Source organism: Vigna angularis, chromosome 4, assembly GCF_016808095.1.
Source record: "Vigna angularis cultivar LongXiaoDou No.4 chromosome 4, ASM1680809v1, whole genome shotgun sequence".
In the NCBI taxonomy this organism is placed as follows: domain Eukaryota; kingdom Viridiplantae; phylum Streptophyta; class Magnoliopsida; order Fabales; family Fabaceae; genus Vigna; species Vigna angularis.
The window spans coordinates 15353896-15498074 of NC_068973.1; the positions used below are offsets into that span (position 1 = coordinate 15353896).

Genomic DNA, 144179 nt, shown 5'->3' on the forward strand with positions numbered 1-144179 from the left:
TCCAAATTTTTGCACCACCTGACTAAATTTACCAAACCAAGCTCGAGGTGATTGCTTTAAGCCATAAAGGGAACGACGCAACTTACAAACTAATCCAGACTCCCCCTGAGCAACAAATCCAGGAGGTTGCTCCATGTATATCTCCTCTTCCAGATCACCATGAAGGAAGGCATTTTTAATGTCTAACTGATAAAGAGGCCAATGACGAATGGCAACCATAGCAAGAAAAATACGAACGGTACTGGTTTTAGCCACAGGAGAAAAATTATCACAATAGTCTTGGCCATAAACTTGAGTATAGCCCTTAGCTACCAGTCGAGCTTTAAGGCGATCAATTTTACCAGTAGGACCAACTTTAACAGTATAAATCCATCTACAACCAACAGGCTTCTTATCAGGAGGAAGAGGGACAAGATCCCAAGTGCCATTGTGTTCAAGTGCCTTCATCTCATCAACCATGGCTTGTCGCCATCCAGAATGAACAAGTGCCTCATGAATATTATTAGGAACCTTAGTCGATGATAATGAGGAAACAAAGGAGAAATATGTAGGAGACAAGTTATGATAACTCACAAAATTATAAATAGGATATGGATTGCGAGTAGAACGAATACCTTTACGGAGGGCAATGGGCCAGTTATCATCTGAATCAGTAGAAGGTGAAGATGATGAAGGATCCATGGTCTGAGGATTTGATGCAGAAGGATCCGAGTCTCGAGGATCGTCAGTATTAGGAGTTCGAGATTGGGTTCGACGTTGATATGTGATAAGAGGTGGAGGAACAATGTTATTTGGATTTTGATTTTGAGGTACTGAATCAGGAATAATTAGAGGATCACATGTTGGTAAAGGAAACATTTGTTGAACAGAGGAACGATCCTCCATGGAGGAAGAAAAAAAAGGTGTATCCTCAAAGAATGTGACATCAGCTGACATATAATATCTCTTTGTGGAGGGAGAATAACATCTATACCCTTTCTGAAGACGAGAGTATCCTAAGAAAACACACTTGATAGCTTTTGCTGAGAGCTTATCAAGACCTGGAGAAACATTATGAACAAAACACATACACCCAAATACACGTGGGGAAACATGGTATAAAGTGTCGTTGGGAAAAATGACAGAGTGAGGAATTTTATTATTAAGAGAGGAAGAAGGCATCCTATTGATAAGAAAACAGGCAGTGAGGACTGCATCGCCCCAATGATGTACAGGAACATTAGTATTCAACATTAAGGAACGTGCAGTTTCAATGAGATGTCTATTCTTTCTTTCTGCAATGCCATTTTGTTGTGGAGTGTGAGGACAGGTTGACTGGTGTAAAATTCCTTGGGAAGATAAGAATGAAGAAAATGCTAGAGAGAAGTATTCCTTAGCATTATCACTTCGAAGAATTTTAATTGTCTTCCCAAATTGGTTCTTAATTTCAATAAAAAAGGACTTGAATATGGACAAAAGTTCAGATCTCTCTTTCATTAAATAAACCCAAGTACATCGAGAGAATTCATCAATAAAGGTTACAAAATAATTAAAACCAAATGAAGTAACATGACTTGGTCCCCAAATATCTGAATGAATTATTGAAAAAGGAAAATCACACTGTGTCTCAGATCTTTTAGGATAGGAAGATCTAACATGTTTTCCTAATTGACAAGATTCACAATCTAAGACTTGGATGTTTTTGAGACTTGGAACCATCATCTTCAACTTGAACAAACTTGGATGGCCTAGACGATCATGCAGAAGTTTGGGGGATGAAGTGGTAAAGCAAGAAACTGAGGAATGAGGTTTTAAGAAATAAAGTTCTTGAGACTGTCCTTCTCCAATCAGACGACCTGTCCCATGTTCCTGTATAACAAAAGAATTGGCCGTAAAGGTTATGGAACAATTTAAGGTACGAGTCAACTGACTCAAAGAGATTAAATTGTATGGACAATTGGGAACATATAACACAGAATTTAAACTTAGTGAAGGAGATAAGGAAACTGTTCCAATTCCCTGAGATTTCACTTTTGATCCATTGGCAACGGTAATGAGATGAGGAATTCTTGGAGAAGACAATGAAGAAAATGAAGGAATGTTACCAGAGATATGGTCTGAGGCACCTGAGTCCAGAATCCATGGATTATGACCTTCCACAGATTGAGATAGGCTGGCTGTAGGCACACTAGTCATGACAGAGGATTGGCCAGGATTAGACGGTTTTCCAGACTTGTAACGTAAAAATTCTTCATATTCTTCATTTGAAATTCTGGATTCTAGATCACCAGATTTAGACACATGAGCAACTTTGTCTGGATATCCATGTAGAACATAACATTTGTCTCGAGTATGGCCTAGTTTCTTACAGTATGTGCATTGAGGAGGAGGACGTATGCTACGACCACCACGTCCTCGGTTGCTTCTGCCTCCTCCTCTTCCTTGTGGCACTCCTCTTCCTTGTGGCATTATCATAGCTGATGTTCCAATAACATCGATTGAATTCTCATCTTTCACCAATGGAGGTACTCGAAGAAGTCGAGTAACCAAACCATCCATTGAAGGGATTTGATCACCAGCTAAAACTTGATCACGTACATGATCATAATCGGAGTGTAAGCTTCTCAGAATTAGGACCATGTAAAACTTGTCAAGCTTTTTATTGATCCCTTCTAATGAATCAGCTACAAAGAAGTTCTTTAATTCTTCTACAGCAGCCCGAGCCTTTGCTATATGAGAAACCATGTCATGGTTGACTTGTTTTAGAGAAGCTACTCTTTGGGTTGCATCAAAAAGACGTTGTACATCATTAGCAAAAATATCTTCTGCCCTCTTCCAGAATGATGAACATGTTTTATAGGGTCTCAAGATATCTAAAACCTCTTGCTCCACTGACTGCCACAAAATTGCGCATAACTGAAAATCCAATTTTTGCCATTGAGATTTTTCTTCATCTGGAACCATAGAGATATCTTGTTCTAGATGATCATGGTGTCCTTGACCAAGAAACCATAATTCCACTGCAGAAGACCATTTGCAGATGTAATGATAGGAGTTGCAGATAGAGAGGAATTAATTGCAGTAGATGCCATTACAGATCGGAAAATGAACCAGACTTGGAGAGATATTCAACTATTGGGAGAGAGAAAACCCTAGGTATCAATTACACCCACTGAAACAGGGAAGTAAGATCAGATATAGGCTCAGGAGAGTGAGGCGAGCGGAACCCTAGATGCGCGGTGAAATTCCGACCAGCGTAGGGCGGCGCGTGAACAGTACGCGCGCGAGATCTGGCGGGCTGCGGCGGCGCGTGAGGGCGTTGCAGGGACGGCGACCACCAGGGTTGGGTCGCGCTCACGGAGGCGCACAAAACCCCTAAATTTTCCTGAGAAAATGGGGTACCGGCGGCGGCGGCAGCGACGGCGACGGCGAAAACGGTGGCGACGGCGGCGGCTGGTGGTTGATGGCATCTACAGAAGAGAGCCCCGGTGCTTGGCTCTTGATACCATTTTGGAGAATTAAGAGAAAGAAACTCTCTTTTTTCATATTATTATCTTCACACTAAACACATACTTATACAATAATGAAAAACAGTAATCAACAATAAACAGTAAACAATAGGCTCCTACAGATCCTATATCTAAAAACATATTACATTTCAACATTACATAAGCATTATCTGTTTGATTTAGGTTTGTGTTATGTGCTTATTGTGTTTTGTGGTTATTAATTTATTATAATTCCTTTTTTGCTTTTGTTGTAGGTGTGTTAGGGTTTGTGTGTAGGGTTTTAGGAGAGCATGGTGAAGGTTGGTGTAAGTAACAAGGAAGAAAGTCCGGTAATGGATAACAGTGATTACAGTGGTTCGCAGTTAGTTCACCACTTCAGAAGTGTACTTGGTGCAGTCAAAACGGTAAGTTGTTGTAGATTTCGGAAAGTGTTATGGGCTTTGTTCAATTGAAATTTTACCTCTCTATTGCCGAATGGAATAAAAGCTGGGTTATTGTGGCTCAGGGTGATAGAGGGAATTACGACGAGCTCGTTGGTTATTTGCACCTGAAGAGGAATCTTAGTCCTGATGAGGTTGCAATTCTTGTGGTAGGTTCTTGATTTAATGATCATAACTAAGTTAGATGATGTTGCATATATATTTTTTTTTGTGGGCTTAAATCTAAGTCTTTGTGCTAATATCGTCTTGTAATGTTATATCCCACGGCTGCAGACAACTTTGAAGGCACTTTCTGGAGCAGTGTCCTATATAGATTCTGATCATCACGAATCTCTTCTCTTTGCTGTAAGATTTTATTTACTCTGACGTGATTGGGACTTCAAATTCTTCCTCCTTGAAGGATGATTGATTTTGGTGGAATATTTGCTCAGGTTTCAGGAATGAGCCTCTGGAATTATGGAACTGAGGTTATGGATGCACTGCTGGAACTCATTACATCTTTGGTACATAATTCTTTTGAGTCACCATTGGATATTTGTAATCATAGAGCCACTTGTCAAAATCTGTTAAGTTTGATGCTTGTATATTTGTCTGCAGGCTGCTACTAATGGAAAATATATTGATTGGTGTTTGGAGATGCTTGTGAAACATTTTGTGCCCCCTCGATACATCTATGATTCTCTCGATAACGAGAATGGAATTAACAGGAAAAATAAAGTTCTGTCTCGGGTGCATGCGGCTTTGAAAGAGATAGCTGATTTGGTGCCTCTTGCTCCCTTGCGACTATGTCCCATAGTTGTCCAGAACATGCCCAGTGTCTTCAGTTATGATCGTGTGAGTTCATATGATTTTCTCCAGAGGCAACTAAGTGAATTTGTTGTGTATCAGTATTATGTAATAGTGTATCAATTAGCTGGATGTCGATTAGCCATTATACTTTTTTATCTTGTCAATTTTGCATTCGATGACCAGTATCTAAACTGTTCATTATGGAGAAAGTATAGTGGTTATTTAAGTTATATTTACACTTAATATGCATTTTTGATTTCAAAACAGTCTGTAGAAATACATTATTTATTGATATAGACTATGGAGAGTGTCTTTTTCATCAGGGTTCACTTTTTTGTTGCTTGTAGGAGATTGTCCTATATGTTGAGAATATGTTAAAGTTGGAGAGTGGTGCAATTGGAGAAACTGTCGGTTCTACAGTGCTGCCTGCTCTTGTGGATAGGTTGCTAGAGTTGGATGTAAGTTAGTTAATTCTCCCTTGAAATTTTTCTCAAAGAAATGCTGGATCATTTGACCATTCATATTTATTAAAATGGTTGTAGGTGGAAATTGGATGGAATGGAATCTTGCAAGAAGATACCAGAGGCATATTTGATATGGAGTTAGAAGATATTATTAAATTTGCAGAGGAGGATGAGAACTCTGATAGCATGGTATGCTTCTTTTAATTTATTTGAAGTTCATACTGTGATTTAATGATGTGTTCTTTGACAATTAAAATGACTGAGCCGAGTTTATTTGGTTGTTCAGAAGTTATAGAGTCAATTTAATTATATTTGCTTGAGCCGATAAAAAAAATTATATTTGCTTGAAGGATAGAAATCTCTTATTCCTATCCTTGGTTCTGTATTTTTTGCCTGGTTTATGTTTATTAGTACATTTTTATGTCTGTATTGTATTTGTTTAATTTCTTGCTTCTTATGTGTTATCTCATGAATTTCTTGTCTTCATTTTACAGCCTCAGTCAGAGTTGTTAAATAGGAAATATTTGCAAGGCAATAATAAGGTTGTTGAAAAATTAGATAACCTAATTGTGCTAGCTTTATTGCACCTTGAATCCTGTCAAAGCAGTGGCCGATTGGCTGAGGTATTCCCATCTATAAAATTATGCACATAGTTTCAACATTAGGGCACAAAACACATTTAAACTGTCCATCAACATGGCTTCATCTTAATACTCTTGTTATCTTCTGTTAGGTATTCGATATTCTACTTCATTCATTCCAGAAAACTGTACTGAATGCATACAAGTCAAAATTTACCCAGGTACTGTTGTTACAACTTGTCTTTCTGGTACTATTTCTGAGAATTGTGTTCTCATTAGTGCTCTATTTTGTTCCAGTTTGTGATGTTCTATGCGTGTGCACTGGACCCTGAAGGATGTGGTGTGAAGTTTGCCATGGTTCTTGCAGATATGTTTGGTTCTGATGTTAATCCACCTATAACAAGGTATTTTTGTTGTGGTAAAAAAGTTAAAATTCACCCATTTGACTATTCAATGAACTACGTATGTTAATTGGGGTTTATGTGTGCAGCTGAGAAATATTTTAGAGTTGGTTGACTGCCTTAATGTGTTCTTTCATTTCATGACATGTGTAACTTTGTACCAATACTGGTCAAGTTACAACATTGTAAACTGTTTTTGTGGTTTATGCTGCAACTGGAATGATAACCCCTTAATAACTTTGTTATGTATTGATTACTGTATAAAAATGGTGACCCTTGTTGCTGCAACTTACTTTTGTTGTAGAAGTGAGCTGTACGACTCTTAACCATGAGATGGTTTTTTATGATAAACTGGACTGACGTGGATTTTGACATGTTCATAAAATGTATATTCAAATGTAAATATTTTTTATAATCAATATTTAGAGAACATGACATTGGTAATTGCCTTCATTCATTGTAGGATGAGTGCTGTTGCTTATCTTGCTAGTTATCTCTCTCGTGCAAAGTTCCTTTCGGCTGCGTTGGTCACTACCATCATACAAAGGTTTGAAAACATTTTGAATGTCATCTGTTCATTTATGACCAAATAAGTTATCTTTATCTTGTAGTAGAAGAGGCAAATTGTTATTAATTGATTTTATGGTCTTTTTTCGTGATTTCAGCTTGGTTGATCAATGTTATGCTTATTGTAAGTTACGTGATTCTGGTATGAACCCACGAGCACATCAAGTTTTTTATTCTGGGTGTCAGGTGAGTCTTATCACATTTGACCTTTTTAGTTGGGGGGAGCCATAAAGCTGATGTCTTACAGTATTCTTCATTGTTCATTATATATATATATTTTTTGTGTGAGCAGGCTATCATGTACATTCTGTGTTTTCGCATGAGATCTCTCATGGACGTTCCTAGGCTTAAATTGCAGCTACTTAATATGCCTATGGAGGCAATCTGGAAACATAAATTGTGTCCGTTGAAGGTAAGACACTTCTAAGTTTTAACAGTGATGTTTTTTAATATAAACATCTTGTATAATTGTGTATAAAATGATGAGGAAACTTTTTTATAAGAACTCATAGGTGAAGAAAATGAGAAAAAGTTAAATCATCAAACTAATATTAGTTTATATACAGTTAATTGAGGTTTTGTTGGATTAACCTTTCCAAATAGTTTATTTTTAAGCTAACAAATTAACTAATTTTATCATTAGAAGGTTTTATTTTCTTTTTGTAATTATTTATGGAAAAGATTATCCAGATAGACGTCATATTCTTTTCCTCGTGACCTTTGAAGGGGTGAAGTTTTGCACTTTGTCAGAACTCTTTGAACATAACTTTTAAGTTTAACATAAATTTATGTACCAGGTGTGTTTGCCTACTGTAGTAGTGGAATTTCTTAGACAGGCAAAGGCTGCTAAACTTTTCATGGTATCAGAGTCATTCGTTTTCAATGACATGCTCGAGTCTGATCTTTCCAAGGCTTTTGGCGGGATGGATAGACTTGACATGTTCTTTCCGTTTGATCCATGTTTATTGAAGAAAAGTGAAAGGTTAGTTTAATTATCTGAATTTTTGTCATTTGACCTTGACATGTTACCTGGTTAAGTTTTATGCTCATGCTGATTTTGCTCTCCTCTCCAACTATCAATCAATCACAGCTACATTAGACCACATTTTGTTCGGTGGTCAAAAGTCAGAACTACATACGATGACGATGATGATAACGTTTCCGAAGTCAGTGAGAGTGGCAGTGAAGTGACAGATGATGATTTTGTTGACACTAATACAAAAGATATGATTGATGATGATATGATGGTGACTGTTGAAGATCTTGATTTTAACCCGGACTTGAACAAAATGTCTATCACGCCTAAAAATTCTTTGAAACATTTGCGAATGCCAGCAAGAATCAGGCCTTCCACTAGTCCAGAGTCTCTATGAATGATAGGGAGTCCAATACTACGAGGTAGTTAATTCAAAGGAAAAAAAGGTTATTGAAGTAATTCATAGAGAGCATAGTTCACATACGTACTGGTCATGTACCATCATTTTTGTATTTATCTTGTAGTCTGTTGAAGTAAGTAGGAGTAGCCAACTTCCTAATTTTTGTTTCTAAGGCTTTGTTCTTTTGGGTATATTTGGGGAGATGATTTGGGAGAGATGATTTGAATGGATTTGAGGGTAATTTTGTAGTTGTTTTTTGAGTGGATTTGTGGATAATTGAGAGTGAATTTGAAAGTAAAGTTTGTGAGAATTAGTGTAGGATTTGATTGATGTGATAGTTTAAAAAAATTAATTTAATTAGTAAAAATTAAAGATTATCAAAATGTCTCTAACTATTAAAGTAATATAAAATGATAATTGTTAATGTTATATTTAATTGTAAAAGTGTTTATAAAGAGTAAAAAGTTAAAAATAATGATTAAAATTAATTTTTAAAAAGTAAAAAAAATTATAATTTAATAAAATGAATTTATTTGTTATGAAATTGATATTCAATAATTTTGAAGTAAAATAAATTTAGTAAAATGAATTTATTAATTATTTATTTTGTCATATTGAGTATTTTAACTTGGAATTTTTTCTATTTTTTTTATCTCTTTCTTTGGACGAAGTTTTGTTGTACAGATACAATTTATCCTTTTGGTTTCATAAAGTGTCATAATTCATTCAACTAAACACTACCCAACTTAACTTAAGCTAGAAAAACATTAATACCATACAAAGACCTCAATGCATTCCTTTCGGTAAACTCTCATGTGAAATCCTCTTTCTCATCATTGAAATCACATTTTTTTGTCTATGTAAATATCATACACTTTCACTTTTTCTTTAACAGCACACTACAAAATCTAACAACACATGCATGAACTATTACTACTCCAACTTTTCTCCTTTATAGACTCTCTCCGTAAACTCTTCAAGCACAAACATTCTTCCCATTTTCCTTATTTTCCTCACCAACACATTGCATGAAAACTCTCTGCCATGCATAATTATCTATCTTCATTACGCTTTATATCCGTATAAAGCCTTTCTCAGTCTCAGACCAAATCACGTAGCTTATACTCTTACACTGTACCCACACTACCCCTTTCTCCTATTTTCTTCATTCAACTCAACCAAACCCTCATTTTACTCAACAAAGCCTTCTCACCTTAATCTGGATACATTCACTGCACTTACTTAAACTAACTTTTCTCTTTACTCTAGTAACAATGAAACCCACTTCTTCTTCTATCATCACAACACTTCATATCTTCTCTCTGCCATCTACACTTACATACCACTCATTAGTTACCTCTTTCTTCCTTTCATTCTTTTCTCCTCCAATTTCTCAAGGTCACCATGACTCTTCTTTCCAAGCCTAACAGGTGGTACTCCTCCCACCTCCCTGCCGCAAGTGGAGGTCCACCACGGAAACGATGATTCTATCTCCAGTACAACCAACTCCTTCCACTCCAATCGCTGGATGCACTCTCAGGCTGCTGCATCACTGCCGGATGGACCTCTGCATCTCACAACGCACACCATCAACCATGGAAAGACATCAACACATGGAGGAAGCGGTGAAGCCTTGCCAGAACCGAATAACGCACCCAGGAACCGAATACAAGGATAAAGCATGGTGAACCAAGGAGCGAAACCGAATACAAGGATAAAGCATGGTGAACCAAGGAGCGAAACCGAATACAAGGTATTCTTCATCTCCCATATACACTGGAACCGAATATCTCACGCTCAGAACCGAATACAAGCTGCGACGAGCCGAAGTGGCATATTTTTGCGCGCAAATTATCCACCGTGATGACAATGCCAGAACTCTTGATGTGATTATGAACGAAACCAGAACAGATCTCGAACCGGAGTCTGAACCGGAGAAATTGTGGATGTAATCGAGGCCATGAGCGACGTCGGAGGTGATCTGCATCCTAGAGGTCCACGTGATGAGATCGATGTAGCTAGAGTTCCGGCGGTTACGGAGACAATGGGCGAGGCTGGCGTCGGGGAAAAATTCGTAAACGAGAAAGTGATGCTGTCGGAGACAGAGGCACCGAGAGGAGCTTGACGAGGCTGCTGTGGTGACTCCGGTAGATGGCGAGATGGCGGCTAAGCTCCGGGAAGTCGATTTGTTGGCAAAAGTTGTGGCGAGAAACAACAACATCGCGGCGGCAGATTTGGCAGCACCAGGATGAGGAAGAGAGATGTGGACAGAGAATAATGTACAAACAGTTTAGAGGGCACATATGTCATTTGTGAGCAAATCAGCGCAAATCTCCTCTTGATAGCGAGATGAAAAAAAGAGCTTCATCTCGCAAATGATCGCTTTTCTTCGCTCACAAATCAGCGCAAACGAATAGCTTGTGCCTCGCAAATCATCGCTCTCTTTTCTTCACAAACAGTGTTTCACCTTCAAGCGAACAGAGGCTAAGATTTGTTCCTTTATGCTATCTTGTAATTATAATTTTTGGTGAGGATATGCTACATGAAATTCAGTAATTCTTAGAATCATAATTTGTCAAAAAATATTTACATAATTAAAGTATCAACACACAATATTAGTAAAATATTTGCATAATTGGTTTTACTACTTATTCTTTAATTTAACATCTTGACTTTTTGACACTTTTAATGTGATTTATAATCTCATCATGTTAATTTGGGCAATAAGTAGGAAGATGGAAACAAAATTCTTAATATAGTTAGAAAATAATATCAACATGTTGATGCATAAGTTTTGGCCCTTGCTGAGTTTATTATTTCTATTTCTAAGTCTGACTTGGTCACTGGAAATTAAATTTCTATATGCCGCAGACCTTTGTATTCGATTGCATACTAGGGTTGGGTAAAAATAATTGATCTGTACTGTACTATAGTTAACTATACTATTTTATGATTTAGTTTTAAAAAACCGAACTTATAACAGTTTTGGTTCAGTTAACTGTGAGAACTGTATCTACTCTTTTCTCTTCTCTAGTTCCCGTTCAATTGTTCTTTCTTACTAAGAAAACATTTTATTTAATAATAAAATATTAATAAAAGAAACTATTCAAATAAAAAATTAATAATGAATTTTTTAAGACAAAATTTTTATATTTTTTTTATCAATAAACATATATTATATTTTAAATAATATTATTTTAAGTAATAAAAGTAAAATATATTTTTTTAAATTTAATTTTATTAAATGATTAAGTAATATAAATCATAAAAAAAAGACTATGTAAAAAAATAATACTTTAAATATATTATATTCTTTAACATATTATTAAATAGGTAAAAATATGTTAAAAAAACTTTTAATGATATTAAAATGTGTGTAAGCACATACACTAAAATAACTATTTATTTTAAAAATCAACTTACTTTAAAATAAATATCAATATTATTATTTTTAAATGATAATATTTTACATACTAAAACTAAAATATATTTTTTAACGTTAAATTTTATTAAATGAATATATAATGAAATATCATAAAAAAATAGTAATGTAGTAAAAATACTTAATATTATAAAAATATCAAATGACAAAAAAATTAACAAACATTTATTAAGAGTAATTTTTCTAATATCATCTTTTATTATTATAATAATTAATAAATATTAGTTTAATTTTTACATAATAAAATATAAATAATAAATAATTGATTAATAAAATAATTTTACGAGGGAACAAAATAAATATAAATAAAAAATTATTTTAAAATAAACTAGGTAGATAAAAAGATAAAATAAATTCTATACACATAAAACAAAAAAATATAAATAAAAAATTAAAAAAATAAATATAAAAGTAAAATAATATTCATGACAAAATAAATATAAATAAAAAAATAAAAAATAAATTAAATAAAATAAATAAATAATAAAATAATTTCCATACACATATAATAATAAAAGAAATATAAATAAAATAGAAAATAATAATATCAAATAATTAAAAAATTAATTTGTAAGACACTTATGAATAAAATAAAATAAATATTAAAATAAATTTCAATTAAAAAGAACATGTATTGTTATACTATTCAGTTTAAAAATTAGTACAATTCAGTTTAAAAACTAGTACAATTCAGTTTAAAATTAGTATAATTCAGTTTAAAATTAGTATAGTTAGTAGTTCAGTTTAGTTTATATTGTAGTTTAATACAATTTAGTATAGTTCAGTTCAGTCCAGTTTGATAAAACAAAAAACAGTTCAGTTCAATTTGTCTGAACTATTTTATAGCTCAGTTCAGTTTAGACAAATTAGTTTTTAATTCAGTACAAATTTTAGTAATACAGTGCAGTTCAGTTCTATTTGCTCACCCCTACTGCATACATGATTTTATTCTATGCCAGTAATTTTGTTTTTTTGTTCTGTAGATGAAGGATTTGGCTACTCTTAAGTGAGGAGGTGTACTGATAACAACACAGGTTTTTTTTTTATTAAATAGGTTTAATACATCATTTGGTCCCAACTTTTGGGGGTTTGGTTCAAAATGGTCCCACCTTTTGAAAAAGTTCAATAAGGTCCCATATTTTTATTAAAAATGTTCAATTCGGTCCTTTTCGTGGACGCCGTTAAAAACTTAACGGTACTGATGCCACTGTGGCCAAATCTGAGTGAGGTGTTATGTTGGATGATTACGTGGCACTGTGAAATAAAGTGAGTTGGTGAAAATATTTTAAAAAAATAAAATGACTTAATTTGGGTGGTAGGTTTAAGTGTGGGTTAAAGCAAAATTACCCTTATCTAAGACTGATTTAGGCATTTCTGGGTAAAACATTGTGCTGCAAGTCCTTTTCAATATCGAAACCAAGGGTGAACGACTCCTTTACTCCCATTTGGACGGACGCTTGGCGGAGAGCTTTATTGAAACCCTCCTCGTGCTCAAAGACGATACCCATTTCCAGCTCGGATATCTTCTCCTTAGCCTTCACCAAGTCGTCCGTCAGTGCCCGATTCTTCTGAAGGAGTCCCCTCTCCATTTTCTTCTGGCAGGCAAATACTACCTTGAGTCCTCCTTGGCTTTATCAAGCTCGGCCTGGAGCTCGTCGTTCTTCTTATTGAAATTGTCCTGAGCAATTAGCATCTACTCCATGGCCGCCCGAAGATCCTCAGAAACCTTCTTCTCGGCGAGTAGCTCGGCCCGGATGTTCTCAGCTCCCCTGCGGTCAGCAAACTCCCTGAGATACCAAGCAAGAGAAGTCGCCCGGGTGGACATCTCCAGCATAGCATTTGTCAGCACTGGCTCCGACAAGCCCTCGATCAACGATCGGTGCGTCGAACTCATGTGGAAATTCGTCCGATCACTAATGTTGAACTCGGGGCTGAAGATGTCGTTCGGTAGAGGCCAGGAGGAGGACCCTTCTTTGCCCTTGCGACCCTTCTTGGAAGCAAACCGGGAGGAAGATCCTTCTTTTTCTTTACGCCCCTTCTTGGAGGCGGATCGTTCCCCCTCTTTGTGATCCTTCCTCTTCCTCACAAGGGGTTGGGCAGAGGTGGTGGCCGCCTTAGATGAGGGATCTAAAAATACATGCGAAAGGTTGTGTGGGGGCTCGCTCCCGGTAGCAACAGCGACGCCCGGGGAAACCACGACGTCAACAGTTGGAGTAGCCCTAAAGCCGGCCAGAGGAATTGACAGCATCCGGCTGGTGGAAGACGCACGTTTGATGATAGGAGGACGGGGAGCGTTCGAAGAACTACCTCCGGCTCCCTTGCTTGAGGCCATAAAGTTGGATTTGCGGGGAGGAGGAGCAGACATGGTATTTGACAAAAACAAGAAAATTCAGCTACGTTAACACCAACATATTAAAAGAAACAAAATGAACATAAAATACCATACCAAATGCCTTTCCCTCACAATCCTCATGACGAAGGCATTCGACTAAGATGCAGGCTGAGAGGCGGCGGGGGAGAGCGTTGATGGTACGAACTGCTTCCAAATCGACTGGGTTCATCGTACCAACCGAATACGCTTTTATTTTCCTGGGGTTCCTTGTCCAATAAAAAGGGAACAAGGGATTTCCCTCCGCATCATGAAACTCATGGAGGCCGACCTCGTCAATGATGACTTTAAAAAATTGGTTCTTGAAATTCTTGTACAAATCAGAGAAAGGACCGGAAGAGGGTGCTATCTTTGACGGATGTTAAAGAAACCCAACCACCCTTCGGGATCGGGCGAACGTCAAAATAATGGAAGAAAATCAAGAGTGTCGGGGTTACGCCAATCGCTAAACACACCGCCAAGAACGCTTGGACGGCCGCCCAAGAATTCGGATGTAGCTGTGCAGGGGCGACGTTAATTTCCCGGAGAACGGCCATTTGAAATTGGCGTACATAAAGAAGAAATCTTCGGACTCGATCCCTTCCCGTGATAAACTCGCTCATTCCTTAGGCTGACACCCGCCCGTATCATTCGGGAATCCTCCATGTCCCTGACGATGTAGTGTCGGCCGATTCTCCATGTTAACGCCTTTTTTGTGCCATACTCTGACGCAAACAAGCTGGCATCGTGAGGTGCCCAGTCATACCCCGGAATGACGGTCTCGTCACCGTCCGGCTCTAATGAGCGTCATCTACTGGAATACCACCCTTGAGAAGGTGGATATATATCCCAAAGATAATCCTTTTATCTGCATCCGTGCAGGAGTTAGGCTCCGCCCTGATGACCGGGCAGATTCTTCCAAGAAGGAGGACGACACTCAGCTCGGAGAAGAACCATGCTCACCATCACCGCCCATCGACCTCCCGCCGCTTTTGCCCACGACACCAAAGAAGACTCAACATGGACGACTGCCTTTTATTACTTGGAGAAAAAAGAATGCTCTAAAGACAAAAGGAGAAAAGTGAAAATGACAGCGTCGTCACCCTCCTATTTATAGGATAAAATTTTGTAACCATCGATGCATCATCACCGTCAAAAATCATCACGGTTAACGAACCAGATACGGGGCCGCTTCAACTTTCGCCTCTATACGCGCGACACGTATGTTCCCGCCCAAATCCATTTTCAAAAATTGGTGAGCAAAAGCCCAACAGAATTGGCCCAGTAGCCAAGTTGGACGCCCTCCAACCCAACTAACGACGAGGACGGCCGGTCAACAACCGGAGCCCACACACCCGTAAATAAACCCAACGTTCACTATGTGCACTAGGGCTTGGGGGCTTGTGTACCATACGGGCCAGACGGTCAAGAGAGTGGCACCGATATCGACCCAACCTCCAGCGTTTCTCCTATCTTTTTACTTCTTTGATAGCATTGTCGGACAACTTGCATAAACACTCACTGCGCGCTATTCTACTCGACCATTCATCCTTTCACTCGAGTGAGTAACAACTATGTATCGTACGAATCAGGCGGTCCAAAGAGTAGCGCCGACACCCGCCTAACTGGACGGTTGCACAAGATCGACCGATAGGTGAACTGGGTTGTTAAGACTAGGATTAAGGTAAATAGTGATTAGAGTCATTAGGCTAGAATTGGGCTGTGATTAACTTTTCACTAATCCCAAGCCCATGGCGAAAACTATAAATACAGGTCAGAGGTAAGTGGTAGATAGGTTGCATTCACTGCACATTTATTACTGCTCTGTTGAATTACCGAACGGTTTGAATATTGTCTTTGGCATCGGAGGATCTTTGACAGGTTTCCTCCCGAACGAAGGAGCGAGAGAACGGAGCTTAAAGCATGACCGGACGACAAGAAGACAAATTGTGAAGGAGTTTGGTGACTCAGCCCCAATAACCGAAACAGATATATATCCAAAGCTTTTTGAGCTTACAATTGAAAAAGGCACATGTTTCACAACTGTATTTTCAGCAATTAGAATTATCAAAGATTCCAACTTTGCTATATCTTTATCCATTATGTCAATCTTGGAACAAGAGAGAATGAGAGTTCTTAAAGATTTCAACTCATATATCTCTGTTGGAAGATTGTTTAGACTTGTACAGTCTTTCAAATTTAGAAGTATAAGATTGTTGAGTGATCCAATAGATTGGTGTACTTTGCGTAATCTTGAACAATATTTCAAAATGAGTTGTTGAAGACTTGGCAATCCGGTAAAGTCAAGGGTTATAGTTAAATACTTAGGGTGACTGAGGTTAAGGAATATATCTTTTTCCATTTCATTGAGTGAACATTCGATGCTTACTTTTATTATATTTGGAACAAGATGTCTGGAATCTATCTTAAATTTAAACAATACATTCTTCCATTCTTCTTTCGTTTTTTCAAATAGATTACTTCCAATGACTTCAAGAGCTAATGGTAGTCCTTCACAATGACTAACTGTTATTCTTGCAATACACTCTTCCATTCTTCTTTTGGTTTTGCTTCTCAAAATGTGTGCCAACTAAGAAGCTCAAGGGACTCTTCTTCGTTCATTATCTCTATCTGAAAGTGCATTTTTCATATGATGATGTAATGATTGTGTTAGGTTCCTTTATTCAAGGAACGAACAACAGCTCTATGCTCACACACACACACACTCAACAGTATAAAAGAAACATGTATGTATATGTATTTCTATTTCCTTTGTAATGTGTAGAAAGAAAAATACAAGTATCAATCTCTCTCCCAAGGAAGCCTCCCTTCCTCCACTGGCCAAGAGGTCCAGTCTAAATCCCAAAATAATATCTGATGTCCCTTCTCTCTATTCTGTTTGTTTATTTATACCCTCTCTCTCCTCTAACAAACTAGCCTCTCTCCTCTAACAGACTAACCCCTCTTCCCGCCTCTAACTTTCTCCCCTTTTATTCCTCCTCACATATACTTTTAATTGTCTAACATTACCCTCCTCCCCAAGATCAACCTTGTCCTCAAGGTTGAAGTCAGGGAACTGCTGTCGAATGTAATGTTCCTCTTCCCAAGTAGCATCATCCAAACCACCCTCTTGCCATTGTATTAAAAACTTGGGGTATCTCCTCCCCTTGCTGCTACTGGCTCCTGCGCTATAACACTTTCAGAGGGGTGTACATAGGTCTGTCATCCTGCAATTCAGTTGGTAGAGTTCCTTCCACCAGACGATCTTCTATAGCTAGCGTCAATTAGGAAACATGGAATATAGGGTGTATTCTTGATGTTTCTGGTAACTGCAAGCGAAAAGCAATGGGTCCTATTTGTTTCTCCACTAAGAATGGTCCATAATACCTTGCTGAAAGCTTTGGGTGTAACCTTGTGGGCATACCCAATCTCCTTCCCGTATCTTGGCTTTCATCCTCTTCCTGTTGGCATAGTGTGTCATCTGATCTTGAGCCCTGGTCAGATGATATCTCAGTTGTGCAATTGCTTCCACCACTGTTTCTTCAGGTATGAAACGTGTGAGAGTGGGAGGGGGTCTTCCATTCAAAAGGTGTGCATTTGGATGCCCCTTGGTAACTAGTGTTGTACCAATATTCCGCCCAAGGAAACACTAAACTCCAAATCTTGGGCTGTTTGGAACTAAAACAACGCAAGTAAGTTCCCAACACCCTATTCAGAACTTCAGTCTGCCCATCCGTCTCTGGATGATAAGCCGTGCTCATTTTCAATTGTGTTCCCTACAGGCGGAAAATCTCCTTCCAAAACGCACTCAAGAATGTGGGATCTCGATAATTGACAATGGTCATAGGTTTCCATTGAAGTCTAATCACTTCCTTCACAAACACTTCAGCTATTGATCTGGCTATATAAGGGTGTTTAATTGGGATAAAATGCCCATATTTGCTGAGTATGTCCACCACCACTAGTATAGTGTCAAACCCATGAGATTTGGGTAATCTTACTATAAAATCCATGCTAATCTCCTCCCATGTTGCTTTGGGTATAGGTAAAGGCTGCCACAATCCTTGGGGAGAGGCCGCCAAGTATTTGTGTTGTTGACATACTAGACATGCAGTCACAAAATTTGTAATTGTCTTCTTCATTCCCATCCAATGCAGAAATTGTGCTACCCTTCTATAGGTTCTATAAACCCCTGAATGTCCTTCTATGACACTATTGTGGAATTCAGCCAACAATCTAGGTATCCAAACAGATTTTTCTGGCAAGACAAGTCTCCCCTTGTAATGCAATCTTCCATGCTCCAACGTGTATGCTGGATGAGAATTAGGATCTGCCCTTATTTCCTCCAACACCTTCTTTAAACTCTCATCCTTCTCCACCTCCTCCATGATTTCTTGAAATTCAAACCAGTATGGTCTAGATATCATCTGTAACACCTTGTCTGCTTCATCCCCTTCTGCTCCTTTTTTGGATAACCCATCAACCGCATGATTGGATGCACCTGTCCTATATTTGATTTCAAATTCATACCCAAGGAGCTTAGCTAGCCAATTTTGCTGGCTTTGAGTGGTAATACCTTGTTCCAGTAAATAACGTAAGCTCTTTTGATCCTAAAGACAACAAACTTTTGACCCAATAAGTATGGCCTCCAATGTTGTATAGCAAGCACAAGCGCCATCAATTCCTTCTAGTAGATGGACTTGGTCAAAGAGGACTCAGATAACGCCTTACTAAAGAAGACTATGGGTTTGTTTTTCTGTGATAGAACCATCCCAACTCCTGTACCCGAGGCATCACACTCTACACAAAAGGTTTGATTAAAATCCAGTAGAACCAGTACTAGAGTTGTAGTCACAGCTTCTTTAAGCTTTTGCATAGCCACTGCTCCTGCTGTAGACCATTTAAACATCCCCTTCTTCAACAAATCAGTAAGGGGTTTAGCTATCCTCCCATAGTCTCTAATAAACCTTCTATAATACCCAGTCAGCCCAAGGAATCCTCTCAACTCCTTGATACTTCTAGGCTCTGGCCATTCCAAAACAGCTGCAATCTTTTCTTTATCCATCTCCACCCCTGCTGCCGATATCTTGTGCCCCAAAGATCTCACTTGTCTTCTTCCAAATTCGCATTTCTTTTTGTTGGCAAAAAGTTTATGTTCAGCCAGTACGTTTAAGACTTGCATTAGGTGTTGTGAGTGCTCCTCCCATGTCTTTTTATAGACGAGTATATCGTCAAAAAATACTAATACAAATCTCCTCAATAAAGGTCTTAATACTGAATTCATCATGTCTTGAAATGTGGCTGGGGCATTTGTTAGCCCAAAATGCATCACAAGAAATTCATAATGCCCATGATGTGTCCGAAAAGCAGTTTTTGGAATATCTTCACTCTTCATTCTTATCTGATGATACCCCGCCTCTAAATCAACTTTTGAAAAATAGGACGCTCCTTGGAGTTCATCCAGCAGCTCCTCAATGACTGGGATAGGGTATTTGTCAGCCACTGTTACTCTATTTAATGCCCTATAATCCACACAAAACCTCCAACTTCCATCCTTCTTTTTCACCAGTATTACTGGACTAGAGTAAGGGCAGTTACTAGGCCTAATAATGCCCAAATTCAGCATCTCTTCCACCTGACGCTCTATCTCAGTTTTCATTCCATGGGGGTACCTATATGGCCTCACATTTATTGGTTCACTGCCTTCTTTCAAGGGAATTTTGTGGTCGACTCTCCTCTCAGGTGGTAATCCCTGGGGGCCTCTGAATACCCCTTCAAAATCATTTAGAATTAGCTTCAACCCTACCTCCTCATCTTGAGTTAAGCCATTCTCTTCTATCTCCCCTTCCATCAATTCCGTTTGGCTCAAGCTCCAAACTAAAGTCATAATTTCAATCCCTTTTTCCTTTATGAGTGCTTCTGGAGTCACCACTCTACGTGTCCAAGCTGGATCCCCCTTTTTCTCCACTTCTTTCCCTTCTTACTCCACCTTCATAATGAGTTGTCCCCAATCTACTTTTATCTCTCCTAGGGAAGCTAACCAAGTAATTCCCAATATCACATCCACACCGCCTAATTCAAAGAGATACAATTTATCTCTGACTTCCAAACCTTCTAATATCACGGGGACTCCTGTACAATGCCCACTGGTCACTTTCTTTTGCGCATCCCCTAAACACACTTTATAAGGACGTGTGTCGGTGCATTCCAAACCCAATTCTTTCACCAATCTGGTGGATATAAAATTATGACTAGCTCCACTGTCAATTAGCACCAGAACTCTCTTTCCCTGCACCCAACCTTGCAGCTTCATTGTATTAGATTGCGTGAGTCCTCCGACGGACAACCCCGACAACTCCATCGTCATTTGTTCCACCTCAGCATTCTCCTCTGCTTCTTCTTCTCCATCCTCCTCCGCCAATATCATGACATGCATGCTCCTTTCAGCACAGCGATGGCCCAGACTGTAAGGTCTCACTAAGTTGTGCAATCCCTCCTACAAACCAGCGAAAAAATACCGCAGTAATTGCTCTTCAATTACTCTAGTTGCTTGCGCCACGAGTACTTCGAACTCTTGGATATACTCATCGACGCCTCCTTTATGTCGCACGGCAACCAACTTCTCAAAAATAGTGCCTCGGTTCAGTCCTTCGAATCTGCACGTCAGCGCCTCTGTAAACAACTTCCACGTTGGGTGTCTGGTTTTCTTCCGCCAGAAGCGGAACCAGTAGTTAGCGCCTCCCTCCATCCATATATAAACCAGCTTCATCTTCTCTTTCTCCGTTACTCTCTGGATGTCAAAAAACTTCTCAGCCTTTGCTATCCAACTAGTGGGGTCAGTACCTTCAAAAGTTGGGAACTCAACGCGCTTCATCCAGCTGCATTGTACTTCGCCTCGGTTGTCCTCCGATTCCTCCTCAGAACTCTCCGATGATCGTCGTTCTCGATCGACATTGACAAAATTACAACTCCCTTCAGAGCTCCGATCTCGGTTTCTAGAGCGTCGTCTGAAAGCTCGTCGAAACTCGAGAATCATCGCTTGCATTTCTGCCTTCAACTCTTCCACTGTCGATTCCATAGCCATCATTCGTCCCTCCATTCTTTTCTGCTACAGCTCACTCCTCTTCCCTCCGAACAGATCCGGTAGGTCATACCAAATATGTTAGGTTCCTTTATTCAAGGAACCGAACAACAACATTATGCTCACACACACACTCAACAGTATAAAAGAAACATGTATGTATATGTATTTCTATTTCCTTTGTAATGTGTAGAAAGGAAAATACAAGTATCAATCTCTCTCCCAAGGAAGCCTCCCTTCCTCCACTGGCCAAAAGGTCCAGTGTAAATCCCAAAATAATACCTGATGTCCCTCTCTCTATTCTGTTTGTTTATTTATACCCTCTCTCTCCTCTAACAGACTAGCCTCTCTCCTCTAACAGACTAACCCCTCTTCCCGCCTCTAACTTTCTCCCATTTTATTCCTCCTCACATATACTTTTAATTGTCTAACAGATTGGTACAGTACCTTCACTGAACCAATCATGACTACAATTCCATAGTGCTAAAAATTCATAATTTTCAAGCACATCATCAAGTACAATGAGCACCCTTTTCCCAGAAAGTTGTTCCCGAATCATACTTATTCCTGCATCAATGTGTATAGTAGTGATGATAGATTTCTTTTGAATATTAGCATGATATATTGGTTTGAAATACTTTGTCAGTGAATTTTTTTTTAAGGATACTTATATTAGGTTTAATACATCATTTGGTCCCTACTTTTAGGGGTTTGGTTCAAAGTGATCCTACCTTTTAAAAAAGTTCAGTAAGACCCATATTTTGTTAAAAAATGTTCAATCCAGTCCTTTTCGCTCACGCCGTTAAAAACATAATGGTGCAAATGACACTGTGGCCAGACCTGAGTGAGTTGTGTCGTTTGATGAATACGTGGCTAAAAGAATTAAATGAAGAGAGAGAAACGTAAATGGTTGTTTGAAGAATTAAATGCAGAGAGAGAATACACTACTTTCACTCTAACATTACAGAACATCCATTCACACACAACCCAACCTATCCATATATCAACATCAAACGAATATAATCCATCATAACCATCAACCATAAAGATCAATACATTCATGACTTCTTGCAGATTATCCTACTAACCATACACCAAGTACATAACCCAATATTTCTAAAACAACTATGTTCCCTCCATGATCAAGTATTCAAGTCTCTCGGCTTCTCTGGACATTACCCAGCAATGCACCAATTTTATACACCCACCTCCAGATTCCACCTTATATCACCCTATATACAACTCCACTCAATAACAACTCAAAAATGATATAATTTTTGAAACCCGTAAAGCTAGATATTTCACTGTTAGGACGACATCAATATAACTAAAACAAAGAATCATTGCTTATTAACAACCAAATTGTGACCATTAGATAACCTCTGCACCTCTCTCATCAATCTTTATATCTTCAAAGAAAACTCCTTTAGCTTCCCTAGACCTATTTTATAGACCCAAAATTTAAAATTTGCACAACAAAAACCTTAGCCTGTAACCCTTCACTGTTCTTATAATCCACCCATGCAACCCTAGAATATCATTTGCATACTTTACCTATCAACAAGGGACGTAGCAGCACATGCACAACAACAATTTCATGCACTTGGTATTAACCATATTATGATTTTCCTCCCAAGGTAGGTACCACGAAAACCATTAAATGTCAATATCAAGAACCCCTTCTAGCTCTCTGGATTATAACGTCTACACTATACAGGAAGAAAATATAATATTTCTCTTCATCTTACTGTGTCCCCCACATGCATTGAAACTCTTCACTTGCAAAAAGAAAACATGCACTCATATCATTATGTGATGGCAGTACATTACTCAACATTTATACTACTTCCATACATTTAATACCCATCAAACATTCCATGCGGTTACAAAATAATAATTTATTATACCCATAAACCCATGTTGGTATCTCTATTGAGAACACAATCCATCACCAATGCACTCTATTGTCATATTTAATTCATACAACACGTTAACACTTCCTACTCTTATTTACATTCTTAACCTAGCCAATCCACAGCTACCCTCCAAAGATTCACGATATGCACTTATCCCTTACTACAAAACCACATGCACTGTAATCCTTCAACCCGTGCATTCATATTCTGGGAATAACATCCCAAACCCTTTTTTTCCTTAGCAACCCACAAGCTTCCAATTGGGTATACTATCTATCCACATTGTTTCTCAAGATTAACAAGTTTCAAAGGAAAGACATCATGCTCAATCAATACATCAAAAAGTTAACTCCCCTCACTTGGATTTTCCAGTGAATTCTTTAAAGGCCCCTTGGTTCCTAGAAAATCCTGTGACTGCAACAAGGGCCCCTACATAACTCCTTGGTACTCACAGTCTTCTCCCTATTACTCACTACGCTCAAGGTGGAGGACAAAAAGTGGTGGTTTCTCTCTTGCGCACTCTCTCGAGTTGTTCTGGAATGTAGCTTAGGGTTGCCTCTTATTTCGCACACAAGCCGTCGGAGGCCGCGCGTTCTTCCTCCCCCGCTGCCGCCGTCGTTGAGGATACCCAGCTAGTGGCTCCCCCCCCCCCCCCCCCCCCTCCCGGGTCTCGCCGAACTCCCTCCAGTACCCACCGGGATACGTCGGTGCAGTTTCCCACCGGTCTCGATCCAACAGTGGTGGCGACGGTGTTGTTGGGATTTGCTCCTAACTTACGTCATTTTAATTTTTTTAAAATATTTACACAGTGCAACCTCTTCAAGCGTGCCACGTATTTATCAAAGCACAACTCACTTAGGTTAGGCCACGGTGGCATTTAGACCGTTATGTTTTTAACGGTGTGAGCGAAAAGGACCAGATTGAACATTTTTTAACGAAATATGGGGCCTTACTGAACTTTTTTAAAAGATAGGATCACTTTGAACCAAACACCTAAAAGTAGGGATCAAATGATGTATTAAACCGTTATATTATATTAGTTAAATTGGGTGAGTCCTATGCAAAAGGTTTCCAAAGATTTCACATTCTAGGTGAGTAAGCTCTCGTTGTGCAAAAATATTTTATGAAAAATACAAAGAGCTTAGGATGGTTTCGGCAAGTTAAATCTCTCTAGGCAAGCCTTCTCCGATGTTTGGAGTCGTTACATAAGCCTTATTCTCACTCAACAAAGTTTTATATAAAAGTTTCAATGGTTATTCATTAGGTGAGTTGAAGTTTATAGGACTAAGCTCTAAAAAAGAAAGAGTTTTTATGAGCAAGTGAGTCAGGATTAATGAGAATGGAATAAATTTAAGGTCATACATATAGGATTGTATATTGTTTGAGTTGTCGATTCAGTATCGTTACATATGTTATAGCAAAGATCTTGTTTTACTAATGGTCACATAGACTAAGATATTAAGTGGTGAAAAACTAATAAAGGAATTCCCACAGTAACATGTATAGAGATGAGTGGATCTCGATTATGATAAGTTTCCCCAAATTTCATAATTTGTGGGTTTTTGCTTGTAAATTCACGGCATGGATAGCATCATGTGTTAATCTCTATAGGACATACTTAATATGAGTTGTCCAGAAGACATGAGTCGATATTCCTTTTGTTAAATATCTTTGTATATATGGATTTTTGTATGGTTTTTGAATATTTGTAATTGATTAAAATTGGATTGTTGATGAATTGTTAATAAAGTTGTTTCTTTTACATCATTATGTTATGTTAGAGTTTTATTTTGGTTAAAATGCTTATTTGACCATCTATTCATTTGCATTGTTCAATTAGACCCCTAATTTTTATTTGGTTCAATCAAGTTTTGTATTTATAAATTATCTAATTAAATCTTTTTCAATAAATTGACATTAATGTTATGTCTATGTATATCACATGTTAATCGATAACCTTTTTAATTTTTTATTATTTTTTAGATTTTGTTACATTAAGTTATTTTCAATTTTTTATTATTTTTTAGATTTTGTCATAAAGTTATTATCATATGTAACATTATTAATATTACATGTATATACATCTTTCATTCAATTTAATCCGAAATTTTAACTCAATTAAATTTAAATTCTTTTTTAATGATGGAATGTTATCCCTTTTCAATACGGAATAAATTAATAATTAAACTTAATTACAATTTATATATATATATATATATATATATATATATTTAAATAATTTTTTAAAATTTATATATCAAATCGCTTCACTTAAATATTCAAATTTATTTTATCTTTATTACATTTTTAATTTAAAAATAATCAATATCTTAAACTTATTAGCTTTTTAAAAATAAATGTAAAGTGACATTTGTAATTTCTAAATTTTTAAATTTTTATATTTCTCAAATTAAATATTAAAATTTAAAATTACAAGTGTCATTTATCATTTACATTTTTAATATTTGAATAAAAAAATACAAGTTCAAAATAGGTATTTTTTTAACAAAAGTGAGAACACTTCGAACTACCGAAGACCCTGTTAATAGAAATTTTAAAGAATTAACATCTCGATTACATAGCACTTTGATCGCTAATCACATTGTAAAACAATTAATCAAATATTAAGGACTCCAGTCATCACGCACACATTGGACAAAGTAGTAGAGTAAGGCTTCAACATCTTGACTTCATTTGAAGGAGTAAACTATTGAAGTAAACTTGCACACGTACAAAGAATGCAAACTTACCATTGAAAAATGCTAAATCAATCTTAATGTTACATGTGTGACAACCGTTTTATCTTAAAAATATTTCTCACAAAAATCAGGAAGATCCTTCAGCTTTATTCAGAATAATATATTAAATAGCATTCGCTACAATAGGCAAGGATAATAAATTATAAAACATGACTAATTCCAACAACATCCACAGCACAAGATCAATTTAGCAATTCGTGATAAAAAGATATATCCTATATGTCCACGACCATCTTACCATCGAGATGAGAGAATTCTTGGTAAAAGGCCTTGAAGTGCTCATATGAATACTTCACATCATCAACAGCACAAATTTCTCGTATGCTATGCATTGACAACTGAGGTGCACCAACATCGACGGTGCGGATACCAACCCCACTAGCAAGAATAGGACCAATGGTTGAACCACAAGACATGTCATTGCGCACCACAAAGTCCTACAAACATCAATGTACCTTGTTATATAATCCATTATTGCTAGCTTACCAAGGCTTACACAACTCTAGGCCTGACAAGAACAAATGTGTCTTCCATTCCTAGACTTCCAAACAAACTTGTTTTTTATCCTCGAGCTTTTAACTTGATGGACTTTAGTCCTTTTATTTTAGAAACATGTGAATTTGGTCCTTTTGTGAAAGTTAAAAACTGTCATTAAATAATAAATTATGTGAGGAGGCTAAATTCACACATTTTGTTAGAAAACTACTTGTCAATTTGAAAATGCATGAACCAAAATTAAGTTTGATATAAAATACAGGAATCAAAAATACATTTTTCTCTTGGGGATGATTTAAAATAGGTAATAATATTGTTCCTTGAAATATTACAAATACTATAGTTGAAAAGTCTTTTCTGATAGTTAGATTGCCTGGTAGAAGCAAATCTATTCCAATTACAATCACAAAAGATGAAGAAAAGTGACAGATTAAATTGTTCACTTAACTTACCTGAACGGGGAGGTTATGTTTTGTTGCTATTTCCCTGAAATAGAAGGATGTGACAGCATTGGTTGCATAGCGCTGGTTTGCATTGTTTTTAATGACAAGTCCTCCGTGTAGTTTGGGTTGATGGTTTACTTCATGCTTCTCCTGCAAGAAATTTGGTCGTGATAAGGAGCAACAGTTTGAATTATTTGCAATCAAAGCATATGGGAAGACTTACCATGTAATTTGGGTGTAGTGCATGTGCCATATCAGCAGATACAAGGTAGCTTCTTTGAGCTGCTTTCTCCAGAAGCTAAAAGAAATCACCGCAACGAAAACTAATTAAATACTGAAAGCACAATTAGAGTGTGGTTATTCCACTTTTCACAGTTGAAATATCTAAAATGCTAAAATGGTGGAATGGTGCTGTAAATTATGAGGGCTGGCACGACAAAGCCATTCTAGATTTAACTAATTGTAAGTAGTAAGATCATCCATGCAGTACACCGGAATAAAAAAGAGTAACGGAATAAATGTATTATACGTTGGGATTTGTGCCAAAGGTATTGGTAACCCTAGTCACAGCATTTAGCATAACAGGAGAGCCAGCTCCTTGTGCAGAGGCAGAACCAACTTCCTCATGGTCAAATAAAGCCACCATTCTCACTCCCGTCTCTTCCTCTAGACTGCTTTCAGAGGATGTAGCATCTATTAAAGCCTGAAATAGAAACCAAGATGTTAGCGTAGGATAATCAACAACGAGTACATCATGCAAACACATTTCCAATTTCCAGACAGATAATCTCACTGTCTTTTAAGTCTTTAGATTAAGCCCCAAAAATGCCTGAGTTTGATGCAAAAACAAAACCAGCAACCGAAGGCATACACCAGAGGCACTAGAACTTGTGATAGTGTGATGCCATCCAAACCACACCTTGGTTGACACGGGAAGAGATAATATTTAATCTTAAGTTGATTGGCATTTTCCATAGGACCACGGTAATTGACAAAGGAAGCCAAACATCAAGGTTATGCATACCCTTTTGAGAGGAAAAGTCACCAGTTGAGGGGAAAAGAGGTAAAAGGCCCAAGGTCATACATACCCATTTGAAGCACGCAATAGAAACAATGTGGGAGATAAACAGCTCAACACAGCCTGGGTAACCCCTTGTGGGTTGGCTGTTCAGGCCAGGGTCTAGTCCAGTGACCCTAGTCCCAAGGGAATACTAAAATGCCCACATTACTGCTCAAGCTGCATATTTGTTAGAGATGATATTTAAGCTTTAAGACCCTGTGAGATAAGCTTGAAAAGCCCAACCTAAAAGCTAGTACTGAAGAAAAGAGCTCGAAGTAATATGTGGCATTCATACCACTGTGAGACTCCTCCAATGGAGCATAACCACAGAAATAGATTTTGCATGTATTATACTCTTTTAAATACTGTCTTGTCTAGTCTGTTTCTATAACTAGGTAAAAAGGTGGACAATGACTCATATACTTGGGGTTCTCTCAAGATCCTTGTTGCAATAGTAACAGCCATGAGAGGGTTCACATAGAAAGCTACCACTTTGTCCACAGCAAAAACACTACCTAAGCATAATATTCTTCAATATAATAAAAAATCGAGGAACCAGATTTCATAACCTAGCATGTATTACGTGTGGAAAATGACAGGACATTGAAAGCATAAGCAAAGTAAAGATTCAGGATTGCATATAGGAGTAGAGACTGTCATATTATATTGAGTGTAAAGCATCAATCTTGTGCTCCGAAGAATAACACGTCACCACATCAAACATCCAAAAAGTTTTTTTTTACCAAATTAGTCCCTTAATACCACATCAAACATCCAAATTTGCCCTTTTGTGTCACTAGTCTTCCATAAGAATTAATATGGTACCATTACAGATCTGATAAATGGCTAATTTGACGAACTTAAGACAAATTCTTTAGAGGACTAATGTGGTAATTACACTAATATTGGAAGAATAAAATAAGGGTTCAAAGGTAACCAAAAACACCTTACAGCCGCTATGTATTCACACCCCATATGGTTAACATCATGGTATAGATACATTCATCTAATAAGCACACTTTCCTGTTCTCTGCCATTACAGGACTGCAATCAGAAAATTGCCTAACTTCATGGATTTCCATAATCAATCGTTTCTAGAAGATACAAGGTTTTCTCAGTTATGTATGGACTGATTTATCAAATATGGAGGAAATCAGGACCAAACTCAAGCTCTAGAGTCAGCAGGTGTCTAGAGATCCAAATGCAGTGTTTGGCAAGATCAAAGCCTAAGCAGTGACCTCATTGGCTTATCTGGACGGGATTTTGGTAAAATACCAATTGCAACAGCACAACCAAAGTATCCCTTTTAAAGGCCTTCATGGAAGGTATCGAAGCCCTGTTTAAATGTCCAACAAATCCCTCCACTATTTAGGAAGTTAGCAGGCAAGTGGCTGAAAGAGATGAAGAATCTAATGAAGGAGAAAAGAAACTTCAAGAATAAATAAAAGAAGCATAACAAAGAAGAATAAAGAAGATTCCAAGGGAGATTCACAAGAGACAAACTAAAAAGGAGCAGAAGAAGATATAGAAGCTCTCAATTTTGTAAACTTAGATCATTAGAATATTCCTTCATTCTCTTGGAATATTCTACCATTCAAGACTCACCAAGAGTTTTGTTGGACAAATTTGGTTTGTTCAAAAATAACATGAAGAGTTACTAACCAACACATGTCACTTTCATGAGTGTACTGATGGTTCATCCCTTTCAACTAACCCATGTGTCACATGTGCTTCTCGGAAGTATAATGATGAGCTTTTACTTAATTTTAGGAGCAACTGTGTGTTTTTTCCCTAATTTTAAGGAACTGCCCAGGTGCTAGGATTAATTGAAAGTTAACTAAGTATTGAACATTAGATTAGTTGAGTTAACTTTAGTTTAAGCAGTCTTATGTTTGTATTTGGACCTCCTAATGTTTCTAAACACTTGAAAGGAGTCTTTTCCTCTTCAAAACCACGGCATGCTCCTTATGAAAGAGAACCAACCCCTCTTGAAAAATCACTTGTGAAGATTGAATGAAATCCTTGTGAGTTCACTTCGAAAGTCTAGGTTCTCTAATCTTTTCTTGGTTCTTATCTTGAGAATCTTTCTCAAGTGGCAAATCTCCGTGCTTGTTCTTTCTCATTTCTATGTCTTATTTTTTTAATTTCTTTGGCAAGTTGGGTGATGTGGTTTATGTTAAAAGTCAAGATTATGGTTTGAAGTCACAAAATCCTTTAACCAGAAGATGTAGTCAAGCATGACCTATGCTATATGGGAATTTCTAAGTCCTGGAAAAAATTAGAGAGGTGCTTACAAGATTGTTAAGGAAATCCATTTCTTCCCCACACGATTTCACCTTATTAATCTCTTTTTCATCCCTACTATAACAATAGATATGTAACAAAGGCACAAAGTGTTTGTTTGGTTCTACGATCCATTTTTAATGCAAAAACAACTAGTAATAGTGCTGGCAATCCACATTCAGCAAGTCCCAATATGCTCCCAAACAGACTAACATAAAAACCATTTGGGTTTGAATTAATGAGCTATCGATTTAGAGATTCGTAGAATTGGAGAAGATGAAATTATACCTAGAGATCATGGGCTGAAAGCATTCCATTAGGACGTAACTTATAATGATGTTATTAACTGATAGACTTCTTTAGTCAAGAAGACTGTCACCTAAGCTGTAAGGCAAACTCTCACACAAAAGAAGAAAAGAATGTGTATTTCTTCAGTAGAAAACAATAACAGTGTACAATATCCACCCTCAAGGGAGCACTCCCCCTCCACGGGAACTAGTATCCTGTCTATACAAAAGGAACTCAAAACTGAAAAACCTTTACAGTAACTCCTAACCTTCTTATAAGGTTTTCCCTCCTATTCGCCTAACTGTTAACTGAATAGTTAACCGTCTTACACATTCATTAACCACCTAACAACCCTATTAATTCTTCTTCCTTCTCTCATATACTCTTAATATTCTATCATTAACATATAAGGTAATGCTATTCAGAAATGATTTTCTATTCCTTGCAATACAGAATAGCTGCCTGAACTGACCCAGTTATCTAGACTCGTAAACTTTAAAAATGAAGGTTATATTTTGAAGTTCATATCTAAACTATACACAAGTATTTGAAATTTTACTTAAAAAAAATATATATTCTCTATAAAAGTTAAAGTTCAGTGAGCAAAATGACATGGAGAGATTATCAAGTCGTCCTGAAAAAATGAAGTCTTTTGCGGGCCCACTAACATTTTGAAGTTTATATATCCAAACTATACATAAGCATTTGAAACTTTACTTGAAAAATAATCTCGATGGAAGTTAAACCTTCAGTGAGCAAAATGACATGCAGAGGTTATCAAGTCGTCCTGAAAAGATGAATTCCCTTGCAGCCCCACCAACTGTACTTGGTTGTGTATCACAAGCTTGCAATTCAAAATCATAAATGTCATCTGGTTCACATCCAAGCTTACTTGCAAGCAACTGGTGAAAATGGGAAAGAAGAGAATAACCAACAATGAGACTCTACATCGTCATATATACATCCCAGACCCAAATTAAGAAAGTTACAGATTACAACTACATGTGACTGGTGTTAATACACACAACCCAAGAAAGGCAACTGAAATAAAAATAACAAAAATACATTCTCAGATTCCAGGTCAGCTGTTAACCTGCAAAAGAAGAAGGTGGTGCTTCGTATTGGTGGTGCCTGTTTTATCAATTGCTTTATTTCCATCAGTCTGATTTCCATTTTCAACCGGACCATTTTCAGAGGACAATTTATTAAGCTCACCCTGCAAGACAAAGATCAATGAACGTGTAAAAGCTAGATCTAAATAATTAAAAATGAACACTTTGAATCTGAATATGCACTGTTTGTGGTAGTTTTACTTCTGTCAATTAATAACAAAGTATAAATGCATAGTATAACAGTCCAAAACCATTGCATCAAATGTTTAATGAAAACACAAACACAATATTAAGTAACTTGCAACATTGGATAGGTTTAGTGGCAAGGTTTATGTGAGAAGAAATAGAGGTGTTAGGTTTCTTAAGAGTAAGAAACCAACTATAGATCATATATTAGGATTAAACACTCAAAACTGACAATTCAACGTAGGTTCACATTAACATTAATGGAAAACGTAATTAAGGGAACATTCAACAGCATCCAAGGGAAATAAATCCATACAGGATAAACCCTATCCAAACTTAAGAAAATACAACCCACCCACCAGGAGGAACCATTTCCTCCTTAAAAGATAACCCTACTAAACTTAATAACTACCTCTAACCATCCCTAAACTGCCCAACCACCGTTAACTGTCATGAAATCTTCTTATTTTGAAACCTTCTTCCATATACACGTTAAAGGTCTTATCAGGAGGCAGGTAGTTATAACCTCCAATTGTGTTGTGTAATTATCTTTTATATTTTTTTTGTTAGATGATTGTGGGCGGTTTTTAGTTGGTTGTTAGGGTGAAAATACTGGTTCTCTCGAAAGACTTAGAGAATTGCATGTTGATATTTTCTGTTTTTACCACTTTGGTAGAACAATTTGTGGTTTCTAATTAAGTTCTTCTGTGTAATCTGTTTTACATCTATTTAGTGATTTCTGGATACCTATCAATTTGGTATTTAGAGCCACTTTCTTGGTCCTGTGAGGGCGTGTGGGGAGTATGGTTCATACAAGAATGGAATCTAGATTAGATGTAGTGGACAAGATGCTGCAAGAATTTATCCAAGATAAGGACAGACAGGAAAATCAGTCTAATGAGTGCTTCCAGCGTTTGGAGGACATGATTCGAAGCTTAACCACCGTGGTTGAATCGCTGTCTTGTAGGGCTGCCAAGGGTGAAACTGCTTCAGCGATGAATGTTGGTCAAGGGTCACGTTGGGAGGAAGAGACAAGTCATCATTTGTCTTCCTCCAAATGGAGAAAACTGGACATTCCAGTTTTTGCAGGGGAGGAAGCGTCTTAAACATTATTTTCAATCGAAGGAAGTCAAGGAGGAGGAACAAATGTAGGCTATCATAGTTGCTTTGGAAGGGAGGGCCTTAAATTGGTTTCAATGGTGGGAAACCAGCAATCCAAATCCTATGTGGTCGTTGTCCGCCGTTTTCAACCCATGATGCTTCAAAATCCTTTTGAAATTCTGATTGGCTTGCGCCAATCAGGGTTGGTAGAGGATTATATTGAGCAATTTGAACAATATGTTGGGTTTCTGAAGGGGATTCATCAGGAATATTTGGTTGGCATTTTTTTGAATGGGTCAAAGGAGGAAATCAAGGCTGAAGTTAAGTTGTATAAACCTAGCACTCTTCATGAGTTCATGATGAAGGCTCAAATGGTGGAGGAAAAGGTTCGAGTCATCTCAAAAGGTGGACCTTTCCATGTTCAACGCAATAATAATGTCTCCAAACCTATTTCAATGACTCACAGTTATTCAAAGAGTGGGGAAGTTCGCTAAGCTTTAATATTTCCAGCAATGGTCCGGGGGAAAGCAATGCTTCTGCAAGTACTTTTCATAGTGTGAATCACCCAAGTCGAACGCCTTTTCAGAAATTGTCTCAGGAGGAATTACAGGATAAGATTAAGAAGGGTCTCTGTTTCAGGTGTGATGAAAAGTTTGGTCCTACTCATATTTGTAGAAATAAACAATTGCATATGTTGCTTATGTTTGAGGAGGAACTATCTTGCCTAGATACCCTTCAAACTCCTACTGATACTCAAGAGGAAGGGAAGGAAGAGATAGGTCAGATTTTGCAACTATCTCAATGTATCATGGCAGGGCTTACAACTAGGAAGTCCTGGAAACTTTAGGGAACAATTGGTCGTGAGAATATAGTGGTTTTGTCAGACTATGGAGCCTCACACAATTTTATTTCAACAGATCTGATTGCCAGATGTGGGTTACATCAAGAACCAACTCTTCCTTGTGTGGTAGACATGGGGGATGGACATAAGGTGCATTGTCAGGGGAAGTGTCATGGTTTTATTCTAGAAGTACAGGGCCTGAAAATTCAACAAGATTTTTTTGTTTTCACATTGGAGGGGTGCGAATGTTATCTTGGGATTGGAATGGTTGGCTTCAGTAGGGGAGGTAAGGGCTGATTTTGGTAGTTTACGATTAACAATTGGTAAGAGGCACGAGGAGCACATCCTTATGAGTGATCCCACTCTATCCAAATTTGAATCTTCTTTGAAAAGGTTGGTGCATGATTTCAATAACAAAGGCTCATGTTATGTTATTAAATGAAGAGGAGAAGGAAGCGAATGGTAGTATTGTTCTTGTACAACTTCTCCCATATTTTGGAGTTGCATAATGAAGTTTTTCAAGATCTAGTTGACCTTCCTCCCAACCGCCCTTATGGTCATGTTATACATCTTCATGAGGGTGCATCTATCCTAATCTTAGGCCCTACAAATACTCTAATCAACAAAAGAATGAGATTGAACGCTAAGTCAAAGAAATGTTACAGGCGGGAATCATCAGACCTAGCATCAATCCTTATTCAAGCCCAATCATATTGGTCAAGAAGAAAGATGGAGGGTGGAAGTTTTGTGTGGACTATCAAGCTCTCAATAAGATCATTATTCCCAACAAATTTCCTGTTCCTGTCATAGAGGAATTGTTGGATGAGTTGGTTGGTGCAACCACATTTTCAAAATTGGATTTAAAATCTAGTTATCATCAAATTCTCATGAGAGAGGAGGGACATTGAGAAGACTTTTTTTCAAACCCATGAAGGCCATTATGAGTTTTTGGTTATGCCTTTTGGCTTGACTAATGTTCCAACCATTTTTTAGGCTTTAATGAATCAGATTCTTCAACCATTTTTAAGGAAGTTTGTCCTCGTTTTCTTTATGACATACTGGTTTATAGCCCTACTATGGCTACTCATGTGCCTCATCTAGCGGAGGTATTAAAGTTGTTGCAATGTCATCAATTAAAACTTAATCAAAAGAAGTGTGTTTTCAGCCAACTACAATTGGAGTATTTGGGTCACATCATTTCCAAGGATGGTGTGGTTGCAGATCCAACTAAAGTGGAAGCTACAACCATTTGGCCAGTTCCAAAAAGTGCCAAGGTTTTGAGAGGATTTTTGGAGTTAACCAGATACTATAGAAGATTTGTGAAAGGGTTTTGTCAAATTGCCAAACCTCTCACACAGTTATTAACTAAGGAGGGATTTTGCTGGACAGTTAAGGCTCAACGGGCATTTGATGCATTGAAGGGTGTTGTTTCTCAATTGCCAGTATTGGTTGTCCTAGATTTTTCCAAATCTTTCACCTTGGAAAGAGATGCATCTAGCAAAGGATTGGGGTTGTTTTGTTGCAGGATGGTTGACCTTTGGATTTTTAGAAGGCTTGTTTGAGAGGGGTCAGCAAAAATGAGTGTACGAGCGGGAGTTGATGGCTATAGTCCAAGCAGTTCGAAAATGGAAACATTACCTCATGGGCAGTCATTTTGTTATCGTTACATACCAAAAGAGCCTTATCATCTCAAGGAAGTGGCAAAGTGTCCTTATCTTCTTCATTAAACTTAAATTTTGTTTTGTATATTCCTCATTGTCCTTATAATTTAATCTCCTTGAGTCAATTGACACGTTCATTAAATTGTTCTATAACCTTTACTGCTACTTCCTTTGTCATACAGGAATGGTACGGGTCGTCGAATTGGAGAAGGATATGAGTCAGGAGGACTGTATTTCCTAAAACCTAACTCTTTTGTTTCCTGCATTTCAACTTCATCTCCTAAAATTTTACATGATCGTTTGGGTCACCCAAGTTTGTCTAAGCTGAAGTTGAAGGTTCCAAGTCTTAAACACATTCCTGTCTTAGATTGTGAGTCTTGTCAGTTAGGAAAACATGTTAGATCTTCTTATCCAAAAAAATCTGAGACACGATGTAAGTCTATTTTTTCTACTCTGATATTTGGGGACCGAGTCAAGTTACTTCCTTTGGTTTTAACTATTTTGTAACCTTCATTGATGAATTTTCTCGGTGTACGTGGGTTTATCTTATGAAAGAGAGATCTAAACTTTTAGTCATTTTTATGTCCTTTGTTAATGAAATTAAGAATCAATTTGGAAAGACAATTAAAATTCTCAAAAGTAATAATGCTAAGGAATATTTTTTTTGTTGCATTTTCTTCATTTTTATCTTCCAAAGAAATTTTACATCAGTCAACATGTCCTCACACTCCACAATAAAATGGCATAGCTGAGAGAAAGAATAGACATCTCATTAAAACAGCACGTTCCCTGATGTTAAATACTAATGTTCCTGTTCATCATTGGGGGATGCAATCCTCACTGCTTGTTTTTTTATCAATAGGATGCCTTCTTCATCTCTTGACAATAAAGTTCCTCACTCCGTAATTTTTCCATTGATCCTCTTTACCATGTCTCTCCACGTGTTTCTGGGAGCACTTGTTTTGTTCATAATGTCTCCCCAGGTCTTGATAAACTTTCTCCCAAGTCTATTACATGTGTCTTTTTGGGATATTCTCGCATTCAGAAAGGATATAGATGTTATTCTCCCTCCACAAGAAGGTATTATATGTCTTCTGATGTCACCTTTTTTGAGGATACACCTTTCTTCTTGTCTTCCAAGGAGGATCGTTCATCTGTTCAAGAGATACTTCCTATACCATCATGTGATCCCTTGGTCATTCCCGCTCCTCCATCTTCAGCTCAAACTCAGAATGCACAAGATACTGTTCAACCACCTTCCCCCTTGCATGAAGATCCTCGAGACTCGGCTTCTTCTCCATCAGATTCCCAGACCATGGATGCTTCATCCTCCTCGTCCTCTCTTGACTCAAATCAGGCTTGGCCTATTGCTCTTCGAAAAGGTATTCGATCTACTCGTAATCCTTATCCTGTTTATAATTTTTTAAGTTACCATCGTTTGTCTCCTACATATTTCTCCTTTGTTTCCTCCCTTTCTAACATCAAAGTTCCAAATAATGTTCGTGAGGCACTTGATCACCCTGGATGGCGACAAGCCATGATTGATGAAATGTAGGCACTTGACAATAGTGGCACTTGGGAACTTGTACCTCTTCCTCCTGGTAAGAAACCCGTGGGATGTAGATGGGTATATGCTATTAAAGTTGGTCCTACTGGTGCAATTGATCGTCTTAAAGCTCGTCTAGTCGCAAAGGGATATACTAAGGTTTATGGTCTCGACTATTGTGATACTTTTTCTCCTGTGGCCAAAATCAATAGTGTTCGTCTTTTTCTTGCCATGGTTGTCATTCGACAGTGGCCACTTCATCAATTGGACATTAGAAATGCCTTTCTTCATAGTGATCTGGAAGAGGAGATATACATGGAGCAAACTCCTGGATTTAATCGTGTTGCTCAGGAGGAGTCTAAGTTAGTTTGTAAATTACGTCGTTCACTCTACGGCTTGAAACAATCACCTCGAGCTTGGTTTGGTAAATTTAGTCATGTTGTGCAACAATTTGGATTGAAACGATGTGAAGCAGATCATTCAGTATTTTATGGGCATTCTACACCTGATAAATGTGTTTATCTTATGGTTTATGTTGATGATATTGTGATTACAGGAAATGATGTTGCGAGAATTGCTCAATTAAAGGATCATTTGTTCAACCACTTCCAAACCAAAGACCTAGGTGGTTTTAAATACTTCCTTGGTATAGAAGTGGTACAATCAAAAGAAGGAGTCATCATTTCACATAGAAAATATGCCCTTGATATTTTGGAGGAAACAGGTCTGACAGATTGCAAGCCCATTGATAGTCCTATGGACACAAATAAAAAATTAACGAGAGACCACGGTGAACCTTTCTCAGATCCAGAAAGATACAGAAGGTTGGTTGTAAAACTAATCTATCTTACCATAACAAGACCTGATCTTTCTTATCCAGTGGGAGTTGTGAGCCAATTTATGCAAAATCCTCATATTGATCATTGGAATGTCGTGGTACGCATCCTTAGATATGTAAAAGGGAATCCAGGACATGGATTGTTGTATGAGAACAAGGGAAGTACTGAGTTAGAAGGATATTGTGATGCAGATTGGGCTGGTTGTCCGAATGATCGAAGATCTACCACAGGATATTGTGTACTCCTTGGAGGGAACCTTGTATCATGGAAAAGCAAGAAACAAAGTGTTGTTGCTCGATCTAGCGCAAAAGCTGGATACCGATCTATGGCCATAGCTACATGTGAACTTATTTGGATCAAACAACTCCTTCAAGAATTAAAATTATGTGAAAATAAGCCTATGAAGTTGTATTGTGATAACCAAGCACCTCTTCACATAGCCTCCAATCCAATGTTCCATGAAAGAACAGAACATATAGAAATTGATTGTCATTTCATCAGAGAGAAGTTGCTGTCCAAGGATCTCATTACAGAGTTTGTCAATTCTAATGAACAATTTGCAGATATTCTGACTAAGTCTTTAAGAGGGCCTAGGATTCAGTTTATATGTTCCAAGCTTGGTGCATATGATCTATATGCTCCAGCTTGAGGGGGAGTGTTGAAATGTATTAAGTTTATGTTGTTTTGTGTGTGTGTGCACCCAACTTAAGAGGTGGGTTGTATTCTGTCATAGTATTTTATATATATAGAATACCAAAACCTTGTTAGGGTTAATGAATGAATAAAATGTTTCAGTTAGTTCTCTAACAAAACGGATGAATGGGAGACTTGGGAAGCCAAAATCCAACGTGATCCTACGCTGGTTTCTCTCATCCACGAGTTATTGTTAAATTTGCGAGCACGTGAAGGGTATGAGTTGAAGAAAGGAAGATTGTTCTACCATGGGATACTGGTGTTACCCAGGAACTTTAGGAACTTTTCTCACATTCCTGTCATCATCATGAAGCTGCATGAGTCTCCTTTAGGAGGTCAAAGTGGGTACTTCAAGACATTTAAAAGGATAGCAGGCGTAGTCTACTGGGAAGGGATGAAACGAGATATCAAGAAGTTTGTGATGCAATGTGCGGTATGCCAATGCAACAAAACAACATTGGCCCCTGCAGGTCTGTTACAACCACTGCCTATTCCTACACAGGTCTAGTTAGATATTTCTATGGATTTTATTAGGGGGTTACCCAAGGTGCAGGGCAAGGATATTATTTTGGTCGTGGTGGATTGGTTTACCAAATATGCTCACTTTTTGGCCCTCGCTCATCCTTTTACAACAATCCAAGTGGCTCACTTGTTCATCAAAAAAGTGGTAAAACTCCACGGGTTCCCTTCCAAAATAGTTTCTGACAGTGACAAGCTGTTTTTGAGCAATTTTTGTCGTGAATTATTTAGACAGGCTGGCACAAGTATAAGTTTAGCACAACCTACCATCCCCAATCAGATGGCCAAACCGAAGTTGTTAATCGTTGTTTAGAGACTTATCTAAGGTGTATGAGAGGGTCTCAACCCAAGAAATAGCCATAGTGGTTGCCCTGGGCTGAATTTTGGTTTAATATCAATTATAGTGCCTATACAAAAATTCCCCTTTAAAAGCTCTTTATGGTCGTGACCTTCGTTAATTTTCAAGGGCAATATTATTCCTTCTAAGGTCCAAAGTGTTAATCAACTCCAACAGGAACGTGATGCACTCTTGAAGGAGTTAAGGGCAAACCTATGCAAAGCCTAACACCAGAATCGAGATCAAGCTAATAAGCATAGGCGAGAGGTGGAGTTTCAAATTGGTGACTGGGTTTATCTTAAATTGCAGCCTTATAGATTAAGGTCCTTGGCAAGAAGACCAGATGAAAAACTAAGTCCAAGGTTCTATGGCCTTTAAAAGGTGCTTGAACATATAGGGGCAGTTGCTTACAAGTTAGAACTTTCTGCTCACTCCCGAATACATCCAGTCTTCCATGTTGCAGCATCTCCCCTCTTTAAAAAATAGTTGGGAAGCAGTAGCTACCATCAACAAGGAGTTTCCTAGGATTCACCTTGAGGACAAGGTGAAACTTCATGGAGGGGGTATTGATAGGTTTAGTGGCAAGGTTTATGTGAGAAGAAATAGAGGAGGCAAGTAGTTATAACTTCCTAGCAGGTAGTTATAACCTCCTGCAGTTGAGTTGTGTTATTATCTTTTATATTTTGTTTATGCTAGATTATTGTGGGCGGTTTTTAGTTTGCTAAGGGGAAAATCTGGAGAGACCGGTCCTCTCAAAAGACCTGGAAAATTGTATGTTGATGTTTTCTGTTTTTACCACTTTGGTAGAACAGTTTGTGGTTTCTAATTAAGTTCTTTTGTGTAATCTGTTTTACATCTATTTAGTGATTTCTGAATACCTATCACATTGCATGCTATTATAAGTTTAAAATCCATATTTAACATAGCCACGTGCAAGCACTTAAATAACATTTCAGATAGCCTAACATTAAATGCATTTAATCCGCGGGACTTGATATATTAAACCAGGGCATCACAATAATAACTATTTCCATAGAATAATCAGTAACCACTACGATTACCTTCAGCGATGTTGCCAAGATTGGAATAAGGTGTGTCTCGTTGTTGAATTTGAATCCATCAGAAGAAACAGTCCTGTACACGATGAACCAGACGAAAATGATAAACCCAAAATAATGATCAAGAAAGCTAACAGACAATGCATCTCAACAACAGTGACAGAACTTGTCCAAGTGAATTGCCAAAGTTGGGATCCGCATTATAGGTTCCTCAATCCTAACAAGATGATGTGAGTATGAAACAGAGCCTGCATTCTCTTCTCGAACAATGACCCTCCCCGCCACAGTCAAGTCTCGGTCAAACCACGTGTGCCACAAACCACCTCCATAGATTTGAACACCTACCTCCAAAATCCCACCCTTAACCACCTGCACAACACACACCACTAATTAAACATGTCTTCCACTGCATCCATATAATAACATATCAAACTCAAAATCCAATACACTAATTATGAATTCAAATTTATTTGAGTAAACAGAAACTCCATCCTTGAGGTTGGTGAGTGCTGTCACATCATTCTCTGAATAAAAAAATTAAAAAAATCTTGAAAACTATCTATCTCAATCACATTAGTACAACACATTTAACTTAAATGATAATATTAAAATAGAGTAAACGATCACTTTGACCCCCTAATTTCCTGAATTGAAGGAAATTAGAAAAAAAAAATCCTCAAAGTGTAAACTTATATAACCCAGATTCTATGGAAACCAAAAGTGTATTATTGATAGAAAAAGTGAGGAATAGTATAACCATTGTACCCAGAGAAAAGCTCCTCATAGAAAAGATCATTCTCTCTCTCCCCAACCCATACGGTTTCCAACAAAAAAGGTACAGAATGAATTACAAGCATTTCCCTCTCCCTTCGCGTACCCCAACTAACTGCCACATCAGCAGCTCTTCTCAAAGTACCCTATTCAACTCAGTTGCTTGTTCAGGCCCAAACTCAATATCCTTACATAAACCGAGAATCACATAAGTCTACATTTCAGAAAACGTGCCACTAAAGAGATAGTGAGTAATCAAACTGAGGAACTTACTCGACATCTTAAAGAACTTATTTAACATTTCATTAATCACAGTGACTAACATAACTAGACCTACTAAAGTGGTTGTTTTCACTCTGTGGACATGCTTTCAGGGACCAAAATGACAATAGCTGCTTAAATCGTATACTTAGATTAAACCACTTACAAATACCTATTTGACATTTTTCTAACTTTACTACTACGACAGACCCAGAACTTGGGAACCTAAAATAGAAATCTGTTACCTTAGAGACAGGCTTGAGTTTGAGACATGGACTATCCGTGTGAGCGCCAATTATGTAGAATCCATTTCCAGCAACGTACCTGAGAAGAAGTTGAAAAGGGAAGCACCATTAGGAGTATTGGTGTTGTTTCGTGTTTGGTTGAAAAAGAGGGGGACGGAACGGAACGGAACGAACTTTTTGCCGACGGCGAATGCTACAACGGTGGAGTGATTTCTGGTGAAGAAGTACTTGTGGCCAGGTTGCAGATCCCACAGTTCCCTCTCGGAAAGTTGTTGGAACCCCGCGCTCTTCAAACGCTTCTTCGCCTCATCTGAAACGAAGGAAGAAAGAGAGAATGAGGATTTGCGATCCGGCGGCTAGTACAGAAGGAAAGGAGAGAGAGTTGGTTATGGTTTTACCGACGGCGTGGAAAGCCGTTGGAGAAGCGTTCAGGAAGTCGATAAAATCGGAAACGACGTCGTAGCTCTGCTGCTTCGCCATTGTCGTTCAGATGCTAACACTGGATCCGCGATTCTGAGACCCTAAAACCAGGATCTCGTTTTCACCGTAACGGATATATTGAAAATAAATAAAATAAAAAGCATTTAAACCGTGAACGTCTCCACGTTACTTAGGATTTGATAGTTAGAAAAACAAGAATTGTTATTATTTATACCTAAATGTTGTTTCTATATTCTTTTGTCTATACCTAACTATTTTTTGTGGTGTGATTTTTAATTTCTCTAATATTTTTAATTAAAAATGATTTATTATTTAATAATTTATAGAATCCACTAATTTGTTAATGCAAAAGTAATTATAAGATTCATCAATTCAAATATTAATTATGTAATTTTATTATCGTTAACCCTACAAAATTATATATTTCTTAAGCTTTTAAAATTATAATATTTTATTGTTGTGATGGATAAATTATAATAATTAAAACTTGTTTTATAATGTCAATTTATATGAAAAATATTAATTTATAATTAATGAGCATTAATTATAAGTTTTATATTATTTTTATAATTTTAAACAATTTTTCTCACTTATTTTTAAGTTAGTTTAAATGCATAATGATTTTATTTGTGCAAAAAGTTTCTTTAATTTAAGATGTTTATAAAAACTAAAATCTAGTGGCATATTTGTAAATATAACAAAGTTAAATTTAAAAAAAATTCAAATCACAACGTTTGGATCTAGAATCATCGTGGAATTGAAAAATCACGATGGTTTGATGAAGTAAACGTCGTGAAATTGCTAACGAGGGTTAAAACTGTTTTACCTTTTAACTTATGTGTATGCCTAGTTTATCTTCCTGCATTTGAAGCACACTGCATCATTATCTTTTCTTCATTCTTTTTCGTCATTCCATTTGTTGCCCTTTTCGCACCACTAAAGTATCGTTGTTTCCTCACCTTATTGTGATTTTTGCCTTGCACCCAATCCTCGTGCCTTAGTGGTTTTGTGCAATATTATCTACCATTGGCCCTCCTTTCCACATCATTCATCGTCTTTATCTCTTCAAGCACGGAATAATGGCAATGCTCTAGCTAGGACAAGCCAAATCTAGAAGCAACCAAGGCAAGAAGAACAAGATGCTTAAGGTTTTAGATGGAATGCGGAATGGTGATGGTATAAGGTGGAGGTTGTCACGATTTTGGGTGTTTGAATGGTGATTGAAGGTGTGTTTGGTGGTTCTTTAAGAGAGGTTGGGTCATCTCTTAGAGGAAGGTGGCTAGAGGAGACCACTTGGGTTGCTCTAGCCTAGGGTGACCTTAAAAGAGTAGTATGGCACAAAAATGGTAGGATAACTTTACTTTAAATCAAAGGTGATTACATGATGGAGGGCACCTCTATTTATAGGCTACAGTGTCTCAAAATGGACATAAACTTTAACATGAAGGAGCCACCTTGGTTGTCTTAGAGAGCAATAAGAAATTCTCTCCAATAGGAGGGAGACAAGTGGCAAAAATTCTCTCAAATGAAAGAGTGACATGTGACCACTACTTATGGAAAAACTCTTCATTCCTAGAGTAACACATGGCCACTAACTAGGAGGAAAACACTCTAATGGAAAGCCTCCACATGTCTAGGACGACATCTTTCTCCCTTGTCCTCCAAGCTTAGCCAAAATGTTGACCCCTTGGTCAACACACCCATTTTGGATGTCCAAGCATAGTCAACTTTGGGCTTTGGCCTTTGTTGACTTGTTTGGTCAAAATCCTATTCTACTTGGCATAAAATACAAGGCCTAATTGAAATTTTACATTGCTAGACCCATAATACAAAGCCCGAATAAAATCTAGACTACTTCGCCCAAAATATAAAGTCCAAATAAAATCTAGACTACTTTGCCCAAAATACAAGGCACAAAATTATTCTTACTCTACTAAATTTTCATGATGACTTAAGATGGCCCAAGAGAAAGAGTTTAGGCTCATCTTCCATAGATGCCTCTAAATCTTCCATAGATGCCTCTAAATCTTCATGAATGCGCTAGGTCATGGCAAGGGGTATGCCATCAGTTTGTCTTCATAGTTTGTCGTTCTCCTTCCTTTTCATTCGTTGTCGGTCTCTTCGTCTTCATTCCTTCTGTCTTCATTCCAGGTGAGTATTTTTTTATATTGTTTTAATTTTTTTATTAGTGTTTACTTTTTATAAAATTATGTTTGATTAATATTTCTTATTTATAAAATATAAATCATATATCACGTGTATGATTTAGAGATATTTGATTAATTTTATTATTTAGAGATATTTGATTTATTGAATGCAAAATTCCTAGTTAGATAGTTCAACGTGTTGGTATTGAGTCCATGGGTGTCTGACCCTTAACAAATATTATTTATTGTTTTGCTATCTTGCATTCCTTAGATATGCATAAAAGAAAATTAATTATGTTCACGTACCTACATAACATAAATATGAATCAGAGGTTGATTAATTTAACATGTATAAGTGATGATTATGAAAGAGGAGTAAAGGAGTTTATATAGTTTTTAACACTCTTGGTGAGATGCCACATGTATTTTTTTTTTAAAACACCAATGGTATAAAACATCATCATCGTGAAAACATAACCTTTCTTTTAAAATACTACAAAATATAAACGATGTTCTTACAAAACATGAAAGTTTCAAACATGACTTTTACAGAAAACACCAAGTCTGAAATTTAAAATTAAATAACTATAGCAAATCCCCAAAGAAACTATTTCCCCTTCTCTCGACAGGCTACTGCAAACAAGCTTCATCTGCAACATTGTCTGAAATTTAAAATTAAATAACTATAGCAAATCCCCAAAGAAACTATTTCCCCTTCTCTCGACAGGCTACTGCAAACTAGCTTCATCTGCAACATTGTCCACTCTTGTACAAGTACAATCATCGCAAGTGGAAACCACAACCACAAAACATGCAAGGGTGAGAAACCAGAAAGTCATATCATATAACACAATATAAGCACATTAAACACAGATTAGTTCAGAACATAACATCATATCTCAACATAGAGCTAATATCACAACCAAACCAATCATAAACCAATGTTGTTTCCTTGCATTGTGTCGTTATAACATGTTCTTAATAACAGGCGATTCAAGTCGTCTTCCATCACAACTTCAGACCTACCTCTCAGACTTCTCAAGGACTAACGAGTAAAAACACTAATACTATGCGCACCGATGCATTATACTCAGCACGAGCCGAAGTCTTTGGGTGATACATCCAACCCTCTCGATTCCTCACATAAGAGGAAAGATGTCACTCGAATCACTATCTTTATGCGAGACTCAAACTCCTTAACGTATCGCAATACGAAAAGTTCAGTCAACCCACGACATTGCAAGGAAATAACATAGTCCTATACTCGCATCACAATCCATACATATTCTCAAATCAACCAATCCCAAGATTTTAAAACTCAATTATCAATACATTACATTCATAATCTCAATAATACCCACCAAACTCAAGGCGTTAAGATACAAGAATAAGTATTTAATCTAAATAAATAGTATCAAGAGGCAATTAATCTCAAATGAACCCACATTGGTACAAAAGCACACTACTCATATGTCACACGAGCCCAATAGGAAAAATGGCACATCAAGCTTACCTTTGGATCACACTTCCACTCACAAACAAAGATGAAGCCCTTGGATTTTCCTATACAACAGAGTCCTCCCTGGTTAGTGATAACAACACCTAACTACTAAGATAGCAATTTTATTTCATTTTTTTCTTCTCATAAGGTGGGTCCCACACCATTATCTACCCATTTTTTTTTGGAAAGAAAACCACAAACCCAAAGGAAATAAAACCTTCCTTTCTGCATCCAACAAAAAAGTAACTCCTATTTTTAAGGGTGTAATAAAAGTTATCAAAGAAAATGAAGTGGGGCCCACGTGGGTCCCTAGCTCTAAAAAGAAACATTCAACTCTTTCTTTCTCAGCCCTTGTACGTAGTTTCCCATGCAAAACATCACACACTCATTTTCAATTCCTTCTTCTTTATAAACCTGAACCTCAACCTCCCACTACTACCATTTTTTTAAACTCCAGAACCATTCTCTCCTCTCCTTCGTAGCAACCTTGGAGCTACTACTCCACATTATTTCCACCGAACCTCACTCTTCATTTACATTCTCTTCCAACCTTTTCATCACTCCTTCTCATATATTTATTTTTCTTTCTTTCTAAACCTCACTCCCATCTAGGGTTGGGCAAAATAAACTAATTCGTACTTAACTATAGTTAACTGTACTGTATAATACTAAAAAATACTAATTCATTTTTACTAAAAACTTAAATATATTGTTTTATAGTTTAATTTTTAAAACTGAACTGATCACATTTTTAGTTCAGTTAACTATAGTAGAACTGTATCCCTCTCTCCTTTCCAATTATTTCTGAAATGTGACCTTGCCCTGCTTTTCTATCCCTCTCTCCTTTCCAATTATTTCTTAAACGTGACTCTGCCCTGGCTGGATGCGGCGTTGCCCACCATGATCTTGTTGGCAAAGGAGATCTCCAACGAAAACTCACAATAATCCTACCGTGACCCAATCGATGCCCACCGTTGTCGTCGAAAGAGAGCTTCAACGAAAACCCACGGTGACTCTGCCTTAGCCCTACCGTGACGCGTGGTCGCTGCCACCGTGACTCTGTCGACAAAGGAGAGATCCAACGGTGACCCTGCTCTGACCCTTGTCGTTGTTGTTGTATCGACTGTCGAGGGGCTTGTCTTATTCACTGCCATACCGACCGTCGAGGTAAGTAGTGATTCGATTATTGTGTTCGAGCTTGTCACCCTTTGCCTCTGCCTCTCCGTGTTGTCTCTACCTGTCTGTGTTGTCTCTGCCTCTATGTGCTGCCGCCTTACTCTGTATTTTCCTTAAACCTATGATTTATGAAATTTTAATGTTGTGGAGTTTCTTCTTTTCGCCATTTTTATTGTCCCTTTTCATTCTTTGTGCTTATTTTTCTGCTTGATTGATGAATTTAAGGTGTTTATGGTGCAATATAATGTTGGTACTTCTTACTTTATGGATTGTGTCTCTTAACCCTAAGGAAAATAGTAAGAGTTCTTTGAATTTTCAACTAGTTATGTGAGACCCTTTTGGATATTACATGTGGTTGTTTGCTACCAAATCATCTCAGTCATCACATAATGATTCCTTCATTATAATCGTGTTCCTAAGAAGTTTGGTTGAGGCAAGCAGAAGAATCCTTTCGAACCTGCAGATTGGAGTGAAAAACAGGATAACATGCTAGCTATTATTGTTCATGATTCTAATATTTTAGCTGATGCTTCTTCTTTTAATGATGTTGTTTTTGATGATTTGAATGTTATTTTTGCTTCCAATTTTGATAATGTTGATTCTGCCTTTATGCCTGCAGTTCAATATGGTTTCAATGATTTTGTTATAGTCTTTTGCTCTATATCTTTTGTTCCAACACTTGCCTTTATAGTCTTTCTTCAACTTCATGCTTTGTTCATATTTTAAACATTCTCTCTGCTCAAATAATGGTGATACTGTAGAAGAACACTCCACGTAACTCCATGTAATTCAATATGTTTGAATTTTAATATATGTTGAACCCTTTTCATCTCAACTCATAAACTTTTGATTCTGAAAGGAAAGGACAACATTGGTGATTAGCCACCAGATTATTTGTGTCTCTAAAATTTGCCACTTCTTTTGTCTCTGTTGCTCTTGTACTCTCATCGCGTGTTTCCGACTTGCAAGTGTCCATTATCATTAATCTAATCTGTTTTGAAGCGAAAATCTGGTTGATTCATTTGTCTTCCCCAAACAGGTAAGGGAGGAGTTGGAAAAAAAATCCAGGACCAAGCTCATCTATTTCCAAGGTTAGTTCATCATGTTCAGATTCTATATTAACAATGAATAACTGTTGTTTTCATTTCCTAATGTTTTGAAGTGAAAATCTGGTTGATTCATTTGTCTTCTTATGTTTACTGTCCTCCATTTATTTGATTAATTCTTTCTGTTTACTATTTTTGTTTTTCGAATTTGTTGCCAGTAGTTGTCCTGTTTATTGTGTATGAAGATTATTGTGTAGTTAGAAAAGTTAATCCAAAACGAAGCCTCACATGCCTCTTGTTACATTTCACTGTAGAAAGTATGAAACGATTTCCCAAAATAGTTATTTGGATAAAACTGAGATAAAATTGTTTGCCAATCAAAGTTTCCTTAGTGGTATATTTCATCTCAGTAATTAAAATTTGTGTACTTTGTGTGGCCAATTTTTGTTGAAAAGCAGTGCCACAGTATTATGGTACTGTATTTGCATTTTATCCCAATTGTATTGTCAATGTCAACAACACTACTAAGTTCAAAGTTCTCGCTAAAATATTTTAATATTTATAAACTCTGAATTTGTTTTCAGAGTTTATCACAACACTTTCATCAATGTAGTGATGTGATTTCTGAATTTTTTTTCAGACCCTATATCATCATCATCATTTAGATAAATTTGCCTTTTGTTTGATTGAACTCTTAATTAATGTAGTGACATGAATGTCAGAAACGGTAGAAACCCTCACATCAAATACTTCTAGAATGGATCATTTACCTTCTTATATCGATTCATCGTCAATTGAGAATAGTAAAGGTCGATCAGATGTGTGGGGACATTTTACTAAACAAAACCCTTATTCTGAGAAGAAGGCTAAATGCAATTATTGTGGTGATTTGATTAAATATTTGGCTGGAACAAGCGGGATGAGGAATCATTTGACAAGATGCAAAGAAAATCCTAATAAAGAAGCATTCAAAAGGCAAAAGCTTTTATCATCAACTACAAAAGTTAGTGTTAGCCCTTCACCAACTATTTCTAAATTTGACCAAAATGCATCTCGAATGAAGTTGGTGAAGATGTTTGTGAAGTCCGAGCTTCCTTTTCGATTTGTGGAAAATGAGGACTTCCGTGACTTTGTATGGTCCTTGCAATCACGATTTGAAGTCCCATCCCGCACTACATTGAGGCGTGAAATGTGGGAACTCTATGAAGAGGAAAAAAGCAAAGTTGAAAATGTTTCTATCAAAGCAGTGTGAGAGGGTTTGTTTAACTACAGACACATGGACTTCAATCCAAAACCTAAATTACATGAGTTTAACAGCTCACTTTATTGATAATGATTGGAAACTTCAAAAGAAAATTTTGAATTTTTCTCAAACAACGGGACATTCAGGGGAGCTCATTGCTAAACATGTTGAGGCTTGTTTGAATAATTGGGAGTTGAAGCGAGTCCTTAGCATCACTGTGGATAATGCTACAACAAATGATGTTGGGGTCCAGTACCTCAAAAGAAGGATGTTATCATGGAAATGTCTCGTCTTAAAGGGAGAATATGTTCATATGCGTTATTGTGCTCATATATTAAGTTTAATTGTGAAGGAGGGCTTAAAAGAAATCAAAGATTCAATTTCAAAAATCCGAAGCGCAGTTAAATATGTGAAATCTTCTCCCGCTAGATTTGCTAGATTCAAGGCATGTGTTGAACAAGAGGGAATTTCTTACAAAGGTATTGTTTGTCTTGATGTTGAAACAAGGTGGAATTCAACTTACTTAATGTTAGAGGCAAGCTTGAAGTACAAAGATGCCTTTGTCTTGCTAGATATGCAAGATAAGAAATTTAGTGTTGAAATGGCCAAAAGTAATGGTGATGTGCCATTAGAAGAGGATTGGGAATATGCGAGGTCTATTCTACCATTTTTAAAGATGTTTTATGACTCTACCCTACGCATTTCTGGTTCTTCTTATGTCACCAGTCATATGTATATGAAGGAGGTGATTGGAATTAGTAAAAGGATTTAACAATATTCTGAGAGTAGTGATTTGAGCATAAAATTGATGGCAATGAGGATGAAGGGCAAGTATGAAAAATATTGGGGAAATCCTAATGGAATTAATATCTTATTATTGATTGTTGTTGTGCTTGACCCTAGGAGTAAGTTGGATTTTGTTAATTACTTCATTGACTACCTCTTTGAATCTAGCATGGCCAATGAATTGAAATCAAAATTATTGTCATCTTTAAAAACACTTTATGAACAATATCAAGGTATTGAGGAGGGTTCTCAAAGTAGCCAACAAGAATCTCAACTAGATGATGATGATGATGATCCTCATGGCATGAGTTTCTACCTAAGAGCTACAGGACGTAGATTTGATTATATATCAGAGCTTGATAAATATTTGAGAGAGGATCCTGAACCTTATATGAAGTCAATTGAGCTTGATATTTTACATTGGTGGAAAGTCAACTCGACTAGATTTCCTATCCTTGCGAACATGGCTCGAGAGGTGTTAGCCATTCCTATCTCTACCGTAGCATCAGAGTGTGCATTCAGTACAGGAGGAAGAGTGGTTAATCCTTATCGTAGTTGCCTAACGCCTAAAATAGTGGCAGTGCTTGTTTGCACACAAGATTGGTTAAAAGGAACACCTTTCTCTATACTTTTTGACGAGGATCCTAAAGAACTTGAGAAATTTGAGCAAGGTGAGATTATATGACAAATTTATATATTTTTTAATTTATATTTTACGTGTTAAAAAATGATTAAATATTTTATTTTATTTTTGTAGAGATAACATCTCAAGATGAAGTGGGACCTTTAAGTGCTGCTATTAATTTGGATGATTGAAAATCAAGAAAGAAGCATTGATGTAAGTCCTCGACCTTAATGTAAGGCTATTGAAGATGTTATTCTTGAGCTTGAACTTAATGACTATTGTGTCTTGTTTTCCCTAAGAATGGTTTTATGAAGTTTTTAATTCTTTACTCCATCTTCAATAGAGATTTACTATTAGTGTCGGATGCTACATTTTCATGGCCATATTGTTATAAGATATTGTGATAAATTTTCAGGAATATTATGATTTATTTTAAAAATGTGTCTCTAATACTTTTTCTTTGGTTTAATTATATGCAATAGATGGGAGAAAATGACTACGGCTCTATATCCTGGTATACCAACAAGCTATATGGAGGGTTAGTATTTGCAGTAGGAATTTCATTTCAATTTGATTTCTGGCTTGAGTCAACATATATCATGTTGCGTATCTCTTCAATTTGAACGTGTAAAGATTCATCGAACAATTTTGTTGTGTATCCTTTTGGTTTCCGGAGCATGTGATTTGATTTCAAGAGTGTGTTTTTATTTTTATGTGGATTCTAGAATCTGCAGATTCCAGATAGAAGATCATAGTTTAAATGATAAACCAAAGAAGAGGTTTTTAATATTTATTTTACTTTTCCAAATACAGAGGAGGCCAATATGATAGGTATAATGGTATATGCTATGTTAAGGTGGAATTTTACCTATCATGTCAACTCATGTTTGGCTGGATACAGAATTTTACCAAATCCTCCTTTCATTGTCACACTGATATGACTGATTCAATTTTACTGATGAGAAAAGATACTTGCACAAGTTATGTGAGAGATATTCTTAATCTGGAACACGATTTTTTTCATGTAAAAAACTTATGTGAAGTTGAACAGGATGAATCATCCAACTGATTTATGATGGCTTTAATTCTGTATCATTTAGCTTTAATTCTGAACTGTTTTCACAAAACGGTTTACTGAACTGTATTGTAGTTAACTGAACTAAAAAATAGTTTAGTTCAGTTTTTTTGAACTATTTTTTAGTTCAGTTCAGTTTTTTTAAACTATTTTATAATTAATTGTAATGGATTTATAGTGCAGTGCAAATAGTGCAGTTTACCCACCCCTACTCCCATATCCTTCTAAATTTCCAAAACGATATAAATATACACAATTCCCCTCCATCCTCCTTCTTTTTTCCCTTAGTCCTTATCGTATAACCCTCACTTTCTCTCTTCTTCATACCACACGTCCCATGTTCCTCCTCGCTCCTTGCCAATCACACGCCTAATAGAGAAATTTTCTAGGCTTATGTGTAAATTTGGAAAAGTAAAGAAGGGTTGAAATGCAACTTTGGGGGAAAATTCAGTTGTTAAGATAATTAAATATGGGAATATCAACATAAGATATCTCCCAAATTTTTACAACCCATTCTGCAGTTCTGAAACCCTAATTTTTGGAGAGGAAGAGAGTTGTCATGTATGGTAGTCTCTCATTGGATAGTTTAATCTGGTCAAAATTGGTCAAATGATAAGTTCTGGTCAAGGTTGGTCAAAGAAAAGGGACTAAAGTACAAATAAAGAAATTTTCTGGACTTCTGGACTAAAGTACAAGTAAAGAAGGGTTGAAATGCAAATTTGGGGAAAATTCAGTAGTTAAGATAATTAAATATGGGAATATCAACAGAAAATATCTCCCAAATAATTTTATAATTATTTAAATCTATTAATTATTTGGAAGATATCAGATAAAAGATTTTATCAACAAAATAATTAGAATCCAAGCTCCGTCAATTCCTATATAAAGAGACACAAGAAAAGCGTCAATCATTCATCACTCATTCATTCACTGAGACTCCTCCACTAGAAAGCAACTCTACCACTCTTCTCATTTTATTTTACCATGTATTTCACTCCATTAATGAAGTGTTAAGATTTTAGGGTTATTTCACTGTAATTTCATTATGGATTGTAAGGTTAAGTTCAATTAATATAACTATTTCTTTTGATTATTGATTTGAGTTATCCTTTTTCTTGTCTTTCATCTCTCAATCACATTAAAAATAATGATTTTTGCATTATTAGATGTTTGAAACTACATGCATATTGATCATATGAGTTCATATTTCGAGGTTTGATTGAGAATGTACTTTTATTGAATTTAGAAACTTTCATATGATTAAACGAGTTTTTGCTATTAATTGAGAATGTACTTTGATTAGTGGTAAGAATTTTAACTATAGTTAATTGAGAATTTACTTTGATTAATTAACTTCTAATTTGGTTAGGAGATTTAAGAATAGACATGGTTAAACACAATAGGATCCGATTGAGAATTTACTTTGGTTAACTTCATTGTGAATAATCTATAAAGGTATTGCTTTTGATTGAGAATCTCTTTAATTAATTGTAAGATTGCCATCAAGTTAATTAAGAATGTACTTTAATTAATTTGAAACTTGAATAATAATCAATTGAATGATAATCTATGGATAACCGATGATTAATCTATCTTGGAAGAGTAGTGGAATTAGCCTATTTCATTACAATATTGTTTCTTTGTTTTCTACTAGTTCTTCATTTAAACTCAAACATTCTCCAAACATTCTCCAAACATTAATTCCATTAGCGTAGCTTTTCACTTTTATTTTTAAGCATTCCATAGTGCTTACTAGCCTTTCAGAGTCTTCTTAAAAATCAAGTATTAAAAAGTAATTTCATATTCGTTGGGGAACGACTCAGGGTTACTTTAATCCTATCTAGTTTGTTGACTATTAACTTGGAAATACTAAAGTTGCCTTGTAAGGTAGTATTAATTTGATAGCTTCAACAACAATGTGTCACCCTTCAATGCGAGAATCAGATACACAAAAGAAAAAACCTAATTCGAAAACGAAAACCCCAAATCCCTAAATCGCAAGCCAAATGTGAGAACAGAAAAATCCCAAAATGCAAGATCATGAACCCTAAGCTCGTACCAACAATTTGCAAAGAGGAAACAGGAAACCCACCCAAATCGCAAAATCAGAAAACCCCAAAATCCCTAAATTACAAATCAAGAGAGCAAGAACAGAAACCCAATCCCCCAAAACGTGATGCTCGTCGTTGCCTTCGCCAGCCACTGTGACACTGCTTGCAAATCCTCTCACCAATCCCAAATGTAAGAATGGAGCAGAACCACCTAAAATCGCGAGAGCGAGAAACCCAAATCAAACCCTAACCCCTAAAATGTAAATGCCCCATCGTCACCATGAAACCGCAATAGAACACATACCCTCGCGCCGCGAAGACCTATCGTCGTGATACCAACCGCGTTGTAAAGATGGAGGTCACTCCTAGGCGCTAAAACTTGTCTCTCCTTCCTATGAAAAACACACCAACACAGAGTAGAAGAAAGGAGTCTCCCCTCCCTATGAAATACAAACCTAACCAGGGAAGGAGAAACCGAAAAATGCTCCCCTAGCCAACTCCTTGTGCAAGACCAAAAAGCCCCCAAGATTGGGTTATCCGAGAGAAGAAACCAGGATTGGGGAAATGATTTTGATTAGGGTTCTTAAATTCTATTGTAAAGCACCCATTGGGATTTAGAACTAACAAAAATGGGATTTAATTAGGATTAGGGAAAACAATCTGATTTGGGAAACCCCAACCCTAATTGATTCCTAATTATAATTAGAAGAAAAACCCTAATGCTATTGTTATGTTCTTTCATAATTTTTGTTTTGCAGATTTGATTAAAATTAATCCACTAACTATCTTGTCACATTGCAACTAGCAAAATTGCCATTTATTCATATCATTTTTTTAACATTCACACCCTCATACAATTAATTCCAAGTATGCATAAAAACAATAAACCATGATTTGATGGTCCTAGAACAATACTTTATGGTTACATATACTTCTAAAATTCATGAATCACCCAAATAAAACACCAAAATCCAACCATCTTTTAAGGCATTCAAAATTAAATTAACAACTATAAAGATCAATAATTAAATAAGGTTAGCTCCCATGACCAATTTTAGGGCTTTATCTACAGATCAATAAATCCCCAATCTCTCACTCTTTGACTATTTATACAGAAATTCATTTATCCTTTTTAAATTTCAATCTTTTTTCTCACAATGCTCTCTTTTTTTTCCTCTTAATTTGTATGTGTCTCCCTTTTTATTTCTAGTTTAGTAAAATCTTTTTTTTCAAATTAAAATCTATTATAAACTAAAAGTAACCGCCTAAATAATACTTCTTATAATATCCCAACTGGTTTTCTAAAAACATACTACTACATTTTAAATCTTTTATTATTATTTTTAGCTTATTTTATTTCAAGTGTAGACCTTTACTTCCTATATCTCATTTATAATTTCTACACCTCAATATACAAAGAGAAAAGACATTTTTGTCCTTAAACAAAAATATAACTAAATAAACAAAGGTTTCCCATTAAACCTCTCTTCTTAGGATTTGAACTCCTGTTAATTTAATCCTTAGCAACCATTTTTATCAGCAAGCCTACACATTACATTGAAAATATCAGACATCACAAATTTAACAACCATACAATAATGTTGCATATCAACAAAATAAATAACTAGCATAATATTTATGTTATAATAAAGAGCTCTTTACAAGTGAGTTACACAAAACATGTAATCTCTTAAAAAATATATACTCCAGTCTCAATACTATTTTATTCTAAAATCCTATATTTTTCTTTATAATATTATAATTGATTGACGTTATGTATTATTTTTTTGAATATATTATAGATATTTTTTTTGGCAAACATTCTATTTTGTGTTAAATTATCTTAATAGATCTCATGCACCATATCAATAATTTTATCTCCTACAATTATTTTTAAATTAAATAATTAATAAACCATTTTATCTCTTAAAAAATCTTCTAAACGAAACATATCTTTTAAATTAAATAATTAATAAACCAATTTATCTTTTAGAAAATCTTCTAAATAAATTTTTTAAATTAAATAATAAATAAAAAAATTATCTCTTAAAAAATATTTTAAACGAAATAAATCTTCTAAATTAAACTATTAATATATCTCTTAGAAAATCTTTTAAATGAAACAAATTTTTTTAAACTAAATAATTGATAAACTAGTTTATTTCTTAGAAAATAATTTAAATGAAATGATTCTTCTAAATGTCTTTGAAAATCTTTTAAATAAATGAAAGAAATTTTTAAACTAAACAATTAAGGGTTAAATATGTTTTTAGTCCCTAAACTATTAGCCGTTTCTGGTTTTCGTCCCTCTTTCAAAATAAGGTACAATTTGGTCCTCATTCTTTTCGAAACTTTGGTTTTAGTCCTCAAAAACTAACACCGTTAAAAATGTGCTGATGTGTCTAACGTCTCTGTCCACGTGTAATTGCCTTTTTTTTGACGTGTGTTAAGTGATCTGGGGATGGAACTGATTTTCGAAACAACTACTCTCCAAGTCAAGCTTTTCTCGGAGTGACCCAATCTCTACCTTCACTTTGTCTTCTTTGTTCTTCAATTCTTCTTCTATTTTATCAAAGTCTTCAACTTGATACACCACACGCAGAAGTGACACAAGCTTCGAGATATTCATTTCGCTGTAATGCTTTTGAGAAGTAGTAGAAATGGAGCTCTGCAAAGATCCAGGTTCGATTTTGGGTTGAAGTGCCATGAGAAGTCCAAAAGACGCCGACAGTTGGAGGGTTTTTTGTCTCTGATCTGTATCCTTCTATTGGACTTCTTCAAGTTATTATTGGGATTAGGACTAAAGTTGAGAAGATTCATCAATTAGTCAATTAGTCAAATGCTCTTAAAGAGGCACATAATTAATTTCCCAAAAACTCTTGTAATAGCTCAACAAAATAACCACTAAAGCACATTTTCGAGATCGATAACAATAAATTATACCTGGTAAATTAGTCATGGAGTGTTGAATATATATATATATATATATATATATATATATATATATATATATATATAAATTGAAATTTGGCTTAAATTTATTTACCAAAAGGTGTAGAGAGAGGGAGAGGGGAGGTTAGAAGAAACTGGTGTCCTAAAACACAGGGTACAATAACATAAACATATAACACAGAGACAAAGGTGCATAAAAGAAGAAAAGGGAGAGAAGAGAAGAGAAGAGAAGCTTGCATATTAAGGGAAGAGATTAGAATAAATAGTTAGAGTTAGAGTGGTCTTTGCTGGACTTAGCGGGATTTCCGGTGCCGGATTCAGTGTCGGCTTGCATTCCTCACTCACTGCAATTTTCTCTCTCTTTCTCTGTCTCAACCTCAGAGAGAAAGAAGAAAACAGTCACAACCACAGCCGTAGAGAGCTACCTACTACTTCTTTGTCCCTGTTGTTAAACCATTCTCTCTCCAATTTGTTATTTTTATCTCAGGCCCCCATCGTCACAGTATAATATCTTTTTCTCTTTTTTTTTTCTTTTCCAAATTTAAATATGATTTTTTTTCTTCCATCGTGGACAGAGACGTTAGACACATCAACACATTTTTAACGGTGTTAGTTTTCGAGAACTAAAACCAAAGTTTCAAAAAGAATGAGGACCAAATTGTACCTTATTTTGAAAGAGGAACGAAAACCAGAAACGACCAATAGTTTAGTGACTAAAAACATATTTAACCCAACAATTAACATACCATTTTATTTTTTAGAACTTTTTTCAAATAAAACAAATCTTTTTAAACCAAATAATTAATGAACCAGTTTATCTCTTAGAAAATCTTTTAAATAAAATAAATCTTATAAATGATTGACTTTTAATTTTTTAAGTTCTTACACTTGATCTCGTTCATAAATAATTAAACATAGTTCGAGTCCTTAGACAAATTGATATAGAATACACTTTGTAAATCTTTTTTAACCCTTATTTTTTTACATTATATATGGTTGACCAATTTAAATGAGAAATTTATGAAAATGATCTTTGGAAAGTATTTTATATACTTTGTTTATTAGTTTATAATTACGTTTTCATCAATCTTTTAGAAAACTTGGATGATAATGTTTTTTGTGTAACATTAAATTTTGTTTCTTAATGTTTATCAACTCAAGCTTTGCAATCAAGTCTAAAAAAAAATTTAAGTACACAATTCAATCCTTCTTTATTGTATATTATTTGTATTGAATATCATTAAATATTTTTGTTTCGGAAGTGTAGGGCTGTGCTGTTCCAAACCTCCAAATTCTCCTGCAATCTTGTCTCAGTGGCGGATCTTCTCCTCAAGTCTTGACTCTCCTCTTGATCCTGAGGGGTGGAGACCTACAAAAGATTCTCCGATGCCAAAGTCAGTTTCAGAGCAATGGTTTTTCTCAGGGGATAGTAATAAATGTGCATTCAATGTAACCTATCTACTACTCACCGTGAACCTGTATTTATAGTTTTCGCTATGGGCTTGGGATTAGTGAAAAGTTAATCACGGCCCAACATAGCCCAATAGCTTCTAATTTCTACTTACCTCTAAACCAGGTTAATTTACCTAAGCCACAATGATTAGTGATTTGGCCGGTCAGTGAGATACGGGCGTCCGCCTTACCTATTCGATCCTTCACATTTATGAAGTAATCTTCCAAGCCTTCGATACCGGGGAAGGCGGATGGTCGTTGGCCCTATGGATGACTCGGGCACTAAATTGGGCGGACGACCCTCTACGTGGGCGTCCTTCCGTACGGCGTCCGGCACTCCCTGGTACATAAGCCCCCCAAGTCCTAGTGCACGTAGTGGACGAAGGATTTTGGATGTGGTGTGTGTTGGGCCAGGAAACCGCAATTGGGCCGTATCCAGTGGGCTTTTGAATTTTGCTTTTAGGCGGGAAAACACGTGGCACGTTCTCATTGATGACAGGCGAAGCGTCGCCAGATCCGGAGCGTTGGTCGTGCTAGATCTAGACGGTTAGGACGCGCCCAACGGTCATTAAACTTTTCCTATAAATAGCGGATAGGACGAGGTCATTTTCACTCATCTTCCTTATTCAAGATTTCAAATTCTTTCTTCCCTCAGGTAATAAATGGCAGTTGTGTCTATCGAGTCAAGTTCTGAGTCGTCGGGTGGAGTCCGGGAGGGGTCGGCGAGGGGCGGTGGTGATTCCCTTAGTTCGGTTTCTTCTCATTTCGTAGATGGGGCGGTCGAGTCTTCCGGGGCGGACCCTGAGGTGTCGGTCTCGCCGGGCGACCGGGTCTTTTATGGCGTGCCCATATTCCTGCTCAAGGGCGGTATCCGTGTGGATGGGTCTCCTTTCGAGCCGGACGGCCAAGGGGTGGTGGTGGCTGAATGGGCTCCCCACGATCCTAGCCGGTATGCTTCCCCCTACGCCTTTCGCAAGGAGCTAGAATGGAGGGTCCGCCGTACCCATATCGTCCGGGATATAGAAGACTCGAGGTTGATCCGGGCTGGAGTCAGTTTGTTAAATGAAAGGGTCTTTTATGAAAAAAGGTCGAGTCCGGACGATTTCTTTTATATGTATGTGACCTTCTTCACCCATTTTTTATCCGGGTGCCTTTTACCAAGTTTCAAATGGCCATTCTTCGGGAGGTTAATGTGGCTCCCGCGCAACTGCATCCCAACTCTTGGGCGGCCGTGCAGGCTTTTTTGGCAATGTGTTTAGCCGTGGGCGTCACTCCCACTACTCCGGTCTTCTTTTATTATTTCGAGGTCCGCCCTTCTCCCACTGGTAGCTGGGTATCCTTTACATCAGTTCGGGACAGGACCCTGTTCCGCCCCTTCTCTGATTCTTTCAAACATTTCAAGCATCATTATTTCAAAATAATCATTGACAAAGCCGGCCGCCACGAATTTTATGATGGCGAAGGGAAACCGCTGTTCCCGTTTAACTGGACGAGAGACCCTCGTCGAATAAAGGCGACTTCTGTAGGAGCCTTAACAGCACTCGACCTTGAGGTCGTTCGTACCATCAATGCCCTCCCCCGCCGGGTCTCCGCCCGTCACTTGGTCGAATGCCTTAGTCTTGAGGATTGTGGACAAAAGGCGTTCGGTATGGTGTTGTCTTTTTGGGTGTGTTTGTCTTTCGTATACTGACGTTAAATTTTCTGAATTGCTCTATTTCTTGCAGAACTGATGACGACTCCGGGCCCCCGCAAATCCAACTTTATGGCTACCCGGAAGAAGTCTGGGGCCAGCTCGTCGACTGCCCGGCCGACGAATGTTCCCAACGTGCCCCGTCCTCCTCCTGTAGGGCGCCTTCCGAACGTACGCCTAGCTCCGAAGATGGGAGTCCCTCCTGCCGGGAAGCCCGGGGGTTCAGGCGGCAAGGTGCCGGGTCCGGATCCCGAACGAGAATTGGCGGCCGTCCAGGTGGACCCGTCATCTGAGGCGGCCACTGCCTCCGTTGATCCCTTGACACGTAAGAGGAAAGAGCCTGCTGCTGAGGGACGAAAAGACAAAGAGGGCTCCTCATCTCGATCTGCCTCAAAAAGGGGCCGCAAAGGTAAAGATAAAGAGAAGGGTCGGGAGAGAGTCCCGGCTGTTCCCCTGCCGGGCGGTATCTTCAGCCCAGCGTTCAGCATGAGCGACCGGGCGAAGTTCCACATGAGTTCCTCTCAACGGGCGCTCATTGAGCCTCTTTCGGAAGTGGAGCTGACGAACGCCATGTTAGAGATGTCGACCCGGACGTCCGCCTTAGCCTGGTATCTGAAAGAATTCGCTGACCGCCCCGAAGTGGCGGAGATCCGCGCCGAGCTTGATGTAGAGAAGAAAAATTCGGCCTCCCTTCAACTAACATTGGAGCAGATGGTCCTTGCTCAAGATGATTATGATAAGAGGATCGACCAGCTGGAGGCCGATCTTAAGAAGTCCAAGAGGGAGGCCGCCGAAGATCTAGCGACCGCCCGGGCCGAGCAAGAGCGCATGGCCGAGGAAGGACGCCAACTAAAGGCGGAGATTGCCCGCCTAAGGGATGCCGAAGTCGAGCGTATCAAGGCGAACGAGGCTCTTTCCCAAGACGTTGCCAAAGCTAAAGAGAAGATTGCTGAATTGGAGTCAACAGTCATGTTTGAACATGAGGAAGGCTTCAACAAAGCCCTTCGCCAGGTGTCCCTCTTGGCGGACATTCCAGAGCCGTATTCTCTCGGCGTTGACATTGAAAAGGACGTTTTTGATGGCGTCCTGGTGGACCTGAATGCTGTCGATGAACCGACTGTGGGAGTCGGTGCCGGGGGAGATAGTTAGGATTTTATTTCTTTATATTTTTTGATGTGTATCGTGTGGCCGTCCGCCCAACGTCTTGGATTGCCCAGATGTTGTTCGGACAGTCTTTTTGTAAATCTGGGCGCGTTTAAGCGCAAGGGATTAATACACAGCTATCTTTTCAATTTCGGGAGTTTCCTTGTGTCTAACCTTACAAAATTAAGTGACTTTAATAATGGTCCGGCCTGGGTGGGAATTGCTCTTCCATTTTCCCGGGCGGACAGTAACGTTTAACTTTTGGATTCGTGGCCCAACCAAGCTGAGAGTTGTTCTCGGAGGAACACTCTTTATCGCCAACTTGATCTTAATGGGGGCGGACGGTCCTTCGCTTCGTGGCCCAACCAAGCTGAGAGTTGTTCTCGGAGGAACACTCTTTTTCGCCAGCTTGGTCTTAATGGGGCGGACGGTCCTTCGCTTCGAGGCCCAACCAAGCTGAGAGTTGTTCTCGGAGGAACACTCTTTTTCGCTAGCTTGGTCTTAATGGAGCGGACGGTCCTTCGCTTCGAGGCCCAACCAAGCTGAGAGTTGTTCTCGGAGGAACACTCTTTTTCGCCAGCTTGGTCTTAATGGGGCAGACGGTCCTTCGCTTCGTGGCCCAACCAAGCTGAGACTTGTTCTCGGAGGAACACTCTTTTTCGCCAGCTTGGTCTTAATGGGGCGGATGGTCCTTCGCTTCATGGTCCAACCAAGCTGAGAATTGTTCTCGGAGGAACACTCTTTTTCGCCAACTTGGTCTTAATGGGGCAGACGGTCCTTCGCTTCGAGGCCCAACCAAGCTGAGAGTTGTTCTCGGAGGAACACTTTTTTTCGCCAGCTTGGTCTTAATGGGGCGGACGGTCCTTCGCTTCGTGGCCCAACCGAGCTGAGAGTTGTTCTCGGAGGAACACTCTTTTTCGCCAGCTTGGTCTTAATGGGGCGGACGGTCCTTCGCTTCGTGGCCCAACCAAGCTGAGAGTTGTTCTCGGAGGAACACTCTTTTTCGCCAGCTTGGTCTTAATGGGGCGGACGGTCCTTCGCTTCGTGGCCCAACCAAGCTAAGAGTTGTTCTCGGAGGAACACTCTTTTTCGCCAGCTTGGTCTTAATGGGGCAGACGGTCCTTCGCTTCGTGGCCCAACCAAGCTGAGAGTTGTTCTCGGAAGAACACTCTTTTTCGCCAGCTTGGTCTTAATGGGGCGGACGGTCCTATGCTTCCAAGTTGCGAACGGTTTCCGGTGGAAGACTCTGCCAACTAGGTTTCTGCAAAGTGAAGTTACCTTCGTAGAACAAAAGGAATATCCTGATTCATTAATCGTAAGAGAGTACATGAAATCAAGTCATAGAAATTAACTAAAGTAAAACTTCAGATGTGTGGCGTTCCAAGTATTGGAGATGGGTCGTCCGTCCATGCGTTTTAGCCTGTACGCCCCGTTTCCTAGGGCCTCCCTTATCCGGAACGGCCCTTCCCATTTTGCAGCAAACTTTCCATGTGCTGGGTTTCGGCGGGCGTCACCAGCTTTTCTCCATACTAGGTCCCCCTCCTGGAAGCTTCTTGGCCGGACTTTGGAGTTGTATTTTCTTTCAACCATGCGCTTGCATGCTTCGGCCCTCAATGCCGCTCGATCTCGCCGTTCGTCTAGGGAATCTAATTCAATCCTCAGTTCTTGGTCGTTGAGGTGTAGGTCTTCAACCTGTTGCCTCAGTGACGGTTCGCCCAGTTCGACCGGCAACATGGCATCAGTACCATAAGTTAAGTTAAAGGGGGTTTCGCCTGTGGTTCCGTGAGGCGTGCATCTATACGCCCACAGGACTTCGGGTAACTCGTCCACCCACGATCCCTTCCTCTCTCCTAAGCGTCGCTTAAGCTCGGAGACTACGGTCTTATTCATCGCTTCTGCTTGTTCGTTCGTCTGGGGGTGCTCTACTGAGCTGGTAACGTGCTTAATCCCCAATCCCTTGAAGAATTCGGCGAGTTTCTTGTCAATAAACTGCCTGCCGTTATCCGTGATGATAGATCGAGGGAGACCAAAGCGACATATCAACTTCCAGCAGAACTTCTGGACCTGGGCGGCCGTGATGGTTGCCAGGGGCTCGGCCTCTACCCACTTGGTGAAATAATCCACCGCCACTAAAAGGAACTTCTTCTGGGCCCGTCCTACCGGGAACGGTCCTACGATGTCCATACCCCATTGGGCGAACAGCCAGGGGGATGAGATTGAATGTAGGGCATGCGGTGGTAAGTGGGAGTTGTTGGAGTGCTCTTGACAACGGATGCATTTTTGGACGAACGCCTTTGTGTCTGCTTCCGTGGTGGACCAATAATATCCGGCTCTCAGTAGCCGGGCTTTTAGCGTCCGCCATCCCGTATGGAGACCACAGATGCCATTGTGGAGCTCGTCCATGACGTAATGTGCTTCTGCCTCCCCCAAACACTTAAGGAGGGGGGAGGAGAATCCTCTCCGATACAGGTTGTCCCCCACTATAATATAACGGGCGACCTTCTTGGCGTTTCTTAGGCCTATTGTCCGTCCTTCGTCCTGGCGGGTCATGATTTCTCTGATTTCTGTGCGCCAATCTTTTCCCCCGCCGGATACCGCCGAACACTCCACTGAGGGTTGGAGTAGAACCTGCCGCACGACAGTTGTTAACTGTCCCTTTTCTTTTCCCGAACTGAGCTTAGACAGTATGTCAGCCCTTGTGTTCTGTTCCCTGGGGATGTGTTGTATGTCAACTTTGTCGAACGTTTTGGTGAGCTTCGTTGCTCGTTGGAAGTATTGCATTAGTCGTTCCTCTCGGACTTGGAAGTTGCCATTCATTTGGCCTACCACTAGCTCTGAATCCGTGCGGCATGTTATCCTCCTCGACCCCATGTCCTTTGCGAGCTCGAGGCCGGCCACCAGGGCCTCATATTTGGCCTGATTGTTGGAAACTTTGAATTTGAAGATCAGGGAGTGTTCCAATAAGAATCCATTGGGGCCTTCGAGGACGATGCCGGCCCCGCTGATCGTCCTGCCGGACGCTCCATCGACGTATAGGCTCCATTCGTCCTGGCCGGAGGGGGGTAGCTCGGCTGCGAAATCTGCTAAGTGTTGGCCTTTGACCGACCCCCTCGGCTCATAGCGCAAGCCAAACTCTGAGAGCTCTACCACCCAAGCCACCATCCGTCCGGCTAAGTCCGGCTTTCTGAGGATCTTGGAGATAGGGAAGTCAGTTCTGACTATCACCTGATGACTTTGGAAGTAGGGGCGGAGTCTTCGGGACGCGTTCAACAAGGCCAAGGCCACCTTCTCTACCTGCTGGTATCGGGTTTCGGCGTCCAGGAGCGTGCGGCTCACGAAATAAATTAGCCTCGGCTGAGGCCGCTCTTGCATCAACACGGCGCTAATGGCCGTCTCAGATACCCCTAGGAAAATGTGCAAATCCCCTCCTGGTACCGGGCGGTTCATGACCGGCGGGTTAACGAGGATGGTTTTGACATCTTGAAACGCTTGCTCACACTCGTCGTCCCACACCGGGCCGGCCCCTTTCTTTAGTTTGCGCAAGATCGGTCTTGGAATAAACCGCGACAGGGCGGTAAGGCGCCCGATAAGCCTTTGGACCTCCTTAAGGCTGGTAGGGCTCTGCATTTGTAGAATCGCCTCGCATTTGTCCGGATTGGCCTCGATTCCCCGGGATGTCAGCATGAAACCAAGGAACTTTCCGGTGGCGACCCCAAACGTACACTTGGTTGGGTTCAAACGCATGCCAAACTTCCTTACTTGGCGAAACACCTCTTTCAGGTCCCTGACGTGCCCCTCTCCGTTCGCGGACCGGACTACCATGTCATCCACATACACGTCCATGCACCGGCCTATCTGCTCCCGGAAGATTCTATCCATTAAGCGCTGGTATGTCGCCCCTGCATTCTTCAGACCGAACGGCATAACTTCGTAACAGGCCTTCTCTGTGATGAACGCCGTTTTCTCGATATCCGGCCCGTACATGGGTATCTGGTTGTACCCGGAATATGCATCCAGGAAACTCAGTACTCGATGCCCCGAGGCGCCGTCCACCAGGGCGTCTATGCTGGGTAGGGGGTGCGAGTCTTTCGGGCAGGCTTTGTTCAGGTCGGTGTAATCAGTGCACATGCGCCATTTTCCATTGGCTTTCTTCACCATAACCACATTAGCTAGCCACGTGGTGTAAGTGACTTCCCGAACGAATCCGGCTTTCCTCAATTTCTCTACCTCCTCCTCCACAGCCTTTCGCTTCTCCTCGCCCATCCTCCGCTTTTTCTGGGCCGTCGGGCGGGCGTCTTTGAAGAGCGAGAGCTTATGGCACGCCACCGCGGGATGAATCCCCGACATATCAGCCGCCGTCCAGGCAAATAAGTCCCGGTTCTTCCACAGAAGTGCTCTTAACTCCTTTTCCATCCCAGGGTTCAGCTCCCTGGCGATGAGTGTAGTCTGAGTGGGCTCTCTCCCTATCAAGATAGGTTGGGTTTCTCCAATAGGTTCTAGGCGGTCTTCAGTGTTTGTTCTTGGGTCAAGGTCTGCCATGGCCACCTCAGAACCGGCCGCCCGCCTCTTCACTGGACGGACGTACAGCTTCAAACCCGACGCGTAGCACTCCCGTGCCGTCTTCTGATCCGCTCGGACCGTGCAGATAGTTCCCTTCTCGGAGGGGTACTTCATCGTCAGGTGGGGCGTAGAGACGATCACTCCAAACGCGTTTAAGCACGGCCTTCCGAGCAATACATTGTATGAGGTGTTAGCCTCTACTAGCAGATAACGGATTCTCTTTTCCTCGCTAGAGCGTCCGGTCCCCAACCGCGTCCTTAACTCCACATATCCCCTCGTATCGACCCTTTCCCCTACGAACCCCACTATCTGCCCATCGTAAGGGACGGTAAGATCTTCTGATATATCCATTTGCAGGAAGGTCTTCCAGTAGAGGATGTTGACCGAACTTCCCTGGTCCACCAGGACTTTGCTGACTCCGTACCGCGCTATCTCTGCGGTTATGACCATAGGGTCGTCCTGGTCCGGGTCGGGCGCGTGAAAATCCTCATCCGCAAAGGTAATGGGCGGCATGGAGCGACGTGGCTTGTCAACTAAATGTACGGACTGGAGGGCTCGAACATGGCGCTTACGGGCGGAGGAAGATGATCCTCCTCCCGCAAATCCTCCAGAAATAGTGTTGATGTGCCCCCTCAGGGGGCGTTCTCGACTGCGGCTGCAACTTCGGCTGTGCCGCCTCTCTGAGCGAGGCCGCTCCGCTCTTGAATTCCTTGTCTTATCCTTACGGTAGGCCGATTTATGAGCCGGCCGATCGGTCGACTGCGGCGGGCGCTCGTCGCAGACGTATTTCTTGAGCTTTCCCGCCCGAATGAGTTCCTCTATCTTATCCCTGAGGGTCCAACATTCTTCAGTGGTGTGACCCATATTTTTATGGTAAGCGCAGTGCTTACTCCAGTCGGCTCCCTTCGGAGTTGGGTGCCCTTCCCGATCCTGTATCATTTCCGCGCTCAGCGCTTCTCGGAGGATTTTCTCCTTTGGGGCGTTCAGGGGGGTATATTGTTGGAAGCGAGGCCCCCTTTTCTACTCTCTGTGCCTAGAGCCGGACGGTTTTCCCGCGGAAGGATTGGATTTACCGTTGTCCGCCCTTTCTCCCCGCGCCTCCTGGTTCTCCTTTTTATACGAGAGCTTCATCTCCTCCACCCTTATTTCATCTGCCGCCCGTTCTCTCAGCTCTTCCATCGTTTTGGGCGCTCGCCTGCAGACGCTATCCTTGAACGGTCCTGGTTTGAGGGCTGGTAAGACGTAGTGGAGGGCGAGCTCTGGGGTCAGGCTCTTCACGCGCCGGACGGTCTTCTGGTACCTATCCATGAACGTTCGTAGCGTTTCATCCTTCCCTTGCTTAAGGGTCATTAATTCGAAAACGGTCAATTCTTGGGTGCTACTGGCCGCGAATTGTTTGATGAATAATTGTTTTAACCCTGCAAAGTTTTCGATGGAATTATGAGGGAGGGTGTTGAACCATTCCAATGCTTCGTCCTCCAATGAAAGCGAGAACGCTCGACACCAAATGGCATCGTTGCCCGTTCGGAATGCCATTGCGTTCGAGAACGTCTTGATATGGGACTCGGGGTCCGTCGTCCCGTTGTATATTTTGAATTGCGGAGCCACGAATTGTTCCGAAATTTGGACATTCATTATGTTTTGGGTGAAGGGGAGTAAGAAAGTGGACGAGGGTTCTGATTTTACTACCATCCGTCCTCGGCAGCGCTCTCCGCGTGCACTGATTTGGCTTTACTTCCCTCCGCCTCGGACCCGGTGGGCCTCCAAGTTCTATCACACTCGGAATCTTGAGGCGTACGTTCTTCTGCCCTCGCCTTTCCTTTATCCTTCGCTCGCTCTTCTCCTCCCTCCGCCCTTCCGACCTCCCGGGCTATCCGGGCTTCATAGTCGGTCTTGACCGCCGCCATCTCGTCCTCGTGACGCTGCTGCATCTCCTCCATTTTTTGCTGTAGAGTTCGGATCATCTCAACGGGGTCGTCCATGCTCATGTTTCTCGTGGTCACCATTGGGTTTTTGAAATCACACGGCCCCACGGTGGGCGCCAAATGTTTCGGATGTGTAGGGCTGTGCTGTTCCAAACCTCCAAATTCTCCTGCAATCTTGTCTCAGTGGCGGATCTTCTCCTCAAGTCTTGACTCTCCTCTTGATCCTGAGGGGTGGAGACCTACAAAAGATTCTCCGATGCCAAAGTCAGTTTCAGAGCAATGGTTTTTCTCAGGGGATAGTAATAAATGTGCATTCAATGTAACCTATCTACTACTCACCGTGAACCTGTATTTATAGTTTTCACTATGAGCTTGGGATTAGTGAAAAGTTAATCACGGCCCAACATAGCCCAATAGCTTCTAATTTCTACTTACCTCTAAACCAGGTTAATTTACCTAAGCCACAATGATTAGTGATTTGGCCGGTCAGTGAGATACGGGCGTCCGCCCACGTGATACGGGCGTCTGCCTTACCTATTCGATCCTTCACATTTATGAAGTAATCTTCCAAGCCTTCGATACCGGGGAAGGCGGATGGTCGTTGGCCCTATGGATGACTCGGGCACTAAATTGGGCGGACGGCCCTCTACGTGGGCGTCCTTCCGTACGGCGTCCGGCACTCCCTGGTACAATTTTTATACATTATTTGATCAATATCCGTTTTAATTTTTTCAATTGTTATACTTGGAATAAATAATTGTTATACTGAGTTAAATATGTAATAACCAAAATGGGATGAATAAAGCCCTAATCACTAATAATCATGTACTTATATATTTGTCAGATTATATATTTGTATTTTATATTTTACTTTAGAATTTTTAATAAGTGACGATACTTATCTTTGAATTCTTTGCAATTTAATATATTGATAAAAAAAGTAATTACATATAAGTGATCATACTCACTCTGTTTCTTTGTTTTCTTCTTTAAAAGGGCAAATGATTTTGATGATAATATTTACTGTGTTCTTTTTTCTCTTTGATAATTATTTTAAATTAATCAAATTTTAGTAGACGTAATTATTATTTTATTTAATTTTAATTTATAAAAATGATATTTTAAAATTCTTTTTTAAACATCCAAATCAAATAATATATTTATTATTCAATACCAATAAAGTAATTATATATGGTATTCTAAATTACATTTTTCATCCAAGTATTACAACATATATTAATATTAATGGTATATCTGAATCAAAATATATTCTAGTTTTATTAATTTTATAATTAAAAATAAGGATTAAATATTGGTTTCGTCCCTCTTTCAAACTTTGTTTTATTTTGATTTTCTCTTCCAAACTTTGTTTCACTTTGATCTTCTTCTTTAAAGAAACTATAATTTTTAGTATTCCAAAAATAACGACGTTAAATTTTGTTTGAGATGACAATTGGTGTGCCTCGTTATCCAAAAACTCTCACTTTCCAAAAACAATGAAAGAGTATCACATCAGTAACCTTAACACATCAGCTGTCACAACATCACCATCTTCCCTCAGGAGTGAAACCCTAGCCGCCACCACCAAAACCCTAAGCTACCACTGTCGCACAACCACCTTCAACTCACCATCCACCACGAGCACACCACTATCATGTAACCAAATCGTGATTCACACCTCTTCCATGGCCATCGCAGAGAATGAGTAGGCAACCCAATCGCCTCGTCGTTGCCATATTCGTCTTCCTCCATCAACTTGAAACACAAAAAATATTCACAAAACGCAGAAATAGTGAAACACTTGCGTGAATGCCATGGACCACCTAGCGCATCCATAAACAAATGACATCTTCTCCTGCATGCTTCTGAACCCGATAATAAGAGGAAATCGCGAGTGCAATTTAACCATTCTTCTCGCCCCTTTCAGCGTCGCAGTACCCTAGCCCCAATTCGTGTTTTCCATTCGAAAGCCCCAAATCAAAATCGCGATACCTGCAAAACCCCAATTCGTTCGTCAAAGTTCTCCAATCTACACCATGAGTTCAAATAATCTGTAGGAAAACTAAGAATAACAGAACAAGACCACGATAATCATCTTTCTCACACCTGCATAAAGTGAGATTCTTCAATAAACTGATGAAGACCTAGGCGAAGGACTGGGCTCAATTGGAAGAGAACCCATTTCTGCACTATCTTTGGGCTGTCACGGGGCCTAGTTTGGTGAAGGCGGGGTAGGCGGCAAAGAGGGACCGGGCGAGGAAGTTGAACGCGACTTAGTCATTGGAGGTTGTGGAGAGAGGGAAAGTTTTTAAGTGTACAAAGTGACACACTCTTAGCCACCTTGGACAAAATTTAACGTGATTGCTTTTGTAAAATTAAAAAGGCTTAATACTCTGTTTTGTCCCCAGTTTCGCTCGAAAATATCAAATTAGTAATCTCTTCCGTTAAATCCGTACAAACGGCCTTAATTATTTTTCTCTCTCTTCTACTTTAATAATTAACGCCGTTTGTACGGATTTAACGGAAGGTATTTCATTGATATAAATTTTATTAAGTAAGGACGTAATTGACGCATTTTTAAACGATAGACTAATTTGACATTTTCGAGCTAAACTGGGAACAAAATAGGGTATTAAGCCAACTAAAAATTATAATTTTCTTAAGGAAAAATATCGAAGTGAAACAAAGTTTAGAAAAGAAACAAATCCCCAAAAAATACTTGATAAAACTAAAAATATATTTAACCCTAAAAATAATAAAAATCATTTCCAATTATATGTATTACAACATATATTAATATTATTGTTAATTTAAATTAATAAATATTCTAATTTTATTAATTTTATTGTTCAAATCATAAAAATCATCCGATAATAATTTATGTAATTATGAGTTAAAGTAAATATACAAAAAATTATTATCAAAATGATTTTTATGATTTTAAAAATAAAACGAATAAAATTAGAATATTTTTTTATTAAGAATAACCAACAATACTATAAACAAAATTGAGTCAAAATATATAATATATTACTAAATTGAATCATCAAATCTTAAAATATATTTATCGTAATTTCTCAATTATTATAACTACACATTTTATGATTTAAAATTTCAAAATAAAAAGAACCAACACGTGAATCCTGCTTAATTAATAAATATAATAGATTTAAATTCTGAATATAAAGAAAGGAAAAAAGGATTAATATGCATATAGGTATATAAAGAAAAAATTATAAGTTGCGTATATTATATTATATACATAAAAATGCTGATTAAATATATTATTATAATTACCTAAAAGGAAAAGTGTGGTATGTATATATATATATAGAGAGAGAGAGCGAAGGAGAAAATGCATCAGTGAGCGTGCGATTAAGATGGAGGCGTGATGGAGTGTGGGCCGTGGGATCTTGAGATTGAGGAAACGAAAGGAGTCTTTAAGTGGAAAGAGGGGAGAGCGATCTAACCCTTTTGGCATCTCAGCGTTTGCGTTTCTTCGCGATTTGCTCTTTCATTCTGTGTTGCGCTGAGTTAAGAAGAAGGTGGTGAGCGTCTGCAATGGAAAGCCGTCGCTGTTAGGGTTTCCCCCACATTGCATTTGGGACGTCACGCTATACACACCCAGGTTCTCGATTGGATTCTACTTAGGGTTTCCAACATTTTTCTTTCCCTTCCATCGCGCATTCTCGAGATCTAGGGTTTATGCTTCGGTTATTCTTTTTACTTTCCTTTCCGTTTTCGCAATTCTTTGGTTTCTTGTTTCTCTCCTCGATTTTAAATAATGAGCGTGTCATTGCTCACTTCGCTGTGCCAAATAGGGATTTTTGAGGAATTTCGCATCTGAACAAGTCGCGATTGCTATTGCGCCCTCGAAGCGGAAAGCCTCGTCTTTCTTTCGACATTTTTTTTTATTGGAAGCGAATTCGGAAACGGACAAACTGACATAAGCCGATAGGGTATGAGAGAAGTACACCCGTCACTGGGTTTTATGATATTTTGCTTTAAAATTTGGAGGATAAGACTTGATTTGTGCTTCGGGGTATTGAGTTTTTTTACAGAGGTTATTGTGTGGGAGTAAAATTTGTTGTCGGCGTTGATATGTGCAGTTGTTGGAGTTTTATCTTATGGCACCTACTGTACCTATAGAGTTTGCTGGACAAAAGGAATCCAGAAAGTACTCTCATTCACAGAATATGGGGAAATCTAGGAAATATTCCAAAGCTTATGCTACTGGTTTTGTTCCTGATTTTCGGCATGCTGTTGAGACTATGGGTGAATCGGAAGGGTTAGGCAGCTTGGGAAGGGTTGATACCGAGCTTACGGCATCAGCAGATTCTTGTGCACCAAAGAGGAAGTGCCCTGGTTTGAGCACAGGTGGTTATGGTAGTTTTGATGTACCTTTTCAACTTTTCTCTTTGTCAAGGATGTCGGGTTTTGAGAGAAAGGATTTGAAAACAAGGTTGACATGGGAACTTGAACAAGTAAAGGAATTTCAGAAGAAAGTTGAAGCTATTAACTCAAATGCTCTAGTGTTGTCACCCTCCAGTGACATTAGGAGCTGCAGTGCAGGGCAGAAGAGGCCTAAGCTGGAGAGCCAGCCTTTGGCAATGGAAGTATCGGTGCCACATGGTAAGAAAAGGCCCTTACCTGGAAATAGTGGTCCCAGGACAAAGAAAAGTATATCTGGGCGTCCTGAACTTCCAAAACCTGCTGCGCCAGTGGCCTCACATGCTGCGATGATGAAACCGTGTGAGTCATTACTTAACCGATTGATGACTCATCAATTTGGTTGGGTTTTCAACACACCTGTTGATGTTGTTAAATTGAACATTCCGGATTATTTCACTGTCATCAAACATCCAATGGATTTGGGTACTGTGAAGAGGAGAATAACCTCTGGTGAATACACGAATCTCATGGATTTTGCTGCTGATGTGCGACTGACTTTCTCAAATGCAATGACATATAATCCACCTGGCAATGATGTACACCTCATGGCTGATACCCTTCATAAAATTTTTGAATCGAGATGGAAGGCGATAGAAAAAAAAATTCCTGTTATTGACTGTGTCCCATCTGAGCCTTCTAGACCTACGCGTATGGAAACTGAAATTTCTGATCGAGTTCCTCCCTCAAAAAAGAAGAAAATAACATCAAATAATGTCAAGCCTGAGCCTCTTAAAATAATCATGACTGTAGAGGAGAAGCATAAATTGAGTGTAGAGTTGGAGGCCATGCTTGGAGAGCTGCCTGATGCTATTGTTGATTTCTTGAGAGAGCAAAGTTATAATGCAGGGCAAACCAATGATGATGAAATTGAAATCGACATTGATGCTCTTAGTGATGAGACCCTGTTCAAACTGCGGAAGCTTCTGGATGATTATTTGCTGGAGAAGCAGAGATCTCAGGCAAAAGCTGGACAATGTGAAATGGAGGTCTCTCACCCCCCTCTCTGTATAACTAATACATTTTGTCCAGCATATGTGATATTTTTGTGACAAATTTTATACCCTTAATTAAGTCTTTTATTGAATAGTTGTTCTGGAAATTTATATTAAAAGAGTATGATACCACAAGAAAAGGTAGATCGACTAATTTTATTTTCTATCAAGTTATAAGAGTTGTCTTATGATGACCGCTAAACTAATTCATGAAATTTGACGTCAAAAAAATTCAATGTAGTGTTTTGAGAGTCTTAGACAAGATAGGTGGTTCCCTGATTATGTGTATCATATGGACTGACAATTTTTTGCTTGCTTGATTTTTATACAGCTTCTGAATGAATCAGGGTTCAGTAATTCCCCGGTGCAGCCTTGCAAAGGTATATTCTTTTTATTGTGCTGCTATGCTTTTCGTACCCTTACTTTATATAAATAATTGACACAGTATGTGGTCTTTTATTTCTCACCAAAAATGCAGGCAATGAACAGGTGGAGGAGGATGTGGACATTGTTGGTGGAAATGATCCTCCTATTTCAACTTATCCTCCATTAGAGATTGACAAAGATGGTACCAATAGAAACAGTAAATGCAGTAGTTCAAGCAGTTCTAGTAGTGAATCTGGCACTTCATCCAGTGGTTCGTGTAGTGCATACATGTTTCACTTTTCAGGATTTGTTTTTCTTTCAATAGTTTCTTTTAAATTCATTAGATACTGGCAACTCTGCTTGTTTGGTTCATAATCCTGGCAAAATTAATCACTTATAATACGAGTTCTATGTTGGAATAATTTATTCTTGTCTGTCGTATGCAAATGATTGAGTGCTATTGTGGTGCAACAGATTCAGACTCGGGTAGTTCATCTGGAAGTGAATTGGATATGGCTAAAACATCAGAACCTCTTAGTGGTACCAAGGTAAATGGGATGCTAACGGTTTCAGATGTCATGGTATTCAGATAAAATAGGAAAGGGTAGTGATTTGACCAATATCTTTGCTTACACAAAGCTATATATTGCAGGAAAATGTAGGTTCTGGTTCGACTTTAGATCAAAACAAAGGGGATCCTGGTAATTCGGACACCGGAAAGGGTAGGTACCAATGTTGATGTCTGTAATGATGTCCATATTATGGTTTGTTGGCATTATTTTTCATGAGGATGCCTCAGCTACTGTTGCCTTCTTGCTCATGATTTCTTTCTTTAGATTCAACGAATGTGGGAGGCCAAGTTGAGCAGACTTCCCAGAGTAAGCTTGTTGCTTCTGAACCAGAAAGCCATCAAGAGGGTAAGCTTGAAAAATTGAAGAAACCTTTTGTTTGTTTTGAGGGTATGATCTCACCATTCATGCTGTGACATTTTAGGGGAGAGTGCTGCATCTAAGAGGCAAGTCTCTCCCGAAAAGCTCTACCGTGCAGCTTTATTAAGGAGCCGTTTTGCTGACACCATTCTTAAAGCTCAAGAGAAAGCCCTTGAAAAGGTTTGTTAAGGGGGTAATGCACTGATTGCAATTTTAATTCCTTGCATCAATAGAACGGGTCTATTGGGTGAAAAACAGGCATTTGATAAACATAAGTCTTTTTTGTTCTTTCTTCCTACCAATAGAGCATATCTGTGGCTGCTAAGGTATCATTAAATCTAGTAATTACCAATTTACCAACATTATTGTCTTTCATGAAATCTGTGCCAGCATTTTTTAAAGTTTTTATATTTGTTATTCCATCTGTATTGATCTCAGGATGAAAAGCGGGATCCTGAAAAACTGAGGTTGGAGCGAGAAGAACTTGAAAGGCGGCAGAAAGAAGGTATGTTCGTTGTTCTAAATAGAGTTTTGTTAAAGTATTGCCTCGTATTCAAGATTCAACTGAGTTGTAATTTTGTTTATGATGTGCATTAGAGAAAGCACGGTTACAGGCAGAGGCAAAGGCTGCAGAAGAAGCTCGGAGGAAGGCTGAAGCAGAAGCTGCAGCTGAAGCCAAAAGGAAAAGGGAACTGGAAAGGGAAGCAGCCCGTCAAGCTTTGCAAAAGGTAACTATTAAAAACCAAAGTATGTTAGGATGCAAATGCAGCATTCCTGTATGTTGCACTGAATGATTCTGTTTGCAGATGGAGAAAACTGTCGATATAAACGAGAGCAGTCAATTTTTGGAAGATCTTGAGATGCTGAGTGCTGTACATGACGAACCTATGCCAAGTTTTAAAGAGGAGACAAGCGCAGATCTACCTCAAAATGGATTGGGTATGATCAACCTACAGGGGAATCCCTTAGAACAACTAGGTTTGTATATGAAGGATGATGAGGAGGAGGAAGAGGAGGAACTGCCTCTGAGTGGTGCTGCAGGACCATCAAATGATGTGGAAGAAGGAGAAATTGACTGATTGTGACATTATTTTGGGCGAAAAATACACAAACGGTGGTTCTTGCCCCCAGTTGCTTGACTAAGGAGGGATGCTGCTTTTTTTGTGGCTATGGGGTGCGGAATATATCACTATTTGTATGGTCTGATGCTAGTTCACACCTAAGTTTGAAGATGGATAGCGAAAACTTATAGAAAAGGAGTGAATATTGGTTTTGGTTTTGCTTCTTTCTGATTATTTTTGTTTTAACTTGAGAAATGATTTCTGAAAATGTGGATAGCTAGCTCGCGGCCCCCCATTTATCGAAGGGCTTCGGATGGGAAGTTTGTATCAATCAGGATGTCCAATTTTGCTTGTAAAAATGGACTCATTTGTAACGAGTTCTGTGTCTGACTTCTAAGTAGTTTAGCTTCTCTGACAATGTAAAATATTTGAGCCAGGGTAAAAATCAATTCTTTCTATTTATTCTTTCCTTTGATTCCGATTGTTAGTTTATGTTGTTTTCCTAATCTTTTGGTTTTCTTGAGCTGCAAGATTAAAGTAGCATATTATTTAAAAGCAAGTAAATAGTTGTCTTGATACAAAAATTGTAGATTGATTATTTTAGTCCACAAATTCTTCATGAGGTGTTGTGGCTCATGTCTGGAACTGACTCTTGGTCGGTGAAACTAATAGCTAGAGGTACGTACTGGTGGGTTTAATTTCATAGATGAAATTTATGGTAAAGCAAAGGTTGTGGTTTTGGGAAAAGGAAAACGACCGCAATGACACTATTTTCACGGACATGTGCTTATAACTTAATACTGACCATTTTCTATGCGTGTTTCAATTAGCGCTAACTCGTGAATATGAGCTAGAGACCAGAATGACGGATATTAGGAGAACAAAAATGATAACCTAATAATGCATTTTGAAGCGTCGTTGAATAGATCAGGGGTTACCAGAAACACGTTTAGAAAAAATATCCCGCGTTATTAAAAAGAAAAGCATCCCAGAAATCGCAGTTAGTTACATTTCTTAAATAGCAAAAGGTTCGAAACAATTTTACAATAACTTAATTTAATATTTTGCTTAAACAGTAAAGTTCACAACTGCATGGTTGAACATTTTCACAGAATGTCTTGATACAGTGATATATTTTTTCAACTTGATAAAAGTGCATGCACAGGAAAATTTTCGCAATCGTACAAATAAATTAGATTGCCATTTTGAATACATGAGACACTGCCAAAAATTTTGCACATTTCTCAGCCTAACTGTACATTCTAATTTTGCTACATAATGCTCTGCATACATCAGTCCTCAAACATGCCCTCACCTGAGACTGTAGAAGACTCGGTCCCATTAACATGAGGCTGATCTGGGAAATTAGTATCTACACTGTTCAGAATACTGAAGTCAAAATAGTCCTCGTCATCCTCATCATCCTCATCTTCATTTTGATTATCCTCACCTTTGCCTTCCTGTTCCTTTGTCTGGGCTTCCCTTTCCATCTGTTCCTTGATGCAATCATCGTAAGACATTGAATACCAGACATCTGCCTTGCCCACAATTTTTTTGTTATGAATATCAGTCATCCGCTCTTGAATGCTCTTCTCTGAATTCTTAGGTTCCCCCCAGTAGTCATAACGATACAGAGGACTCGTCGGATCATATTTGTCTTTATCAAAATGACTAGCATCCACATACCTTCCAGGCTCTTCCAATGGAAGACCAAGAGCTTTGCGACTGCAAAAGGGAGAAATAGCAGTTAAATAATCAACGCATCATTACAAGGAAGTATGCTTATCAATATCAACAGAATAGTACCAGCTTATGTCTCTAATCAATGCTTCTCTTTCCTCAAATGATCTTCGCCAATGCATGTAGTCATACTCATCCATCTCAATATTGCGCCTCAGTTTGGTAATTTTGTATTTTTCACCTCTGTCCGTTGCTTCTTTCCTTAGTTTAACATGGTGCTGCGTACCAAAAGGGTAACATCAGATTTTGAAAATAGGAACTCTACAATTTGAAAAAAATATCAATAATATAAAATTAAAGGCGTCAATAATAACAGAAAACGCTTTAGCCAAAAAGGATAGGTGACCTCACGCTCGGCAAGTGCAGCCTCCAAATCAAGCTCTTTTACGCTTGTTTTCTGCCAAAGTGTTAAAAGTCAAAACAGGTAAACAAATCCGCAACCATAGATGCAAATTCACAAGAATAATACTCACCAGAGTAATTTTTTGTATTACGGTATTTTTATATTTAACTTCGGAATGCTGAACAGCATTTTGTTCATCAAAATCTTCATCATCACTCAAATCTGACACCTTTTTACCTTTATATTTATCAGGATTAATTGCCATATCATCCAAAATCGTTTGTTCAGCCGCATTAATTTGCCACAACTGCAAAATAAAGACAGTAAGCGAAGATAAACAAGGATAAGACACGGCTATGATCAATGTAAAATTCAAAGCACTCATTGAAGAAGGCTCATGCCACAAGTCTTAAAGTTTCTAGTTAAGTTGTATATCAGCACACAATTTAGTGGTCTGAATGTTGTTCAACTCAAACATAGCAAAGGAAAGATATTATGATGATGAATTTTTAGTTTATTTTTTAGGTTATAGAGTATTGCAATGTGCAAATTTGACTTTAGTAAGGTTAGCACAGGTAATATGAATTTTTTTTCACTCTTTTCTGGGGTTAGCGGTTAGGTACAACTTGCGGAATTTGGAACAAGGACAAGTATTCTTGAAATGCACCAGGGTCTTAATTCAACCAAGAATTTGTAGTTTTTCTTTATCTCTTTCTTGAACAGCGCTACCAGATCAACCATCCTCCGAGCTAAAGTAGGGTCCCCTTTTATGGTTCTCTTCTTTCTCCTTGATCGAACACCATGGTTAATTCCCTCCAGTTCAACGTTACCTCTCCCAGCTTGGCTAACCACTCCACCCCAAGTATCACATCAACTCCTCCTAGTTTGAACAGATAGAACCGTTCGGTAATCTCGGTCTCTCCCATGTGAATCACTACCCTCTCACATCATCCCCTTGTCTTCTTCTGTCCATCTCCCAAACTCACCAAATAAGGTGGAGTGTCCACCATGGTCAATCCCAATTTTTTCACCAATTCGTTACTGATGAAGTTGTGGCTAGCGCCACTATCAATCAAAATCAACACCTGTTTTCCTCCTATCTGTCCATGCAACTTAATCGTTTTGGGCTGGGTTAGCCCTCCAGCCGAGAAGGCTGACAGCTCCATCTGCCTCTGCCTCCTCCTCTTCCTTGTGGTGCTATCATAGCTGATGTTTCAATACCACCAATTGAACTTTCGTCTTTAACTAATGAAGGTACCCGAAGAAGTCGAGTAACTAAGCTGTCCATTGATGGAACTTGATCACCCGCTAACATTTGATCATGAACATGATCAAAATCTGAATGTAGACCTCTTAAAATTAAGACCATGTAAAACTTATCAAGCTTCTTGTTTAGGCCTTCTAAAGAATCAGCCACAAAGAAATTCTTCAATTCTTCTACAGCAGCACGGGCCGTTCCTATGTAAGTAACCATATCATGATTGTTTTGTTTGAGGGAAGTCATTCTTTGAGTTGCATCAAAGAGACGTTGCACATCGTTAGCAAAGATATCCTGAGCTTTTCTCCAAAAGGAGGAGCACGATTTGTAAGGTCTTAAAATTTCTAAGACTTCTGGTTCAACAGATTGCCATAGGACAGCACATAGCTGAAAATCAAGTTTCTGCCATTGAGATTTCTCTGCTTCAGGAACGGTGGAAACATCTTGTTCAAGATGATCATGGCATCCTTGACCAAGAAACCATAACTCCACGGAAGAAGACCAAGATAGATAGTTTTTCCAATTGAGTTTTGCAGAAGTAATGGTTGGAGTAGCAGAGAGAGACGGTGTTCCAAGACCAGCCATTATAAAGCCAAACAAGAAAAGAGGGGAAAAAAGGTGTGGGAAGAAACCCTAAACAGAGCAACCCTCAACGGAACAGCAAATCAGAGACCACAATACACTCAGGAGACGGAGGCGAAACGACCGGCAGTGGCGCGGTGAAGATCCGACACGGGAGAGGTGGCGCGTGAAGCCCACGCGCTCGAGAGAGGTCAGAAAGAAACGACGCGTGACGGCGCATCAAGAGAAGGATGAGGCGGCGACCACCAAGGATGGGTCGCGCTCGTCGAGGCGCACCGAACCCTTAACTTTGCCGGAGAAAAGGCAACGACGGCGGCAACGGCGGAAGCGACGGTGAACGACGGCGCAGGCAGTGAGCAGTGGCGAACCCTAACCAACTCTGGATACCATGTGAAAGTTTGAGAGATGGTAAAAATATTATTTATTACTGTGTGTTAAAGTTTCTATTACACAGAAAAGTCCTATATAAGGAACAATGGACCAACACCTAAAAGCCCAAAACTAAAAGTCCAATTATACAATACAATATATTTCAACACTTTCAAAGATCGTCCCCTGGCTTCGACCTCCAAAACGGACCACCATTGCATCCTTTAACCCCGTCCATGAAAGATTTATGGTTTTTTGCCTCCAAAATCTAAACCAATAACCAACACTCCCTTCCATGCTGATGTAAGCTAGGCGCAACTTTTCTTCCTCGCAGACCCCTTGTAGTTCAAAAAATTTGTCAGCCCTATTGATCCAATTCAACGGATCAACCCCTTCAAAATTTGGCAATTCCACCCTTTTCTTCCAGTTTAGATCCTCCTGGCGTCCCCCGTTTCTCTCGCCCTCTTCATCCTTGTGTTGGTCCTCTTTTTTTCCGTTCACCGAATCCTGGCTTTCATTCGCATTTTCATCTTCTTGTCGGTCTCGTCTTCCCATCATTTTCATCCGTTCTTGCAAATCCTTGCGGAGTGCTATTGATTCCGCCACTCTGGACATCTCCATGTGTTCCAGTTTCAGCCCCATGCCCTCCAGTCTTCCTTCGATCGCATTCACCCTTCCCTCCATGAATTTCTTTTGCCTCTTTCAACAGTATCCAGCTGGTTTCTCAGTCCTCCTTATCGATCCGGCAAGTCGGACCAATTGTTACGTATCCGAGTATGGAACGTAACTAGAATCTTTCCTCACACACTCTCACAGACAAGGAACAATGGAAAGTAGCTGAATAAACCTCTTTTATTGAATTGAAATAATTGAATCCAAGAAAACAAACAATAACTGGGAGCACGATCTCTGTGAGTTACCTGAGAGCATAACCTCTCTTACAAAACTCACAAATCAAAAGCATGCCTTTAACCCTAGGCTTCCCCTTTATTTATACTAATTAATTCCCTCCCAAAAAGTACTGAATATTAGAAAATAATCTTAGTTCCTATAATTATCTGATACGAATACTTATTTACTACAATTATCTGATACGAATATATTTAGCCTTATTTACTCTATTTAACTTATACTGAATAATATACTAAGATATGGTTTTGTTACTCTAATTATCATTTGCTGAATAACTTCTCAGAATATCTATCTTATTAATTTCCCGCTCATCCTAACTGTTGCGGCAGTTAGTATGTTTCCTTGCTGCTTCCATCGTTCGACTTGGACGCTCCCCCTCAACTACTGCTCGTCCTGGTCGCTCCCCCTCAACTACCGCTCGTCCTAGTCGCTCCCCTTCTTCTACCGCTCGTCCCGGTCGCTCCCCCTCATCTAGCGCTCGTCCTGGTCGCTCCCCCTCATCTAGCGCTCGTCGGTCGCTCTCCCTCGTTTAGCGCTCGCCCCGGTCGCTCCCCCTCATCTACCGCTCGTCCGGGTCGTTCTCCCTCATTTGGTGCTCGGTCTCCTCCTTCTCTCTCTCCCCTATACCTCCTTCTCTCATATACTTTCCAGCCCCTAACAATTAGCTTTAGTTTCTTGTGCCTTTATTTCTGTCAGTATCTAGTAGATATATTAGAATTCTATAGATATCACAAATGTCAATATTAGGATCAATCAGATTGATTTTATATCGGCCTAAAATAGAGTAACTGAGTATTTTGTAATTATGTTTTCTCCTTTTTGGAGAATTAAGAGAAAGAAACTCTCTTTTTCATATTATTATCTTCACACTAAACACATACTTATACAATAATGAAAAACAGTAATCAACAATAAACAGTAAACAATAGGCTCCTACAGAGCCTATATCTAAAAACATATTACATTTCAACACTCCCCCTCAAGCTGGAGCATATAAGTCATATGCCCCAAGCTTGGAACATATAAATTGAATTCTAGGCCCCCTTAGAGATTTGGTCAACATGTCTCCGAGTTGTTCATTAGAATTGACAAATTCAGTAACCAGTTCCTTTGACAACAACTTCTCTCTAATAAAATGACAGTCAATTTCTATGTGTTTCGTCCTCTCATGAAACACAGGATTGGAGGAAATGTGTAGAGCTGCTTGATTGTCACAGTACAGTTTCATTTGCTCATTTTTACAAAACTTCAATTCTTGAAGAAGTTGTTTAATCCACACAAGTTCACATGTAGTCAGAGCCATAGATCGGTATTCAGCTTCAGCACTAGATCGAGCAACAACGTTTTGTTTCTTACTTTTCCAAGATACAAGGTTCCCACCAAGTAAAACACAATATCCTGTAGTAGATCTTCGATCAATTGGACTACCAGCCCAATCTGCATCACAATATCCTTCGATCCGAGTGTTTCCCTTGTTCTCATACAATAGTCCCTGTCCTGGACTTCCTTTTATGTATCTGAGAATGCGAAGTACTGCATTCCAATGATCAACATGTGGATTTTGCATAAATTGACTCACAACTCCAACTGGATAAGAAAGATCAGGTCTTGTTATGGTAAGATAAATGAGTTTTCCAACTAGTCTTCTATATCTCTCTGGGTCTGAGAAAGGTTCACCCTGATCTGTCATTAACTTTTGATTTGGGTCCATGGGATTGTCAATGGGCTTGCAATTTGTCAGACCTGTTTCCTCTAAAATGTCAAGAGCATATTTCCTTTGTGAAATAATGACACCTTCTTTTGACTGTGCCACTTCAATACCAAGAAAATATTTTAGACGACCCAGATCTTTAGTTTGAAAGTGATTGAACAGATGATTCTTTAACTGATTAATTCTAGTGATGTCATTCCCTGTAATAACAATATCATCAACATACACCATGAGATAAACACATTTGTCAGGAGAATAGTGACCATAAAACACTGAATGATCCGCCTCACAACGTTTCAGTCCAAATTTTTGCACCACCTGACTAAATTTACCAAACCAAGCTCGAGGTGATTGCTTTAAGCCATAAAGGGAACGACGCAACTTACAAACTAATCCAGACTCCCCCTGAGCAACAAATCCAGGAGGTTGCTCCATGTATATCTCCTCTTCCAGATCACCATGAAGGAAGGCATTTTTAATGTCTAACTGATAAAGAGGCCAATGACGAATGGCAACCATAGCAAGAAAAATACGAACGGTACTGGTTTTAGCCACAGGAGAAAAAGTATCACAATAGTCTTGGCCATAAACTTGAGTATAGCCCTTAGCTACCAGTCGAGCTTTAAGGCGATCAATTTTACCAGTAGGACCAACTTTAACAGTATAAATCCATCTACAACCAACAGGCTTCTTATCAGGAGGAAGAGGGACAAGATCCCAAGTGCCATTGTGTTCAAGTGCCTTCATCTCATCAACCATGGCTTGTCGCCATCCAGAATGAACAAGTGCCTCATGAATATTATTAGGAACCTTAGTCGATGATAATGAGGAAACAAAGGAGAAATATGTAGGAGACAAGTTATGATAACTCACAAAATTATAAATAGGATATGGATTGCGAGTAGAACGAATACCTTTACGGAGGGCAATGGGCCAGTTATCATCTGAATCAGTAGAAGGTGAAGATGATGAAGGATCCATGGTCTGAGGATCTGATGCAGAAGGATCTGAGTCTCGAGGATCGTCAGTGTTAGGAGTTCGAGATTGGGTTTGACGTTGATATGTGATAAGAGGTGGAGGAACAATGTTATTTGGATTTTGATTTTGAGGTACTGAATCAGGAATAATTAGAGGATCACATGTTGGTAAAGGAAACATTTGTTGAACAGAGGAACGATCCTCCATGGAGGAAGAAAAAAAAGGTGTATCCTCAAAGAATGTGACATCAGCTGACATATAATATCTCTTTGTGGAGGGAGAATAACATCTATACCCTTTCTGAAGACGAGAGTATCCTAAGAAAACACACTTGATAGCTTTTGCTGAGAGCTTATCAAGACCTGGAGAAACATTATGAACAAAACACATACACCCAAATACACGTGGGGAAACATGGTATAAAGTGTCGTTGGGAAAAATGACAGAGTGAGGAATTTTATTATTAAGAGAGGAAGAAGGCATCCTATTGATAAGAAAACAGGCAGTGAGGACTGCATCGCCCCAATGATGTACAGGAACATTAGTATTCAACATTAAGGAACGTGCAGTTTCAATGAGATGTCTATTCTTTCTTTCTGCAATGCCATTTTGTTGTGGAGTGTGAGGTCAGGTTGACTGGTGTAAAATTCCTTGGGAAGATAAGAATGAAGAAAATGCTAGAGAGAAGTATTCCTTAGCATTATCACTTCGAAGAATTTTAATTGTCTTCCCAAATTGGTTCTTAATTTCAATAAAAAAGGACTTGAATATGGACAAAAGTTCAGATCTCTCTTTCATTAAATAAACCCAAGTACATCGAGAGAATTCATCAATAAAGGTTACAAAATAATTAAAACCAAATGAAGTAACACGACTTGGTCCCCAAATATCTGAATGAATTATTGAGAAAGGAAAATCACACTGTGTCTCAGATCTTTTAGGATAGGAAGATCTAACATGTTTTCCTAATTGACAAGATTCACAATCTAAGACTTGGATGTTTTTGAGACTTGGAACCATCATCTTCAACTTGAACAAACTTGGATGGCCTAGACGATCATGCAGAAGTTTGGGGGATGAAGTGGTAAAGCAGGAAATTGAGGAATGAGGTTTTAAGAAATAAAGTCCTTGAGACTCATGTCCTTCTCCAATCAGACGACCTGTCCCATGTTCCTGTATAACAAAAGAATTGGCCGTAAAGGTTATGGAACAATTTAAGGTACGAGTCAACTGACTCAAAGAGATTAAATTGTATGGACAATTGGGAACATATAACACAGAATTTAAACTTAGTGAAGGAGATAAGGAAACTGTTCCAATTCCCTGAGATTTCACTTTTGATCCATTGGCAACGGTAATGAGATGAGGAATTCTTGGAGAAGACAATGAAGAAAATGAAGGAATGTTACCAGAGATATGGTCTGAGGCACCTGAGTCCAGAATCCATGGATTATGACCTTCCACAGATTGAGATAGGCTGGCTGTAGGCACACTAGTCATGACAGAGGATTGGCCAGGATTAGACGGTTTTCCAGATTTGTAACGTAAAAATTCTTCATATTCTTCATTTGAAATTCTGGATTCTAGATCACCAGATTTAGACACATGAGCAACTTTGTCTGGATATCCATGTAGAACATAACATTTGTCTCGAGTATGGCCTAGTTTCTTACAGTATGTGCATTGAGGAGGAGGACGTATGCTACGACCACCACGTCCTCGGTTGCTTCTGCCTCCTCCTCTTCCTTGTGGCACTCCTCTTCCTTGTGGCATTATCATAGCTGATGTTCCAATAACATCGATTGAATTCTCATCTTTCACCAATGGAGGTACTCGAAGAAGTCGAGTAACCAAACCATCCATTGAAGGGATTTGATCACCAGCTAAAACTTGATCACGTACATGATCATAATCGGAGTGTAAGCTTCTCAGAATTAGGACCATGTAAAACTTGTCAAGCTTTTTATTGATCCCTTCTAATGAATCAGCTACAAAGAAGTTCTTTAATTCTTCTACAGCAGCCCGAGCCTTTGCTATATGAGAAACCATGTCATGGTTGACTTGTTTTAGAGAAGCTACTCTTTGGGTTGCATCAAAAAGACGTTGTACATCATTTGCAAAAATATCTTCTGCCCTCTTCCAGAATGATGAACATGTTTTATAGGGTCTCAAGATATCTAAAACCTCTTGCTCCACTGACTGCCACAAAATTGCGCATAACTGAAAATCCAATTTTTGCCATTGAGATTTTTCTTCATCTGGAACCATAGAGATATCTTGTTCTAGATGATCATGGTGTCCTTGACCAAGAAACCATAATTCCACTGCAGAAGACCAAGATAAATAATTTTTCCAGTTGAGTTTTGCAGATGTAATGATAGGAGTTGCAGATAGAGAGGAATTAATTGCAGTAGATGCCATTACAGATCGGAAAATGAACCAGACTTGGAGAGATATTCAACTATTGGGAGAGAGAAAACCCTAGGTATCAATTACACCCACTGAAACAGGGAAGTAAGATCAGATATAGGCTCAGGAGAGTGAGGCGAGCGGAACCCTAGATGCGCGGTGAAATTCCGACCAGCGTAGGGCGGCGCGTGAACAGTACGCGCGCGAGATCTGGCGGGCTGCGGCGGCGCGTGGCAGCGCGTGAGGGCTTTGCAGGGACGGCGACCACCAGGGTTGGGTCGCGCTCACGGAGGCGCACAAAACCCCTAAATTTTCCTGAGAAAATGGGGTACCGGCGACGGCGACGGCGACGGCGAAAACGGCGGCGACGGCGGCGGCTGGTGGTTGATGGCGTCTACAGAAGAGAGCCCCGGTGCTTGGCTCTTGATACCATTTTGGAGAATTAAGAGAAAGAAACTCTCTTTTTCATATTATTATCTTCACACTAAACACATACTTATACAATAATGAAAAACAGTAATCAACAATAAACAGTAAACAATAGGCTCCTACAGAGCCTATATCTAAAAACATATTACATTTCAACACTCCTCTACAATAGGTCCTCTACAATAGGTCCGTTGTGATTTAAACTAAAAATTCATCATGTCTTTTCGTTCTCTCTTCTCAACATTTTAAAACATCAAGTCTAAATAATTAAAAAAGCTTGAAAATAGTACTTGAATCTTTTCCTTCACTTGAAATACATTACTTATGCCAACCTTGTACACAATCCGGTTTAGCAAATATCATTCATAGCAAGTGCCTTTTAACCTTCAGAGTTCAGATTTATCTTGCAATCAGGGATTTTAAGCAAAAATGTAACTGAAGCACACGTCTACACTGTTAGAAGATAGTTGTAGTTTTTATGTATGACCGTTGTTCATGCAAGATTCAACTAAACATCCACCCATTCAGGTTAACTATGGGTGAATGTGAAAAAGGCAGAAAGTTCTTGCTTCTCACATTTATGCAGAGGTATGAATAGTGTCCTGCACAGGTTCCTTCAACAAATTAAAAATGAGGATGCAGCCAGTTTAAAAACTAAAAACAAAGTCATGGTCACAAGGTATTTGGATCTACCATGTGTGCTTATAGACATATCAATTCCAAAAGAGCAAGTTGGCATGACCTTGACCCACCATTGACCTATAATTATATTGACTGGTATATTCTTGAATGGGATAAAATTTGGTTTAAGAGAGAAGCATAAAATGCAAGAACTAAACAGCCCACCACAAATGTTCCTCCTTGCAACTACTAAAAGAAATGAATTTATAAGATACCTTTTCAACATATGGATGATTAGACAATAGAGGTTCTTCCTCGGGTTTGTCTTCCAAATCTTTTCTAGGAACAGGAGGTCTTCCACAGTCACGCTGCAAATTGTGAAATCTCAAATCAAGAGAATATCTATCATAATAACACTATTTAAAAACAAACCACATTTTTGACAGATTCAAAAAATGAACTTAGAGGAAGTTGAACCTCATTAAATGTTTAATATTATGTATTGAAAAGGCACTAATGCTTTGTAAAAAATTGACCCTCTCTTACCTACTCTTTCAACAGTATCAATGTAATACAAATGTTTCCAATTGAAAAATCTGGATTAATATATTATATTAAATTGAGTGATATATAGTATACGTGATTTTTAAATAGCATCATGCATCGAAGCATCAGTATTGAGTCTGCTTGATTGTATAAAGCATTGTAGGAGCAGATACTTTATCTGAACAAAACCTTATGAAAATATCTTGAATTAAATAAACTTAGACATTGAAAAATCCAGAGAAAAAGAAACATTCGAATGCTTTCCCATAAAAAGTAAGCATGAAAGAAATCACAGCAAAGTTATTGTGGAAGAGTTTCATGAGTGCAGAGTAAATTTTATTATGCAGCAAGTTTGACGTGCTCTGGTATAACAGGGGAAGGTGTGCAAACCCGTAATTCATCTTCATTGGTATCTTCATCACGGTAAAATATTGGTGGGAATTCAAATTTGTGAAAGCTGAAGTTGAAAATAAAACAAATGTCAAATTTACAGTTTCAATCATATCAAATTAATAAAGATTAAACTATGCACTATGAATGAGTTACAGAACATTGAATACCAAAAATATGTATTCATACATTAGATGATCTACATTCGGATCAACAAAACGAAGTTCAATAGGGAAGCGGAAGCGATAAGGATCTCGCTTTGCCTGCAGAACAAAATGTGAATTGGTGAACTGATGGTAAAGGAAATTCATTTATGTTTAAACACAGAAAACATGGAAACCAACACTATAGTAATTAAAATCGATCTGATATTCAAATTTGTCAACAAGCAATTTATGGATATGGATGCAGAAATATCAAACATATGATACACAAGAAAAAACTTCAATAACATATGGGCAATGGTGTGGTTAAAGTTATATCAGTGGTGTGTTAATGCAAACTCAGAAGCAAGATAGTTTCCATAGCTTAGTACCAAAAATAGGTTAAAAAAAGTCAACCAGCAAACAGTAAGTACTGTGCCTAACGCTACACTGAATTTAGGGGTGCCCAAGTTAGGTCCTTAAAGCAGCCACATGGAGGATAGGCTTGAGCTTGGGTCCTCAGTTAAGTGTATCCCGCTTCTATCAGGGATAGAGCCAATGACACTGAACTGTAAATTCAGCTATTACTTCCTTGCCTAAAAACTAGGGTCAATGTCTCTGATGATATCGGAGGGTCTTATCCCAGCTGTGCCACGAACCAGAAAATCCATACGTAGTACCCTCTCCCAAAGAGGCAGCAAGCACGGTTGAGAGGGAAATTTTAGGTCCTTAAAGCAGCCACATGGGGGATAGGCTTGAGCTTGGGTCCTCAGTTAAGTGTATCCCGCTTCTGTCAGGGATAGAGCCAATGACACTGAACTGTAAATTCAGCTATTACTTCCTTGCCTAAAAACTAGGGTCAATGCCTCTGATGATATCGGAGGGTCTTATCCCAGCTGTAAGGCCACGAACCACAAAATCCATACTTAGTACCCTCTCCCAAAGAGGCAGCAAGCACGGTTGAGAGGGAAATTTTACATGGCATACTACATGTCCAGCTAAAGTTTCTATTTCAAAACATAAGTAAAACAATATGAGCAAAAAATGCAGCATTGACTAGCATATTACCAATGAATTGACACAGACTGCAATTTGGTGAGTACTAATATAAGCTAAAAGTTTCGTAAAATAATAATATATTGGCAGACAGCAGACAGCAGACAGCAGAACAGTTACATAAGTTGAATTGTGACTGTCATGGTGACAGTTTAGGCCAGAAAGTTAATAGCAGATTTCTTTTTATTAAATGTGTATAGAGAATGCATATTATTATTAAAAGTTAGTACCTAGGGTTTATTATTTTCTAGTAATTTGCTGTATTTATTTATTCTAAGTGAATTAATATTACTCTTCTCCAATATATAAACATTTAGTGACAACCTATTGAAAATTTTCAACTAGTGACTGAAACACTCACCATAATTTCAACAATGACGGGCATACCCACTTTTATGTGATGGCGAAGCCAAAACCAATCGTTCCTCCTTATAGGAACCCACCTAAAACACAACATGGTAGGTGAATCTTCTAGAAGAAAACTAACATAAAAATATAAACATCACATAGTAACACTGAACAAGATAAACATGCTACAATCAAACTTACTGATGCTAACAATGAGAGCGCTAGAAATACAGCTACTGGAAAGGGAATATGTACTAAATAATAGCTCAATATAAATAGAACACAATCCTAAAGTTTAACAAGAAATAGAATAGCCTACTAACAGATAGGTCTCGATTAAATAATAATTGTTTTTTCTCTACCAAAACAATGGAACCAAAATCAAAATATTTAACTAGAGATGTCAAAATGGGTTTCAACTTGTGAATCAACCCATTTCTCCATGAGTTCGAGCCGAATTGGGTTAAAAAAAAATAGTTTTTTCAAATGTGGATCAAACTGGACTTGACTTATTTAACCCACAGATTAAATGAGTTTGAGTCAGATTGGTTGTGGGTTGACCTGTAACCCACAACCAACCCTTTATGAATTTTTTACCATTTTTTTCATAATTTTTTTATTATAATTACTCTTTTCCCTCTATTTATATTTGACTCAAGATGGTCTCTATATTTTTTAGAAAAGACTCAATGTAATTCCTTCAACTAGATCAGCGTTAACGTCATTCCTCCCATTTTGCCTTTGGGATTGGACAATAAAAAAGTAAAAAGAATGGGTGATTGTATTAGCAGGTTCCAATTCATCATCCTCTAAACAAAGTCAACCTGATCAAGAAAAAAGGAATACGTTGAGTTTTTCTAAAAAATATAACCACAATGAGTCAAAAATAGAGAGAAAACATTGAATCATTTCTATAAATATATGGACCAACAATGCTCTTAAGCATATAATTATTTTACAATTTCTAATTATGTAGGTTGACTATTTTATCTTTTAAATAGTAGAATGTTATTCAATAATGCTTGAATAGTTTGAATGTTTAACTTGTTTGTTTGTCAAAGTTATGCAGGTTTACACTTTAATTTTCAACTAATGTTATTTATAATAAAAGTTTGATGAAATAGGTTAAAACTTTGATTGTACTACTATTAAAAAATTGAATCGAGTCAATCTACTTTGATTGTACAACAATTAATATATAAAATAAATTAAAAAAACAAAACATCCTTAAGTGAGTTATTCCACTAACCCACCAATTCGTGATGGGTCAAGTTAAATTACAAATTTTTTGACTCACTAAAAAGTGAACCAGGTTGAATTGACTCATTTTTAGCTGAACCCATGGTGAGCCAACTTGTGTGAGCTAGGTTGCCTCACTTTGACAACCCTAGATTTAACTAGTCCCAAGATGTTCACATCCTTGGCTACCCACGTCAATAAAGCATTTCAGTGCTACAAATATGCTTATGAAGTTGCTTTTCACCATTTTAGAAAATGCATCTAATAGTTTCTTTTGTCCCATGAGAGACTGATTACGTATAAATTAAATAACCTGACACATTCTAAAAGTGTAGTAACTCAATTAGCAAGATTGTGATAGTGGAAGTAACTTGTTATCATGTGAGTAGTAGAACAGCATTCCAAACAAAATGGAAATTACCACTCTACAAAAAATATTCAAAGAACATTAGAAAGGACGAAAAGAAAGTATTGATAGCTACCCATCATGTACCCCGCCAATGTCAACAAATGCCCCTTGATAGAGATGCAACATTGTCACTTTCCCAACACAAATCTGCACATAAAAATGTCCCAAATAATTAAAGACAACATATTAAATTTACTTCTAGGTACTTTTATTATGAATTATGTCACAGAGATTACAGAAAAAAGTATGTCTGAACTTTGAATTATATGTAAGCGTGACTATGAAACCAAGGCAAACAACAATAGGATTATCAGTATCCATCTATTGGATTAAACACAATTATCCAAAGAGGACAATCACTGAGCCAGGAGGGAAGACACAGTACTAACACTCTAAAGACACTCTTTAGAAATCTTAGGATAGATCATAAGTAAAGTTTCTACTTTCTACAGTCTCGTTCATGAGAACAACATGCTTCAAGATTAATAAGAAAGGTGAAATCGCATACTTACTTGACCAGGATAATAGAACGGAAGCTCATACTGCATAAAACGTTAAAAAAAGGTAAGAACAAGAACCACGTTTTCATTAACCCTAAATACATTTAAAGGAAAGAACAGTGGAAAAAACTGCCTACCATGCCATCCTTGTAGTCCTTCCCTCTTTTCCTTCTACCAGGGTAATAATCTTGGTCTTGCTGTCACAACCACATTCACATTAACATAAACCATATTCAAAAGAAATAAAGAAAAATCTTAACAATTTATTTGAGAAAACACTTTCAATTTTTAATTTTAATCACAATTCTTTCCTAGTAACAATAAGGCAAAGTGAAAGAATGAAATTTAAAGTTTCATAGTGGATGATAATTATGCTAAAATCCAATACATATATAATAAACTCCTTTTGGTAAAACCAGGGCATTCTCTAACTAAGAGCCATTCTGATTTCTTGAGATACAAAGATTTATCAATAGTGTGCTGGGATTAACTTCGTGGTGACAAATAATCAATTGATTTTTCACGGAGAACGTAAAGTGACAAATAGTTGCTTCTACTTTTTCAGGCCATCCCTAGATTTGTAAGATTGTATTGATTTTAGTCAATGTTTCCCAACAAATGCACTCTAATAAATGGAACTAGAGATCGAAATCCCAACTATATACTTATGAGATGCAAGACCATCTCCCAATCATTCCACAAAACCTCTGCATGTGTATATATAAAATAAACTCTAAAGTTAATTAGAATGTTTAGATGTGATTTTCTAATGATTATTATTACATTTCATCTTTTAAAGTTTACTTCACCTTCACCCGCACTTTTAGAGGTGTCAAACTGAATTTGTAAGAAAAAGAAATAAGAAAATGTCTTCACAATCGAATCCAAATAGCAAAAAGTTCAGCATTAGTTTGAAGTGAAATTGAAACCTTATAAGATTCCTCTTCCAACCTATCCTTGTTAGCCTCCACCCACTCCTTATACTGCTTCAGAAACACCTTATACCTATCCAAGCACACATCATCGGTGTTAGTCCTCACTCCATTCTCCACCTCCTCCAGGCTCACCCTCTTCGCCTGCATCTTATGTGCCTCGCGAATAAACGCCAGCTCCTTCCGGTCAACGTGCCACCCCCGAGGCGGCCAGTCGCGCGGAGGCACGAGGCGAACCACGAGAGGCCCCGACCACGTGGTCATTAGCGGGTCCGGAATCTCGCCCTTGATCTCAAACTGCTTCGCGACGAACTCCTCCTCCGTCAGCCCCATCTCCTCCCTTTTCTTCTTTCGGTAGCTAGGCTTCAGCATTTTGAAAGCTTCGATGGCTTCGGGGGATTTTAGGGGAACTTCCTCGCCTTCGTTGAGGCTCTTGCGTGCAAAATCCGCCTCCGGAGAGAGGATTTCCTCCCACGGAGCCCACCCGCGCTCGATCCAGTTTCGGCGCCGGGCTTCATCCTCGGACTCCTTGTCGTTGGGGCCGAAATTCTCGGTGAAGCTATCGTCCACCGGGAACTCTTCCGTGCGGAAGGATTTTGGGACGAGGAGGGGGCTGGAGAGAGGGCGTAGTCGGAGGATAAAGGGCGGAGGATGGTGGAGAAATGGCGGAGGACGGTGGTGGAAAGGAGGAGGGGAAGGGTTTAGGGGTTTAGGCAAAGTGAAGAGATAAGAAGTTTGCAGCACTTGCATGACTGAAGTAGGAATGACGCACTTATCTTTGTTTTCTTTGTTTTTGAAGAGATTAAGTGGATAAAGTTTTTGAATTTTTTTTTCTTCAGTAACATTAGAATTTTATTTTTCTCGTATTTCTTTTTCGCAAAATGGTGTCTTTCAATTGTAACAGCTGTTCTGTATTGTGAGGAGTAAAATCTATATAGTAAGGATTAAATTTGGAAAAATATAAAGCCGAATACAAATTTACTTAAAAAAATTCAGATACCAGGTTTTGGGGTTAATTTAACCACTTAAGCTTAATCAACCATCTAAAAATATATCTCTTTGACAAACTTTTTTATTTTGCTGATTTTCGGTGAATCATTATTTTCAAATCTAAAACTCAACGTGAATAGTTATTAATGTTTTGATGAATTATAAGCGAGATAATGAAGACAGAAACTATTAAGAAAAAAAATAAAAATTATAAAAAAACAACAGAAAAAGTATGACTTGAATAGGAATACAAAATGATCATAGTTGGGTATGAATAAATATGATAGTAGAAAGAATGTTTAATATATTATTTGGTCTCTATTTTTAGGGGTTTGATTTAAAGTAATTTTACTTTTTAAAAAAGTTCAGTAAGACCCTGGTGACATTTTATAAGCACGTGGCATACGTTAATACGTGGACTTAAATGATTTTTTAGTTTAAAAAAAAAAATTGCCACGTCATCATCACCATCTCCAGACAAACCCTAATTTCTCTCCAAGAAACCCTAGCTGCCGCACCATCTAGCGCCGTCACCGCCATCCTTGCCAGCAACCGTCCTCTCCAACGCATCACACGTCACCACCAAAGCTGTGCGACAAGAACCCGAGAAACTCTAGGTCTCCACGGTTTGCTTGCAGGTCTGATTGTGGTTGCAGGTGGAGGCAAGCAGCGGCGCGATTAGTGGTGGCGATTCGCGATCTGCAGCAGCTGACGGTTTGGCTGGTGGTTAGTGGTGGACGATTTTGTGTTGGAGATTGGACAACAGTGCTGCTGGCGCGACGACGATTTGGCTGGTGTGAGGGTGAAAATGGTGAAGATTGGTGGTCGCAGCATAGCAAGAGATCGCGTTATGTGGTGAACAAAGGTGAGATGCGAAGGTGATGGAGGTGCAATAGAAGGGAGAAGACGCTTTGGTGGTGACGCGTGATGTGTTGGAGAGGACGGGGCCGACAAGGATGGCGGTGACGACGCTGGATGGTGCTGCGGCTAGGGTTTCTTAGAAAAAAATTAGGGTTTGTCTGGAGATGGTGACGTGGCATTTGCACCGTTATATTTTTAACTGCATGAGCAGAAAGGACCAGATTGAACATTTTTTAACGAAATATGGAATCTTTTTGAAATTTTTTAAAAGATAGGATTACTTTAAACCAAACCCCTAAAAGTAGGGATCAAATAATGTATTAAACCTAGAAAGAAATAGATGCAGTGTACATAAAACACTTTTACATTAATTAAAATATGAAAAATTGTAATATATTACTCCTTTTCTTAGTATAACATTATTTATTACATAAAAAAACCATGTGATATAAAAAATAGAAAGAGATCATTTTTCTCATTTTATTTCAGCTTAGGCGGACGTGTTTTCTAATTAAATTATGTTTAATAAAAAAATGCTGAAAATCTAATAAAAACTAAAAGTAAGAAAGTAATAGAACGTTAATAGTTAATAACTTCAAATTATTAAGCTAACTAATTAAATTATAAGTATTTAGTAAAGTTGGTTAAAGTAACAAATATATATACCAACACACAAAATAACATTATAAAAGTAACCCTTTAAAAAATCAATAACTTCATATTTTGTTAATAAATTTCAGTCTTTCCAGAACATAAGTCAACCATGATAATAAAAAATAAAATAAAATAAAATTTGTTACTATCATACGATTAACAATTGACACTTGCATACGACTGGCCAACAATATTTTCTTTTTCCTAAATAAAAATAGTTTTAGATAAACTCTTTCAGGCAAATTTAGAAGTTGAATTCTACAGTCTAACTGTGAAAAGTTATTTTTAGTGCATCCATAAACGTGTTTATAATAAATAAGGAATAAAGAATACAGCAGTTCAAAGTAAAACATTTATTTACACAATCTAAACCTAAGCTCAAAAATACTCATGTCATGTAGGATCTAATTTTAAATTCTTCATCCAAACTTTGGTATATAAATACTTATGCAGTATAAAGTGGCGGTGCTGCCAAAAACAGCATTGCATAGATAGATAGTATCGACTATTTCTGGCAATAAATAAATAAATCTAAAAATAAGGATTTCAAGCATTATGCTCATCCTTCATCAACAACTTATATATAGAAGCATAACTAGATAAATAGCAATTATCTGTACATAGAATTCATGCCAAGTGAGAAGAAGGAATGGCCATTCTTCAGAAACATATCATGTCTAAAATAATCTTAGGCTACACAATAGGAGACTGCCTGAATTAATTCTACGCCGTTGCATCCAACTCTCAATCAACAAATCTTCATTACTTTTAACTTTGAGGTAATCATCCATATCATACCTTAATCCTTTGGATTTAGCTGATAATGACTGGTCCGTGTGACAATAAGCATCTCCAAATTTACTGTATACATCTTTTCCAACATACTCCTGAAGGTAATCAGGGCTCCAGCTTCCACGACTGCTAATAGAAATGCTACCTTGATCTTCCACTTTGATGTTATCCTATGACCCATGAATAAATTTCAGCAACCCAAGTCGTATTAAAAGGAGATAAGAACTTTAAACATAAGAATATAAGGGTAAACAATTGTTGGCACAGTTTAATGTTAATGGCCATTTTGTATAATGTCTTTCCGATCCCTTAAATTTAATTTTGCTATTCGGTAACTCCAGATTATGCAACATATGTGGGTAAATAGAAAATGGCGATGACGATGATTGAAAGAATCATACCAATTTTCGAGAGCTACTCTCTTAACAGTAAATTAAAGCGAGATGGTAAAATATATGAAAGTCACATGTGAAGATACAACATATAATTTTCATACGGTCATGTTTCTTCCACAAATTATCCAATCCCAGACATATTTTATTAGAAAATAATTTGAGAGAACTGTGATAACCTGAGTAGAACTTGAAGTTTTTGGAGTGACTGCCATACGTGCCTTATTCAGGCTTGTCATAGGAGAAGCATCATTCCCTGTCTCCCATTGCAACCATGGCAATGCAACTCCATCCATCAAAACAGGAAGAGATCTAGTGACTGGAAGGCTATTAAATGTTTCTGGTTTTATTAGTCCTCCAATGGATGAGCTTGCATCACTCCTTTCACCATCAAGTGATGAAATATCTGTATCTTCAACATTTGAAATAAAATCCTCAATATATCTCTCAGCCTCCTCAGTCAACCGCATTGACACTCGGCTTCTGTCATTACTTCTCTGGACAGAGAAATAAAAAAAAATGAATAACACTGTTCAAATAAATCAAAACAACTAATTCGTCATCTCTTCCTTCACGAAGAAATTCTAATATTGTTAAAATTATATCATCATTATCAGAACTAGAAGCATAATAGTGATAAGCACCTTCCTGATTCTCGATGGATTTTGTATATGATTGTCCTCCTTGGCAGGAATCAATTCACTAACAATCTTAGAAAGTTCTCTGCCTCGCTGCTCCTCATACACTATTTCAGCTAATAATTCTTGTTTTCGCTTCTCTGACTGTAATTTTAAACCAAAAAAAGGTAAAATATGATTTTCTTGGTCAAATAACTTCTACCAGCAAACACAACATATTTCAGTGTTAAAACAGTCCAAGGTATGCAATGAGAGTGGCCTAGCCTTCCTGTTGACATTAATGGAAAGTTACAATGTTTGGATTGATAGAAAGTGAAGGAATGAAATGGAACAAAATGAAATGATATTAGGTTCCATTGTTTAGATGATTTAAAAATAGGATGGAATGATATAACACTTGATAGATTTGGAATCCATCTGATAAGCCTCTTTTTCTTCTTCAAATGGAGAGCCTAAGTACGGGATGGAACAACTTATTTCCAATAATGATAACTTTATTTCACTTGACTCCATTTTATTCTATTTAATTTCGTTTCACCTCACCGTTAGATATGTAAAGATAACTAAGTGTACAACAGGAGTTACTAATCCAGAATGTTCTGGTGTGCTTGTTTCTGCTTATTGGACCTCCGCCATGTACAATGTCAGAAGAACAAAAGAAACACGAGTCCACGATACTCAGTTTGGTAAATCCATATAGAAAATTAAGTATTTCACAAGTGTGTGGGCCCTCCAACAAAAACAAAGCAAAGATGTTCCGTTTACATTACAGAAGTGCAAGTCTCAATAGCACAGTTTAAACTGAAAGGAAAACACTTTTCTTTATATGCCCAGCTCGTAGATCATTAGCAATAATTTGATTTTCTACGCACATGGTTGAGCTTGCCAGCTAAAAGTATAATTATGTTTTGAAGTCAGCAAAGACTCTTCTTACCCAGACTTTCATACAACTCAATAAAAGACTGTCATCAGTATGAAAGAAAGAATTTTATTGTATTTGAACTTTTATTACCTGTTCCAGTTCAGTTTCGTAGCTACTTCTGATAGAAGAATTGCTTGATAACAAATGATCACCAGTGGATAAAGTGGAGGTCCTCGGTTTTACCACAGCCTAAAAGCGGAAGTTTCATAAAAAAGTAGGAATTTTCTTCAGTGAATGAGCAGAGGACGCAATCATAACAATGCTAGGCATGGCAGAGACCATACAATACAAACAAGAAGCTTTACGTAAAACATGGTTCACGTACCTGTTCAGGTTCCATATTCCTTAATACTTTCTGCTTTGCTTTGTGCAATCCTTTATCCATGCCAGTAAGTGGCACCTGAACATTTTTTAAAACAGTAAGAATATGAAGCAAAATTCATCAAACTGAGCCAGTGCTCTTTGTACCACTGTAACTCTTCAACCTTTTTCTGTGCATGAACTGGCCGTAGTTTCGCAACTCCACTTTTATCAGAGTGAGCTGTTGCTGCTTCATCATCCGTGAGAGCAGAAGAATGACTCTGAAAAGAGACATAATCAATCTCAAATTTGGGTAAAATACAAACTTATATGTTGCTGACGAATTTCAGAAAAGGGTGAATACAGGGAGTTAAAATAACCTTCGCTGTTTTCTCTACTTTTAATTCTTGTTTTTAACGTTTGCTATATAAACTAATAACAGAAAACATTTTCTCAAACCAACTATCCTTGAAATGTAAGTTACTTTTTAACCTTTGTCTTTTCTTAACTATACTTCCTTTGACTTGAAAAGTTCCTGCCAATTCCCTCTATCTTTATTTTTGACATCCAAACAATAGAAGAAAAGGTTACCATTTCACTCTCCTAAACATGGCATGTGAGTGTTTTAATTTATGGATACTTTCATAGGAAGAATTACTGCTACAAACTTCCACAGCAAGATATAAACAAGTATAATCCTGAAAATGATCACACTTACAGAGTAGCCATCGTACACCCTCAAATCCCTCTGACTAAGGGACTTTCTGAGCACTGGTCTTTGATCTGAAGCAACTGGCTCATGCATTAGCTTGTTCCCGACATCAGCATTTTTCAGATTGGAACGACTTCTAGAATTCTGAGATTGATCAAGGTCACTCTGTATCATGCAAGATATGTACATGCATAAATAAATTATTTTTTAATGCAGAAGTTAATGAGAACCATAACAAATGTCGCCAATCACCCAATTGAGGAGTGGGTGATAATTTTAGAGTACAAGCAAAGCAGGCTGGTTGGTATTTGGTTCCAAAATCAAGTATTCTCAAAAGAAACTCGGCACAACTTGAGCTAGATCTTAGTTATGAATAATTTAAGCATCAAACTTAAATGAAAAAAAAAGAGAGTAAAAGAACAATAATATCAAATAAAATACTAAGTAAGACACTTAAAAACATAGGCTCTGACCAATCAAACAGATTAGATGGCGGACTTAGCCAAATAGTTTGTGTTAAAAGAAAACGATGGCCATTACATAAAAAAAATCAAGCTCTTTTTTTTTTATGAAACAACATCAATCTCTCTAAAAGCAAAAGTGAATTCTCTCAAGCAGGGAAAGCAACAGTACGATATTTTATCATACAAGGACCAACCATAATCATTCATATGGTCCACCAATCGCATTCAAAGTAAATTGTCTTTTTCACTAAAAAAGGAAACTAGATCCATTTTTTCAGCTATTAAAAAGATCTTTCACTCTTTCCAACAAAGCTTAAATGACATTATAAAACGAATTAGATAGGATAGATTTCACCAGCAGAAACGAAATATGCAATTAGCAGCGCCTAGTTTGAGAAGCAAATAAGAGGGGAAATTACGCCTAGGAATGAGGTGAGTCCTAGCATTATAAATGTAGTGGAAAATCGTCACTAATTTTTCAGTCCTTTCACTTCATTCTCCTCTTGAGTCTTCACTCTACTTCCCAAATAACTTAAAAGCACGAAAAAACAAAACATTACGAATGTATTGACCTCCTGACACCTAACCCACTAAACGATTCAAAATAGACATCCAAATTTGAGCAACCATTACCTACACAGAAAAACTCAAGAACACTAAAAATTCTCCACCTAAACGTCGTACAACGGATTATTATTTACTTCGAATTTATAACCAACATTGAAACTAAATCCAATCCTAAAAATTATAGCAAATCAAATACGTTCACTAGAATACCTCGGAATCGCTAATTTGATACCTAACCACCGATACCGATCTCCGTCTTCTCGAATTCGCATCGGCTACAGGTCTTACCCCACCGCCACCGCCAACACCGCTCTTTCTATCATCTCCGGTTCCGGAACTCTTCCTTGAGACCGACCTCCCTCGGCGCTGCGACGCGCCGGCGCCGGCGGGACTGGCCTCCGACTCGGAGGTTCTAGCACCGCCGAAGCGGCCGCGATTCGCGGACTCGAAGAACTCGATGGCGAGATCGTCGAGGCTGATCTCCGGGAAGACGGAGCCGCGGACGGTGTTGACGAAGCGACCTTTCGGAGTGCGGCGATCGGCGCCGTCGTCGTCACGAGAGGGGAATGTGTGACGGGCGGGGCGGCTGAGGCTCCGGGAGCGGCGGTGGTGGAGGGAGGAGGAGGAGGCGGAGTCGTCGGCAGAGGAGGCTCCGACGGAAGTTCTCTTGGTGGTGGATTTGAATGCCGCGGTGGCCATCGGAGAGAGGGGAAATTGAAATGCAGAATTCTAGATTTGTGAAAATTCAAACTCATTCATTGCTGGTAAAGAAGTGTGACCTTAGTGTAGTGAGGACGGAGAAAAACATTGGCGGAGAGACCAGAAAAGCCAGAGAGATTTGAATATCGTAAATTGTCAATTATATTTGGTATTGAGGCATTATTGGTATTCGCATAGTACCATACTATATAATAATAAACATATTTATATTTTAGGTAAAAATTAATATAATAAATTAATTTAAGGTAAAAATTATCCCTATTTAAAGTTTAAATTAGCACTTTTAAGAATTTAATTGGACAAATTAGCATTTTTAACACGTAAATAGAGATAATTAAAGATTTAAACCTTAATTTAATAAATTCATTCATTTTAATTAAAAAATATTTTAATCAATCCAAAAATAATTATTGTTAAATTTTAAAGAGTAACTTAGTAGTCCAACGAAAAAATAACCGTTCGAAAAATAATTATTAATTTATAATTAATCTAAATAATAACAATTATTAATGAATTTAATAAAAATAATAATCATTAATTAAAATTTAATAATAATAATATCTATAAATTTATGTTTAAAAAAAAGTTAAATAAAATTTTTGTTATTCATATTTATTATAATATTATCATGCAAAGCTACTACGCTCACATGTAATTGGAATAAAAAAGAAAGAGAGAAAGCACACAAGCGTACCTTGGATAATAAGATACTAGTAAGAACTTCATCCAATTTTCATAATAGCTTAAATTATTGGCTTAATTACCTACTTAGTCTCCATGGTAGGAGGTAATTTTCTGTTTAGTAGCCGGTTTTAAAAATGTAGGCATTTGGTACCTATGTTTTGAAATTTGTATCAATTTAATCCTATCCAGTTAACGGCGTTATAATTGATGCGAGAAATTAAGGACGTTAATGATAGCTTGTGTGGAATAATTATCAAATGTTTGAGAATAATTATCAAATGTTTGAATGCATCTTCATTAACTTCCTTAATTTCTCGCATCAATTATAACGCCCTTAACTGGATAGGATTGAATTGATACAAATTTCAAAACATAGGTACCAAATGCCTACATTTTTAAAACCGGCTACTAAACAGAAAATTACCTCCTACCATGGAGACTAAGTAGGTAATTAAGCCTAAATTATTTAAATAACGAACCTCAATTCTTTATCTGAAACATAAATATTTTATATTAATAATTAATAATATTTATACAAAATTTAGCTTCTTATAATTTTATGCCAGCTAATAAAAAGTTAACAAATGCCTTGGATGTGAAAAAAAATATATTATAAAAGTAAATAATTGTATTCTATATATGTGAGAAAGTGAATGAGGCATTAAATTGTAATCTAGAAACTACTTATACGGTCAGTACATTCAATTAATTAGTTTTGATAAAAATAAATAAATTAATATTAAATGTAAGCAAAGTTCTTTAGATTTTCTGTCCAATCCATGGCGTGTATTATAATTATAAAATACACAAAAACAAATTATGTTATAGTTTGACATTTTGAAGTTTAACCTTAGATGAACTTTAATACTTCAAGAAAACAAAAATAATATATATATATATATATATATATATATATATATATATATATATATATATATATATATATATATATATATATATATATATATATATATATATATATATATATATATATATATATATATATATATATATATATATATATATATATAGGGACTGGACGCCCACATAACTATAATGGACCCAAGAAACTACCCTTCTGCTTATCATCAGGAAGGGTTGGGCACGGTAGGCCGGACGTCCATATGTCCACGATTACGCCTGTACGTCCACGATCATGCAACCTTACCACTTGCCACCTGTGGAAACAACAACTCGCATGAAGCTGACCAGTCATACCGCTAACCAACCGGGTTGCCTCTATGGGCTGGTCGGTCATAAGGCCAAGCCTTGCGGGACCGGCCGACCACACCGCTAATTAACTAGGTTTAAGATAAGTAGTGGTTAAAAGCTATTGGGCTGAATTTGGGCCGTGATTAACTTTTCACTAATCCCAAGCCCATAGCGAAAACTATAAATACAGATCTAGGGTGAGTGGTAGATAGGTTGCATTTACTGCACATTTATTACTGTTCGATAGAAAAAGTCATTGCTCTCAAACTGACTTTGGCATCGGAGAATCTTTCGCAGGTCTCCCACCCGCGCGCAGAGAAGGAAATTGAGGAGCGAGGACGGAGAGCCGAACATTTGGAGTACGAGCAGAGAAGGACGTGGAGACATTGGACGACGTAGCCCCTCACATCCGAAACATTTGACGCCCACCGTGGGGCCGTGTAGTTTTAAAAACCCAATGGTGACCACGAGAAACATGAGCACAGACGACTCGATTGAAATGATCAGAATGTTACAACAAAAGATGGACGAGATGCAACAGCGCCACGAAGACGAGCTGGCGGCCGTTAAGGCCGATTGTGAAGCCCGGATAGCCCGAGAGATGGCCGGGAAGGACGGGGAGGACGAGCGGGCAAAGGAGAAGGGAAAGGCCGCCGCGGAGGAACGTACGGAACACGACAGCGGACGCGACAAAACCTGGAGGCCGACGGAGTCCGAGGCCGAAGGGAGTAAGGCCAAATCACATGCAGAAAGCGTAGCGGAAGACAGGCGGATGATGGTGAAGCCTGAGCCTTCATCCACGCTATTGCTCCCCTTTGCCCAAAACATCATGGATGTCCAAATTTCGGAGCAATTTGTCGCGCCGCAATTTAAGATGTATGACGGGACCACAGATCCCGAGGCCCACATCAAGACTTTCTCAAACGCGATGGCATTTAGGACCGACAACGATGCCATCTGGTGTCGGGCGTTCTCGTTGTCATTGGAGGACGAAGCCCTTGAATGGTTTAACTCTCTACCTCCTAATTCCATAGAGAACTTCGTCGGCTTAAAACGACTGTTTATCCGGTAGTTCGCGGCCAACAGCACGCAGAACCTGACTGTGTTCGAGTTGGTCACCCTGAAGCAGGGTAAGGAAGAAACGCTAAGAGCGTTTATGGACCGTTATCAGAAAATCGTCCGGCGAGTGAAGGCGTTAAGCCCGGAGCTCGCCCTCCGTTACATCCTCCCCGCCCTCAAGCCTGGACCGTTCAAAGATAGCGTCTGCCGACGGGCTCCCAAGACTATGGAAGAGTTAAGGGAGCGCGCGACAGACGAGATCAGGGTGGAGGAGATGAAGTTGTCTTACAAGAAGGAGATTCAGGAGCTCAAGGGGGAACGAGCGAATACAGGAAAGTCAGGTGTCACGGCGGGAAAACCGGGCGGCTTCAAGCTGAAGGAACCACGGCGAGGACCCCGTTTTCAGCAGTATACTCCCTTGAACGCCCCTAGGGAGAAGATCCTCCGGGAGGCACTAAGCGCGGATTTGCTTCCCGAACCTGTGAAGCGGCCTACTCCATCGGGAGCGGACGGGAGCAAACACTACGCCTACCACAAGAATATGGGCCACACCACCGAAGAGTGTGTGACCCTCAAAGACAAAACTGAAGAGTTGATCCGGGCAGGGAAGCTCAAGAAGTACATTCGGGATGACCGCCCTCAGGCACCCGCGGAGCGGCCCGCCCAGAGGCCGGCGTACAGGTCCAACAGATCTAGAAATGATCGGGCTGAGCGCCCCCGTTCCGAACGACGACGAAGCAGAAGCCGCAACAGAAGCCATAGCAGAAGTCGCGAACGCCCCCTGCAGGGGCACATTAATACCATCTCGGGAGGCTTCGCCGGGGGAGGATCGTCTTCGTCCGCACGAAAGCGCCATGTACGGGCCCTGTAGTCCGTACACTCGGTGGACAAGCCCCGCCGCACAATGCCGCCCATCACGTTCTCGGATGACGACTTCCACGCCCCCGATCCCGACTAGGATGATCCAATGGTCATAACGGCAGAAATCGCCCGGTACGGCGTCAGCAAAGTCCTAGTCGATCAGGGGAGTTCGGTGAACATCCTATACTGGAAAATTTTCCAGCAGATGGATATATCGGAGGACCTCATCGTGGCTTACAACGGACAGATAGTGGGCTTCGCCAGGGAAAGGGTGGACACCAGAGGCTACGTAGAGCTGCGTACAAGGTTGGGAATCGGGCGGTCAAGCGAGGAAAAGAGGGTCCGGTACTTGCTGGTAGAAGCAAATACCTCATACAACGTGTTGCTAGGCCGGCCGTGCCTTAATGCGTTCAGAGTAATCGTGTATACCCCCCACCTTACAATGAAGTACCCCTCCGATAAGGGAACCATATGCACTGTCCAGGCCGATCAAAAGACGGCCCGAGAATGTTATGCCGCCGGTCTAAAGATGTATACCCGACAAGGGAAGAGGAGGGCGACCGGTTCCGAAGTAGCCATGGCCGACCTCGATCCGACGACGAACACAGACGACCGGTTGGAGCCTATGGGGGAGACCCAACCCATCCAGATAGGGAAGGATTCTTCCTAGACGACTACTATGGCGCGGGGTTTGGAGCCCGGAGTAGAGGAGGAGCTTAGGTCGCTCCTGTGGAAGAACAGAGACCTGTTCGCATGGACGGCAGCCGACATGCCGGGGATCCACCCCTCGGTCATGTCCCATAAGTTGGCACTTTTCAAGGAGGCCCGTCCGGTGGCACAAAAGAAGCGACGGATGGGCGAAGAGAAAAGGAAAGCCGTAGAAGAGGAGGTGGGAAAGCTGAAGGAGGCAGGCTTTGTCAGGGAAGTCACCTACACCACTTGGTCAGCCAACGTGGTGATGGTAAAAAAGGCCAGTGGGAAGTGGCGCATGTGCACCGACTACACCGACTTGAACAAGGCCTGTCCAAAGGACTCTCACCCCTTGCCGAGCATAGACGCGTTGGTGGACGGCTCCTCCGGACATCGAATGTTGAGCTTCCTAGACGCTTACTCTGGCTATAATCAGATTCCGATGTACGGACCAGACCGAGATAAGACAACCTTCATCACGGAGAGGGCGAACTTCTGTTATGAGGTAATGCCCTTCGGCTTGAAGAACGGCGGGGCCACCTATCAGCGGTTGATGGACCGGATCTTTAGGGAACAAATAGGCAGATGCATGGACGGTTACGTGGACGACATGGTTGTCCGTTCGGCAGACGACATTGGCCACGTGAGGGATCTGGAGGAGGTCTTTCGCCAAGTTAGGAAGTTCAGTATGCGACTTAATCCGGCCAAGAGCACATTCGGGGTAGCCGCCAGAAAATTCTTTGGCTTCATGCTTACGTCTAGAGGGATTGAGGCTAATCCCGACAAGTGCGAGGCAGTGTTGCAGATGCAAAGCCCGGCCACCCTTAAAGAAGTCCAAAGGCTCGTCGGACGGCTTACGGCATTGTCGCGATTCATCCCAAAGCTGGCCGAGAGGGTCAAACCCGTCCTACGGAAGATGAGGAAGGGAGCCGGCCCCGTATAGGACGCCGAGTGCGACCAAGTATTTCAGGATGTCAAGACCATCCTGCTTAACCCGCCCGTGATGAACCGCCCCATGCCAAGAGAAGATCTACATGTCTTCCTAGGCGTGTCGGAGTCGACCGTCAACGTCGTGTTGACGTAGGAACGGCCCCAACCAAGGCTGGTGTACTTTGTCAGCCGCACTCTCCTGGATGCAGAAACTCGCTACCAGCAAGTGGAAAAGGTGGCGCTGGCTTTGCTAAATGCGTCAAGAAGGCTCCGGCCATATTTCCAAAGTCACCAGGTGATCGTCAGAACCGATTTCCCCATCTCCAAAATCCTGAGGAAACCGGACCTGGCGGGGCGAATGGTGGCGTGGCCAATAGAATTGTCAGAGTTTGGCTTGCGGTACGAACCGAGGGGGTCGGTCAGGGGCCAACACTTAGCGGATTTCGCGGCCGAGTTACCCCCACCAACCAAGACAAGTGGAGTTTATACATGGACGGGGCGTCCGGTAGGTCGATCAGCGGGGCCGGTGTAGTGTTGGAGGGCCCCAACGGATTCTGTTGGAGCATTCCTTGATATTCAAGTTCAAGGTCTCCAATAATCAAGCGGAATACGAAGCCCTGGTGGCTGGCCTAGAGTTGGCAAGAGACATGGGGGCGAAGAGGATCACCTGTCGGACGGATTCACAGCTGGTCGTCGGCCAGATGGATGGTGACTTCCAGGTGAAAGAAGAATAGTTGTTGCGATACTTCCATCGCGCAACAGAATTGGCGAGGTTGTTCGACAAGGTCGACATCTAGCACATCCCAAGGGAAGAGAATACCCGGGCAGATATGCTATCCAAGCTTAGCTCGGGAAAAGAGAAGGAGCAGCTAACGACTGTCGTACGCCAAGTACTACTCCAACCCTCAATTGAGTGTTTGGTAGTATCAAGCGAGGAGAAGGACTGGCGGTCTGAGATCAGAGAAAAAATGTCCCGGCAGGATGACGGATGGTCCGTCAAACAGAGCGAAGCAAAGAGGATCGCCCGCTACCTACTGGTGGGGGACAACTTATACAGGAGAGGGTTCTCCACCCCCCTTCTCAAGTGCTTAGGGAAGGAAGAAGCACGCTATGTGATGGACGAACTCCACAACGACATCTGTGGTTTTCACACCAGATGACGGGCTTTGAAAGCCCGGGTGATGAGGGCAGGGTACTATATGCCGACCATGGAAGCAGACACAAAGACGTTCGTCCAGAAATGCCTCAGTTGCCAAGCGCACGCCAATAACACTCACCTGCCTCCTCATACCTTGCATACGATTACGTCGCCGTGGTCGTTCGCTCAATGGGGCATGGACATTGTGGGACCATTCCCCATAGGCCGGGCCCAGAAGAAGTTCCTCCTGGTAGCCGTAGACAATTTCACCAAGTGGGTGGGGGCCGAACCCTTAACGACCATAACTGCCGCCCAAGTCCAGAAGTTTTGCTGGAGGTTGGTATGTCGTTTCGGCCTCCCTCAAACAATCATCACAGATAACGGCCGCCAGTTCATCGATAAGAAACTGGCCGAATTTTTTAAGAGCTTGGGGATTAAACACGTCACCAGCTCAGAAGAACATCCCCAGACAAACGGTCAAGTGGAAGCAATGAATAAGACTGTGGTCGCCGAGCTGAAGCGGCGATTAGGAGAAAGAAAGGGAGCATGGGTCGACGAGCTACCTGAAGTCCTGTGGGCTTACCGATGCACGCCTCACGGGACGACTGGGGAGACTCCCTTTAACTTGACGTACGACACTGACGCCATGTTACCGGTTGAACTGGGGGAGCCCTCGTTGCGACGACAGGTCGAAGACCTATAGCTGAACGACCAAGAGCTAAGGATCGAGCTAGATTCTCTAGACGAGTGTCGAGACCGGGCAGGCTTAAGAGCTGAGGCATGAAGCGCATGGTTGAAAGAAAATATAACTCCAAGGTGCGACCAAGGAGCTTTCAGGAAGGCGACTTGGTGCTGGAGAGGCTTGCCGAGTGACCGTGCACGACAAATTGGCAGCAAAATGGGAGGGACCTTTCCGGGTTATCGAAGCACTCGGGAATGGAGCGTATAGAATACAACACGCGGACGGACGACCGATTCCAAACACTTGGAACGCCACGCATTTGAAGTTTTATTTTAGTTGATTTATTCTTAAAAAGTTGTACTTTCATTTTTCAACGGTTAATTTAACGACAGGACGTCCGTTTTCTCTCAAGATTAATCTTAAACAAACACGAGGAAAGCACGAGTTGATGAACGGAGAGTTCCTCCAGGAACCACTGTCAACTTGGCCGGACGGTGAACGAAGAGTTCTTTTCGAAGAACCACTGCCGTCCGAGCCCTTAAAAAGTCCAAGTTGATGAACGGAGAGTTCCCCCGAGAACCACTGTCAACTTGGTCGGACGGTGAACTGAGAGTTCTTTCCGAAGAACCACTGTCGTCCGAACCTTGAAATCCAAGTTGATGAGCGGGGAGTTCCTCCAGGAACCATTGTCAACTTGGTCGGACGGTGAACGAAGAGCTCTTCCCGAAGAACCACTGGCGTTCGAACCTTGAAATCCAAGTTGATGAGCGGGGAGTTCCTCTAGGAACCATTGTCAACTCGGCCGGACGGTGAACGGAGAGCTCTTCCCGAAGAACCACTGTCGTCCGAACCTTCAAAAGGTCAAAGTTGATAAACGAAGTTCCCCCCGGGAACCACTGTCAACTTACAAATTAAATCTAACCGCGCATAAACAAAAATAACCGGATGAATGAAAAAAGTATTGTATTCATTAAGGCGTCAAAAAGAACGTTTACATCAACAAAAGGACAACCCGGCCAACACTCTCACAACCCAAAATGTTGGACGGGCGGCCTCAAGAATACAAAATAGCAAACAATCTAAGTATAAAACCAAAAAATCCTAATTGTCACCGCCTTCCTCCTCGTCATCATCTTCAACCTCCACTTCCTCGGCGGCTCTCACAACACCGGAGGGCCCTTCAGTCCCCAGCCCCTCGTCGTCGGCTATGGAGTTGAGGTCAACCAGGACGCCGTCAAAGACGTCCTTCTCGATGTCAAACCCCAAGGCAAACGGCTCCCGAATGCCGGTAAGGACGGACGCCTGACGGAGGGCTTTGTTAAAACCATCCTCATGTTCAAAGACGATGCTCGTCTCTAACTCGGCTATCCTCTCCCTCGCCTTGGCCAGATCGTCGGTCAGAGCCTGGTTTGCCTTGAGGAGCCCGACCTCAGAGCTCCTTTGACGGGAAACCTTGGTCTTCAGTTGGCTATACTCCTCCAGCAGCCGTTCATGGTCGCCTCGGACGACTGCTAGACGGTCCCTGGCATCAGCGGATTCACCCTTGGCCTTCTCTAAGTCGGCCTCCAGCTGTTCGATCTTCTTATCGTAATCGTCTTGAGTCAGGAGCAATTGCTCCATGGTCAGTTGGAGGGAGGCAGAGTTCTTTTGCTCGACCAAGAGTTCAGCGTGGACATCATCCGCTCCCCGACGGTCGACAAATTCTTTAGGGTACCAGGCGAGGGAGGCCGCCCGGGTCGACATCTCCAGCATGGCATTAGTCAACTCCGCCTCAGAAAGCGGCTCAATAAGAGCCTGCTGGGAGGAGCTCATGTGAAATTTCGTCCGGTCACTCATGCTTAATGCCGGACTAAAAATCCCGCCCGGTAATGGCGTCGACGGGACCTTCTCCTTGCCCTTTCGGGCCTTCTTCGACGCTGACCGAGACGACGAAGCTTCTTTGTCTTTGCGACCCTCGCCTGCAGGGTCCTTCCTTTTTCGCACTAGAGGAGCAACTCAGAAGACGGATCCATGAGAACGGTCGCAAGACCCGAGAGGGGATCCGGACCAAGTTCCCGGTTCACGGGAACAGAACCCAGGGCCACTTCGACTTGGGGGATTTGTTGCGGCTGCGCCAAGAATGCCGGGGGCAGACGACCGGACGAGGAGGACCGCCTCATGGGAGGAGGACGAGGAGCGTTCAGCGCAATCCTTGTCCGGGCCGATGACGAGTTGGCCTCGACACGCTTCCTGGAGGCCATAAAGTTGGATTGACGGGGTGCAGGAGTCGTCATGAGATCTGGAAGAAACAAATAAACTCAGAAACGTTAAGATTAACATACTAAATACAAATAAATCCAACATAATAATACCATACCGAACGCCTTTTGTTCACAATCCTCAAGACAAAGGCATTCGACCAAGTAACGGGCGGAGATCCGACGGGGGATGGCGTTAATGGTGCACACGGCCTCTAAGTCGGCCGGACTCAACACTCTCACAGGAAATGCTCTTATTTTCCGGGGTTCCCTCGTCCAGTAAAAAGGGAACAGGGGGTTCCCCTCGGCAGCGTGGAACTCATGGCGGCCGACAACATCGATGATGACTTTGAAATAATTATTCTTGAAGTTCTTGAACGAGTCCGAGAAAGGACGAAAGAATGTTCTATCCCGGACAGAAGTTAAGGACACCCAACCGCTGTGGGGAGGCGGACGGACTTCGAAGTAGAGAAAGAAGACCGGGATCGTCGGAGTAACGCCCACGGCCAAACACATAGCTAGGAATGCTTGCACGACCGCCCAAGAGTTAGGATTCAATTGTGTCGGGGCTACGTTGGCCTCCAAGAGGACGACCATTTGAAACTCTATGAAGGGCACCCGGACAAAGAGCTGAGTGAAGACATTGACGTACATATAGAAGAAGTCGTCCGGGCTCGACCTCTTCCTGTAATAAACCCTTTCGTTTCTCATACTAATTCCCGCCCGGACCAGTCTTGAATCCTCCACGTCCCAGACGATATGAGTACAGTTGACTCTCCGCTCCAGGAGGTCGCGAGTACCATATGCTGAAGCGTACAAGCTAGCGCTGTAAGGAGCCCAATCATATTCGGTCACCATGGTACTGTCACCGTCCGGCTCGTAGGGGGAACCATCTACACAAATACCACCCTTGAGCAAGAAAATGAGGATGCCATGGATTATCCGGCCGCCCGCCACGTCCGGAGATGCCGACTCCGGCCCCCCGCCACGTCCGGAGATGCCGACTCCGGCCCCCGAAGACCCGACGATTTCCTCCAGAAAGGACGAGGAGACCGAACTTGGAGAAGCGCTGTGCTCGCCATCACCCCTCACCGACCCCTCCCGGACTCCGCCCGACGACTCAGAAGAAGATTCAATATGGATTGCAGTCATTTATTACCTGAGGGAAAAAGAATGTCAAGCTTGAGAGAAACGGAGAAAGTGAAAATGACAGCGCCCACATCCCCTATTTATAGAAAAATGTTTGTAACCGTCGAGCGCATCCGCGCCGTCGAAAGCCAGCACGATCAACGCTCCAAATTCGAAGCCGTTTCCCCTTCCGCCACTGCAGATACGACACGTGTTTCCCGCCAAAAATCCAAAAGCCCATGAAATCCGGCCCAATACCAGTCCGCTGACCCTCGCCACGCCACGCTCAAAGTCCTACGTACACTGCGTATACTAGGGCTTGGGGGGCTTGTGTATCAGTAGGGACCGGACGCCCACGTAACCACAATGGACCCAAGAAACTACCCTTTTGCTTACCATCAGGAAGGGTTGGGCACGGTAGGCCGGACGCCCATATGTCCACGATTACGCCTGTATGTCCACGATCACACAACCTTACCACTTGCCACCTGTGGAAACAACAACTCGCATGAAGTCGGCCGGTCATACCGCTAACCAACCGGGTTGCCTGTATGGGCTGACCGGTCATAAGGCCAAGCCTTGCGGGACCGGCCGACCACACCGCTAATTAACTAGGTTTAAGGTAAGTAGTGGTTAAAAGCTATTGGGCTGAATTTGGGCCGTGATTAACTTTTCACTAATCCCAAGCCCATAACGAAAACTATAAATACAGATCCAGGGTGAGTGGTAGATAGGTTGCATTTAGTGCACATTTACTACTGTTCGATAGAAAAAGCCATTGCTCTCAAACTGACTTTGGCATCGGAGAATTTTTCGCAGGTCTCCCACCCGCGCGCAGAGAAGGAAATTGAGGAGCGAGGACGGAGAGCCGGACATTCGGAGTACGACCTGAGAAGAACGTGGAGACATTGGACGACACAACCCCTCACATCCGAAACAATATATATTATTTATTTGTTTTAAAAGTAACTTTGAATGCTTACTTCAATGAATACATTTCTATAACATTAGAATTTTATTACTTAAACTATTAAATTTGGTTCCATAATCTCAATAGTTGTACGCGCTAAATCGTAAATAAGTTAAGGTTGTATTCACTTATGAAGAATACATTGCATGATTTGTCCAGACAGATTGGGAAGCAAAGTCATGTTCATTTGCAAGGATTTGTACACTGCATGATTTGTGCAGACGGATTGGGAAGCAAAGTCATGTTCATTTGCAAGGATTTGGAAGAAAGAAAAAGCGCAGATTTGCAAGATATATTATTTTTTGAATCATCATAGATGTGCAAGGATTTATGGTGATTTATGAGTAATTTACATGTTTGTCTTCCTTCCATTTGATAATGGAGTAATTGAGTATGAGTAATCAAATTTTGAAGAGAAAGACCAAAATCCACATCTTGTATCCGGATAGCACATATTCAAATCCAGACCAGTGTATTCGAATTGTGCAGCATTATTTAAATAATAATAATAATAAGAATAATAAATAATAATAATAATAATAATAATAATAATAATGATAATATTAATAATAATAATAATTAATAATAATAATAATAATAATTATTATTATTATTTCAATTTACTAAATTATTATTTTTATACATTTTACAATTAAATATAACACTAACAATTATCATTTTATATTACTTTAATAACTAGAGGTATTTTGATAATCTTCAATTTCTATCAATTATTCAATATTTTTATCCGTGAGATCAACCAAATCCTACACTAATTCTTATGAACTTTACTTGTAAATCTATTCTCATTTACTTCCAAACTCACTCAAATAAACAATCATTAATTCACCTTAAAAACTCTTCAAATTCATCCACTCACTCTCCCTAATTTCCCTCTCCTCCAAATGAACAAAGCATAAATATTTATAAATATATTATAAATGACATATATATATATATATATATATATATATATATATATATATATATATATATATATATATAAAAGTCTATTAAATTATTTTACAATAAAATTGTTTGAGAAAAATACTAAATAATTTTTAAGTTTTATAAATTTAATCTCTAATACGAAAATTCAGAATTCTTTTTTTAAAACAAATAAATCACAAGTTCATAAACTATTAATAATAAAATTATAATCTAATTAAAAACAAAACTAGACCTGTCCAGCAGGTTTTGGCTTACAATCAGGTTTTAAATACCACCCTTTCAATCAGAACTCTCAAGACACAATATGCAATAGCTATCAAAACTACCACTCTAGATTAACATTACATAGCGAAATATATCATTGCATCCAACTTTAGCCCTCTTAATTTTAATTTTAAGTTTATCTAACATAATGCACTAGTAATATTACCACGACGGCCACAAAACATTTGAACAAGAACTATAGCTTATCTTTTAACCAAAACAACATAGCCCGATAAGAACCGCAGAGAAAATAAGCATGCCCATAAAACTATGTATACAACATCATACCAAACATTAAAAGGGATAGCTCCCCTTACATTGACTCTGTATTGATCATCAAGTCATAATCCACTAAACAAAAGGCAAGTTCAACTCCCCTTACCTTGCACTCAAACAGCCACAACAGAGTCAACTATAACAAAACAAGACTCCTTCCACAAATACTAAACAACACTTCTCATTTTACCCACAACAAAATATTGAGATGCAAAGCAAAAACTAAACAAGCTCACTTTTCAAGGTCTCAAAATTTTTTGAAAACTAACACCCAAATTTTAAGAGTATCACTAAAACACAACAAAATTAAAAATTTTGCAATCGAGAATAAATTTTCAAATAAAATGAATCCAATTAATTTTTACAACTCAAATATTCAAATTCAATTGTCTTCAAATACATAAATGTGTAAAACTTCCTTAAGGAAATAACAACATCCATTTTATAAAATCCCTACGGAAAGTTTACCCCATCTCTCGCACGTATACCTAACACTCGCATATATCTGTATCTGCTCCGGTATAACACAAACATTATACAATCATCGCCAGACACACAAACATGTCTGGGTGAGCTAACCGAATAAACATCCATACACCAATACATCATTTATATCTTAGTCATTTAGTCACTACCACAATCCTATCATACCAAATAGCACCAACAAATACCTAGTAATACCATGACAAGTCATACATTCCCTTAAAAGGAATCCTGATCAACCCTTTAGCTCTACACAATCTATCGATTACAGGCAACTCGTGCCAATACCCACCATTTCTATAAACATATGTGTTCCTCATAACTTCACAGTATCATTCCTATTTACCAAAACAGAACAATTCGAGTGGTCCTCCACCACAACTTCAGACTTATCTCCCCTGCTTCTCAAGCTATTCACATCAGCTCTAAATTCAGCATGAACCGGAACCCTATGAGCGAGACATCAATCTCTTTCTACCCTCTCGTAAGAGGAAAGGGCAGTTGTCAAATCCAATCCCTTCCACCGCTCATCATGGACAAAGAGACACATCTCTTCCACTATCTTTTTTAGACAAAGAAATCCATCTATCTACCCCTCGCAAGAGGAAAGGTGACTGTCTTTCCACCTCTCGAAAGAGGAAAGGTAAACCCTAGATTAACAAAGTATAGTCAGAAGACATACTCAAAACATACCCACCATCACACCACATGGTTGGTTCAACATCGTGACTTTCTCACTAAGCTAAACAATGATCATGGAAAATCATTACCGCTCTTCTCGTAACCCATCCTCTTCCCCAGCCTCACATAGTCGCAGAGGACCACTTTCCACTACATCGTACAGAAAAGAAAGACCCTAACTTTAAGAGTATCACCGTCAACGCACTAGATCACTTTCTACTCTTAACAAGTCAAGAGTAGTCCTCTAAGTATCCCACAACATAACTCCCTCACACAAAGGTGCCTAATTTCTATCCAATTCCAAACTCGCTCCAAAATAGTATATCCATGTTACTCAATGAAATATTCAATGAAATAGTCTAGACAACTTCACGCAAATTCATGTAATATGCTCCTGACAACCCATATATTATAAAAATAACCTTAAAACCATAATAGCACACCGTATGAATCTGAATCTTGCTTCCAGACCCTTATTCACTCATCCAGTAGTTCATATCTTTTTTTTTAATGTTTATGTGTTATATGTTATTTCTCTCTCGATTTTTTCCTCATTTTTCATTTTTTAATATTTGATCATTGTAACTAGCTATAATTCAAGCTCCTTAACCATCACTCACTAATGAAACTCTAAGATATTTTTCATGAGGTTCTCTTACCATTTCTTGCATATTTAATATGCTAAATTATTATTTTCTTTTCAATTTATTTCTTGTTCATTCGCTTTTCCATGTGATTTTGCTCTTCTTTATAACTCGTTTTTATTTTGATTCCTTGTATGCGCACTGGAATGTATCCCTTAGTTTCCCAATCATGTCTTTTGATAGGTATGCAATGCACACTACAAAAATATGGGATTTTACCAAGTTTTTTTTTGCATTACCGGCGGTTTTAACTCCTAATAAATATATTTCCCGCGGTTGGAAAAACAACTGGAAAAAGCACCATCGACAAATAATTTATGGCGATTTTGTGTGTAACCGCCGCTACTTGCAGGGTTTTCTAAAAATTGTCGTTACTTGCGAGGATTTTGTGAAAACTACTAGTACTTGTTGAAGTTCAGTAAAACTACCGATACTTATGAGGGTTCACCAAAACTACCGGTAATTACTGTTATAAACATATATTATTTTATTGCAATAGAAAGTTTTGCAACGTCTTAACCAACAGAACTGCAACGTCTCTTTTGGTGCAACGTCTCTGCAACGTTCAATTTTCCAATTCAACGGTCAAGAATTTATTACTCTTTCTTCTCTTCTATCTTTATAAATAGAAGCCTTTCTCCATTCTAAAAGAACACACCAATCATCAATTCAATCTTCTCTTCTTGATCTCAATTTCTCTTCTAAAATTACTTTGGGTTATTCTTAAACTCTACTTGAGAGATTCTTGCTAGTTCTGAGATCCTCAGAGATATTCTGGAAGTTCCTGTTGTATCTTGGGGGACTTGCACAATACACCGCGGATAAGTCCTTAAGGACAGTGACTCTACACGCCTCAGGAAATTCTGTTCATGATTCTGTCAGCTTTTTACTACAATCTTAAGGACTTATGGCTGACATCAACATCATGCCTTCAGAGAGCCAAACCATTGCTTCCGGAACCCAGATGGTCTTCGCAAAATCGCTTCCGGACGTGTCAAAAATCGAGATTTTCTCTGCACAAAACTTCCGACGCTGGCAAGAACGCGTTTCCATCCTTTTAGACATGTATGGAGTTGTTGCTGCTCTTTCATCTCCGAAGCCCGACTCCACTATTCCTTCAAACTCAAAACTAGTTGAAGAGTGAACTTACGCGAACAAGGTATGCCGACACACTCTACTTAGTGCACTTTCTAATGATTTGTTCGATGTGTACTGTTCCTACAAGGAAGCAAAAGACATTTGGGACTCGTTGATTCTCAAATACACTGCCAAAGATGTCGTCAGACAAAGATTCGTCATAGGAAATTACTACCGTTGGGAAATGATTGAAGACAAGGACATAAAAACTCAAATCAACGAATACCACAAGTTGCTCGAAGACATTAAAGCAGAAAACATTCTACTACCAGATGAATTTGTTTCAGAACTTCTGATCGAGAAATTGCCGCAATCTTGGACAGATTACAAACAACAGTTGAAACACAGGCACAAGCAAATATCTCTACCAGAACTCATTCCACACATAATAATTGAAGATACCAACAGGAAGGAGTCTGCTACTACAAGGGCCAAAGCTTTATCTGCGAAAGCAAATATGGTAGAAGGAAAACCTGCTCCAAAAAGGTACGAATACAAACCTGATCACAAAAGGAAAAATAATTTTCTTAAATCTCGTCCCCATGAATCTAAACCCAACTTTAAAAAGAAAGGAAATTGCTTCGTATGTGGGAAGCCAGGCCATCATGCACCGCAGTGCAGGCGCAGAGTAAGAAACGACAATCCTCCTAAGGCTAATATAGTCGAAGGAGATGACATTATTGCTGCGGTCGTTTCTCAAGTAAATTTGATGACCAATGTGAGCAAGTGGGTGGTAGACTCTAGTGCTACCAGGCATATCTGTGCAAACAAAAGTGCTTTTACCTCTTACACTAGTGTAGGGGATGGAGAAGAACACGTTTACCTCGGTGATTCCAGGACCACTCCTGTTCTGGGAAAAGGAAAAGTTCTTCTCAAACTCACATCTGGAAAGACTCTGGCCTTGAGTGATGTGCTACATGTGCCATCAATCAAAGTTAATTTAATCTCTGTATCACTACTAGGAAAAGTGGGGGTTAAAGTGACTTTTGAGTCTGACAAGATCATTATGACAAAAAATAATGTTTTCGTGGGGAAGGGATATTGTGATCAAGGACTCTTCATTCTAAATGTTTCTGAAAATATAAATGAATCAAGTTCTTCTGCTTATATTGTTGACTCGTATGATATATGGCATGCTAGATTAGGACATTTGAATTCTTCCTATGTTATGAAATTAAAACAACTAGGATTAATTAATATGCATGATAAACAGAGTAGTAAATGTGATATATGTGTAGAATCTAAAATAACAAAGAAAACATGTTTCTCTGTAGAACGTCAAACTGAACTGTTAGAGTTAATTCATACTGATCTAGCTGATATGAAACAAACCATGTCTAAAGGAGGTAAACAAATTTTTGTGACCTTTATAGATGATTATTCTAGATATACCAAAGTTTACTTAATCAAACATAAAGATGAAGCATTTGATGTATTTTTAACCTATAAGGCAGAAGTAGAAAATCAATTGAATAAGAAAATTAAAAGGATTAGATCAGATAGAGGTGGTGAGTATGTGCTTTTTAATGACTTTTGTGTTAAAGAAGGTATCATCCATGAGGTAACTCCACCATATTCACCTGAGTCTAATGGAGTAGCTGAGAGAAAAAAATAGAACCCTTAAGGAGATGATGAATGCTATGCTTATTAGTTCTAGTGCACCTGATAACCTTTGGGGAGAAGCCTTGCTTACTGCATGTTTTTTACAAAATAGAATACCCCATAAGAAAACCGGTAAAACTCCTTATGAGTTGTGGAAAGGTTACCAACCTAACCTTAAATATTTAAGAGTGTGGGGGTGCCTAGCTAAGGTGATGTTACCCGATCCTAAGAAAAGGAAAATAGGCTCTAAAACCTCTGATTGTATGTTCTTAGGTTATGCTTAACATAGTGCTGCCTATAGGTTTCTAGTTCTTAAAAGTGATATACTTGAAAGAAATTCTATAATGGAGACGAAAAATGCTGAATTTTTTGAACATGTGTTTCCCTTAAAGGTTAGTGAGATGTCTCAACCTGTTGATAATAATGATAATAGTAATACCATAAATGAGGATTTGAGAAGAAGCAAAAGGCAGAGAAAGGAAACTTCCTTTGGAGATGACTTTTATACTTATCTTATTGACAATGATCCATGTAACTTTGTAGAAGCCATTAGTGCTCCTGATGCAAAACAGTGGGATAAAGCCATTAGGACTGAAATTGAATCAATTCAGAAAAATAACACTTGGACCTTAGTAGATTTGCCTAAAGGAGCAAAACCCATTGGTTGTAAGTGGATCTTTAAGAAAAAGTATCACCCTAATGGATCCATAGAGAAATATAAGGCAAGATTAGTAGCAAAAGGTTTTACTCAAAAACCCAACATAGATTACTTTGATACTTTTGCTCCAGTGACTAGGATTTCCTCTATTCGAGTGTTGTTAGCCCTAGCAGCTATCCATAAGCTAGTGATACACCAAATGGATGTCAAAACTGCCTTTTTGAATGGTGATTTAGAGGAGAAAATTTATATGACTCAACCTGAAGGGTGTGTAGTACCCGGTCAAGAGAAAAAGTTTGTAAACTTTTAAAATCTTTGTATGGATTGAAACAAGCACCAAAATAGTGGCATGAAAAACTAGATAATGTATTGCTATGTGATGGTTTTTCACCTAATGATGTTGATAAATGTGTGTACTCTAAATTTGAAAATGGTGATTGCGTCATTATATGTTTGTATGTGGATGACATGTTAATTTTTGGTACATGCAATAAGATTGTTACTAGAACTAAATTATTTCTAGGATCGAACTTTGAAATGAAAGACATGGGTGAAGCCAATGTAATTTTAGGTGTTAAAATCATAAGGAAGGGAGATAGTATACTACTATCCCAAGAACAATACATTGAAAAACTTCTTAAGAAGTTTGGGTACTATGATTTCAAACCCGTGAGTACCCCTTATGATGCTAACTCTAAATTAATGAAAAATAGAGGAGAATCATTATCTCAGCCTCAGTATGCTCAGATAATTGGGAGCTTACTACACTTGATGAGCTTTTCTAGACCTGATATTGCTTATGCAGTAGGTAGACTGAGTAGGTACACTCAATGTCCAAATCAAGAACATTGGGATGCACTTTATAGGCTTATGAGATACTTAAGAGGTTCAATGAATTATGCCATTGAATATAGTGGATTTCCTGCTGTACTAGAAGGGTATAGTGATGCAAATTGGATCTCTGATTCAGATGAGACAAAATCCACTAGTGGTTATGTATTCACACTTGGGGGTGGTGCGATTACATGGAGATCAGCCAGACAAACTATTATTGCATGATCAACAATGGAATCTGAGTTTGTCGCTCTTGAGATGGCTGGTAGTGAGGCTGAGTGGTTGAAAAACTTCTTAGCAAACATTCCACTAGGAATGAAACCAACCCCATCGGTGTCAATACACTATGATTGCCAATCAGCAATAGCTATAACTAAAAACAAGAATTACAATGGAAAGAATAGACATATTCAATTGAGACACAATTTGGTGAAGCAGCTGCTAAAGAGTGGAGCTATTTCCATTGACTATGTGAAGTCAGAAAGGAATCTAGCAGATCCTCTGACAAAACCCTTAGGAAGAAATATGATTTTAGAAACATCGAGGGGAATGGGACTTAAGCCACTAACAAACAAACAAGTGATGGTAACCCAACCTTTGTGATTGGAGATCCCATGAATAAGGTTCATAAGGGTAAAAACAAGTCACTTGTTAGTTCTGATAGCACTAAATTGATTTCAATCAATTATGTCCCTTCCTATAGTGTGTGAGTGAAAGTGCTAGAGACTGCATTATTGAGAGGTTAAACTTTGTAATTAATCAAAGTTTTTAATGATCTTCATGTCCCTTATGGGTGGTGTATGACTTGCAGCATACACTTGATGAAATCACCTATATGAGTGTCAAGTGGGGCCGCTTGCATGAGATCTTGGCATGATCTCTAGAGCACTCATGAATACCGGGCACGCGCATGGCCTAATTAGCGCAACACAGCGATAACAACAAGAATTGTGGGGGTGTATTGTGATTGATAAACCTCTAACACATGTCAAGTGTCTTTGGTTCATATAGCTTGCTATACCAATTACATTGTGTGTTAAGTTTCTCGATCTAAGACTGGTTCATATAGCTTGCTATACCAGCTCTGATGCATTACATCTTATAAGACCCAGGATATAAATACTCTTATCTTACTTTCAATCTTTGATTATCCATCAGAACAAAGATTTGCAATAGATTTCTTTATATGCAATCATTTTCCAAGTTTACACAAACATGACATATCTTTCTTTTGAAAAAGGATTACCTGCAAAATGAGAAATCACTTTTGAGACAGAACTGTTTGGATCAAAGACATTTTCTTTTAACCTTCTTTTGCAATAAGTGGGGGATTGTTATAAACATATATTATTTTATTGCAATAGAAAGTTTTGCAACGTCTTAACCAACAGAACTGCAACGTCTCTTTTGGTGCAACGTCTCTGCAACGTTCAATTTTCCAATTCAACGGTCAAGAATTTATTACTCTTTCTTCTCTTCTATCTTTATAAATAGAAGCCTTTCTCCATTCTAAAAGAACACACCAATCATCAATTCAATCTTCTCTTCTTGATCTCAATTTCTCTTCTAAAATTACTTTGGGTTATTCTTAAACTCTACTTGAGAGATTCTTGCTAGTTCTGAGATCCTCAGAGATATTCTGGGAAGTTCCTGTTGTATCCTGGGGGACTTGCGCAATACACCGCGGATAAGTCCTTAAGGACAGTGACTCTACACGCCTCAGGAAATTCTGTTCGTGATTCCGTCAGCTTTTTACTACAATTACTGTGTTGTTGTAGCTAAAGTTTCCAGAACCGTTGGTAATGTAAATAATTTAATTTTTTTTATTATTCAAATGAATTTGATGATCATAAAAATTATTTTAATAATACACCAGAATCTGAAACCAAAATTAAATATTATTATATAAATTAAACTATAAATGTTAAAAATACAATTAATTGTTTAACTTAAGAAAAAATATCTAAAAATTAATTTTGTCTTCATCAATTTTGTTGTTCTTCATTGTCTTCATAATTTGACACACTTCTTTCATGATTTGATACATTTCCTTCATCAGATACATAAAATAATAATTAATCGTTAATATATTAATGGTGTACATTGACTTTATTCAAATGAATAAATGTTCCACTTCTAAATAAGTTTATTCAGATGAGAAAAATATTATATAATATCTATATCAGTGTGAAATATATCATAAAATATTGAGAAAAATATCATAAATCAGTAAGTAAAAAAAATCAAAACATAAGAATCCTAAATAAACTAAAATATATTCCACTCCCTGAGAGATGTCTAAATTATAAATGTCTTCCTCTTCTTCCTTTTATATAATTTAGTCCATTTTAAAGTAAATGAATATGTTATCAATTTTGTGGACTTCAGCAGCAGAGAGAACAATATTTTGAATCATACCACCAAATCTTTTTTAAATCTTTGTTCATAATCTTCATTTCAATTTTTAAAGTGATAAAGCTTTTATGAGAGGTTCAAAACTAATTATTAATAATGCCAAGTGTTATAAGATTAGAAAAAAGTTACCCTATATGAAAGTAGATTAAACTATAGCAACTATAACATCTTAAACTAAATATATTAGGTTTGAACTTTGGATTATGCTCTTCACCAAACTAGGAGGGATATTTTGAGTTAACTAATGCACTAAACACATAACAAGAAGACAAATGACAAAAAACCAATAATTCAAATTTAATAGGTATTGAAAGCAAAGAATTATAATAGAGCTAGAATATCTTTAATATGTTCGATTTTGAACATCTTTCATCAAATCAACTTGTAAAATTTTCATCACACCTTCTAATGAAAATTGTGCATCTCATCATGAAACTAAATACCTATATATGGGTGTGACAGTGAGTAGCACAAATACACTAATAAAATCAGAATATCCATTATAACAAATTAATGCTACCATACACAATAAATCATTATAGAAGAAAAAGGTTAAAGATAATTGTGATCAATGAAACAAAAGAAAAGGTAAAAGGTCGATACAAAATCATATGACTCAACATGCATATAAGACCTTTTCTTAACTGTTTATTAGAAAAAGTAGAGGATTTCATCCATAAAACCATGTGTGTTCAATAAATTCTCAACTGTAACACAATCTGAACCTATTACCTATTATCACCCACAAAGTCGGTGGAAACCACATCATCTTCAATGTCACCAAGAATTTCCTTTTACTTTTCTTCTGAACAATAAGACAACAATTTTATAATGGAAAAGGAATGATTGTAAAATATGGAGTATAATATGATGAATGTAATGTACAACAATGTTGTTACTTTTAGGAAAATCGTATTTGTGAAAAAATAAAAATAATAAAAAATAACGTTAAATAAATATAAAAAATTTGTGTATGTCAAATTATTATTATTTATTAAAATAACCATGAAATATTAAATAAATGAAAATTTTATTTTCAAAAGAGAGAATTTTTACCTGCCTTCAAAGTTTCGACCTAGTGTATTATTGTATATTGTATAGGACTAGATAATATTGTATGGAAGAAATAATATTCTCAGAACAATTACTTAAACGAGATTACTACATTAAAACAAGATAAAATATATACAATAAGGTATTAAGACATCCTAGACCAAGTTAATCTTAAAACATTTAAGTAACAGTCCATTAAAACACTATAAATTAAGCATATTTTATAAGATAAATTTTTGATTAATTATTATATTTATTATGTTTATTTTATATAGATATCCAAATTCATCTTTTATTACTGGTGGGAATGATGTACAATGATGCAGTTCTTCCTCATCTACATTGTCTTTTTGCTTGGTCAATCTGATTTACAATACAGAAAGAGGAACTTGACTTATTTAGATGAACATATATATATATATTAATGAACACTTAAAAAATGAGTGGCGTACAGAATAAAATATATTAAACTCTTCCCATAAACTAAAATAATTTTTCATCTAAAGATATATTGGATGAAAACACTTTTATCACCAGTCCTCTCAAGAAAAACGACATCGATTAATAACCTATGAACCGTGATTCTGGAACCAAGACATATATAGGTGAGACAAAAAATCTACTTCGATTGTGGACTGAGACAAAATAAATTTAATACTCAAATATTAAATCAAACTATTTATTATATCTAATACTTTTAGCAAATATCATACAAGCATTGAACATATACTAAATAAAATAAAATAAAATAAAGATATTAATAATCAAATTTAAAATTTAATATTTAGCATGGTGTTATGGTGTCATGTCCAGTTATCCCAATGAAAAGTAAACTTCATCAATCACACAGAACTTGAAGTTTTTTTTTCTCATGAAGAACCAGTTTTCTACTTTAAAAAAGTAGCTCGAAGATCGGATATCATGATTAGGCATTATCCCTTCTCGTCATAGTCAACATATTCTCCACTTGACAAGTCAACATTCTCAAATTTGGTTCCCTCAAGCTTCAAAATTCAGGTTGCATTAGTCATAAATATGACCAACATGTAGAAAATTATGATATTACTAAAATTATAGGACGTGTTAAAAATATGGCTATAGGTTTAATTTTTTTAAGACTGGAATAAAATATTTTGAGATTAATCACATCAAATTCATCACAGTTTTAAGTTCTTAGAAAAACATTACAAACATCGTTTCCAGTATTGATAACAGTGAACAAAATAAATTGAATCATTAATGATAACATATGTGTTGTTTGTACTGTTCCTTCTATATATACTGTTCTTTTCGCTTGTATCAGTACGTTCTCTCAGATCAATGAAAAACTATTCTTTTCTTTGTCTTTCTCTTTCCTACTGGGTAGAAACTCTATGATGGTATCAGATGTTCTTTCTGCTGCTGCACATTGATCCTCTTTTTCTTGTTCTTGTTTTTTTTTCCTTTCTCCTTTCATGGCTTCTCAAGACCACACACCTTCGTACCTTTACCTCCACCCCAATGAAAACCCTGCCATATCCCTCGTCTCACTGGTTCTAAATGCCACCAACTATCATTCCTGGAGCCGATCATTCATCACGGCTCTCTCCGCTAAAGACAAGGTTGAATTCATTCTTGGATCAGCCGTCAGGCCCTCCAAGACTGATGCTTCTTTTCCAGCCTGGTTCCGCTGCAACAGTATGGTTGTATCTTGGCTTCTGCATTCGGTCTCTCCGTCCATTCGTGAAAGTATCATATGGATGGATCTTGCCATCGACATTTGGAATGATCTGAAACACCGCTTTGCCCAAGGCGATCTTGCCAGAATCTCCACCCTCAAAATGGAAGCCTCCACGTTATCCCAAGGCGAACTCTCCGTCACTGACTTCTTCACAAAACTCCGGGTTATTTGGGATGAGCTCGACAGCTTCCGCCCGGACCCTGTCTGTATCTGTAAGCCAAAGTGTTCTTGCACTGTTTCTGCTACCATTTCTCAACGTAAAAATGAAGACCGTGCCATGCAACTCCTACGAGGTTTGAATGATCACTATAGCAACATACAATCTCATATCCTTCTTCTTGATCCTATTCCTCCCATTTCAAAAATCTTTTCCCTTGTTCTTCAACAAGAACGCCAAATAATGCATGAACACATTACTGCCGCTATCAACACTACTTCTTCAACATCTGCACCCACCCCCATTACTTGCAATTATTGCAACAAAACTGGTCACCAAGAAAATACCTGTTTCAAAAAACACGGCTTCCCCAACCAAGAACACCGACCTGTTAAAACCAACACTACCAATCCTCGCAAGATCTGCACTTATTGCCACAAAAATGGTCATACCATAGACGTATGTGATACGACTGTCGCGGTCATACAAATTTGATACAAAAATTTATGCAGTATAATTACTAGGAAGTGACTCCTAGGTCGTCTCTCAAGGACCAATTTATGGTGGTTCAGTCTCAGATCAGTCACGAAAAGGGGGGAGTTTTGTAAATGGTTTGTATGCGAGAAAATTAAATTAAAATTAAAACAACAGTGCAGAAACGTAAATGCAGTGAATAAATAAAGTACAAAAAAACGTAAATTGCAAAACTAAATAAAAAGTGCTGAAATAAAATTCAAAACAGTATTAAATTGCAGAAACAGTAATTGTGTAGAAAATGGTAAATGAAAATAAAATTCAACGAACATTGATTGAAAAATGCAAACTGAAAAATACAATTAAAATTCAACTCTGGAAACTGGAATTTGAATCAAACACAAAACCTCCCCAGAGGGGAGGAGGAAGGAAGAACGTAAACTTTGCACTCCTAACTCTACTCCTAAAATCTAATACTAAAATCTACTTCCTTCTACTTCTCTGCTGCCCATTTTATAGTCAAAATTCTGAACCAAGTGTACCCCTCTTCCTTTCTCGTGAGCATACCACTTAAAATGCAAAAAAGAATAATTATTCATTTTTGTATTAAGTGACAACTTCTTCCAGCCGTCCATGCACCTGGAAATAATAACAAATGCCCTCCTGCACACCAATTACGTGACTTTTATTTCTATCCAACACCACTTCTTTTTGTCTTTTTCTCCATCTTTATTCAATCCATTATTCAGCACTTCATGGACGTAGCAAGAGGAAGCATGGGCCCTCCATTCTCATCACCAATGGCTATTGTCTTCTCTTCCATGTGATGCTGCAGCTTTTCCTTGCTGCCGGACGTAGCACACCAACATTGGAACATTTCTTTGCTGCTATGGACCGTGATGTGGTGCTAGACCAGCTTCTTCTTCTTGCTCAACTGCTCCCCTTGGATGGCTGCTTTCCCTTCTTCAATCACCATGCGCCGAGACACCCTCTTCTTGTTGGATGTGTTGAGCTTGCTGCTATCCGAGAAGCCACTGCTGTCTGGACGTTGCTGGAACAGTTGGGACGTCATCCATTCTCCATGTGGCCGTGAAGTGTGTGTGCCTTCTGCTGGATGCTTGCTGAACGTGAAGGCTTCCTCTTGGTGGCTGCTGGACGTGCTGGACTGCTCCTTCCAGCTTCAACGTGCACCTCTCCAAGATGGCTGCCTCCTTGCTTGCCGTGACATAAATGCTCCAGCTCCATTCACTTCTTCTTGCACGCAACAGGACCAACCCCGTGAGCTCTTTAGGAAGCCATGCTTGTCTCTTTTGGAATGAAAATGAGTGACAAGGTGGGTCAGATTTCACCCAACAAAGCCATGACCTTCATAATTGGTGGCTCCCATTTTTATTCTAGGAATAATGGATTTTGACCTTTTTACACTCCAACAAATTTAGCTGCATTTTGGAGTTCCTATGACCGAGAATATGACCCAAATGGTAGACCCCTCCATAATATGTTGTCTCCTCTTTTTGGAAATGCTAAAAGGAATGAAGGAGCTGTAACTCTTCAACAAATTCAGATTTTCAAGTGGTGGCCCCTTCTCCAATTGTTTCTAATTAAATTCTTTTGCATGAAATTAAATTTCCGTGTGCATGTGGCTACTTCCAAAACATGGTGGCCCCTTTCTCTTTTATGCCAATAATGCTTAAGCCATTCAAAACAGCAAAATCAATCCATGATAAAAACCGTGAGCATTCTTTTGCTTAAATGTGATCCATTTCTTCCATTTACAAAGCAAGAAAGTGGATTCCTTGGCTGGTTGCTTAAGCTTAAGGCCGTGTGGTTCTCTCCAATTAATGACCAATTTTACTTCTACAAATTCAACAAAAATATTTCATCACAGACAACACACAGATTAAATCACTACAGTGCAGCTTCTTCCCAAACACAGTGTGTGAATGTTCTTCTAAACGTCTCAATTTGTATTTCCAAAATTTCCCTTGTAATTACTAATGCAAATAATCAACTCAAATAATTCAAATTGAATGAAATTAGAATTTCTGGTCAAATTAAGTACAAATAGTAAAAACAGGAAAATACCGGACATTATGCACAATTCCCTAATTAATTCTAGCACAATAAACCAAGTGAAGTGAGCAAAATATTGATTCATCAAAATAGACCACACTTAGTCTTTTGCACTCCTGGGCAAAATTAAAACACAAATCAGGGAACATTTCAAAGGACTTCTAGGAAGGTGACACACACTCAGCACGCAGAAAACAAAGACTCAAGAAAAATAAAAAGAATTTACAGAGTTCTCAAGAATTATGGACCGATGAAAGAAGTAGAAATTTTCCAACACAAAATCAAGAAAAACACATACTTACAGAAATCATCCAAGCAATTCACAGTATGGCAAAATAATTAATCAGCTCAAGAGGTGATTTAAAAATAACATAACCTCACAGATGCATTAATAGTGTTTCTCTCAAGTGTTTAAGGTAAATAATTTCAACTCAATGTACTCAAGAAAACAAACACAAGTAGACTTGGCAAGCTTCTAATATCAACACTTAAAACATATGCATGTTCAGATCTAAAGGTCTTTCAGGGTTGTAATGGGGCCAAGGACAAGAAAGGATAGATATGGATAAGTAGCTACAGCTCAGAAGAAATAGAGGAGCACTAGGGAAAAAAAATGTAAACACAGTGAAATCTCACCCAAACCTCTAATTCAATCCTCTTCTCGACTCCATTATTCACAAAATTATTTTTCAATTTTTCTCTTTTTCTCATCATTTTTTTTTTTATTTTTTTATCCTGTCTTCTTCTTTTTTTTCTTTTTCTTTTTTTTTTATCACACAACAGGATATAAATTATCATTTCAAAACATGATGAGGAACCAACTAGCCAATTCATCAGAATTCCCAAGGAGACCACACTTATTCACAAAATACTTCTATAACTCCAGACTTTCCTAAGGTTAAGGTAATCATTTGTTTTTCACTTAGGATCAGTGTATGAGCTTTAAAACAAACAAACGAGGAAAGTATAGGCTCAAAGGGGTTATCAAAGGATAATAACAGGGTAGGCTTATTTGGCTAAAGAGGCTCAAGAACAAAAATGCCTTTATCACGTCTGAACATGCATATCAATCAAGTATATCAAAAAGAATCAAGCCAAGGCATATGTGCAAGCATTCAAGATACATATCATACACAAGAAAGAAAATTAAGTGGCTCAAATCTCACACAGGGTATTCGTCACAATCAAATCAACCTCTCAAACGTATAATCATCTTTCCAGGCAGAGAAAAGCAAGGATTACAAACTATAAGTATTAAGTAAGTGAAGGAAAAATCTACAACTAAGACATCATCTAGAAATCAAGAGAAAAATGTAAAATTTATTGCACTCAAAACACACTAAAACAACTTAAAACAGAAAAAATTTAAAGTGGGGGTTTTGATTGTTTTAGTTTTTGTTGCAGAAAAATTAAATTTAAATTAAAATCGAAAATTAAAAGCAGCAAACAGAATTTAAAAGTTTAAGAAAATAAAATCAACAGTAAAAACGAATTGAGAAACTTAAAATGCAGTAGAAAATGTAAATTGAAAGTGAAAATTGACAGAATCAAAGTTAGCATTTGGAAACTGGAAGCAATTTTAGCAGAAATTGAACAGAACTGCAGTGAACCGGAAAATGACAGCAAATTGATTTCAGACAGTAAACATGAAATTGGATTGAAGATGAGAAATAATGCAGATGAAAATAAAATTCAACACTGAAAATCACAGATTGTAAATTACATTCAAAACTGAAACAAACAACAGCATTAACTGAAAAACGCAAACTGGAAAAATGAAGATTCAATACATGAACTGAAAAATAAAAACAAACCCAAAACCTCCCCAAGGGGGAGGGGGAAAAATGAACTCCAGAAGAAGACGTCCTACACTACTCCTACGCTACTGGAATCTCTACTGTCTACCCACACTCCTACTCCTACCACCGTTTCTTCTGTCCAAAGCTCTCCTTTTATTGTGGTAAGAGCCATATCTGTGTGCTCTTTAATGGTCCAAAACAAAATGTAAGGCCCCTCCATTTCTGGTTTCACCACTTCACAGATGATTGAAATTTTGTCATCACGTACTCCGTGTGTGATTGCTCCTTCTTTTCCGTCTGGTGTGCCCAACTTCTTCCACTCTTCTTCAATCCAAACAAGAGAATAAGGACCCTCCACTTGTGCAGCTGTGTGAACAATGGATGTCCGTGACTGTTTCTTCTTTCCAGCTCAACAAGTGATGGAAATCCTTGCTGGATGATGGATGTTTGCCGGATGGTTAGGAGGTAGTGAAGAATGGATCCGTGAGCTGCTTCCACAGAAACCATGCATGTGTGTGGTTCCCACTTCCCATCAAGAAGTTGGCCGTGAATATGGAGCTATGCTTCAGATAATTGAAACTCACAGGGTATTTGTCATATTTAGAGGGCATTTTGGTCATTTTAATTTGTTAAAGGGGTGCTTGATTATTGGAAAAGGGTGACATCCAGCAGCTCTCGGTTTTCATCCATGTCCAACCGCATCATCAACACGTTCCAGCAGCTTCAACCTGCCACGGCCTAGGAGAAAACACAACAGATTGGCACATGGTAGAGTGGAGGAGAAAGAAGCCAGCATGCTTCACGGAAGCAAGGAGCAACGACCAACACTTCACTGTCCAAACACCTTGCTCCAAACGGCCATGACAGCAGCTAGGCCTAGCTTTCTTCACGCTCATCCATTCCTTGTCCAAGCAACATGCACATCTAAGCACGTGAAGGAGATTGTCCAGCGAGGGGCTACACCATTTCATTTTCTGTTTGGAGAAACGTTGGCAGCAAGCAACCCTTGAGAAGCGTTCCAGCAGCTTGGAGGAACACGTTGATGGCTGGAGACGGAGAGAAAAACCAGCACCGTTATTGGTCCCCGGCAGCGGCGCCAAAATTTGCTGAAGGTGTCGTTGTCGCCTACAAAAATATACAAGACAAAACACACAAAACACACATATTAACAAAACAAAAATTTACACACAAAAATCTAAAACCAAACCTTCATTGGTCCCCGGCAACGGCGCCAAAATTTGATAAGAGGTTGATTATGTATTTAAGAGGTTGATTTGATTGTGACGAATACCCTGTGAGATTTGAGCCACTTGATGTTCTTTCTTGTGTGTAATATGTATCTTGATTGCCTGCACATATGCCTTGGCTTGATTCTTTTTGATAAACTTGATTTATATGCATGTTTTGGAAGTGATAAAGGCATTTTATTTCTTGAGCCTCGTTAGCCAAATAAGCCTACCTTGTTATTATCCTTTGATAACCCCTTTGAGCCTATACTTTCCCTATTTCTTTGTTTTGAAACTCATTAACTGACCCTAAGTGAAAAACCATGATTACCTTAACCTTAGGGAATTCTGATGGATGTTGTTACGATGGATGATAGCACAATTTTTTTTTTCTGAATTTTTTCTTTTTAATTTATTTAATTGTTTGGTTTTGATTTAATTTTCTTCTTTCTTTGTGTGTTTGAGTTTTCAGTTTTCAGGTTCAATACTGCTACTGATGGCAGTAATGATAACATCTACTAAAGGATGCTTCTACGACATCTACTGAAGGATGTTGGGTAATTGGGCATCTGCTGATGGATGCCGATAAAAATGACAAACATTGGTGTCTACTGAAGGATATCAACAATTAAAAAAAATATAATAATAAAAAAAAATTAATATGAGCATCTACTGATGGGTGCTATGTGACTAAATCATCTACTGATGGATGTTAACTGATGACATCTACTGATGGATGTCACTGGAAAATTTATTCCCCTTTTCTCTACTTTTACTGCACATGTCTATTTGATTGCTATAATTTGTTAATCTGATGATTGTAACACAATGAGGACATTGTGTAGTTTAAGTGTGGTCTACTGGGGGAAATTCTGAATTTTTCTGTTGTTTGTATTTTGTGTGTTAAATTTTTTTTTTCTAGCTAGTTTTTGTTTCTTTTGTGTGTAATAAATTTTGCATGTTTTTCTTAATTTCTGGACATTTTTTAAAATTGTAGATATGTCTTTCATTTCACTGATACTTGTGGTTTAAACTTCTTGTTTTTCTTTGCATGGGAAAATGATTTTGATGTTTGAGAGGTTAAATTAATTGTGACAAAAATACCTTGTGTGAGAATTGAGCCACTTTATTGTTCTTTCTTGTGTGATATGATTCTTGATCGTTTGTACATATGATTTGGCTTGACTCTTAATATATCTTGATTAATATGCATATTTGAAAATGATAAAGGCATTTCTTGTTCTTAAGCCTCTTTAGCCAAATAAACTTACCTTGTTTTAATCCTTTGATACCCACTTTTGAGCCTATAATTTCTTAAAATTCTTTTCAAGCCTATACATTGTCCCTAAGTGAAAAACCATAATTACCTTAACCTTGGGGAATTTTGGAGCTAAAGAAATATTTTTTGAACAAGTGTGGTCTCCTGGGAGATTCTTAAAAAATTGGCTAATTGGTTCTACAATTTATATCTTGTCTCTCCTATATTAAAAAGAAAGAAAAGAAAAGAGACAAGATGGTAAAAAAATAAAAAAATAAAAAAATAATATAAGGGAGTCAAGAAGAGGATTGAAATAGAGTTTTGGGTGTAATTTGACTGTGTTTACACTTGTTCCCCGCTCCTCTATTTCTGCTGAATTATAGCTACTTGTCCATATTTATCCTCCCCTGTCCTTGGCCCCATTACAACCCTGAAAAGACCTTTTGATTTAAATATGCATGTTTCTAAGAATTAATTTTAGAGGCTTGCCAAATCTATCTGTGTTCTCTTTCTTGAGATCATCGAGTGACATTGCTTATCTCATACACTTGAGAGAAACACCGATAAGTGCATCTGTGAGGTCTGTCATTTTTGATTCATCTTCTCAAATTAATTGCTCATTTTGTCAGACTTTGAATTACTTGAATAATTTCATGAGTATCTACTTCCTTTAAATTTTGTATTAGATATTATCTACATCTTTTTCTTTGTCCAGAAATTTTGAGAACTGTGTAACTCTATTTATTTTTCGTACGAGTCTTTGTTTTCTGTCTACTGAGTCTGTTACTTTCCTGATGTCCTTTGAAAATATTCCCTGATCTGAGTTTTAATTTTGCCCAGGAGTGCAAAAGATCAAGTGTGGTCTATTTTGATGAGTGAATATTTCATTAACTACACTTATCTTATTGTGCTAGAAATAATCAGGGAATTATGCTTATTTGTCCAATATTTTCCTGTTTTTCATAATTGTGTTTAATTTAACCAGTAATTCTTATTTTAAGTAATTTGAATTATTTTAGGTTAATTATTTGTATTAGGAAAATTATTGGACAATAGATTAGGACATTAATTTTATTTTAGGGAGCTTGCAATTAATTTTTGGAGTAAACTTGAAGTGCATTACGGGTGAACCATGAAGTGATTAATTTTGCCTTGTTCATTTGGAAGGTTTTGTCTTAATTTCCACGGGCTGGAAATAGCATGGAGGAAGTATATTCTTTGGAAGCACATGCGGATAGGAAAAGAAGGCTACACGTTGACATCTTTGGAGAAAGCTTTCTTGAACAATTCTTTTTGGAAGCACTAAGAAGCAGCCGTGAATATTACAGCAGCAACATTCACGGACAGCAGCTGCATCCAACAGCCGTCTACGTCCAGCTCCAACACGTCCGGCCAGTCGTGCACAGCAGCACCACCTTCCAGCAACCTTCACGGCCAAGAACTCCAATCCAGCAAGCTTCACAGACAGCAGCAACCAGCAGTTGTCTTCAACATCCAACTCCAGTAGCTGCACCAGAAATTAATAGCACACGGTCCAACTGGGGAAGCAAGAAGACCTTCAATGTTCAACCAAGTGCAGCAGCTACACGATCTTCACTCTCCCAGCTGATCCAGCACTTCACGGTGGCAGCAAACTTCAAGCTCCAGCTCCGGCCTACAGAGGAGCTCACGGTTCAGGATGATAGCAGCTCCATACGTTTCAGCAGCTTGGGAAACACAAGGCAGGAACTTCACGTGGCTGTCAGCACATTGGTAGAGATGAATTTTGGTGAGCTGATTCACCAAGGCACTAAAGAGAAGAGGGGGAGAAGTCCAGCAGAGAGTGCTGGACCGAGGGCTGGACAGGGAGCTGGGAGAAGGTTTTCAGAGTTTGGAGTGTGGAGACCGTGAGCTCGAGGAGAAGTTGGAGAAAGAAAGAAAGCTGTCACTAGAATGGAGGAGGATGTAGCGTGAACTCTTGCTGGTTTTGTACATCTTTTTATTAAAGCTTTGATTCATATGTTGTTATATTCATCTTTGCATTTTATAAACTGTAAATTGGATTCTCTGTTTGTGCAAGTTGTTACTGTAATTTGATGAGCCTTGTAATTTTGTTTTGGAAGTGTTTCATTTCTTGTATTTATGCTGAAAAGTTCACGGTTGTTCATGTTTCTCTCATTTTAGTTTCCTTTGATGCACTTTTGGTTGAATGTTTTTGTTGATTATGTATGAATCTTCACGGCTGTTTAAAGATAGATAATGAAGTATTGTTTCAAGCTTGTATTTTAATTTTGTTAGAAGTAAAAAAAGAAGCAAAGTAAATGGTGAATTAATGAGATGTCCACGGTTCTTTCTATTTTTAGTATCTCTTTGGTTTTGATTTAACTGGAAAGAAAAGGGTGCCTTGTGTAATAGCTGGAATGTTAAATTGTTGAAGATGAAGAAGTGAATTAGGTGAAACTAGGTGTGTGTACGTCCATGAACTTCTTTTCCTTGTAGAAATCGAACATCTTTCTTCTAATAAAATTCCATTAGGATTTAATCCAACCTCTTTTTGCATTATGTTTTTATCTTTAATTGAGTTCTTTTAGAAGAAGTGCCGCTGGAATGATGTGTTTGTTAGGAATAAAATTAAAATTTCTTTTCATCAAAGAAGAAGATAAGAAGTGTTAATTAAGGGTTAGGAGTACGTAAGAGTGAAAGCATGTTTATTTTGTAAAATAATTTGGTATGGATGTTGTAAGGCACGGTGTTGGATAAAGAAATCTGATTTCATTTTCATTTTCAATCAAACCCATGGAAGCTCAACATGTCCCCATGGAAGCTCAACATGTCACTGTATATAGAGAAGTTTAGAAGCAATTGCAATTTCAAATTTAATTTCTTTTAGAAGATACTCTACGCTTTGTTTTTACCTTCACTGTTCAAGAATTTTATTTCAATTGTTGAATCCTTCGTGAATTTCATTTTCAATTAAGTGCTTTTATTGTCTATTTTCTGTTACAGCGTTTTAATTTCAAGCAATGATGAATTTTACGTTTTCTGATTTTATTGTCTTTTACCGTTTAGTTTTTACGGTCTTTAAAATTTACTTCAACAATTTTTTTTTTAATTTTGTTTTGTTTAAATTCCAGTTTTAATTTATTTTTCGCACAAAATCAAAACATCCACAAAACTCCCATTACGTGTTAATCTGAAACTGAACCACGATATTGGTCCTTGAGAGACGACCTAGGAGTCACATCCTAGATTATACTGCAATTTTAATCTGTATAAAATTTGTATGACCGCGCGGTCATACAAATTTGATGTGCACGAAAATATGCAGTATAATACTAGGAAGTGACTCCTAGGTCGTCTCTGAAGGACCAATTTTGGTGGTTCAGTCTCAGATTTGACACGAAAAGGGGGGATTTGTGATTGTGTTTGATACGGAAAAATAAAATAAATTAAAAACAACTGAATTTAAATAAAACAGAATTTAACAATACTGAAGTAAATTTTAAAGATAGTAAAATCAAAACAGTAAAAGACGGTAAAAACGGAAAGCGGTAAATTGAGAAACGGTAAAATTAAACGATTCAGAAAACAATAAACGATAAAATAAAAAGATGGTAAAAATAAAACACTTAAATGAAAAATGAAATTTGTCAAAGATTCAGCATTTGTAGAAAAAGTAATTGTGCAGAAAATGGTAAATGAGAAGAAAGTTCAACAAACATTGATTTGAAAATGCAAACTGGAAATTACAACATTAAATTATGGAAACGGTAACTAAAAGAAATTTAAACCCTCCCCCCAGGGGAGGAGAAACTAACAGAAAAATACATACTAATAGAAACTAACAGAAAAATCAGAATTTCAGAATTTCTTCCCAGTAGACCACACTTAAATCACACAATGTCCTCAGTGTGTTACAATCATCAGATTATCAATTTCAGAGCAGTCAAATAATATAGACAAGTGCAACAAAAGTAGAAATGGGAAGAAATTTTTCAGTAACATCCATCAGTAGATGTTATCAATGACATCCATCAGCAGATGTCTAAATCACCTAGCACCCATCAGTAGATGCTAATTAATTTTTATTACTAATTATTTTTTTTTTTTTTTTTTTTTTTTTCTGAAAAAGGATACCGGTACTGTGACAACAGTCTCGGTGGCAACGACCGGAACTGTTGCTACAGTGGAAACAAATTGCCTATAAATGGCCACTCCTCCTCGTCGAGCGCCATTTCTGACTTCCCTGCTCTCTCTCTACTCCTCTCTTCTCTCTCTTCTCTCTCCCACTCTCTCCTCTGAGCGTCTGGAGCTACGCGGAGCTTCTGCCACCGTGCCTGCTGAAGAGTCTGAGATCCGCGAGGAGCTTCTCTGCCAGCCCTACTATTCCGGGTAAGTCCCCTTCTCCTGGATCTCCCTTTCTTTCTTCTTTCCTTCATGTAATTTCTTTCCTTACTTTGCCGCTTTCTCTGTTATTCTCACCCTCTCCCTTTTCCTGCTTTCCTGTATTTTTTCATTATTTTCTGCCCTGCTCTCCCTTTCCCTTTTCCTGCTTTGCATTATTTTTCTTCTCTGCCCTTCTTTATTATTTTTTTTTTCTTTTTTTCTGCAATACTTGTCTTCTCCCGCTGCCCGATCTATCTTCTTTCTTCTCTTTTTTTCCTGCTTTATTTTTTTAAAGAAAAACACATAAAACACATTTGTCTTAAAACTTAAGGGGTATATCGGCTGGAAACCAGACGTTAATCTCCCTTCGATTGAAGGTATTGCAGAGACAATCGGGTAGAACAACGCCACGTACCCCACTTAAAACTAAATAAACACATAAACATAATATACAAGAACAATATGGACAAGAACAACCGGACAACTGGACGTAGATCCGTTTAGGACCCTTTTGCAAGGACCGTGAAACAGATCTGAGACCAGACACTGAAACATCAAATACAGACTGGACAAAATAAATCTAAAAGGAAACAAGAACAAATAAAGAAAACAGAGAACTAATCTAATTTTTTTTTATATACGTTATGCAATTTGTTTTGTTTTGTTCTTTTTATTTTTTTTTTTATTTTTTTTTTTTTATTATTATTTTTTTATGTTTTAGAATACATCAGGAGGAATGATGAGTGAGATAGAATCAGAGAGATACACCAGTCAGCGGTGGCGTCCTACCGAAGATCAGACCCAGATGATGACCAGAATCTACAACTTTGGGGTCACACACCCAAGCCGAGCGCAAGTCGTCGAGATCGCGTCTCGACTAAGGACCTTCGCAGATGCCAGCGAATACAACGTGCACTGCTGGTTCAACAACCACGGCAATAGGGTCAGGCGCTGGCAAGCGGAGATAGACCCCACTGGCACTCAGTTTTCACAACTGCCGCTATATATGTACGGTAAGACTCTCATCAGATCCAATTGAATTTTCCATTCCTCTTCTATTATTAACAATTTTATTTTTTTTGTTGAAAGAATATGACTGGGTGATAATGAGGGCACCGCGGCTGCTGGATCTGTTCCCCATTCCGATCATCATTGATGATGACAGAGATGAGCGACAAATCCCTCCACCCATGCTTCTCACATTCCGAACCAGAGCTCCCTCAACGGAGCTCTCCCTTAGACCACCACAACCAGCTCGAGAATTCTTCCAGTTTTAAATTTTTATGTCTGTTTTTTTTTTTTATGTTTTTGCTGGCCGAGTGTGGCCAAAATATTAATGATGACTGTAATATGAACAATTATTTTTATTTTTTTTTATGTTTTTATGTTTTTATTTATTATGGTGTGTAATATTAACGATCAGAAATGATCGACCCCTGAACAACTTTATTTTCATATATATCAACTGCAATTTCATTTTCAGATCTGTTAAATCCCTTTTCTCCATTACCGTAATTTTTGTTATTATGAATGGAATCTTTTCTTAGTTTAAACAAAATTTTCAATCAAAGATCTGTATGAGACAACTAAGAAAATATATTTATAATGAAGAAAATAAGTAAAATTGAAGAAAATGAGATCTGAAGTGAAAATGATAAACAAAATTTTAAATGGACTACGCAAAACAATTTTTTTTTTTTTTTGAATTTTCAAATTTTTTTTCTTTTTAGTACAAACACTAAAAATCACGAAGCAAATAAAACACAGAACACATTTTTTTTAAATTGTTTTTTTTTTAAAAAAAAAATAATAATAATTCGAAAACTAAAAAGAAAAGGAAAAACAAACTTAAAAGAAAAACAAAAATCAGAATCTTCCCGAGACCACACTTAAACTACACTGTCCTAAATGTTTTCTAAGCATAAGATCATAAACTAAAACAACAAACAGATAAAGGACAAGTGCACTAAAAATATGAAAACTGGGAAGAAAGAAAAAGAAAACTTCCCTGGTCAGGGTGGCAGTTGCCAATTTTGGATTTGTAGGGAGATGTTCTTCGCTTCAGGATCCAGTATGAAATTGTTGAGGACGAACTGCTTCATCCTCCAGATTTGATCAAGCAGTGAAATGTCCTCCACTGCCGGATCTAAGCAGCAAATATTGTTACTGAGCGGATTCAGTAGGTGCTTGTTGATCTTTGAACTGTCAGTGTCAGCACCTTTGTTTTCCACTGTGGGTGTATGTTGATCAAATTTATACGTACCTCCTGCAACATGGTTAGTGCAATGTGGCACTGCAGAAATTTCATGCAAGGGTATAACACCCAATCCTAGTGTAATAGGCTGATCCTTAGATACATCCTCAGAACATGAATCAATTTTAATTTCAGAAACATTATCTACCACAAATTCAGATTCATGTTCAGTGCATGGATAAGAAGTATTCAGATATGATGGCAAAAATTGGTTCTCATTATGCACAGAGGAAAAATTAAAATCATGCTCAGCAACAATATAGTCATCCGCATACATATCAACAGCATAATTATTAACAACATAATCATGAATAGCATAATCATACTGAGGTATGCTTACCTCCACTTCCTTGAAGATTTGAAAAGTAGTGGAAGATGAAATTGGTCTACCTGGGTCAGAATTACTGCTTATTCTTGCTTGGGCCTCAAAATGTTCATCAGCAGTCTCCTCAAGTGCAAGAGTGGCCATCTGCCCGATCTGATCACTCAGATTCTGCATGACAGCTTGAGTTTCCTGCTGGATCTTCATGCTCTCTTGCTTGAACTTTAGATTCTGCATGGTTATCTGCTCCAGTAACTCCTTTAATGTAGGCTCATAAGTTGAAGGCTGAGGAGTTATTTGGGCAGGACCATTATACTGCTGACTCTGACATTGCTGGACTTGTGGAGGCATGAAAGGACTCTCGAATGGTGGTTCTTGATATTGATGTTGTGGAGCATTGTACCATCCCAAGTTAGGGTCATTCCATCCAGGACCGTTGTTGTATCCATCTTGCACAGGGGAAAATTTGCTCAGAAAGTTTTCCTCAAGATCTTCCCATCTGGTAATGAGTCCTGGAGGAAGACAATACAGCCAATCCTTAGCTGCTCCTTGTAATGAGTGCGGAAATGCCCTCAAGAAAATGTGATCAAGAGGGACATGTGGAGGCTTCATTGAAGAGCAAATGTTGTGGAACTCCTCCAAATGTCTATATGGGCATTCATTCGCAACTCCATGAAAATGTGGCAACAAATTTATCAGTCCAGTGGTGAGAACTAAATGATCACCATCCTCAGTAAGTGGAACCGGCTCCCAAAGGGAGCTCTCTGAAGTCTGAGGATGAGACATATTGTTCTCATCATAGAAATTAGCAGAATTACAATTAGAGTACCAAGCAGAAGGAAAATCATAATTGGAGACATTTGCAGAATAAGCACTATTCACATAATCAAAATAGGTAGACATTGAAAAATAAAAATAAAACAAATAAAAACTAAATACTAAAAATTACAAAAGAAATAAATCACAACACATTTATACATGTTACAAGCACACAAAAGACAGGATGAGAAAAAAAAATTTTTTTTTTAATTTTTTATTTAACATATAAAACACATGCGACACACATACAGAACATCACATCACAACACAAAATAAAACACAACACAATTAAACATGCTTCAGACACAAACAAGACAGAACAAAATTAAAAACTTTTTTTTTTATTAAATAATTTTTTAATTAACAGATATAATACAAAACACAACACAATAAAAATATAAAAGACTAAACATATATTACAACCACGTAATAAAACAAAAACAGTAAAAATCTAAACCAAGAACCTGGACTGAAGTGACAACGCCGCCAAAATTTGCTGAAGGTGTCGTTGTCGCCTACAAAAATATACAAGACAAAACACACAAAACAAACATATTAACAGAACAAAACTTTATACAACAAAAATCTAAAACCGAACCGTTATTGGTCCCCGGCAACGGCGCCAAAATTTGATACGACTGTCGCGGTCATACAAATTTGATACAAAAATTTATGCAGTATAATTACTAGGAAGTGACTCCTAGGTCGTCTCTCAAGGACCAATTTATGGTGGTTCAGTCTCAGATCAGTCACGAAAAGGGGGGAGTTTTGTAAATGGTTTGTATGCGAGAAAATTAAATTAAAATTAAAACAACAGTGCAGAAACGTAAATGCAGTGAATAAATAAAGTACAAAAAAACGTAAATTGCAAAACTAAATAAAAAGTGCTGAAATAAAATTCAAAACAGTATTAAATTGCAGAAACAGTAATTGTGTAGAAAATGGTAAATGAAAATAAAATTCAACGAACATTGATTGAAAAATGCAAACTGAAAAATACAATTAAAATTCAACTCTGGAAACTGGAATTTGAATCAAACACAAAACCTCCCCAGAGGGGAGGAGGAAGGAAGAACGTAAACTTTGCACTCCTAACTCTACTCCTAAAATCTAATACTAAAATCTACTTCCTTCTACTTCTCTGCTGCCCATTTTATAGTCAAAATTCTGAACCAAGTGTACCCCTCTTCCTTTCTCGTGAGCATACCACTTAAAATGCAAAAAAGAATAATTATTCATTTTTGTATTAAGTGACAACTTCTTCCAGCCGTCCATGCACCTGGAAATAATAACAAATGCCCTCCTGCACACCAATTACGTGACTTTTATTTCTATCCAACACCACTTCTTTTTGTCTTTTTCTCCATCTTTATTCAATCCATTATTCAGCACTTCATGGACGTAGCAAGAGGAAGCATGGGCCCTCCATTCTCATCACCAATGGCTATTGTCTTCTCTTCCATGTGATGCTGCAGCTTTTCCTTGCTGCCGGACGTAGCACACCAACATTGGAACATTTCTTTGCTGCTATGGACCGTGATGTGGTGCTAGACCAGCTTCTTCTTCTTGCTCAACTGCTCCCCTTGGATGGCTGCTTTCCCTTCTTCAATCACCATGCGCCGAGACACCCTCTTCTTGTTGGATGTGTTGAGCTTGCTGCTATCCGAGAAGCCACTGCTGTCTGGACGTTGCTGGAACAGTTGGGACGTCATCCATTCTCCATGTGGCCGTGAAGTGTGTGTGCCTTCTGCTGGATGCTTGCTGAACGTGAAGGCTTCCTCTTGGTGGCTGCTGGACGTGCTGGACTGCTCCTTCCAGCTTCAACGTGCACCTCTCCAAGATGGCTGCCTCCTTGCTTGCCGTGACATAAATGCTCCAGCTCCATTCACTTCTTCTTGCACGCAACAGGACCAACCCCGTGAGCTCTTTAGGAAGCCATGCTTGTCTCTTTTGGAATGAAAATGAGTGACAAGGTGGGTCAGATTTCACCCAACAAAGCCATGACCTTCATAATTGGTGGCTCCCATTTTTATTCTAGGAATAATGGATTTTGACCTTTTTACACTCCAACAAATTTAGCTGCATTTTGGAGTTCCTATGACCGAGAATATGACCCAAATGGTAGACCCCTCCATAATATGTTGTCTCCTCTTTTTGGAAATGCTAAAAGGAATGAAGGAGCTGTAACTCTTCAACAAATTCAGATTTTCAAGTGGTGGCCCCTTCTCCAATTGTTTCTAATTAAATTCTTTTGCATGAAATTAAATTTCCGTGTGCATGTGGCTACTTCCAAAACATGGTGGCCCCTTTCTCTTTTATGCCAATAATGCTTAAGCCATTCAAAACAGCAAAATCAATCCATGATAAAAACCGTGAGCATTCTTTTGCTTAAATGTGATCCATTTCTTCCATTTACAAAGCAAGAAAGTGGATTCCTTGGCTGGTTGCTTAAGCTTAAGGCCGTGTGGTTCTCTCCAATTAATGACCAATTTTACTTCTACAAATTCAACAAAAATATTTCATCACAGACAACACACAGATTAAATCACTACAGTGCAGCTTCTTCCCAAACACAGTGTGTGAATGTTCTTCTAAACGTCTCAATTTGTATTTCCAAAATTTCCCTTGTAATTACTAATGCAAATAATCAACTCAAATAATTCAAATTGAATGAAATTAGAATTTCTGGTCAAATTAAGTACAAATAGTAAAAACAGGAAAATACCGGACATTATGCACAATTCCCTAATTAATTCTAGCACAATAAACCAAGTGAAGTGAGCAAAATATTGATTCATCAGTATGTTTCAAGAAACACGGCTATCCACCCGGCCACAAATTCTCCACTAAACCCAGTCAGGTTCACCATACCATTTCGTCCACTGATGCTGACACTCAATTGAAAATCATGGGTCAAGATTGCTCCTCTCCTGAAACCGTCCAACTTACTCCCCAACAATACCAAATTCTTGCTGCGTTGTTCAAACAGTCCACCTCTAATGCACACATCAACCAAGTTGGCACTGTTTCTACACACAATTCTCTAGGTAATATTGTTTCAATTTTCCAAATGCAATCTTGTAATATCTGGCTTCTCGACTCTGGTGCTACTGATCACGTTTGTATATCTTTAAAATTTTTTACTGCTTATCAAAAGATTAAACCTATTCCTATATGCTTACCTAATGGAAAAATCATACATGCCCATTATAAGGGAACAATTCAACTCAATAGTAAACTTTCTCTATCTAATGTGCTATATGTCCCTGATTTTTCGTTCAACCTTATCTCGGTTTCACAACTCATAGCTAACCATAAATGTCAACTAATCTTTTCTCCTTCTGGTTGCATTATACAGGACATACAGACACAAGAGAAGATTGGTCTGATTAAACATCACAATGGCTTATATTTCTTTGATTACTCTACATGTAACATTGACAATAATTTGTCTCCTGTTATCTGTTCTGTTCAACATCCAAATCTATGGCACGCTCGCCTTGGACATCTCTCACATACTCGGTTACAGCTTTTACAAAACAAACATGCTTACATAAATACTAATGATAATCAGAGTACTTGTGATGCCTGTCATCGGGCTAAACAAAAGAAACTTCCTTACACTGCTAGCACTTCTATTTCTCTATCTTCTTTTGAACTATTGCATATCGATATATGGGGTCCTACTACTGTTTCCATGAATGGTTTTAAATACTTACTAACCATTGTTGATGATTACTCTCGTTATACTTTGATTATTCCTATGGTAGACAAATCTTCTGTAAAAAACCACATCCTCAATTTCCTCTGCTATATAGAAAACCATTTTAATAAGAAAGTTAAAACTATTCGCACTGACAATGGTGTTGAATTTATTATGCATGACATATTTTCAAGTAAAGGCATTATTCACCAAACTACTTGTGTTGAAACCCCTGAACAAAATGGAGTGGTTGAACGTAAACATCAACATCTCTTAAATACTACTCGTGCACTACTTTTCCACTCACATCTACCACTTGCTTTTTGGTGTTATGCAGCTCAACACGCCGTCTTCTTAATAAATCAAATGCCCACGCCGGTCCTACAGAATTCAACACCTCATGAACGCCTACATGGATCTCTTTGTGATCTTTCGATGTTACGCGTCTTTGGTTGTCTTTGCTACGCCAACACCATTACTGCTCACAGAAAGAAGTTTGATGACCGTGCTGTTCCTGGCATTTTCTTAGGTTTTCAAAAGCATACAAAAGGTTATCGCTTTCTAAACCTCAAAAATCACAAAGTAGAAATATCTCGTAATGTTGTTTTTCATGAAAATGTTTTGCCTTATCATAATACTCCCAACACAGACAACTCTTTATCTTTACCACTGCCACAACACTACACAAATAATTATGATGACCTATTACTGTCCGGTTTCTCTGACACTAACGCTTTACCACTTAATACTTGCACCAATGACACTATTCACAATACATCCACCGAAATAACTCAAAATAATGGTAATGAAATTAACACTTCCACTAGCATAAGAAAATCCTCTAGGACACGAAAAACCCCTACTTATTTACAAGATTTCCAGACCAATAGTGTTGTCCGATATCCCATTGGGAATTACCTTAACTACAACCGCCTTTCTTCTTCTTTCAAGCATACCATACTATCTATTTCTTCTAATACTGAACCGACATGCTACTCTGCCGCCTCAAAACACCCCCAATGGGTCACTGCCATGCGTGCTGAACTCGATGCCTTGCAAGCTAATAACACTTGGGAACTTACCACCCTACCACCAAACAAAACCGCCATTGGCTGTCGTTGGGTATACAAAATCAAATATAAATCTGATGGCTCCATCGAACGCTATAAGGCGCGGCTGGTTGCCAAAGGATACAACCAGATTGAAGGACTGGATTATTTGGACACCTTTGCACCAGTTGCCAAACTCACTACCGTCCGGCTTCTTCTTGCTATAGCTGCTTCTAAGGGTTGGTCACTCAAACAACTTGATGTCAACAACGCCTTCTTACATGGTGATCTTCATGAAGACGTTTATATGAAAATTCCTCCTGGTCTTACCACAGCCCACAAAAATCAGGTATGTAAACTCCAACGTTCCCTATATGGTCTTAAACAAGCCGGTCAGCAATGGTATGCTAAACTACATCA

General features: G+C 38.6%; 8 protein-coding genes across 15 annotated transcripts in view; 3 read left to right on the plus strand and 5 right to left on the minus strand.

Annotated features, from left to right (window-relative positions):
* Positions 1-8416, plus strand: part of LOC108331464 (uncharacterized) — a 13719-nt gene extending 5303 nt beyond the window's left edge. For 4 of the 5 annotated variants that reach the window (XM_017566156.2, XM_017566154.2, XM_017566155.2 and 1 more), the window contains 15 exons: positions 3743-3892; positions 3994-4077; positions 4202-4273; positions 4360-4431; positions 4526-4762; positions 5065-5175; positions 5260-5370; positions 5676-5804; positions 5915-5983; positions 6060-6166; positions 6627-6710; positions 6829-6916; positions 7023-7142; positions 7528-7712; positions 7821-8416. In XM_017566156.2, coding sequence (XP_017421645.1) covers positions 3779-3892; positions 3994-4077; positions 4202-4273; positions 4360-4431; positions 4526-4762; positions 5065-5175; positions 5260-5370; positions 5676-5804; positions 5915-5983; positions 6060-6166; positions 6627-6710; positions 6829-6916; positions 7023-7142; positions 7528-7712; positions 7821-8103 — 1866 coding nt within the window. In that variant the 5' untranslated portion in view covers positions 3743-3778 and the 3' untranslated portion in view covers positions 8104-8416. The remainder of the gene's footprint in view (positions 1-3742; positions 3893-3993; positions 4078-4201; positions 4274-4359; positions 4432-4525; positions 4763-5064; positions 5176-5259; positions 5371-5675; positions 5805-5914; positions 5984-6059; positions 6167-6626; positions 6711-6828; positions 6917-7022; positions 7143-7527; positions 7713-7820) is intronic. The other variant, XM_052875648.1, reaches the window with a different exon arrangement.
* LOC128196210 (uncharacterized) lies at positions 1736-3000 on the minus strand. Its single transcript, XM_052876445.1, has 2 exons — positions 2085-3000; positions 1736-1848 (listed from the first exon to the last, which is right to left on the minus strand). Exons 1-2 carry the CDS (start codon positions 2941-2943, stop codon positions 1736-1738), a joined length of 972 nt encoding a protein of 323 aa, XP_052732405.1. The 5' UTR covers positions 2944-3000.
* A 17323-nt stretch (positions 8417-25739) lies between the features above and the next one.
* On the minus strand, positions 25740-42006 carry LOC108331746 (probable aspartyl aminopeptidase). Its single transcript, XM_017566651.2, has 11 exons — positions 41810-42006; positions 41586-41721; positions 41412-41490; positions 40301-40503; positions 40138-40210; positions 31335-31457; positions 30988-31143; positions 27140-27313; positions 26834-26908; positions 26620-26760; positions 25740-26109 (listed from the first exon to the last, which is right to left on the minus strand). Exons 1-11 carry the CDS (start codon positions 41889-41891, stop codon positions 25888-25890), a joined length of 1464 nt encoding a protein of 487 aa, XP_017422140.1. The 5' UTR covers positions 41892-42006; the 3' UTR covers positions 25740-25887.
* A 24313-nt stretch (positions 42007-66319) lies between these two features.
* Positions 66320-66934, minus strand: LOC108330406 (uncharacterized). Its single transcript, XM_017564894.1, has one exon. It carries the CDS (start codon positions 66932-66934, stop codon positions 66320-66322), a length of 615 nt encoding a protein of 204 aa, XP_017420383.1.
* A 3642-nt stretch (positions 66935-70576) lies between these two features.
* On the plus strand, positions 70577-75486 carry LOC108331451 (transcription factor GTE10). Of its 3 annotated transcripts, XM_052875649.1 has the most exons (12): positions 70577-70852; positions 71046-71183; positions 71334-72662; positions 73000-73048; positions 73147-73305; positions 73509-73582; positions 73687-73756; positions 73871-73951; positions 74028-74143; positions 74402-74468; positions 74561-74691; positions 74770-75486. In XM_052875649.1, the coding sequence occupies exons 3-12, from the start codon at positions 71352-71354 to the stop codon at positions 75040-75042; spliced, it is 2331 nt and encodes a 776-aa protein (XP_052731609.1). In that variant the 5' UTR covers positions 70577-70852; positions 71046-71183; positions 71334-71351; the 3' UTR covers positions 75043-75486. The 3 variants fall into 3 exon arrangements, with proteins under 3 accessions (XP_052731609.1, XP_017421626.1, XP_052731610.1); XM_017566137.2 differs by having other exon boundaries at positions 71046-72662; XM_052875650.1 differs by lacking the exon at positions 71046-71183.
* Positions 75487-76075: 589 nt separating this feature from the next.
* On the minus strand, positions 76076-92722 carry LOC108331453 (protein PLASTID TRANSCRIPTIONALLY ACTIVE 10). Its single transcript, XM_017566138.2, has 12 exons — positions 91937-92722; positions 91145-91204; positions 91020-91049; positions 90581-90654; positions 88873-88954; positions 87502-87575; positions 87313-87379; positions 86652-86744; positions 77238-77414; positions 77111-77161; positions 76831-76982; positions 76076-76749 (listed from the first exon to the last, which is right to left on the minus strand). The coding sequence occupies exons 1-12, from the start codon at positions 92687-92689 to the stop codon at positions 76317-76319; spliced, it is 2046 nt and encodes a 681-aa protein (XP_017421627.1). The 5' UTR covers positions 92690-92722; the 3' UTR covers positions 76076-76316.
* A 2302-nt stretch (positions 92723-95024) lies between these two features.
* Positions 95025-100110, minus strand: LOC108330405 (uncharacterized). 2 transcript variants are annotated; one of them, XM_052875652.1, is made up of 8 exons: positions 99442-100110; positions 98207-98344; positions 97674-97769; positions 97514-97588; positions 97279-97377; positions 96273-96410; positions 95808-96125; positions 95025-95406 (listed from the first exon to the last, which is right to left on the minus strand). In XM_052875652.1, exons 1-8 carry the CDS (start codon positions 99928-99930, stop codon positions 95122-95124), a joined length of 1638 nt encoding a protein of 545 aa, XP_052731612.1. In that variant the 5' UTR covers positions 99931-100110; the 3' UTR covers positions 95025-95121. The 2 variants fall into 2 exon arrangements, with proteins under 2 accessions (XP_052731612.1, XP_052731611.1); XM_052875651.1 differs by having other exon boundaries at positions 98207-98365.
* A 2893-nt stretch (positions 100111-103003) lies between these two features.
* On the plus strand, positions 103004-103777 carry LOC108330404 (uncharacterized). Its single transcript, XM_017564892.1, has one exon. The coding sequence runs from the start codon at positions 103004-103006 to the stop codon at positions 103775-103777; it is 774 nt and encodes a 257-aa protein (XP_017420381.1).
* Positions 103778-144179: the final 40402 nt, after the last annotated feature.

Coding starts and splice junctions, on each gene's coding strand:
- LOC128196210 (XM_052876445.1), bottom strand. CDS start 2,943: ATGGTTCCAGATGAAGAAAAATCTCAATGGCAAAAATTGGATTTTCAG. Junction 1,849..2,084: donor TGCCTCAGACCATATCTCTG/GTAACATTCCTT, acceptor TTTGTTATACAG/GAACATGGGACAGGTCGTCT.
- LOC108331746 (XM_017566651.2), bottom strand. CDS start 41,891: ATGGCGAAGCAGCAGAGCTACGACGTCGTTTCCGATTTTATCGACTTC. Junction 41,722..41,809: donor AACGGCTTTCCACGCCGTCG/GTAAAACCATAA, acceptor CCTTCGTTTCAG/ATGAGGCGAAGAAGCGTTTG. Junction 27,314..30,987: donor TGTCATTTTGCTCACTGAAG/GTTTAACTTCCA, acceptor TTTCTATTTCAG/GCTTTAATAGATGCTACATC.
- LOC108330406 (XM_017564894.1), bottom strand. CDS start 66,934: ATGAATGTCCAAATTTCGGAACAATTCGTGGCTCCGCAATTCAAAATA.
- LOC108331451 (XM_017566137.2), top strand. CDS start 71,352: ATGGCACCTACTGTACCTATAGAGTTTGCTGGACAAAAGGAATCCAGA. Junction 73,306..73,508: donor ATCTGGCACTTCATCCAGTG/GTTCGTGTAGTG, acceptor GTGGTGCAACAG/ATTCAGACTCGGGTAGTTCA. Junction 73,757..73,870: donor TAATTCGGACACCGGAAAGG/GTAGGTACCAAT, acceptor TTCTTTCTTTAG/ATTCAACGAATGTGGGAGGC.
- LOC108331453 (XM_017566138.2), bottom strand. CDS start 92,689: ATGCAAGTGCTGCAAACTTCTTATCTCTTCACTTTGCCTAAACCCCTA. Junction 91,050..91,144: donor AGGACTACAAGGATGGCATG/GTAGGCAGTTTT, acceptor CGTTTTATGCAG/TATGAGCTTCCGTTCTATTA. Junction 87,380..87,501: donor CCGAATGTAGATCATCTAAT/GTATGAATACAT, acceptor TTTCAACTTCAG/CTTTCACAAATTTGAATTCC.
- LOC108330405 (XM_052875651.1), bottom strand. CDS start 99,930: ATGGCCACCGCGGCATTCAAATCCACCACCAAGAGAACTTCCGTCGGA. Junction 98,366..99,441: donor ATCAAATTAGCGATTCCGAG/GTATTCTAGTGA, acceptor TGCATGATACAG/AGTGACCTTGATCAATCTCA. Junction 97,378..97,513: donor GGAATATGGAACCTGAACAG/GTACGTGAACCA, acceptor TTCCGCTTTTAG/GCTGTGGTAAAACCGAGGAC.
- LOC108330404 (XM_017564892.1), top strand. CDS start 103,004: ATGGACCGTTATCAGAAAATCGTCCGGCGAGTGAAGGCGTTAAGCCCG.